This window comes from Dermacentor albipictus, chromosome 8 (genome assembly GCF_038994185.2).
Source record: "Dermacentor albipictus isolate Rhodes 1998 colony chromosome 8, USDA_Dalb.pri_finalv2, whole genome shotgun sequence".
In the NCBI taxonomy this organism is placed as follows: Eukaryota; Metazoa; Arthropoda; class Arachnida; order Ixodida; family Ixodidae; genus Dermacentor; species Dermacentor albipictus.
In genome coordinates, this window is record NC_091828.1 from 79610204 (window position 1) to 79716262 (window position 106059).

General features: G+C 45.7%; 2 protein-coding genes across 3 annotated transcripts; one reads left to right on the forward strand and one right to left on the reverse strand.

Annotated features, from left to right (window-relative positions):
• Positions 1 to 38398: 38398 nt before the first annotated feature.
• Positions 38399 to 63557, reverse strand: drk (growth factor receptor-bound protein 2 drk). Of its 2 annotated transcripts, XM_065427757.2 has the most exons (6): positions 63079 to 63557; positions 56175 to 56272; positions 52304 to 52451; positions 51429 to 51566; positions 50228 to 50356; positions 38399 to 44458 (listed from the first exon to the last, which is right to left on the reverse strand). In XM_065427757.2, the coding sequence occupies exons 1-6, from the start codon at positions 63154 to 63156 to the stop codon at positions 44285 to 44287; spliced, it is 765 nt and encodes a 254-aa protein (XP_065283829.1). In that variant the 5' UTR covers positions 63157 to 63557; the 3' UTR covers positions 38399 to 44284. The 2 variants fall into 2 exon arrangements, with proteins under 2 accessions (XP_065283829.1, XP_065283830.1); XM_065427758.2 differs by lacking the exon at positions 50228 to 50356 and having other exon boundaries at positions 63079 to 63554.
• An 801-nt stretch (positions 63558 to 64358) lies between these two features.
• On the forward strand, positions 64359 to 94309 carry Ucp4A (Uncoupling protein 4A). The gene is made up of 10 exons (XM_065427756.1): positions 64359 to 64736; positions 70451 to 70561; positions 72611 to 72673; positions 73925 to 74009; positions 79739 to 79861; positions 81636 to 81748; positions 84182 to 84266; positions 89538 to 89630; positions 90183 to 90285; positions 91716 to 94309. Exons 1-10 carry the CDS (start codon positions 64634 to 64636, stop codon positions 91785 to 91787), a joined length of 951 nt encoding a protein of 316 aa, XP_065283828.1. The 5' UTR covers positions 64359 to 64633; the 3' UTR covers positions 91788 to 94309.
• Positions 94310 to 106059: the final 11750 nt, after the last annotated feature.

A 106059-nucleotide genomic window follows, 5' to 3' on the forward strand; every position in this document is an offset into this window, starting at 1 on the left:
ACCTTGAAATTAAAGCTTTTTTCGCGCATTGCAATTACCATGACCACCTTAAACAAAATGTAGGCCTGCTGTGAAACACAGCTATGTTGTGACACCGGGAAGCATAGGTGATACCGGACGTATGGCACGCTCTAACAATTGAGTAAGCATAATTTTGCAAAGGCTGTGTTTGACTCAATCGCATTTAACTTTGTGCAGAGAGTTTCCTTTGCGCATCTACAATCTTTCGCTAACATTGGTTTTGGCGGGGTTTATATTACTACGAATACAGTGGACTCTATTCTTCGTCGTTCGTTAGACACACCCATTACACTCCATAATCCTTGCATGCGGAATTTATTTCGAAAGACGCGATTACGTATGAATTATTAACTTTACGTGCACGTCACCTATAACCATGTCCTTTCAGTCACTTAACATAACCAAGCTGCCTCCTTGAGTTCAGTGTTGACACCAGGCGAAACTAACACATCGGGTATGAAAAAGTGAAAAGAAAGAAATAGGTGTGCGATGATAGGTCTGCGAAGCGAGAAACGGTAAATCTATTGAAAATATTGTACTTAAAATGCTGCCTATTCCTTCTAATCATAAAATATCTAAAACGCACAGTTATACTGGGACATTGGGAAACCTAACTAATAACAGAAGCGTGATACTTTCGAATCCTTACCTACAATTATTTTTAAAGCGGGACTTGATGAACATGTTTTTTTCCAATTGCACGTAAGCTTGGCGTATAGTTCTCCCTATGTTCAGAAAATTTAACCACGGTTGTAGTTGCAATTATTCCAGCTCAGCCGTCCATGTTTTACACTGCTCGTAAAATAGACTAATGACGCTATGGACCACTTCTATACGGTGTCTACTGAAAAATGGGCATTTAACCCACCCATGCGGAAAATTGCCTAGACATAAGGCATACCATGCCCCTTATTTCCCCCACAATAAAAAGATGGCTTGTATAGCTCACTGAGGACACCAGACATACAACCTACGAATCTCCTGTTAAGAACGAAAGTATTTGAAAAAAAAGAACAAAGATTTAGTTACCTTCAACACTTGCATTTAAAGCAGGAGAGTAAAAATTTCGCAACCCATTGCGTTTGAAATTTTTCCCATATTCCCAGAATGTCAAGTCTGTATCTCGTACTGTTGTCCTAGGAGTCTGTGAAACATACCGATTAGCGACATCATGACACTCTTGAACGCTTCAATAAGAAATATTCAACAAAGGCTGTAATGAACCTACGCAGAATAAAAATTTATCCTTCTCACACTCACTTGTCCGGACCTTCTTCTCGCGCTCAAGGCAAATATGGCGAGCTGATTCCGTTGTCAGTTACGGATGCGGCATTCCCCACCTCCCAAAAACATCATGAGCTCATAAGCTATTGCCCTCTGTGAAGGTGGAGGACCAGTGAGGCGGTTTAGCCCATGACGCAGAGGCTAGAAAGTATTTTGATCAAAGGTATCAACACATTTTATTCTCTTTAGGGGCGGTGGCGGTCATCGCCAGGAAAGCACACCAACATACAAGTGGACGCACACGCATTTACTCTTGATCGATGACACACATACACACACACACACACCCACACACACACACACACACACACACACACACACACTCACACACACACACACACAGACACACGCACGCACACACACACACACGAACGCACGCACACGCACACACTTTTACTCTTGATCATCATCATCATCATCAGCCTGGTTACGCCCACTGCAGGGCAAAGGCCTCTCCCATACTTCTCCAACCACCCCGGTCATGTACTGATTGTGGCCATGTTGTCCCTGCAAACTTCTTAATGTCATCCGCCCACCTAATTTTGTGCCGCCCTCTGCTACGCTTCCCTTCACTTGGAATCCATTCCGTAACTCTTAATGACCATCGGTTATCTTCCCTCCTCATTACATGTCCTGCCCATGCCCATTTCTTTTTCTTGATTTCAACTAAGATGTCATTAACTCGCGTTTGTTCCCTCACCCAATCTGCCCTTTTCTTATCCCTTAACGTTACACCTATCATTCTTCTTTCCATAGCTCGTTGCGTCGTCCTCAGTTTAAGTAGAACCCTTTTTGTAAGCCTCCAGTCTTGATCGTTGGGTCTCTATCGGCGGCCTCCCCATAAGGACGAGGGAAGTGAAATTCAATATGGATAACGGCACCTTCTGTTACATTCACGTACGACAGTGAATGTGTTGTTATGTTGTTCGACATTATGTTGTTCGTGTGTGCCGACTAATTGATATACCATATGTCGCCTTGAAGAAGACAAGTTCACTTGTCGAAATGTTGGCTCCTGCTTTCACCTCGTTCTCGTTTTGCTCAGACAATAATTGATGCCATATTTTCTTATTATGCTGAAGATTTGATAAGGTCCCTCACGGTCGTCTGATATTGAAACTCGACTACCTTAACATAAACAGAAACATTACAAACTGGACCACTAGTTTTTTTTTTATGTAACCGTTATCAATTCGTTACTGTGAATGATTGTTCGTCTTCATTGATTCAAATTAAATCCCAGGTACCGCAAGGCTCATTAGTTCGACCGATACTCTTCCTCATCTACGTTAACGACATCGTTAAGAGCCTGACATCTGCTACTCGCTTATTTGCAGACGACTGCGTGGTTTATAGACTGTTGAATATTATGCTCCGAAAAAGAAGAGAAGAAGACGAAGGGAGAAACGAGCGTGGAGCCGAGCGCGCGCCTGCATTTTTTTAGTTGTTTTTAGCAAGCGTCGAATAAAGAAGACGTTCTCTACTTCGGCTCCGCTTCCTGGTTTTCAACATATGGTGCCGTGACCAGGATATCAGACCTACAGTTGAAGACCCCTAACGATGAAGCGAGCTACCTGAAGAGGACGACCTACCGACGCGATCAACGCGACCACGCTGCGACAGAGTCGAAGAACAATCCACGTCATCACGAGGCCTACCATTCCCGACGTGACGACATGGAAAGAATACGACGGAAGCGTGCTACCGTTCGAGCGGCGGTCACCAGGATCATCAACGACATGACAACTCTTATGCAGACGGAACCAACGCCATATGGTGAGCTGACCAACCATCTTAACCTATTGAAGATAAAGGAAACTATGCTTACGAACCTTGATAACCAAGTAGAAGAACAGGTTACCGATGATAACCTTGAGGATGAGCTTCAAAGCGTCGGACAGTATCAAGAATCTATCGTCCTCGCGAAATCCCGCGCTGAACGCATTTTATCCGATCAGCAAACAATTACTACGCGCGAATCTCACGATGACTTTCGTCAAGCATGCGCACACGTTAAACTGCCGAAGCTCGATGTGCCGAAGTTTCATGGTGACCCCATTAAATGGCCGGAATTTTGGGATCAATTTGAGTCTACTATTCACCAGAACCGATATATTACCGACGTTGACAAATTGAAATATCTTCGGAGCTACTTGAGGGGTAAAGCGGAAGGTGTCATCAGCGGCCTGTCGACAACTAACGAGAGCTATAGCACAGCTATAGAACTTCTCAAAGAAAGATTCGGTCAGAAGTCACTGATTGTTAACGACCACATGCGTCGCCTTCTAAACCTACGTAAAGTTCGTTCTTGCGAAGATTTCGAAGGGCTTCAAAGATTGCATGAAGAAGTGCAGACTCGCGTGAGATCCCTGCATAACCTTGGTGTCGAAGAAAAAGAATATGGAGTGCTTCTGAAAACTGCTATAATACAAAATCTTCCGCAACAAATGGTACTCCGTTATAATCAGCGCATCTTGTCTTCGACAAATACAGGAGTTACTAGTGACAGGCTAAATGAAATGTCTGTTCTTCTAAACTTCTTGAGCCTTGAAGTAAGAAGCAGGGAACAGACTATAATGATGACTTCTGACAAGAGAGAGCAAGCCTCAACGGCAAAACGACAATCTAATGAGCATTTCCAAAGCTCTACATCTATGCTAACCGTGAAACTGACTACAGAGAGTTGTATATTATGCGGAGACAAAGAGCACTCGGTGGATGTCTGCCCAACAGAACTGACATTAGACGAGAAAAAGCAGAAACTACGGAAATTAGGATGCTGTTTCCGCTGCGCTAGACAATTTCACAAAGCTAAGGAATGCCGAAGCTGGAAGAGACTAAGCTGTGCGAAATGCAAAGGACGACATATCACCACGATGTGTGACCCAAAATGGAAGCAGAAGAATACAGAATCGCAGACAACTGTTTCCAGCTCATCGACGGACTCGCTAAAGTACAGAGTTCTTCTGCAGACCGCACAAGTTTGGGTTCTGCGCACTGGAAGCAAATGCTTTGTAAGAATGTTGGTTGATGGTGGCAGTCAACGCAGCTTTATTACCGAAGAATTATCTAGGAAGCTGAAAGCCACTGTGTTAGCCGAAGAGCAGCTCACCATCTCGGGATTTGGAAACGTTTCAGCACCACGAAAATATTATCGAAGAGTACGAGTCACGCTGCATAGCCAGTACGACTCAAACTCACTAGAAGTTGAGGCGATAGAAGTTCCTGAAATATGCAATGACTTGTCAGCATTGACAGATACAAATGTACTTGCAAGGTTGAAAAGCAAGAACCTACGTTTGGCTGACGTCAACGCAGTTCAGGTCTCGCCTGAGCCTGGAATAAGCATCCTTATAGGTGCTGACTATTACTGGAAGCTTGTCAGCGGAAGAATTCATCGACTGGACGACTCCTTGACCGCCATCGAAACTGTCATAGGATGGACGCTTCATGGAGATACCAGAAGTCCACCTAAGTTCTACAAGCAGGAAACCGTAAGGAACTTCAACATATGCCTAACGGAAGACAATGTTTCCCAGCAACTGAGGCCTTCCTGGGAAATAGAACATCTGGGACTGACTAACGAAGATAGACTTTCGAAAGATGACGAACACGTACTGAAGAACTTCGTGGAAACAACTATTAGAAACAATGGTCACGATAAAGTTGAACTGCCGTGGCGCAGCAATTGTTCCCAGCCTAAAAATAACCGGGATATCACGTTAAAGAGGCTGGTGACCTTGCAGAGAACACTACATCGAGAACCAGAGTTTCAGAAGGAATATGACACTGCCATTACGAGCTACGATAACAAAGACTACGCTGAGAAGGTCCCAATGGACAGTAGGAGTGAACATATCACGTACTATATGCCACACCGAGCAGTAGTGCGATGCGACAGAACAACGACTGAAGTACGGATGGTATCCGACGCCTCTTCTCATGCTACGGAGTCACCTTCACTCAACGACGTCTTGTGTGCAGGGCAGAATTCGAGCCCCAACATCCTCGACTTACTGATGAAGTTTCGCAGCTTCAAGATTGGAATTTCTGCCGACATCGAAAAAGCGTTTCTTCAAGTATGCCTGGCGGAATACGACCGAGACGCGTTTCGTTACTTCTGGTTTGAAGAAGGGTCTGCCAATACTGAAGAACTGCGCATGACAAGGGTTCCTTTTGTTGCCTGCAGCAGTCCATTTCTCCTCGCTGCAACTCTGCGACACAACTTGCAACTGGTAGAAGACAAATACCCTTCTACTGCCAAACTATTGAAAGGTCTTCACAGAGAGGCGGCCACCAATAGTGCGTCGGCTACTCAAGGACAGTCATGGAATTCTTGGGCCGAACCTATCTGCTTCAGGAGTCCAGAAAACGAAGAAGCCGATACAGAGGCAGAGACAGAGAAAAGAGAAAGCGATGCCATGAAATTGAGAAAAGAGGATATGGGACTTTTCGGATTTTGTCTAGCGTGGGAAGATTTCTGTTTAGTTGTGTGTGAAATGTGTAACCAAGTCACAAAACCACAGGCTCTGCGAAATCACTTGGAACAGCGGCATGGGAGCACCGACACCTTTGGTAGGGGTGACGACACTGCTGACACGTCCGTGATCCAACCAGCGGATGTAGGGATATCCTCGGTGCACAGCTCCTTGTCATTGTCGTCCTCATCGCAGTCTTCAACGTTATCGTCTTCCGCCCTGCGACACTCGAGCGAGCCTGCCGGGCGCCCGTCGTCAACAGCAAAGGCTTCATCTGGGTCCGCACTGTCAGGGAGGCACAGCAGTGGGGTGAAAAGACTAAAACGCAGCAACCACACGCTGGTCCCCGTTGTCCAGGTGGAGCGAATGCCACTTCCACGACAGCCTCAAGCCATGGCCGCCCGCAACAGCTCGCCAGGCCTTGAAAAGGAATTACCTTCACCCCAACAGCCACCACCTTTAACCCCTAGAGGGCTAGGAATGCTGTCTGGGCCGGGGCCAGGGCAGGCCAGTCACATAACACCCGACGCATGCACCAGCAGCTAGTACGTCAGCAATGGTGGCTGCAACGACTTCCACTGCGGCACCTACGCCCATCAGGAAGACATGCCAGCAATGGTTCCACCACGAACTCAAAGGGCTCATGGTGCCGACGGCTTTGCCGACGGCAAAGTTCGCTCATGCAAAGTGCGCACTTCTAGTGGCAACACGTTGCGGAGACCGGCACAGATGCGGTACCACCTAGAATCTGCTGGACAAGCTCCGTCTTGAAAAGAAACAAGCATACGCAAATTGTTCGGCCGGGAGCTGTTGAATATTATGCTCCGAAAAAGAAGAGAAGAAGACGAAGGGAGAAACGAGCGTGGAGCCGAGCGCGCGCCTGCATTTTTTTAGTTGTTTTTAGCAAGCGTCGAATAAAGAAGACGTTCTCTACTTCGGCTCCGCTTCCTGGTTTTCAACATAGACAGATTACTAACCGCGACGACAACACTTCTTAACAAAAAGACGTTGACATCATTTCCGCTTTGTGGAATCAATGGAAAATGAAAATAACGCTTCTAAAACCAAAGTTATAACTTTTGCGACTGCTACTAATCCCCCGTATACTCCCTATGTGATTAACGGAATGCCTATTGAACATGTTTCTGCATTAAATTACTTAGGCGTGCACCTCTCTGCCGACCTAACATGGAATACCTGCGTTGACGCGATAACCTCTAAAGAATCCAAAACACCCGGATTCATCAGACGTTGCTTGCATCAAGCTAATACAAAGACAAAACTTGTGGCATAAACCTCCCTGGTACACTCTAAACAAGAATATGCGTAATTCAATTTCAATACCCATCCAATATACTTAATTAATAAACTAGGATCTGCCCAGAATAGAGTTGCCCGATTTATAACAAGAAATTGAGTCATTTCAGTAACCCTAATATTAGAGCATCACTGAACTTTCCATCCCCACATGGAAAGTTCAGTCTTTTATCTCACTTTCATAAGCTTTATTATAATCATTCGTCATACGCCGCCTCTTACATACCACCTGCCCATCGCGTTCAACCTGCCCATCGCCCCTTCAACGATATAATCCAGCATGCACGCACAAACCACCTAAATAACCACGCCACTGTTTCGTGCCATCTGTGATTGGAATAATCTACCACACGAAGTCGTGTCTATTATAGACCACGATACATTTGTGCGAATGCTGAGTAGATCACTTAGGATCGCTTAATATTTGTGTCAGAGTCCGTACGTCTACAACCTTGTTATGGTTTTTGTATACCCGAGTGTCGTTTATTGTGTGTTTCATTGATGTTGCTCTTAATTACTGTTCACCTGTTTCCTTGTAACCCCGAATGTTTACTGTAAACCCCCTCAATCCCCTATGTAATGCCAGGAAAGGTCTTTAGGCTGTGTCAATGAAAAAAAAAATGAAAATATGGGGCCACCCGCATAGTCGCAAAGGGGCGCTCCGTGACCACACCACGAATTATCTGGGATGTCGAATTTAAAAATGAGATTCCAGCTCATGAAGCTGTGTGCAATAGCCCATATCCAATGCAGTCCGGTGGTGGTTTTCGCGCAGTTTTCCTGCACTCGAGCAACATTTACCGAAGAGGGACCGAAAGCAGGAACGAGTCCCATCGCGTCTTTCTGTTTTGATCTGTAGAGTTGTCTGTGCTCGGTGATAAGCCTGGCATGAAGCAAACAGCTCAGAAAAAAGCGCTCGTCCATAACACACGGAACGGCGTGCAGAAAAATGAGTGAATCAATTGCAAGGTGTCGAACCGAAAAGCTTTCGGGTTCGGCTAGCGGTAAGGTTCAGAGTTGCACATATTTTTTAGCTTGGTTCAGGTTGAGTTAGTGAGTCAAAACATTATGGTTTGAACCGGTTTTATTCCGCTCATACGCGATCACAGTGATTAGAAATTAAGGATTATTAAAAGTTTAGCATGCTTTTTTTTCTGCATGCTTAAAGTCGTGTTCAAGCAATTCGGCTGGGAGGTACCAGGAGTCAGAATTAACGGCGGATCTATCGACAACCTTCGCTTTACAGATGACATTGTCCTGCTGAGCGATGGTGAAGATGACATGCGAAGATGACTGAGGCCCTTAACCAAGAAAGCGCAAAAGTAAGATTGAAGGTCAATATCAGACGTGAACAAAAGTGATGTTCAGTAAACCCAGTAAGAGAACAAGAATTCACGATCGCCAGTCCGCATCCAGAGCTGCAGGAGCACGTTTATCTAGGTAATTTACTCACAGGAAACCCTTATCACGATAAGGAAATCTACAGAAAAATAAAAATAGGTTGGAGCAGGCATTACCAAACCATGACCGATAACTTATCGCTATCCTCGAATAGAAAAGTATACGATGATTGGACTCTACTGGTGCTAGCGTACGGGGCAGAATATTGGAGGTTAGCAAGGAAGGTTCAGAAGAAGTTAGCCACCGCGCAATGAACTGTGGAGCGAAAGATGTTAGGCGTAACGTTCAGAGTCACCCAAACTGCGGTGTGAATTGCACAGCAAGCAGGGACAGCCGACATAGTAGTTGCACATGCGTGAGGCGGGTAACCGGCGGCGCATTAGAGTTACATAATGGGTTACAAGGGATGGGAAGCGCAGGCGAAGTCGACAGAGACTTAGGCGGTGTGATGACTTGGAATAACTTGGAAATGAACTAACTTAAGAAAGGGTAATTGTAGATCGCTGGGAGAGGCCTTCGTATTGCAGTGGGCATAAACATATATGCTAATGACGATAAAAGAAAATGACAAAACAATGTTTTCTAGCCTCACTAGCGGATTTATTGGGCGAAAGGAAGTTTATTTTTACCGTTATACGTGGCGTGGAACGATGTACGAGGTCTGTCTTAAAAGTTCGTACAGAGGCTGGCGTATCAACCAAATTACGCGTAAAATGTTGACTAGAACACTTTAACGCTGGTACATGAACACATTTTCACGCCATCTAGGTGGGGTTGGCCCCCCCAACCAATCTGCCGGCTATATAAAGTTATTTCTCTCACTCTCTCTTCAGGTAATAATGTGGAAAATGGTTGTAATACAATTGTGTAAAGTAGCGCTCAGTACACAAGTACAATGCCTTATCTTGCATAATATTATCTGGACATAAGTTTATTTATTGCTCATAAGAATGCAGAAAATACTCAGAGCCTCAAGCAGAGAAAAGTCCTGTTGTTGGAGCAATGGCAGCATGAGCGAAGAAGTAACAAACCAACCAACCACCCAAACACGAACAAATGAACAAGCAAACGCGCAAGCAAGTAAGCAAGGAAGCAAGCAAGGAGGCAAGCAAGCAAGCAAGCAAGCAAGGAAGCAAGCAAGCAAGCAAGCAAGCAAGCAGTTTGCAGTTCCGCTGCCATAAGTATGAAAGGTCGTGATTTTCACTGTAAATCCAAACTTCTCGAAAAACTTCAGAATCCTTCAGCGTATGTACATAAAGGGTTAATGTATATAACAAAGTATTGAGCATATTTTCCTAAATGGCAAGGCCGCAGCCCATTCTGATAGTAATATTGAAAAATACCACATTGAGAACCAGTTCCAGAATGGTGTTTGCTTGCGATAACGTGCGCAGAGGAGATGCGAGGCTTTGGCTCCAATCGCAGTGGACATTGAATGCCCACAGTACTGCATATTGTTATTGTTATTATTATTATTTGTTTTGAGAACATACAGTTAATAGCAAAGGGAAAGCGAGGAGGGGCACCACGCCTGCCTTTTCTTCAAAAGGGAGGTGATGGCAACACAGAAATGGAAGATTGGAAGGAGGGGAGGAAAGGAAGGGCAAGAGGACACATCTAAAGAATGAAGTACTGCATAGATGCAATGCCTATTCATGCAGTGAGCGAGCGCGTGTGTAGCGGTGCCACGCGCTGCGATCGAAAGAACCCGGTTGACCTCTGGTACTGGCCGGACTCCTGTGCAATATTTGTGCTACGAATTTTTTTGTCTTAATCGAAATGGAGATCTACGAGCTGATTGTATAAATAATCGAAGTGCAATTTTTTGTGAAACTGGGCAAGAATAATGCAAGAGTTTATCAAATGTCGGAAGAAATCTCGTTGAAAGGGTGTCCTTAAAGAAATGACTGTGTTGAAGTGGGTCCAGCGTTTTTGGCAAGCCTACGATGCAACATCAGGACGCCCCTTCACCTCGTGATCAGAGAATGATTGCTAGAATGATAGCAGAAGCACTCGGTTTGGGAACGTCGTCTGTCCATCGGACATTGGCTGGAAATTTGCAAATTATAAATGCTTCCGTCTTGATGGTGCCGAAACTGCCGACTCATGAACAAATGTTGCAAGAAAGAGAATGTTGTAACACCTGGAAAACTTCAGAAAAAAGCGATTAGTTCTTGCTAAGGTTCGTCTAGGTGGACGAATCACAAATTTACGAATTCGGCATGGAACTGATGCCGCTGAACAAGGAGTGGAGAAAGAAAAATGAGCCACGTCCAGAAAAAGCACTGTTGAAGTGTAAGCCAAAATCAAAGTAACGCTGAGCACCTTCTTTGAATGGCCATGTAATTCGCAAATCGCAAACCTGTCATTGAAGATCAAACTGTCACGTGGATCACCTGAAGCGTCTGAGATATCGCGTGAGCCGCATGCGACCATCCTTGTCGAAAGAGCGGTGCTGGATTATCCACCACAATAATGCTCCTGAGCACTCTCCATATTCGTCGGTAAGTTTTAGGCACACGATTCCATCTCTGTGCTAGAACAACCTTCCTGCTCGTTGAATTTACCTATCTATCAGTTACCTGCGCTATACATATCCCACTGTCCTGCTCAGCAATGATGAAGGTGACAGGCGAAAATGTTTGAGGCCCTTAACCAAGGAAGTGCAAGAGTAAGATTGAAGATCAATATACAGAAGGGAACAAATTTCAGTAGTAACCGGACAAGGGAACAAGAATTCATGATCGCCAGTCAGCCTCTATCGGCGCAGGTGTACGTTTATTTTGGTCAATCACAAAGACGAAACCCTGATTACGTGAAGGAAACTTACAGAATAAATATTGGTTGGAGCGGGCATTAGAAAACCATGACGGGTAGCTTGCCGCTAACCTCGAATAGAAAAGTGTACAGTGATTACATTCTACTGGTGCTTACGTATGGGGTCAAAACTTGGAGGTTAAGAAAGAAGCCTTAGAAGAAGGTAACTAACGCGCAACGAGCTATGGAACGAAAATGTGAGGCGAGACGTTAGGAGACTGGCAGACTGCGGTGTGAATAACAAAGAAGACAGGGGCAGCTGACATCGTGGTTGTACATGCGTGAGGGGTAACCGGTGGCGCATTAGAGTTACATAACGGGCAACCCGGAGTTCGGCTGAGAGTTATGTGCTGTGATGAGTTGGAATAACTTGGAATCAGCTTGGACAAGACAACGGTAATTGCAGATCGCTGTAAGAGACCTTCGTCTTGCAGTAGGAATGAAGGTAGGCCGATCAAGATGAAAAACAAATTGAGAAAACAATGTTTTCCATCCTCCCAGCCTAATTTACATGAGCGAAAGAAAGAAAAATTATTGTTACGTGGCGCGCAACCATGTACGAGGTCTGTCTGAAAAGTTCGTGCAGTGAGTCAGCTAAGTCATCTTCATCTAAGTGTTAAGTCATCATCATCATCATCATCATCATCATCTGTTATTTTCAACGCTAGATACACAAGGTAAAAAAGGAAGAAGCGGAAAGTAAGCCGATGTTTCTTGGACCTGACAAAGTTCCGATGTTACTAACAGACACTGGAGAGGCTGGTGTCTCAATCCACTTACGTGTAAAACTTTGACTATAGCACTTCAACACCGGTACATGTACTACATACTTTCAGGTTGTGTATAGAAAGTGATTGTAATGTAATCGTGTAAAATAACGTGTAAATAATCGTGTAAATAATGCCTTATCTTGCATATCATTATTTGGACACAATTTCAACTGCACATAACATAAGGATGCAAAAAAAGGACCTCATAGATTGAAGGCCGGCAAAATACTGTTGACTGAAGCAATGGCAGCGAGAGTGAAAAGGTACCAAACCAACCAACCAACCACACACAAAGAAACAAATAAGCGAGAAAAAAAAGCAAGCTCGCAATTTGCAGTTACGTTGCCATAAGTATATGAAGGGTCATGATTTTCACTACAAATCCTAACTTCTCGAAAAAAATTCATAATCGTTCAGTGTATTTACATAAAAGCTTAGTCTGCAGAGCAAACTATTGCACATATTTTCTTCGTTCGCGAGGTTGCAGAGCGTGCTGAACAATACGGTGAAAAATATCACTTAAATAACCAGTTCGAGAATGGGGTTTGCTTGTGGCAACATGCAGACATGAGATGCAAGGCTTTGGCTCTAGTCGCAGTGCCATGGGGTAGGATGGGCTCTTGGACACTATAATATATATGTACAATGCCTATACCGATATATCAAGCAGTAGGGTCGCATGTGTGTAGTGGTGCCACGTTTTCCGATCGAAAGAACCCGCTTGACCTCTAGTACTGGCCGGACTGATGCGCCATATTTGTTCTACCGCTCCGTACAGAGTGGAGACAACCGCGGCGGCTGCTACGGCGTTGGCCCCGCGAATCGCGATCGCTGTAGTAGACGCCTTTGCCGTAGGGACGCGTTGCCGGCGCTCGTGTGTCTTGAAAGCGGTCTGCGGTGAGGCTAAAGTGCGCGCCCGCGCGCGCCTCGTCTTCAAAGCGATCTGCGATGTTTGCAGAGTGCGCGTAGTGCAGGTAGCTTCGTGTGCCTTGTGCTTGCCACGTTTGGTACGCGTTGAAGCGACAGATGCACGGAGGTCAATTGGCTCGCCGCGGCTGCCGCGATTCCAAACTACAGCGTTTTCACAGACAGTTTCCGCAGTTATCGAGCGATGTGTGTTCATGTTTACCTGTGCGTGCGTGCAAGCTGGTTACTTTAGCTCAAACACGTTGACAGGCTAGTTGGTTTGTAGCCATGATAGAATGCGTAAGCGCAACTGAACAAGGACGCAGAAAGAAGCGGACACACAAAGACAGCCCTGTCTACGTGTGTGTTTTTTCTTACGTCCTCGTTGAGTCACGCTTACACATTCTATCATTGCTAATTTTTTGTTAGAAAGCGAACGTTTACAAGTTCATACGGCCAATAAAACTACTACCCTTACTTCATATACAGCTATCTACTAATTTTCTATCGCAATCGGTGCTTCGCCTTACCGGCGGAACTGCGAATTTTTTTGTGCATGAAACTAGCAAGTGTGGGGCAAAAATTTATCAAGTGTTGGAAAATATGTAATTGAAAGGATGACCTAAAGAAAATATCTATGTTGAAGCGGGGCTTCGTTCACGGCAAGGCTACGATACAAGATCAGGACGCTCCTCCACCTCGTGATCACAGAATGAATGTTAGAATAATAGCAGAAGCGCTCGGTTAGGGAAAGTACTCTGTCTATTCGACTTAGGCTAAAAATGTGCAAATTATAAAGGTTTCCGCCTAGATGGTACCGCACCTGCCGACTCTTGAGCAAAAGTTACGATGAAAAGAATGTTGCAATACTTGATATACTGTTTAAGACTGCGATGGATTCTTGGAAGGGGTCCTCAAGGTGGACGAATCCTAAATTTACGAATTGGGCATCTAACTGAAGCCGCTGAAAAAAAGAATGGAGAGAAATAAAATAAGTCCAGAAAAAGTGCGGTTTAATTATAAGCAAAAATCAAACTCACGCAGACCGCGTTTTTTTAATGGCCATATAATTCAGGAATCACGAATCCGTAGCTCAAGGTCAAACTTTCACGCGATCACTTGAAGCATCTGAGATATCGTGGGCGCCGCATGCATCTAAACTTGTCGAAAGAGCGGTGGTGGATTCTCCACCACACTTATTCCCCAGCGAATACTGCAGAATAGTTGGTGAGTTTTAGGCACACGATTCCATCACTCTGCCGGACCATCTTTCCTACTGATCGCATTTAGCTCCTTGCCACTTCTAATGCGAGGCATCGTTTATCTCATCCCAGGCACTTTGCGGCAGAGGTGCGTAGGTAGGTCTCGCCTCATTTCAGACTTCGGCAATAAAGAGCAGCGCATGACCGACATTTCGATCGGACCTCCGTCTCTGAGCACACCAACCAGTATCAGGGAAGCCAGCTCTGAAATTCGGCATGGCAACAGCAGCGCCACAACACACAGCCTAGCGAGAACTGGGAACAGTTTTCGGTAACACATGCAATGATTTTTGGTAACACATGCTATGACACCGCTCATCTTGAGGCACATGAGCCCAGCGCCTGACCCGACTCGGCATCGGCGTGATAGGACGTGTGAGCACATGCGTTCCTCGAAAGGTCGACTGCCGCGGACAAAGCTTGAACAGATGCGCTCACCATTATCAAGTACTGATGTAGGCGCGCGTCTATCGTCGATCCAGATATCTCACCATTTTCTCCCCGTCCACATCGGGCGGCCTCAGATTATCTGGGTAGCACAATCAAATTTTTCGTAGCACCTCCCGGCCAGCGTTGGTTTCTTTAACCACTAGGCTACGATCGCATTTTCTTTCTTTACTGCGCAAACGTACGATCGACCGTATGCTCCCCTCGTGCCAAAGCCGATTAAGTCTTTGAGGCATCTGGCGCGCGTGGATACCGTGCCAGTTTCTCGTGTTTTTCTCTTCTAGTGACAGCTCGCGCTTCGAGGCGCTGTGCTTGTTCCCCGAAATAAAAAAAAGTCAAACTGCTGGGTTTTTACATAATAAAATCACGATCTGATTATGAGGCACGCCGTAGTGAGAGACTCCGCGGATGAATTTCGACCACCTGGGGATCTTTAACGCGCACCCATTCCCAGCACACGAGCGCCTTTGCATTTGAAAGAACTGTGAACGAAAGCGAGCTGTTGGGATTTGTTTTTGAACACCCGCAATATCCAGTGCGTTAAAAACGCTTCATTGAAACCACAATTTAACACACACTTTTCATACATCGTATACTACTTAACTGCACCTGTAAGCTCCACCTGAGTGCACGCTGGCCGTTGAGCTTGAGACACCAGTGAGAACTAATATATTTTCACGTAGTAGTGACGGTGACTAATACAGCGGCAAATTTTTTAATGATGAAATTGACTTTCAGTGGGCGAACTTGTGTCCACAAAAGCAAGTTACACTCAGAGCACAGCGGCGAACACGGTCGGCGATCATCGAAGTCTGCTCTGCCGTACAAGCGTGTCGCCTTTTATACATCAGCCATCGAAGGTTCCAGAGTAATTACTGGTGGCCGCGTGTCTTCCAAGAAGTTCTACACAATTCACGTCGCACATGCAATCACATTACACATGCTTCGACGAGAACAGACAGCAGAGAGAACCATCGATAACATTCGAGAAACTTGCGATACATGTGGGCGCGTCCCGCGCTGAGCGATGACATTTGTTAGACGGTGGAAAGTGGCCACTCGAAAAGGATAAGAAAAACACGCGTCAATATGGAGAATCGGTAACTATACAGGCCTGTGTGACAGGAGTTGCCCTTACAAGAGATGGTCTGTATAGCCGGCAACCGAGTTTTAACAAAGCACCCGTGCCAGTTCAATTATTTCAAAGGGTTGAAGTTTAGGAAACACGTGAGAGAGCATCATGTGTTTTTTGCAGTTGTTTCAATTAACCCGCTTATGAAGCATGAAATGCTTTTAGCTCCCGCGGTCGGCGACTTTCAAGTGACCTTGACAAAAACCTAGACAAAGACCTTGACGTGCTTACACAAAAATGTGGGCCGATCCCGGAAACAGGGGAAAGAAGCGGTAAGCGCAAAGTGCGCTACTTCTCCAAGAGGCATCCCAGACGTGATCAGGTGACATCATCACTTAACGATGACGTCATCGCGTGACGTCACGTTTGACGTTACATCAGCTCATGACGTCATCAAGCGAAAATTATGCGCTGCACGATACGAGACAATCACACATGCTGCTCGCGCGCGACGCCGTCAGCGGAAATGCATCGCGCCGCAAAAAAGGCGAGGAGAAAAAAATGAACGCGGGGCCCGTGACGTACTCGTCACGCGATCCTCGAGGTCCGGTATGGGAGAACGCAGGGAAGGAATTTCGCTCGCAGAGGCTAGACGGGGCGAGTGGAGAGAGTGTCTCGCTTGGCGGTAGAGCTCGCCTCCTGAAATCATGGGTTCCCGCGGCACTGAACTATTTCAATCTCGGCTATTGATCAGCCGATTCGAAAATTTTTTTTGTGGCAGAACGCTCCCTAGAGGGACACCTAACAACTTCCAGCGTATAACCGAAATTTGCTACGGGGCCTGGTGAGGGGCCCTTTACGCATGCGCAAGCATTGTGCCGAGCTTGCTCATCTCCACGCAGTCCAGAGTCATTATCAATGTTATGGAGCTGGATCCGACCAGTAAAAACCCTTATCAACCCTCACCGGCCGTTTCCCTTACCATGTTCGATAGCGAACATGATAAGGCAGGTTTAATTAAGATAGAGTTCATTGCGGCACTTGAGCCCACGACCACTGGCGTGAATTAACGTCTCATAATTAGCCACAGCTGATTAAGATAGAGTTAATCCAAGGCACTCTAACGCTCGGCCTTCGGTGGGAGTTGAACCCACGACCTTTTGTGGTAATTAAGGTGAATTAAGGCTAATTTGGCAAAGCTGTTGCAACAACACCTCTATACATTTGCTGAGGGGGTTCGGCAACCCTTTATTTATGGCTCGCATGCTTGTTATGAGCTGCTTATTTATTGAAACGTATGCTGTTCTGGAATCTTGGAAGAACGCTAACATAATCCTAATCCATAAAAAAGGGGATGGCAAAGACTTGAAAAATTACAGAACGATCAGTTTGGCAGAGCTGTTGCAACATCACCTCTATACATTTGCTGAGGGGGGTCTGCAACCCTTTATTTATGGCTCGCATGCTTGTTATGAGCTGCTTCTTTATTGAAATGTATGCTGTTCTGGAATCTTGGAAGAACGCTAACATAATCCTAATCCATAAAAAAGGGGACGGCAAAGACTTGAAAAATTGTAGACCGATCAGCTTACTGTCCGTTGCCTACAAAGTATTTACTAAGGTAATCGCAAATAGAATCAGGAACACCTTAGACTTCTGTCAACCAAAGGACCAGGCAGGATTCCGTAAAGGCTACTCAACAATGCACCATATTCACACTATCAATCAGGTGATAGAGAAATGTGCGGATTATAACCAACCCTTATATATAGTTTTCATTGATTACCAGAAGGAGTTTGATTCAGTGGAAACCTCAGCAGTCATTGAGGCATTACGGAATCAGGGTGTAGATGAGCCGTATGTAAAAATACTGAATGATTTCTGTAGCGGCTCCACAGCCACCGTAGTCCTCCATAAAGAAAGCAACAAAATCCCAATAAAGAAAGGAGTCAGGAAGGGAGATACGATCTCTCCAATGCTATTCACAGCGCGTTTACAGGAGGTATTTAGAGACCTGGATTGGGAAGAATTGAGGATAAGAGTTAATGGAGAATACCTTAGTAGCTTGCGATTTGCTTATGATATTGCCCTGCTTAGTAACTCAGGGGACAAATTGCAATGCATGCTTACTGACCTGGAGAGGCAAAGCAAAAGGGTGGGTCTAAAAATTAATCTGCAGAAAACTAAAGTAATGTTTAACAGCCTCGGAAGAGAACAGCAGTTTACGATAGGTAGCAAGGCACTGGAAGTGGTAAGGGAATACATCTATTTAGGGCAGGTAGTGACCGCGGGTCCGGATCACGAGACTGAAATAATCAGAAAAGAAGAATAGGCTGGGGTGCGTTTGGCAGGCATTGTCAGATCATGAACAGCAGGTTGCCATTATCCCTCGAGAGAAAAGTGTATAACAGCTGCGTCTTACCAGTACTCACCTACAGGGCAGAAACCTGGAGGCTTACAAAAAGGGTTCTACTTAAATTGAGGCCAACTCAACGAGCTTTGGAAAGAAGAACGATGGGTATAAAGTTAAGGGATAAGAAAAGAGCAGATTGGGTGAGGGAACAAACGCGAGTAAATGACATCTTAGTTGAAATCAAGGAAAAGAAGTGGGCCTGGGCAGGGCATGTAATGAGGAGGGAAGATAACCGATGGTCATTAAGGGTTACGGACTGGATTACAAGAGAAGCGAAGCGTAGCAGGGGGCGGCAGAAAGTTAGGTGGGCGGATGAGATTAAGAAGTTTGCAGGGATAACATGGCCACAATTAGCACATGACTAGGGTAGTTGGAGAAGTATGGGAGAGGCCTTTGCCCTGCAGGGGGCGTAACCAGGATGATGATTATTATTATGATGATGATGATGATGTTCTGTGTGTTCTATGGGTGAGCTGAATAAACATATGCTGAACACTTGTAGCCAATGCATTTTTCGTTTGCATACGAGGGTATGACTCATTGCTTAAGGGGCTACCCAGGTAGCACAAAAGAGATACGTAACGTTTTCGTAGCGTTTATCCAAGACGATAAAAACGGGTTAAAGAAGACACGAATGAGAGAACTTCGGCGGGAAAACGTCGTATATCTCTGCTAATGTCCGGCTTAATTACTTTCTTGAGACGATCTAGAACAGGTCTGCAAGACGTATTCGAAAAGCTGGTCTAGAAATAGGATTGGGAAAGACACAAGTAATCCCTTTGCCAAAACTATTCGTAACCAATTTCTAAACGTTTTTAGGAGGTTATCAAAAAGCTGGTCTAGAAGTGGTCTTGAAAGGTTTACGATCATCTGAAGCTAATTTTCGCGAGTGACGGGTGCGATCAGACATCGTTGTTCAAAACACGCGTTTAGTTTCGCCTCACGCGACTGGCCTATTCCGCGCACACGTCGTCAGCCGCACCCGTCGGCACGGCCTAGGCCAATCGCGTGAGGTGAAACTGATCGGGCGTTTCGAACAACGATCTCCAATCGCGCCCCAGATGAGTAGAAGCGTCGTGTTGACTGTAAGAGCCATGGCGCAGTGCCAAGCACTGTTCCCCGCATGGCCGGCGTATCCTCTACCAAGTCCCACGAAAATAAGCCTGTTAGGAATAATGAATCCTTAATACCACCTTTAGTAAGCTACGATGCTTACAACCAAAATGGGAATGACATCCTGCAAAGAACAAATGGTTACGACTTGGCAGGCGGCAAGACCAAGCCCTTCATGCCAAAAGTGAATGAAATGAGAACATTGTGACCAAGCAAAAACACTTTATTAAAATGTAATGCTTATGCAAGCTTCGAACAAACTGTGTGAGAAATGCAAATAGAAGTAAAAGTACATCAACAATGACAAAAGTCGCAGAAATTTAAGGATTCGTAATGAACTCGAAAGTGAACATTCACTAACACATAAACAAAATTCCAAGTACACATACAAAAATGAATAGAACCTGGAGTGTACTAAAGTTTCTCATTTATCATAGTAAAGAGCACGTGCTATTAGATGGACTAGAGTTATGCAGAAGTGACATTCGGAGCGAATGGAAGTAGACTGAAAAATGCAAGAGTATGAGTCGGATGGTAACTGCCTCCAAGCAATGTTACCAATCAGCTAGAAGCTTGAAAAGAGCACAAAAAGAAATACCACCGCATACCATCATAAAATAATCCTGTGACAGAAATAAAAAAATGGGAACAATGCAAAATTGGAAATATCGCCTTTAGGATATATCAAAGAAGGTAATAGCGAGAAAAATAACCATACAACAAAAAAGCAATAAAGTGAAATTAGTACAGAATACTTAAACGGGGGATTCAGTGTAACAAGTGAACACTACTGCAGTACAGCGAACGATGAGACAGTAATGCTGCATCTTGCCACTCCAGAACGTGAGAAATGAATATGCAAGCCCCATATTAGTAACTTACATAAACATGGAAATAAACTGGAATGCACTGGAAGCTGCATTTGTGTAACAAAGGAAGCAATGCTCGTAATAAATAGTAAGTGTTTTATCTAAAAAACCCTGTACAAGAGGCAATGTTGTACCTCTCTGGCAAAGACAAAGTTGCAACGAATAATTTGCAAACCAGCAAATACATTAATTAGCACACTGACATGTCACACTTTGCGCACATCTTCAGTCTCCTAAAGTAAAAAAAAAAGCACTCTGAATGAGAAAAACGTTTAACACATGTAGCCCAGAGCAAATTCTTTGCCAGTTCACCCACACTTTCACATCCAAAAACATTTGCCACAAAGTCCAGGCATAGTTCCACTGATGTTTACCAATTCACCCCCACTTTCACGTCCAAAAATATTTGGCACACAGTCGAGGCAGAGCTTCATAGATAAACAGCTTGAGCGCACCCTACTGATTATTCTGCAGTCCCGCTGGAAATAGAACTGCCGCACAAGCTGGTAGTGATTTAAATGTAGACACACTTGCTGCCCTGGACAGGTATGCTCAGATATCTGCACTGGTGCTCCGTTTTGTGAAGTAGACACATTGATGCACTACGCTGGTAGTTGAAATGTTTTGAATGCACAAGTATTGGCTTCACCAGAAAGACTTGCCCACATACCACCACTGGCATATATATGCACTTGCTCTTCACTCAGTAGCATTGAACTTAAAGTGTTCCCTATGTGGGAGCCATGTGTAAAACCGGTGTCACACGACCACTCTCGATCGCCATCACGCCCGATCCGGATCGAAATTATCGATGCGACTGGCTCACTGTCGTAGCTTGCGCAAAAGAGCCAATCACGACCGAGAAATTCGATTTGTAACGGATTGGATAGCGGTTAAAAGAGCCCCGTGTGAAACCGGTATCAAATAATGCACAAGCGTACGCTAGGAAAATGTGTTGCACAAGGACAAAGAACTGCGGCATGCCCTGCTGTGCGAAGCGCGCGAACAGAACACATACAAAAAAAAAAACCGCGCGAGCGCTTCGCTAACTCCACGCGCACACATTGCACCCGCACGAACTCGGCAGGCCGCCGACTAATTAAAGCGCGAAGGGCTCACAGCGTACATTCCGACACATGTCCCAAACGGCAAACAATGGTACTACTTGAAGCATACTCGACTCACGTGCGCAGTATCCACAAGCGAGTTATGCAGCGTACATGCTGTATCCATTCGCCAAGTAGTAAAATTGATAACAAGCACAAAGCTACAAGGGACTCAATACATTAATACCATTTGAGGCGTCAAATAAACTAGGGTTGGGCCGTTTCATATATTGGACACAATATATGGACACACGTGGTACCCCGTAAGACCATGAAATACCGCTCACGTGGGTAAAGGGGGCGAAAACACAATCGAGAACCTGAAGCGTAAACGATAAAAGCACGGTATATATGGTGCACGCAAAATTCTGTCAGTGCGCTGTAGCGCGAGGGAAGAAAATAGGGCGAGCACTTGACCTCACCTTTTGGGATACCGTACTAGTACTGAATCATAAAAAAAAGCCTGTTTGAACCAGTTATCTTGTCTGCAACACTCTTGCTAAACGGGAGACTAAAATACCACGATGACGGCTCTATTGCGGAGATTGGCAAGGTGCGCACAGACAGCAATTTTGCCATCTTTCTTCGCATTCTGCAAAATGCTTTCTTGTTAGGATCACGCATAGCGGCCGATCCCGACGCTAGGGACACACAGGCACAATTTATTCCCTCTAACTTTCGTCCTTATACTGCCCTTAACGCCTGAATTACAGCGTCAGTGAAAAGGCGCCTCAAATAACATGACAATGAACTTGAAGAGCTGATTAGTGCCCTCCACTCGGCGCCCTGCAATTGAAAACACTACTGAATTCGAAATTAAAACTACGCAAACAGATCGCACAACCCAAACTAATCACAGAATGTCGTTTTCTTGACGGCAAAACACTGCAACACTTACATGACAAAGGGCAGCGGCAGCACATTCAGAACAGCCGCAAACATACCACAGCGCAATGCAAGTGCGATAACGCAACTATGCCAGGCTTCACGAATAACGTGGCCGCCATGGTCCGATAACAATTGAAAACACTACTGATTTCCGAATGAAAACCACACAAACAATTTCGCACAACCCAAACTAATCACAGAATATCGTTTTCTTGACAGCAAAACACTGCAACACTTACATAGCAAAGGGCAGCGGCAGCACACTCAGAACAGCCGCAAACACACCACAGCGCAACGCGAGTGCGGGGACGCGACGACGCCATGAAGACGCGACTATGACCGGATCGCCCGGCTGCCCGGCATCACGAATCACGTGGCCACCTTGGTCACATGATAACTAAAGAGATAGAGCGAGTCATATGAAGTCGTTTTCAAAACGTATTCACCCCTCGTTTTTAAGCTGCCTGGCTTCCAACGTTATCCAAACGTATTCACCCCTCGTTTTTAAGCTATCTTGTTTGGAACGTCTTTGATGCGTCGATTTTGGTCAAAAATCCATTTCAGACGTTGAATCCCTTAATACGACGTTTTCAAGACTTTGTGTGCTACCTGGGTATGAACCATTCATTGTTTTACGTGACAGACGAATTTCTCGTTGGGTAGGCACAGAAATGATTACGCATTTAATAACGGTTTTGTTCAGTTCGTGTTCAGCTGAAAACAACGAATAAGTTCCCGTTCGGTTTGACACCCTGGCTGGAAATTGCTCGGCAACACATGAGCGACTGTGTGTCTCAAGACTCGTCGTTCGTCGTTGGCACATAAACGGCGCTGCTTTCGGTTGAAAATAATAGGCGTCACCAAACACGTGGTTGGCTGGTACAAATAGAGTGTTTATGTATTATTAAAAGACACTTCCAACTGTGTCGCAAGGAAATAAGGTTGGCGCGTCTTGGTGGCGTCGAATGGGCCACAAGCAACCTACATTGACTGCGTTCGCAGTATTCTTGTTAATTTTATGCAGGGCGTAAACCGCTTTGCCCAAGTCCGTTAAAATACTGTAATTCCCAACGTATCATGTACGCTATACACTGAGCTTGATGCCTCAAAATGCTGATCTAAGTGCGGGAATGTTCACGCAAAACCCATAGTTGCCTTTTTTTACATGTTCGTTTAAACTTTGCATTTGTAGAGCGCTCAACCAACCAATTATTAATAATTTTTCACTATTCTAGTGAAGTTTTAACTCAAGTAGTATTTTATCACCCTCTGCAAAAGTGAGCTCTCTATCGCCAGAAATGAAGGCGAGTGGAACTGTGTTCGGGTAATACAAGGATAACTGGTTTTCACCGTAAGCCCTTGTTGTTTTCCATGGCAAAGCACGCAGTGATTTAAAAAAAAACATGAACGTGTTACGCTTTTGCTTGTTGGCGTCTTCGTGCGATTGCAATTGCGCGGAAATGACAAGTCACGAACGTGCGTGACAACATTGAGTATACAGAAATTCAGCAGCAAAACAGCGGAGCTAATTCAGTTTACATGGACTGAAGGTTCGACGCATCGCAAGCTTAAGTCTACAAGGCCGGATAAGGTTCTCCTAATTGCAATGGAGTAGTCACGGAGATACCAGCAGGCTTAATCACGCTGTGCTTGCGCCGTCCTATAGAAAAATCGCTTGAAAAACCGCTTCCCATCCACTTTCTGCGGTATTTATGTCTGTGTGCTAGAACTAACTAACCTTAGACGTGTTAGGCAGCGTCACCACTTATATATATATATATATATATATATATATATATATATATATATATATATATATATATATATAATTTTTGCAATAGTTGATCAGGCTGAGTTCTGATGCCACCCTGGCTAATACTTTTACGGATACATTTTTACTAGAAGGAATACGCGCCATTTCTATTTGGTACAATTTGACACAAAACGAACGCTCATCACCATGATCATCCAAACAAGGTTATGTTATTAATGATGTTGATGAATACAAGCAAACTTTCCAGCAGTTGTGTACGTTTGATGCGACGGAGACGCTTAATATTAATCAAGACGAGATTCACAAATGGACTCTAGGATGTACACGGCTGGTTTTCTATCTAGAAAATAGTAACAAATAATAACAAAACTAAATAAATAATCAGAGAAAAGGCAATCTGTATACAACTATATTTTCGCTTCTTACTGGACAGCACTTCTTGTCGAGACGCAAGCTTCAAAATTAGGGACTTGGAGTGTGTTTAGGATTTTGCCACCAATGCCATCGACGATCAGGGAGCGACTGAGATCATCCGTGAAGGCTCTGTCCAAGCGACGCTGCATTTCGCGCCGTAGGAGGATTCCCCACTCCACAATCAAAGCTGGGCTTAATTCACCAACTTTCACATCATCGTCACGAACCTGCTTCACCACAGAATGCAGATGCGGGAAGTCTCCGATATCATCGGGGTTGAGTTCTTTCAATTTGAGCCGAGCATGCGCTTGCAGACGTTCCTTGAACGATGGGTTTTTCGACGACACAGTTGCACAGTGCGTGGTGCCGAAAACTGGGTCAACGCGCCGACTGACGTCACCGTGGGCGTCGACGAGCAGGTCGTCGACCTCTGGGTCACCTGTGGCTAGAACTCCCAAAGTGATGTGAGTCTTGTAATCCTTGTTGCCGGTGTAGGCCACGACCAGCTGCCAACCGTCGCTGCGGAGAGCGATGCCCGTGGGTCCGTCGACGACGTCGCCCTTGAATCCCCTCCGCTGCAACACGTAGCTCGCTTGCGTCATCCACGCCAGCGCAGCATGGTGAATGCGCACCTTCAGCTCGTCGACAGCGTCGGCTGCATCTCCGTACTCGACTTGCACAGCCAAGTGCGAAGGGTACACGGTTCCAAGGAGCAGCCACTGATCGAGCACTCTAACAGACGACTTGCGAATAACTTCCTCCGCTGCTTTAATTGTGCTCCCGAGAACTCTTCTCAGGTGGTCTTTGAGCGAAACGAGCAGCCCGTTGGGCAAGGAAGCCGGATTGTAGACTCGTTCGTCGAAGTCTATGCGCACTTGAAATAGCGTAATGTGGAAGGCTTCGTCGCGAGTCTGTAAGACGAAGAGGTCCCGCAGCCTGTCCCTTGCACTGTGGATGGATTGGTTCCCACGTAAGCGGAGGATTACTCCGAAGCCAGGTCGAGTGTTGCATATGGAGCTCCCGTCGAAGGAGACAGACCACCACGGCACGTCCGACCACTCCATGGAGCTCGCGGTGACGGATGTTGGGGACGCCGACCGCGCGGAGCTACGCCAGTTGTCTCGCGCAGGCCAACGCCTGCTTTCGTTTGTCAAGATGATAGGATAAATGCTCCTGCTATGTTGGCCTTGGTGATAGTGGTACGCTGATAGAAAAGAAAGAAACATCTGACGAGTCGCCTGAATCGCGACGCTTGCCCTTGCCTTCGTTTTCGCAATACGCGTTAATTCGAGACTCAGCGTTACATTGCCTTGATAGCACGGTTCCTCGGTCGAATCTCTTTTCCAAGGGCATCGAACGAAGGACCCACGAGAGTCTGAGAAGCCAGCTGTCACGTTAAGTGTTTCGTTTCTGTGCACGCTTATCCCGTTATCTGCAAAAGGCAATCGCGCGATAGTCCTACGATTAGCACCTTGACGCAAAGTGATAGAGTTTTTGCAGCTCGGCTTCCTCCTAAGAGGAAACGAAACATTAGGTCTGATGCTCCTATCTAAATACATGTAAAGGAGAATTTGTTTTTCTCGGCAACCACTTCACCAAATTTGATGAGGTTTGTTGGATTTAAAAGAAAAACTTAAATTATAGTGACTGTTTGTTTCGAATTTTCGATTTAAGTCGTCGATATTTTATTGAAAAGTGGCAAAAATAAAAAATTTTCAGAAAACGAAACAATGAAGTTTACAACCCTGCAAATCAGCAATGAAAATTGATATCGTAATTCTGTGAATCGCAGATAATAGTACATCTACAGCGTACAAAATTGATATGTTGCACATGTATCTCAAGAAATTAAGTATTATGGAAATACGGCTTATGCAGAACCTTTGTACATAACATAACCAATTCACATAAGATACAAATAGACATATCGAATTTGTCCGCTTTAAATGGTGTAATGGATGCCTTTTACAGAACCGGGATATCTGTTCTTGATGCAGAACTATTAATTTGTAAACTTCGTGCTTCTATTTTTTTCGAAGTTTCGAATTTTTCAAAATATTTTAAACAAGGTTCGGGCCCTAAATCGGTATTCCGCTTCCTACAGACACTAGAATTTAACTTACTCTCTCAAATTCAACAAATTTCATTAAAAGCGATTCAGGAGTTATCTCAGAAAAGCGTTTCTGCGTTTTACATGTATCTGAATAGGCCGCGTCGGTGTTGGGCCCCAGCTAAAGCTTCCTCTTAAACAATTTGCCTAGGGATCAAATACATGAATAATAACTGCATTGCCATTGCTAAAGATTCTGCAAACGAATTCTTGAACGCTACGCACTGTCAATACAAGTAAAATATGTATTTTTTCATAAAATATTAAACTCGTTTGTGCCAAAAATTGTGGCCAACATAACTGACGTCAATGCTTCCATGTTTTTTGTCTGTTTAGTAAGTAAAGAAAATATCACACGAACTTTAGAACTAGATCAGTTCGAAACCAGCAAAGCAGTGCATGCCGCTGATATGAAAAATGTAAAGGCCATGAAATGAACAAGGTGAGGACAAATATGTTAGTGAAACTTTGTCATTCAAGATCCTTGTTTACATTCTTGTACATATGCAACGGCCACTGAAAAATCTCAATGACGCTGTCATTTCTTCCAGTGTATTACGCAGGAGCAGCTGTCACCGCTCCTGTATCGTGAGTAATTGCACCGAAATTATAGTCGCAACAGAGAGCACGTATAAAGAGCAGGAGTTCTGCACAATATACGAGGGTGAATCAAATGAAAGACAGCCATTGGGAATATATGACAAACGGGGTACTTTATTTAAAAGTAGTCTCCATGAGCATATAAACATTTGTCCCATTGAGTAACGAGTCGCGCGATTCCCGTCTCATAAAATTCATTTGGTTGCTGGTTAAAAAGTCTCCAACGGACTCTTTCACGTCATCCTGCGGCACGAATCTGGTTCCTTTGAGCTGTTTCTTCATTTGTCCCAAAATGTTGAAGTCGCAAGGCGACAGGTCTGCAGTGTATGGCGGATGTTGCAGCCTTTCCCACTTGAACATTGCCAATTCTGTATTAACCACATCAGCGACGTGGGGACGGCATTGTCGTGGAACAAGATGACCCCATTCGGCAATTTTCCACGTAGTTTGTTGTTGATTGTGACACGCAGCCGATCCGGCGTTTCACCATATCGGAAACAATTGATAGTCTCTCAAGATTTAGCAAATTCTATCAGTAATGGCCCCTGACGATCGAAAAATAAAAGTGAAGAACGTCTTTCCGGCGGCAATGTCGGCCTTTGCTTTCTTTTGGGGTGGTGAATTCGAATGTTTACATTGTAAGCTTTGCCGTCGTGTTTCAGGCTCGTAGTAGTGACATGATTGTTCATCTCCGATCACAATTGCAGACAAGAAATCGTCACCCTTATTGTGATACCGGATCAGCTGAGTAAAGGCAGCGCCGAATTTCTCCGTATTCTGGTGGTGGTTCAGAATCTTGGGCATCCATTGCGCACACAAGAGCCGATAACCGAGATGTTCATGAATTATGGCGTGAACGGTGACGGTGAACCGAACCGTGACTGATGTTCACACGCTCTAGCAGTTCATCGATGCTTATCCTCCATTCTTGTGTCATCAGCTCATCAACCTTTGCAATTTTGTTAGGGGTGATTGCACGATGGCTTTGGTCCGGTCTGGGACCGTCTTTACAACTTTCACGTCCTTCTTTGAACCGCTTGTTCTAACGCTTCACAGTGGCCAATGAAATGAAATGTTCAATGTACACGGCAGCCATACGGTGACTAATTTCTTTTTGGGAAGCACCTTCAGCTTTCAAATACCTCACGGCATCACGCTGCTCAACTTCTGGAGCGTGCATTACGTCACGCAACCATGTTCAACCCAGTGTATGAGCGCATTAAAGAACATTTATCCTCACACCTACGTGTCACTTTTGTAAATGAGAGATACCTGTGTGCTACGCGCAGGCCTTGCAGATAATCAAGAGAAGCACAATTGCACAGTGTGGGTAGGCTCAATTTCATTCGACTCGCCCTCGTACATTAGAAATGCGAAGATACAATGGAATATACAAATGCGAAGATGCAGCTTGATAAAGGGCAAAAAAGAGCCACTGGAAACAAAGTTCACTGCACGTATGCACAAAACCTCGCAACAAGATATCTAAGCATACGTATAAGTCTCCAATAAATCTACGAATCTAAGAAAAAGTCACGGTATATAATGCGTCAAACCAGGCAAATAAGCATGCTGCGCAATCACAGATTCACAGAATCCTAAATCCCGCCCCAATTACATCCACTGCCCCGATGTATCGCGCGCGACGGAAGGCGGCGCTCTTGCTCCTCACTTTTCTCCCTTGCACGCACAAGACTGAGCCACCATCGTCGGCCCACCCACGCCATCCCCCACCTACGCTTTCACTCGCACATACAGCATGCGGCGCGCGGTCACAATGCTATCGCCCTTGCACTTTATGCGGAACATGAGGGCGATGGCGACGGCAGGAATGCGCCTAGAGTGTCCATATAATTGCTATCGCAATAATATAATAAGAGTATCCGGCAGCTGAAGCGTCCCATGGCTCATTACTTTCCGCAAAAGAAGTAACAAAATAAAACTCTCAACATGCGACAATTCGCTGCGCCGCAACAACGTTTCTTTTTTTCTTTTGTGGGGCGGGGGCACCGTGATGAAAAAAAACGCGAAGGAAAGTATGTTGGTCACAATCGAATGCCTACTTTGGGCAACTAATGTGGCTATTAAAGGAATATCGAAGACAACACGAGACGCTTGGTCCACCAAGAACCGTGCGCATACTGCTCGGTATCCTACACCGGTGAGACAAGACTTTCTGGAGAGGTTGCGCTCAAGAAAACGCGGTGCAATCCGTCGAGTCCCCACGGTGATGGCGGCGAGCGACCATTATTTCTTTTTCTCGTCTGCTAGCTAGAAAGCGTCGAAAACTCTGCCAGGCGAAAATGTACTCGGCCAGAGAAAACCGAAAGCGTACCGAAGTGCGCCGCGCGGTGGTCGGGGCAAGACGAGAAAAACGCATGCGCATCCCCTACCCGCTGGCTCTGGCAGCCCGCGGGTATAGGGGAGCGAGAACAAAAAAATTGAAGAGGCTCAATGTGTCCTCGCGATTAAAAGTCAAAGTAGAAAAAATAAATAAGAACGTAGTTACCTTGGCTGGCTTTAGTGTCTTCACTGGATGCTTTGGCGCAGATGAAAAAAAAAATGTTTATATTTTTTTTTGTGACACGACGGCACGAATGAACCACCACAACGCTCCGTCTCATCGGGCATCGCTGCGGGCTTTGTCAACTTGTCTTATAGTGTGTTGATTCGGCTTGTCTCGTTCTATGGCCCGATGTACGACTTCGGAAAAGTTAATGAACTTTTGACGTCAAATATTTATGGGAACATTAAACTTACAAAGTTCCGCAATTGAATATCTAAAGCACACGTTTGGACATGTCAATGCTCCTTTCACATCGAAAGTTTATGAGAACATTATACCCATAAAGTTTCGGAATTGACATCCACGCGCTCCGTAGATTCCATGATAGAGTGTAGATTCCGCGGCCTCCGCGAGATGCCGCGACGAGCCCGTTCGCCATCAAAACGTCCTTGAATCTGTGTGCTCGGATGGGGCTGCTTGCGTTATGTGACGCCCGGTGCATGGGCGTTGCAGCGAAATCGAGCCCGAGTTCGCAATTTTTGCGGTGAAATGACTTTTCGAGCATGAAAAAGATGTTCTAGACAGAATCCGGAATGATTTCCGGCGCCGGGGGTTGCTTTGGTCGGCGGTGCACGGACAGCACGAAAACACCGGCGCGTATGATCGCCGCCGGCCCTTAGCTACGGGAGAAGCCGGACTACGAGAAACGCGAGAGCGATGGAGGGCAAAACATCAGGGGACTCGTGAGAGTCAAGCATCCCCAAAGGTGACGCGTTAGCATGAATCCACCGAAGACGGCAATTATACTCCCAGGTCGTCTTCCATCCGTGGCGTGGTACGTGGTATAGCATACACGCCCGTTTCAGGATTTTACAACGCAGCTGTTAGCCTCTAGTTGGCCGGGATTTTTCGAGGTGGCGTGAGAGAGAGAGAGAGAGAGAAAGAAGTGTAATGATACGAAATGCTGAGAGGTCGGCCTGAGGTATGTTCCTCTAGCCAGCTACTCAGAGGAACTCCCACAAAAATGTGGGCGGAACCCGGAAACAGTGGAAAGAAGCTGTAAGCACACAGTGTGCTACTTTTCCCAAGAGGCATCACATGACGTCATAAGGTGACATCATCACTTGAAGATGACGTTATCGCGTGGCGTCCCGTTTGACGTTACAACGTCAACTCATGACCTCATCAGGCGATATCGTCACGTGACGATGCCGTTATCACGCAACGTAACGTTTGACGTGATGTCATCACGCAACCTTTGGTGTTGCGACGTCATCACTCGACGTTTGACGTGATGATCCAATCACGCTACGTCATCATGTAAAACGTGACGTCACCACTTGGTCACATTGTTTTTGCTACTATCGGATGTTAACGCCGGATTTTTCTCTTCGTGAGTCATGTAATGCTTTCGCGTTTATAAAAAATACCCCTCTCAGCAGCTGTAGTGGCGGTTTTCCCCACCTTCGCTCGACATCCACTTTCGCAGGTCCGGAATGGTGAGTCATTTTTTTTTTACTTCTTCCAATCCTACTTGACCCCAACAACAGCCCAGAGAGCACTGATATATGCACATATAGTCTGATGCACTTCTTTATTCTCTAACACACCTGGCCCCGACGAGAAAGAAGTCGCAGCTCGTGGTGACGATATGTACAGACGACGAAGATGAGATGCAAATATTGTGCCCACATCTAATTCATTCGTGTATATGAGCGCGTGTGCGTGCCGCCCTATGAGGGCCCCCCTCCGGTGAAGGGATACTTCACGCCCTGAGCGTGGGAAGAGTTGGTCCATTACGGGAGGCTTTGAGCCTTCGTCCAACGTTTCCCCTCTGACGTGCCCCAGCAGAGGGTCCACAGGGCACAGGGGCTACTTAACGGTTCGCCGAACCGGTTCGGAACGGTTCCACCAGTACGTTTCGGTTTGGTTTCAACTTCAAGATGACGGAAGAGTACAGGTTAGGTTACCTCAACGAGTCTGCCCACGAGGCTGCGCGTGGCTTTACCGACCGCGCTGCCCTCGGATCGGGCGACTCTGTCCCCGGACACAGAGACGCTCCTATCACACACAACGAAATCATTAAATTCTTATACTTAGAGAGAAGGGTTTTCCCTCCGCCTCACTCCAAGCTAAGCAGGCCACAGGCAGTCACACTAAGACTTCTGCAAACGAACTCGTACCCAAATCCGGCGTCCCTTAATAGCATATATCCCGAGATTTATCCTAATTGTTCTTGCGTGGCCTGTGGTGAGGTAGCTACGTTGCCTCATTTGCTCTGGGAGTGCGGGTCGCTGGGCCCGAAGTTCACCAAGGAAGAGTGGGACGCGCTCCTGCGAAGTCCCGTCTTTGAGGACCAAATCCTGGCCGTCCAGCGCGCCCGCGATCGGGCCGGCAGACTAGATCTGTCAGTCCCGTCGTGGGATTAGCCGGGTGCGGGTTTTATCGCGCTTTGCTGGAGCAAATAAAAGTTTATTCACTCGCTCACTCACTCACCGGTTAGGTTCCGGTTCAGCTGTAAATAGCGGTTCAGCTCCGGTTCAGTTCGCCGGCCGGCACTTTCTTGCGCTACAAGTGAGCGTTGGTTGATCGCTGGGGAGCCTTATTCAGTAACAAATTGTGTCACAAAAGGCTCTCGCTTTCATCGTATAACACACAATGCACCCGCTCAGTGTCCATCGGTGGCGCAAAAAGCATAGGCTGCCATGTGCTCCGAGTATCGCGTTTCAGTCGCCGTGCACTGTACACGTACGTACGATTGTATAACACGTGGTCGCTGATGACGACACGATGCGCGTTTTATTTCGCTTACGCCCTTGTCCAGTACCTATTTCGAACACATCAATCGGCATGTCGTGAGCTCACGTCAAACGGCTGGAGTAGAAATCATGCCGTCGGCGTCACACGTATACGATCGCCGTCACCGTCGTCTTGCTGCTGTAGTCACATACACGCTCGCGTCAGACATATACGCTATATCTGTTACAAACACGAACGCTTTGCCTGATCCCAAACGACGCTAGGTCGCCAGCTACCAGTAAAATGCTTTGCATAACATTGATATCCACAGTGCGTGGGATCTGCATCGTTTTTCTTTTTTCGCACAACTGATCTGTCGCGATCGACATTAAAAAAACAAGTGTTTGACAGGCGACCGATCTACGTAACATATGCGGTGATTTCGGAATTCGCTCAAACGGATCCTGGATAGAGTGCTTCGCGGCGCAGCCACGGCGCGGCGTCCGTCTCGTGAAAATAGAGATTGGTAGGAGGCGATTGGATGATTGGTAGAAGTGGGGAAACCACAAACAACAGAGGTGTACAAAAACAAAGTTCACAATAGGGGTTCAGAAACTTTGGTAGTGGGAATTCATCGCGATCTTTTTTTTTTTTCAACATAGGTGGGGCATTAGGCAATAGAATGACAAGAGCTTGGTGGCGCAACCTACCCCCCCGTTCTAAAGGGGATGCTCATAACATCCATCCATCACTTAGCGCCCTCTCGAGAGCGTTTGACATTAGAGTGTACTATACACGGAGGAAGGAAACTAAGAGAGAGGCCCTACCCCCTCCGCGCGCTAGGAGAAAAGTGTGGCGGAAATGACGTATAGGTTCTCATTTTTTTTTTTTTTGCTGCATGGCCACGCCTTTTGGGCCACAATGGCGGCGTTGTTCTGATTTTTTGAGCGCTCACACGTGTTGCTCTGGTAGGTTTCGTGCAGTGGCAAAGGCGCTGTGGTGGCGGGTTTGCGTTAGTCACCGTGTCTTGTTGCGCTGTGTTACCTGCACCGTGCTCTGCCGGATGTTGCGCGACCGCGCGCGCTCCGCGCGCGACACCACGCATAGCGCGGCGTGGTTTCGCGAAAGATGTAAGCAAGAGAGGAGGGTGGCACAAAAGGCGGAGCATCGCCATGAGCAACGCCAACTTCCGGCTTCACTTTTGCTTCACAAAGAGTGACGTCAGGGCCTCTCCTTAGTTTCCTTCCTCCGTGGTACTATAGAATAGAGTGTACTAGAATTTCTAGTACACTGTATTTGACATCCAGCTCGGAAACTACGCTGCCGCGGCGCTAGTGCGTATGCGTGAAGGCTGTTTGATGAAACGTTGGTATGACCTCCCCCCCCCCTTTGTTTTTTTTAAGTTTGAAAGTTTATTTAACATAATGAAAGTATACAATTGCAAAGTACACACTTTTGTGACCCAACAAATTTGTTAAAGGGTCCCTACCGATGGTTATTAGGGAAAAAAAAACAAAAACCTTCTATGGCAGCTGTTTTTTTTTACTATGCAAGGAGACGTCGGTGCCTGTTAGGCGGCGTCGGCTACTCCTTCTATTTCATAGATGAGCTCAGAAACCTTTTCTTTTGCAGTACGGGTGTGGTATGGGCGTGCGTCTCCTCCTATGGCCCGGCCGTGGCTGCATATGGCTGTCCGCGCGGTTTAGCGCATACGCGGTTCACGCGGACTATCGTGGAGGTACTCTGTGACGGGTGCAAAGGCAAAAAGGCAATCTGAGGCGGCTGGTGGCCCCATGCGCGCTTTGTTCCCGCGCACCCTGTGTTGGCGGTCGCGTAATCTCAAGTTTCCGAAACGAGCGGTGACGCGAGAAGCAGTGCGAAGCGTTTGCTCTCCGCTGCAGGCGCTTTTCATCACCCCAGCGTTCTGACAGCGAGTGTCCGCGACCATTTGGTGAGATCAGTTAGTGCCTGCCTGTGCGCGCGACACCAGGCTTGTTAATTTACTAGTAAGCGAATGCTTACTGCAATATATACGGCAGACAAAACGAATGTTATCGTAAGATGTTTGATAATTTGCTACCAATATCAATTCATATCGCCTTTCGGTTTCAGGCGACACTGTAACCTTTATTTTTGCATGAAACACTTATACAAGCGCTGGCGAGTAGTACACGGGGTCTTACGAGCTGCTCAGAATGCTTTCCCTGTGCCCTGGAAGAAGTGACTGTGGCACTTTGCATTCTGCATTCTGAGAGAAGAGAGGGAAAGGGACGTTGTGGTTGTATGTTCGGGGAACGTTTAAAATGTGTAGGACGATTAGGACCATTGCAGAGAGCTACTTATACGGGCACACAAGAACATTATCATCATCATCATCAGCCTTGTCACGCTCACTGCAGGGCAAAGGCCTCTCCCATACTTCTCCAACTACCCCAGTCACGTACTAATTAATTGTGGCCATGTCGTCCCTACAAACTTCTTAATCTCATCCGCCCACCTAACTTTCTGCCGTCCCCTGATACGCTTCCCTTCCCTTGGAATCCAGTCCGCAACCCTTAAGGACCATCGGTTATCTTCCCTCCTCATTACATGTCCTGCCCATGCCCATTTATTTTTCTTGGTTTCAACTAAGATGTCATTAACTCACGTTTGTTCCCTCACCCAATCTGCTCTTTTCTTATCCCTTAATGTTACACCCATCGTTCTTCTTTCCATAGCTCATTGCGTTGTACTCAAGTAGAACCCCTTTTCGTCAGCCTCTAGGTTTCTGCCCCGTACGCGAGTACTGGTAAGACAGAGCTGGTTATACAGTTTTCTCTTGAGGGATAATGGCAACCTGCTGTTCATGATCTGAGAATGCCTGCCAAACGCACCCCAGCCCATTCTTATTCTTCTGATTTAAAAGTCTCATGATCCGGATCTGCGGTCACTACATGTCCCAAGTAGATGTATTCCCTTACCACTTCCAGTGCCTCGCTACCTATCGTAAACTGCTGTTCTCTACTTTAGTTTTCTACAGATTAATTTTTAGACCCACCCTTCTGCTTTGCCTTTCAGATCAGTGAGCATGCATTGCTATTGGTCCGCCGAGTTACTAAGCAAGGCAATATCATCAGCGAATCGCAAGTTACTAAGGCATTCTCCATTAACTCTTAGCCCCAATTCTGCCCAATCCAGGTCTCTGAATACCTCCTGTAAACAAGCTGTGAATAGCATAGGAGAGATCATATCTCCCTGCCTCACGCCTTTCTTTATTGGGAACATTATACAGCCATTAAAATAGCAGCGTTCTAGAGCTCGGTGTCCTGAACGAATGAAATGTGGCAACTAGCTTAAATCCACATGCAATCGGGAAAGAGGAGGAGCGGCATGTGATGGCCGGGTCATATGCGGGCAAATATTTAAAGCGTGTGGGTTAATTACGGGCTTTGGAAAATATTCGAAAGCAATAACTTCGAAGATAAATTGTGTTGCGATTCTGGGAGGTCACACAAATAGACCTGCTGCGCTTTCGTTTTGAAACTACATGGAGCCAGCAGAATAGCAAGTGAGAAAGCAACCAATTACAGTTGTTTTCCCATCCCACAAAAACTTTTCGGTTAGTATCACAAATTGTGCGACAAATCTCCAAAGCGCATATCAGCCACGTTGAGCTCCATAAAAGGCATATGCAACAACACATATTTTAGTGAGCCGTACTTTAGCTTTGAGAGTGAGCTCGAAATTTTCAACTGTAACAGAGATCTCTCCACACTCTTGGTGAAACTCGACTAGAATAACGGAAGTCACAGTTTCGCCCGAAAGTCGAAGCATCGACTGCTATAGCAAATTAGTAGACAGCTATACAAAGAATAGTAGTTTTGTCTTCTGTGTAAACTTGTGCGCTTAACTAAATTATTAAGCACGGTGTCAGCGCGCACAGACAAACATGAACACACCACACTCGATGACCGCGGACACTCGCTGTCAAAACGCAGGCGTGAAGAAGCGCGGCAGCGGTAGCGAGCGAAATGACCTTCGTGCTGTCTATCGCGTCGACGCAAACTGAGCGGCGAGAAAACAGCACGCACAAATGTACGCGCCGTCGGCGCACCTTGACTGTGCCCTCAACGCAAATCGCTTTCAAGATACGGCCCGCGACGGCCGCGCAATATGCAGTTGCTGCGGGAGTACAACGCCGCCCCCCTTTCTCCCCTTCCCTCGATGCCTCGCGCGCGACGGATGACAGCGCCCTTCCTCCCCGCTTACCTCTCTTGCGCGCACGAGATTGGGCCGCGGTCGTCAGTTCCCCTCGCACGCTTTCACACGCGCATACACCACACAGCGCGCGGCGACGGTGTTATCGGCCTTGGGCTTTATACCGAACATCACGGCGACGGCAGAAATGCGCATGGAATGTTGATACCATTGCTATTGCAAAAAAAAAAAACAATTTCTCAAAGGGTAATGTTCCAAGAGTACGTGCCGCGGAAGGCGCCAAAGTGCATTGCTTGCAATGTGTTGAGCCAGAAACAGCTTCACATTCTTGGCGGAAAAAAATCAGATCTAATCCATACATTGGAACCTATGTGATGCAATGGTTTCGTGAAGCGGTTAGTGAAATACTGTAAACGCCCATTTCATTTCTGCGTCTTTAGTGCAAAGGAAAATGGTGCGTGTGTAGCGACCATCCGTCACTTCGCCATCCCTCCCCCGTTGCTCTGGATATCCAGTTTACCTCGCCTTACCTAGCCGTGGGGGTCATTGCTCTTTGCTCTTTCTTGGAACCGAGGTGGCTGCCCGACTGGGGCGCCACCACAGCCACTCGGCAAACCTGCTTTTACTTTTAACTAAAGCCAGTCAACTCACCGTTCTTAACAGATCAAGACATGTATTCCTTGCCTCCGCTAAACAGAGCTCCCAACATGTGCGTGTATTCTTGCGTGCCGTGCAGCGCAATGTGACAAATCTTATATAGACGAGAATTCTACTTAGCCGGACTCACCCTCACCGAAATTCTATTCAGTTGGGGTCACTCGGATTCGGACTCGACAACCTTCTAATCAGCCGGGCTCACTCGGACTCGCAGTAGTTGTAGTCAGCTAGGCTCACTCACACTCACCAAGAGCAGACTTGGCCGGGCTCAATCAGACTCAGACTCTCACACACACACACACACACACACACACACACACACACACACACACACACACACACACACACACACACACACACACACACACACACACACACACACACACACACACACACACACAAATGATACCGAAGTTTCATCATAAGGGCAAAGCAATGAATGCGATAGCAACACGTCGCCACCTGCCGGCAAGCGACACAAGTTTATGCTTACGCTGTTGCGGCAGCAGCTTGCACCCCCAAAGTGCAGGTAAATTTGCACTTTTTCCTTTAAAACCAGGCAATTAACTATGCCAAGTGCTTTACTAAACAACATAGACTCCCAAATGCAAGCTTGCTGCAAAATTTGAGCAAGAACAGTGCAGCTTCAATACATTGAAGCTGAACTCTTTCTAGTAGGCCATGCGCCATTGGCTGTGCTAACAGCAGTTGACTTGCTAAATATTTGCTAAAGAAAGAAACATTGCTAATAGCTAAAGAAAGAAACGCGTCAACCAGACTGCTGCTCGAATCTCCACTGATATAGACGTCGGATACCGTTAACAGGAGGGATGGAAACATGCCTCAAGTTTATGCCCGTTCATTGTGTCATCTACTGCGTATTTAAGTGGACAACAGCTCTACGTCTGATACATTGTGAACAAGGAACCTGTACAGGTTGCAAAACGTCAAACTTTGCGTTTTTCACTTGGTCAGCGACTATAATTTTTCATTAGTACAAGCTACCTGACCAGACAAGCTTTCGTCGAACTCTTGATTACAGTTGACTTCAAGCATGAACTTGGTACTCGGCTGACATGAGGCCATTGTTCAAGATATTTTGACAGGCTGCATCATTCTACACTGTAACCTTAGCAAAGAATGAAAAGTGACTGCACGAGACTTAGTATGTGCCTATTCCGTGGTGCTTACTTTTGAGCACATTTAACTCGTCATAAATCACACAAAAAGCAACACATAAAGAAACAATTCATTTTTATTTTGTTCTCAAGTAACAGGTTTACTTCTTTTTTTTTCATACCGGTCGCACATACACTTGTAGAACCACCATGCGGAAAAAAAAAAAGCATCACACACACAACACACACACACTTGTACATGAAACTTGTTCAAAACAGTCATCACTCCAAAGCTCGCTTTGTGTTCTCACGACGAAAAAGAATTATAATAAAAGTCTTCTACAGGAAGGATGTCGTATGAAAGTATGGCTACAACTCAGGGACAGTGCTGAGCAAACAAGTGCGCGGAAGCACATAGAGTAAACACGGCACACCTCACATGTGCAGCTAAAAAAGAAAAAAGAAGAAAGTAAAATATACCACTAAGGCTGTTGCCTCGTGTGCAGCAAGGTATTGCAGAAAGAGGTGACCAAAAAAACCTTGACTGTGCACGACATCACTGGAACGAGCAGCAACAGTAGTAGCCAAGGCAAGATTTGTTCCAGTAGGGGCTTCCTTGTTGATGCTCTGTTAGGGTTTTTAAGAGATTTCCCCGTGATGCAAGCGTCAACTTACGAGTCAATTACATTGGACAAATACCAGCAAAGGTGGCGCAACTTTGAATTGGGTGCTGCTTAGAATGCAGCACCTAGGCTTACTGTGGCACACGGACTGAAGATACAGAAACACACACTCGCACAGGGCCACAGCGTTGGCCATGAACAAGTCTGAAGCCTTCGAACGATCTGTGAGCACTTTGATCAACTAGGAAAGAGGCTGAAAGCTTGAAGATTAGGAGTCAATGAAAAAAAAGAAAGAGAGGCCTGAATCTGTGAAACTGCACAACGAAGCCATTAACAAAAACGTACAAAACAAAGTCGCAATAATAATAATAATAAAAAAAAAGGCTGGCCGTCTGCCTGCTATGTCTCCGCACCCGACCTCCAACCATAATATGTATATGTGTGACCGCAGGAGTGTCTAATGTGGGACAAAAACATGTGCACACAAAAGGACAAAACAATGGAAGACATTGCTAAAGATGTGTCTGTTCGAAAAGCAAGGGGGCAGCCGTCATGGGCAGTTAGCGAATATAAGTCAGAAAACGAAAGTAACAGATAACAGAAACTCAAAAAAAGAAGACAAGACAAGAAACATGCAATATAAAAAGCAGCCAAAAGAGGTCCTCAATATACAGGATGGCATCTGTTTCTCTCTAGCTCCCTGGTGGCATGACCAATCAGTCTAGGCCAGTCTTAAAACAGATCTTAAACAGACCAAGCCATCAACTACCTAAAAAGTACTGTATGCTTCGAGTTTACAGTGTAAAAAGCAGCGAGCATAAGGCCCAGCATTGTTGTTCATCACATGCCTGCAGTAACAAGACCCCACATACATGGTAGGGGAAAAAAAAAAAAACGAATTAAATGCTGTACTATGCGTATGTATCAACATACAGTGTTGTCTAAATGAAATGTGAACAGGGCAGTCCAGCCATTTTCCCAGAATACAGAAGTTAGTAACACGCACACTGGTCCCATTTCGAGGTGCATTGTCAGTTACACCAGCTACTGTGTAGGGCAGTAGAGTTCCATATGTCGATGTCCGACAAAGAAGACAATGGTTTTTATGCACAGAGAACAGTGGACCATGTGACACACATGAACATACAAATAAAATGTCCAGCCTTTGGGTTTTGCTTCTCTGACCTGAATTTGCCCCTTCACACTTCACACAGTCACAACTGTATGAAACATCTGCACTAGCATGACAGCAACTCAGTAAACTGGCCTGGCATATGATTGTGAGTCTAGAACGTCACTGCCGCATTGTAGCCAGTTTGACACACTGGTTTGCCAGGTTCCACAGTGATTCAACAAGTGGGCCAACCACAGCAAAAGTTCACGTGCCAAGCACATGCGGCAAATTCAGTGCAAACAACAATGCTCACGAGGTACACCAAACCAGCGAAGAAAGCTAAACACCTAATTTATCCATGACTCCCAGTACGATGGAGAAATAGAATGACCCTGCAAAGCCCTCAGTGAAAGTTTGCACTGTTTGTGCTGAAGCAACAAAGAAGCTCGGAGCAAAAACCATTGATGATGAACGCGCCTGGTGGAACACCACAGGGATGCCAGGAGCCTCAAGGGAGGCCAGGGAGAACTGCGCTATTCCACTATTCAAGATGCCATACCTTACACAGCCACTTTCCTGGCTCACATTCGAGTCAGGCTTGGAGGCTGCCGAGGCACCGATGGCCGCAGGTGGCAATGCACAAGCGAGGGGCACGACACACAAAAGATGCAGGAGAGGGAGACGGCTGACTAGACGACACATTTCACTGCGGCCATTGCCTCGTGTCCCAAGACAGTGAGGGAAGGAGTAGACAAGCCTCAGGAACCCCGGCCACACAGCCAAAAGCCAAGTCGAGGGCCTATGGTGAGGGAGCAGTGCCAAGGTGGTAGAACAGAAGTAAAGCCGGCGACAGTTGTGATGGCAGATAGAGTAAACGCGACGGCAGCCCCTGATCATGCCTTGGGGTGAATTGAAGAAGTGGTGCTACGATGGCCCAAGGTCGCAACATGTCTGATTTCATTACGGTGCTCGAACCAATAATGGTGCGTGTGGTTCGAAAGAAGACGGAAGTGGAGGGGGGGGGGGGATTAGCAGCATATATACATACACACGAACACACACTTTTCACTTGCACGCTGCTGTCTTTGAATGGAAGATGAATGAGGCAAAAACAAGGAGTGACTTCAAAACAATCTTTGCAATTCAAAGGGAACAGAAACAGAGAGAATAATGGAGCAAGAGATAAAGCGGATCGTCCCTGGCCCCACAAAAAGAAAAACAATGGAGGGTGGTAGGCGAGCAACGGCTGAAAAAAGACAACCCCAGCTCGTGTAGCACTGATGTAGGATGTGACAATTACTCTGTGTTGCACGGTAACGTTACAGTGCTACGCTCACTGTCCTATAGCCATGCAGCTGATAACAAGATAAAAGCAGAGACACAAGCAGCTCTCCAGGCACAATCTGCGAGGAGACCAGCCTGAGCTGTACAGCCAATGAAGGCCTTATGTGGACCGCACGGACGACGAAAGTGGGACTAAACTTCGGCGTGCTCAGTGTCAACAGCCATGCATGAGCAACACCTCCGCAACGTGTTCGTAGCCACGGCACTTAAAGCGAAATAAGAAATAAGTCCATTTGGGCTAAACAAAAATCTGCAAGAGATCTGCAAAGCTATCCGAGACTCGCGACACAAATCAACTGTTCGCACATCTGAAGGCAACCCTTTCAAAATGCAGTGAAGAAGCTTTCGTTTTGTTAACATTTCTATGCCACATTTGGTCATTTCTGTATGCAAGAAAACGTGCAACACCCAGTCGACAGATGGCACCACCAAAGAGGATTTGCTACACATTCTGCTAGCTTCGCAAGTGGAACGAAGCCACAAGTATACTACACATATGGACAGTTAAGAGTTGCCTACAAATTTCACTTCCGAAAAAGCAACAAACACAAGCAACTCCGTGAAGTTGGGTAAAACGAACACAGTGCTGGCAGAAAACAACAGCTGTAACACTGCACTTAAAGAAAGGCTTGGACTTTTTTTTTTCTCTTTAAGCTGGCTCACGACGCCAGCAGCAGCTTGAGACAATGCAGTGCCAAGGTAGCCCCTTTCTGGTGGCCTCCCAAGGAATACTCATCTTGTGGGCTAAACAGAAGTCTCCTGACAGCAGGGTGTCTGGTTCCACTGACTTCCACAGAGACAAAGCGCTTTTGGGCAAATTTTAAACATGACGCTGCACATGATGCGAAGCTCACAGGATGTGTCAGAAAAGTGAGCGGACTACTGCTTCCTCCAAATGGCAGAACAGCGTTCATTGCAGCGCATGCCGGATTGTCTTTTCCTATGCCACGGGTGAACCCGCCTATTTGCAAGAAGTATGGCCTACTCGTGACATGGCACAGTAGCTGGCTGACCTTACTACTAACCATACTGTCACGGTGCCTTGGCAAATGAAGCAATACGGAACCCAGAAAAGCAGCAGTGTTCACTGCTGCTTTTCTTGAATGCAACAATGCTGACATCACACGACAATTTCACAAAGCAGATAAGAATGTGCTGCAAGGAGTTGCCACCCCGTCGATAAAAAGAAAGGAGAAAAAAAATAATAAGCGCTGGCTATAAACTGCGTTTTCCAGAGCTGGCACAGTCGACTCCTACAGACTACTTTGTTTTTTCTTTACCAAACTTTCTCTTTGAAGCATGGTGTCTTCCAGGGGCTGCTAAGACATTGTCAAATGCCAGTGTCTCGCAACTCATTTCACAGTACAGCTACGGCCATTCCTCACCGTGATCAGACATTCAAACTGCACTGCCAAGTGTGTGCAAGTGTTTCCGGGGGCCTCCTTCTTTGCACCATGCAGCTGCATACGCTTAGCTACACAGAAAGCGCAACTACCCGGGCAATAGTTCAAGGTGCCACAGCCTCCGTGCGAGAAGGCACCTGCGGCAAGCATTGGCACGAGACGTCGCACTTGCGCCAACACGCATCACATCCGTCTCCGAAAGGCGGGATAACGTGTCTGTGGCTGCACAGGGCGTAATTCAGCCCAGCATGATGCCGGCTGAGGTGATCAGCTGTACTGACTTTCATCGTGGGGGGAGGGGAGAAGGGATGAGAAAATCTTTGATGCAACATACAGCGATTGTTGCATCGGATGCAGCTATGTCACCCCTGTGTGGCACGACCGCCCTCTCGTCGACAGTGATGCTTGCGCCTTGCTTCGGTCATAGCACTGGGCAGCTGTAACAAGCTAGGAGCCCAGTGACGCTCTCCGAAGCTCAGGATGCAACTGGAAGGCGGCGCGTTTGTCCCAGAGCAGAATATGCGTTCCTCCCTTCGGCAGAATGGCCCACATGATGGCTAAACTGTGCACAACATAAAACATGGAGAGAAAGATTTGGAAGGGCCTCACAATCAGGGAGGGTAGTGACCTGGTGTAAGCCACGCCCACAACACCCAGTGCCTTCATGTGCCATTCAAGTCGCTCCTCTTGCAGATAACACTGATCTTGGCCTGCAACATTTCAGTTCGGAAGTGGCAACAAATACTATTGGCCACAGCTCTGCAGCAATATAATATGCAACCAGCTGCTGTGACCAAATTAATTTTTTTTTTTTTTTGAGGAGGGGAGGGAGACAACTGGCCTGGCGTCAGTCCTCCATTGAGAAACGAAAAAAGCATAAAGAAACAGAACGAGAACATGCTACTGGTTCCAGAAATCGTCCAGGGACAGTCACAGCATTTCTCATGACTTTGTGACAGACCTACACCCACGGTGACCTGTCAGCGTCTTTAGCTCGGGAGCAAACACGTGGTGTCGTGGCCCCCTGATTTTCGGTGCCACAACTACAGTGGGCTGCGGAAAAGGGCCCCTTGCACTGCTGAAACATAATGACTGGTGGGCCTGGCTGGCATATGCATTTCGTGCTGCCAAGTTGTAGCACGACAGAAACAAGATGAAAGAAACGGGCAAAGACCAGCACTACACTCACACTTGAAGTTTAAGGAAAGTTTTGTTGTAGAAAGTTTGTCCTGCAAGGTCACACAGTCGTCTTCCGTAACTAACCTTAAGACTGAGTGTAGCACCCATGTATGCACGTTTCTTCCTTTGCACCATTTTTTTTGCTGCACTACGATTTAACAATACCAAAAGCCCCGTGGGCCAGCTGGCTAGACAGAATTTCAGATCACCAGTGTGGTGGACAACACACCCTGCCCCTGGCTCCCCGCGGTGGAAGGGGGGGCCCGTGCAGGGGAACAAGACTGTGACAGCAGCGGTGCCTTTTGCCGGGCGTGGACGTGTTGGCCTCGTTGAGAGAGCGCACTACGTGTGGTAGGGCACCACGTAGGTGGCTGGGAAGTAGCCGCGGCGCGAGCCGATCTCGCCCTCCCACCAGTTGGCGTCCGAGCGGTCGTGCACGTTGATGATGTCGCCGCGGCGGAACTCCAGCTCCCCGGACTCCTGGGGCTGGAAGTCGTACATGGCCTGCACCAAACACTGCACAGAGAATGAGACCCACCCAGTCAGATGCAGCAGCCAGAACACCCATGAAGAATTGTTGTTGCAAGTAGAAGTAATGCAATCGACAACTTCCGATTCCCGGGGACATTCTCCGCCAATGCATACACACACTGTCTGTTCCACAAGCTTTTCTAGTCGTCACTCTTACATCGCCCCACCTGCATACATATCTCACCCTCATCGGTCCCCAACCAAGTTTCTCGTGCATGCATGACAACTGTTAATTTTTCAGCATCCCTCTTCCCCCAGGCAGCCAAGTACTGGAATGTCCTTCCTCACAATGTCATTGCCATCCCTTGCCCATCATCTGTTTCTTAGAATACGGCTGAGTACCTGTAGCTGCCATTTTAAATGTCTTTATTGTTTCTTTCTGTATGCTCTACCCTTATGTAATAAATACACCTTCGTGGGTTATTTAAATGGGCACTAACAAGAAACACTAAATCAATTTAGTCGGCTAAAGTGTTCTTCGAAACCTCTATTGTCATTCATTTCGCGGTTATAGGTTGATTACCAGAATAAAAAAAGTCACAGTTTTGCCTGAAAAGCAAGGCACTGATTGCGATAGCAAATTAGAAGATAGCTATACAAAGTAAGGATAGTATCGGCCGTATGAACTTGTAAACATTCGCTTACTAATTAAATTAACAACAAGCACGGTGCCATGCGCGCACAGGTAAACATGAACACATCTCGCTCGATGATCATGGAAACTTGCTGTCAGAACAATGGAGGGAAGAACTGCGGCAGCAGAAGTGAGTGAATTGACCTTCGTGCATCTCTCACTTCATCGCAAACGAAACGCTGAAAGCAGTGCATACGAAGCTACTGGCACTGTCCGCACTCTGCAAATCGCTTTGAAGATGAGACTCGCACTGGTGAACACTTTGGCCACGTCGGAGATCGCTTTCAAGATACGGCGCCCACGTGGCAGAGCCAACAGCATTCAAGTTTACATCAATGCCACCACGCATGAACTGACCCGACTGAAATGACTACATGGTTGAGTGAACGTCAAAGTGTAGGCAGTAAGACTATTTTATCACAACACAGATGCCCGCACTGCAAGCTCTGCCATGTGTTCTCTTACATGTTTCTGTTGACTATACATGAAAGCCGCCACAAATTTTTCACTTCCAGAAGACAACACAATTTTGCTTTGCTAAGACCACATGAAATAAAAAAGAGGAAGTGCTTAAAGGGACAGTTTATATAATAAAACAAGAAAGCTGCCAAGCTTGACTTTAAGGAATCATGAAAAACACAGTGATGCACAGAAACAAGCCAAGAACACAAAATAATCCAGAAGGGTAGAAATGAAACACTCATATTCAATCACCACGAGCCAACATATAGCATATTTAATGAGAAGCAGAAAGAAAATTGTGCATCCATTCGCTTGGCTTTCTCAAGTTTCGTAAGGATCACACCTCCACAAAGTAGACCCACATTTAAATATACCCATACGCTATAGCCAGCCATTGTGTGCCCCTGCCAGTGATGCTGTGGTCAGCGTGACCTGCAGCAAAGTTCCCAAAGTTGGAATACTGCAGCCGAACCCACTCAAAACAATGCCGGTTTTAACAATATATCAGTTATAACAATGAGAAGCTGCTGCACCGTCAACTTTTGCATGTTTTCCATGGTGAAATAACCAGCTTACTACAATGCCCCAATGCCACATTATCGGTTATAACAATGAAGTCTGGCTGTTGGATGTGCGTGTCGAAAGGTGGTGAAATACGAAATCCTTGAAAAGAAAAAAAAAAAAAGAGAAATTTGAGCCGCTGAATGCTGGTCTGCTGCTCCAACAGCCGCCGCGCGCTCCTTTTCCAGCCCTCTCCGTGCGCCTCTCCCCTGTCGCCCTTCCACCGCTCTGAACACGAATGGGCTGCGCCTACAGCTTTACGCCGCACCACCCTCTAAAACATGAATGGACCGCGCCGATTGCGCTTCTCCCAGGTTACTCGCTGGCTCTTCATTCAGCACAGTTCTGCAAACAGCTTAATCGCTCGCATTCGTCTTTGCTGGTTGCGTCAAAATCGTTACTGGCCACAGTTTCTTAGCCTCGTTTGACTCGCTGCCAAAACAGAAGATAGCTGATCCGCCCAATCATAATCGGCAGTGCATGACGTTGCTGGTGAAAAGAAAGAGCACGGCTATAGATTTGGAAACTAAGTGCTCCTAACTGATGAGGTGATCGTCGCGATGTGCTTGCATCGGATAGCGATGGTGATGACGGCAGCGATGACGTGTTAGGGCAGGCTGCCTCAACGTTGTCCTCACAGAAGGCCCGGCAGATGATTCAATTTGCTTGCCCCGGTGCTTGCCCCGGTGCTTTGTTTTTGCGAGGAACCTTCCGCTGCACGATGTGGAGCACCTAGATGCTTCGAAGAAGGATGTTGGCATGCTTCGCGTAAAGCATACAAGATTGAGGGACCTAGGGTTTTCTCATGCAAGCCAGTGAGTACGTGGCGAGACACTTGTGGCGATCTCGCCTCAGCGTTTCGTCTGGATTTCTCAAGTTGACAGGCTGCCCCAGCAACCTTCTCACATTTTTTAAAAGGCCCCTTTTGAGGACACCAAAGCGATGCCTCGATGGAGCTCACGTATCGCTTACCACCCATGACCCCTCTTTGCAGCTGTTACAGCAGTGCCACTCTTTTAACACCGACAGCCGCAGCTTGTTATACATGATCGGATCAGCCAGAAAGCAGTTAAACAAGTGAACAGAATAAGCAGCCAGACGGAGAATAGCGGTGGCAAGGGAAACTGGCCTCCCAGCCATTATAGTTTACTCACAACAGCTCTGCCAGCCACCTATTTTGATTTTTTTCATGCAACCCGGTTATAACAATTTTATCAGCTATAACAATGAAATTTTCGTGGCACTTGAATGTTGTTATAGATGGGTTCGACTATATCGCACAAGCAGACGATGCTGCTACACAATGCGTGCCTTTCAACACTCTGCAAAATGAGATCCAATTAACTGGGGTTCTTACTTGCACGTTTAGTTGACAAAGCTGCATTTGCAGGATTGCCAGCGCGGCCTAAAATGGCATACATCAGCCTCTACCCTGTAAAATGATTCACTCGTGAACAGAACACAAAAGAATGGGCTACAACACACTGTGTTTCAATGCCACTTATGAGACAAGGTCATCCCAAGATGGACTAACACCAGTTATAACTCGAGAGGGCTTCTGCATGCCCACGTGAAATCAAGCACAGTGGCGTTGCTCCGGCTGACTGCCCAGCTACAATGAGGCAGAGATGCCAGAAGACATGGTCGTTATGTAGCCAGCACCTCTGCTGCACGGTGCTTCGTGCTGCATGTTACTATCCTTCTTCGAACTCACTGCGGTGATGCAATAGTTGTGCAGTTAACACGCTGCAGTGGCCTCCTCTAGTTCAAGGTATGCTGGTTAAATAAAAGCACAGAGCATTGTCTCAAGATATCCCGAGCCTATTGGACCCCACCAGTGCAAGAAGCCCAACCAAATCACCTGGGATGCCGCGACTTCCAGGAAGAAGTCCAGAAAGGCAAGAAACCAGCAATAGTGGTGACATGCAGAAATATACATCGTTTTCCATCAAAGGCTTTCACCATGAAAGCGCCAAACCAACAAACGCAGCTACATAAGAGGCATCACTGATGAATGATGGTGCTTTCTATCAGAGCATTGTCAGTCATACACCAAAGGTTTTTTTTATCAAAGGCTTCCAAATTCTTTATGCCGTTAAAATTTGACGAGCCAGGAGGTTACCTACAGTAACGCATGCTGGTGCATGCGCTCCCAGGTGAATGAGTGTCAACAGCACGAATGATGCATGCACAATCTTGTAATGAGTTGCTTGGGTCTGGGCAGGAAGCGTTGTTCGGTTCCAAAAAGCTCGTAGATCCTTCTGGAGGGCTCAGGCTCTGCTCTTGGCTTGATTTGGCTTAGTGGTCGAGTTCACGTGTTGTTATGGAGGAGCCACAGTGCTGTACAGAGGGCTTGCTTCTGCCATAATAAGCAGGCACTGTTCGACAATGAATCAGTTTTACAAAATGTTAGCGACATAAATGTCTCTGTGACTACTCACAGCACTGGAGGCTGCCAAGTGTATTTCAAGGCAAGGAGGGCTTTGGTTCCGATTGCCTGCGGTCTTTTTAGCCCACACGAGAAGATGAGCACCTATGCAACAAGTCTAAATGTGGCCACTGCAGCCAGAGACCAAACAAGCCTTTGTTTACCCATTGGCTCAGCCCCAAAACTAGACGAAGGAAGTTCCAAACATCCCACGTTGTAGCTCCTTCACATCTGCCTCCACAACGTCGCCATCTTGAAGGCATCGGCTTGACAACCACACTCAAGAGCATAGGCGACTAGGACTAATACAAGTGCAGTCAATTAGTGGACCGCAACCAAGGACACTTCCAAGTGCGCCACCACGGCAATGGACGGTGAAGTGAAAGATTTCAACAGGCAGCTCTCACAATCAAATAATATGGTATCTGCAAGCTTTAGTTCTGCTTGTCTCAGGCAAATTGCCAGAGACAAGCTCGTTTCCTACAGACTGGGTGATCCGCTTTGCACATGGCAAGGCCATCTTGAGATGCTTGCAATCAGGTGAACAGAAAAAGGATCCTGTGATGCACCGCCCTTCTGATTAGGCAGCCTGCCAGTGGGCCTTTTACAAGAAAGGCCATTGCCCCAGTGCACAACACAGCAGTGGGCTCCAGCCATAACCGTGCTGGCGGCACAATGTCTTTCTGGTCGAAACTAACTGCAGCAAGTTGAGGGGGCCTTCCAGAGTTTTTTTTCACATACCCTGGTGCGCAATTTCAGATCTCACGTGGCCGCATTGGTCATAGACGCGCCAGCATAGTGCAAAGAAACCCTTTAGAAACAACATTGAAATTAAGACCCACAAAGACTGTATGGTGTGCCGTGCATTTCAGGTTCTAAGTTTTGTGTTTATCACAGCAGCCGCAGTCAATGCCAGAGAGACGTCTATACATGACAAAGAATGAAAGAAGTTGTAACTCTTCTGGAGCGACTGTCTCAGCCTGTAGTTTTCCACCTGCTCAGCTGTGTAGCTGAATACTAGCAAGGCGATGGTAGCATCATGCAATTGCTGCTCTTGAATTTGCCCCACTATCTGCAGGTCTGAAGCAAGTAACTGGCTACAACTTGTTCTGCAAACATGTGACACAGCTGGAAAAGTAGTCACCAGTGCATCCAAATCATCATCAAGGTTCCCACGATGTCAGCTACAGTTGAGCAACTCAGCACCAGGTGCCTGCCGAAAAATATGTTTGCTGCGGAAAGGGCAAATGCTGCTTTGGCATTTTATGTCTTCAGCCAGGCTCCCAGCAAAAGCAGTGAACAGGGGGAGATCAAATCGGTCATTAAACCACGGGACTGCAAGTGGCCCTCTGCAACTCGAAGCTCTGAGGCAAAGCAGCAACGAAAAAGAAAGGGACGAGGCACACAACAAGGGACGCAGCGGAGCAGCCACAGTAAGCAGACGACGTTGAAGCAGACATTGCAGAGCTCTGCCCCAGGTCACTTGGCAGCCAATGGCAAGTAGCCGAAATGAGGGCAAGACGAAGTGGCATCCCAGTGACCGTCCCTCGTAGGAAAAGTGGCCTTCTTACGAAACGAAAAACAAACAAAGCGTCTTCGGCATCGGCCGAGCGTACAGCAAGCTGTCTGGCAGCAGAAGTCGTTGACTGGCGAGGTAGAGCGTAAATACCTGGCTCTTGTCTTCCTGTCCACCAGCTCCAAGTCTAGCTGTCTGGGCAGGGTCATTTCCTGTCGGAACCTTGAGCGGTGTCAATACGCGCTGATGCCGTGGCTGAGGTTGCACTCCGGGGATAGCCTCCTGTGCGTGGCATCCCGTGTTTGAGTGAGGGTCAGCAGGGTCTACTTGGCCATCAGGTAATGGCTCTCAGCGGACATTGTACTACCACGCCAGAATGAAATGACAACACTAGAAACCAAACCAGAAGGTGCGCTTCCCTTTCCACACTGAACTGTGTGTTTGAGAGAGGGAATGATGTGTTTCATTCACAGACTAGTTCTTTAGGCTAGAGAACATAGGTTTGTCTTGTCCAATCCATACTTCATTCAGGCATCACAGCACATTCACACTACTATACAGGCACTCATACGGGCATGCGCTTGGCAACGCATGCGTGTTGTTGGTCTTCAGTCTTTTCTGAAAGTAAATACTTTCCCATTTTGCATCTTTATTTTTGTTACTTTGTCTGCTTTATGTGAAGACTGGCTCAAATGGTCCTTGGGCATTAGCCTTTGAATGTCCACAAAATTAAAAGCATGCAAACATCCCGGCTGCATGCTTCAATTGTTGGATATGCATGCTGTGTCATCTACATGCGCTTTGCATGTGCGCAAGCTTTGAAAACTGCTTTCGCTAATGCAGCGTGGTCCTGCTTATAGTTAAGATATTCATATTTCTAGTGACTTCCATTATAAGCAGTCTACACTGTGTATATAAGTAGCTTCTTGCTGCTGGGTATTGTGCACAACACTTCTACAGTGTCTTAGTCCATATCCATAGTACACTAAACCCCACAATCCACATGCACAGCTCACTGCAGACTGATGAAATTTGCATTATGTGCATGCATGATCATCACTTCTTACCACCGGTGGTACCACCGGTGATACTCCTGCTTCCCTGCGAATGCTGATAAAACCTCCAAACAAAGCGCTGCCAAGGAGGAAAGAAAGGTCGACATCTTCGCTGGACCGTACGCATTTGGGCTATCTTTACTACCTCATTTCCTGCCCATTCATTTTACATTCATCAGGCAAAACGTGTGCTCTGATGATTGCATGTCTCATGAAGCGGCTAAGTGTAGCTACAGGGCAGGCAACAAATGTGAGCCTCTGTTAAACGACAGGTGAGCACCAGGTGGAACGATCCTCACCTCCTCGGGGTGCATGTCGCGAAGCTTGATGTCCTGGGAGCGGCTGACAGAAGCCGACCGGTGGTACTCGACCAGCTCGTTGAGCGAGGCAAACTTCACCACCCACAGGAAGAACTTGCCCATTGTGTCTCGTAGAACCTGCACACATTCGGTTGGGTAAAAGAGGGCCATAATGAACGTGTCTCGCGGCAAGCCAGGTCGCGTCTAGGCATTGGATACTCCCAAAAGGTGAATTGGTGTCACTGAACTACCAATGTTGCCAATTAATCGAGTGTTGCATCTGCAGAAGTCAAGGGTCAAGCCTGTGTAAATATGTGGCAACCTACATTTTTGTTTTTTCTTCAGTTCTTTTTTTAATTCAGCCCTCCCCCACATTGCACGAAAAGAAATACACTGTATGAAGTATGACTCATTCCAATGCATCTCAACTTGCAAAATTCCTTAAACGAAACATTCCACTTGTTTTTCAAAGTATTTTGGACAAGTATTTTGCTTCTTGCAAATGGCTGTGGAACTTGGGAATGCCGACAGAGGGAGCAGTTTTAGCCTCAGTTTTTAGCTTAGATCCCTAGACTTTAAAGCTACGGTCAGGACCACTGGTTGTCATGCAGCTAGGACCAATGAACGTAAAGAGGTCTCGGAAATCCATTCAGCATGGAAGAACTCTGTCCATAAAATAAAAACACTGAATACAAAGACGTCTCCAAACCATTCAAATGATAAGCTGAGCATTCTGGGGACAATTTCGTGTTTGACACAAGGAAGACTTGGGCAACACTTGGTCAATTTGCCCCACAGTATGTGTTAAAAAGATATTGCACTGTCATTGAGCACTCAAGCTACTGGACACACTCGTACAAGAAAGACCGACGCACCTTGAAGTGCTGGACACCGTCACCACAGCGAACTGAGAGGGAGAAATCACCCGGCGAGCTCTCGCTGACGCGAATCAGAAAGGCTCCCTCGTGCTTGTTTGACAGCAGCTTCTCTGCGTCGGCTCGTGTAATGCGTCCATAATACCAGCTGCAGGAAATAAACGTAGCACAAATTACTGTCATACCAAATAAAGAAATTGATTAAAGAATCACAGTCACTTTCAATGCTACAAAAAATTGCAGTGCACGCCAAAGAGCTTGATTACGTTGTCAGCAGCTACATCCTATGAAAGTGCGATGGGTAGTGATAGGCATGCAACTTTTCTGTTAATTACTTTCAATGCCACAAAAGCAATGTGATAAAAATAAAGCTGTCATTTAGTTGTAACAAAAACAGGCCACTTGGATGCTTCTGTAATCATTATTACTAATGCTGCTGCAAGCCAGCAGTACCCTACTCCGAAGACCACCATGCCATCTGTCATGCTCCCTTCCAATTCATTCTTAGGCACTGGAAATATTTCAATTAAACAGCCACACCTCTTTCTCTCGGACTGCCGGATTCCTACCTGTTGGACTGTCGGACTTCCGACAGCATAGGCATGCACAGAATGCCTATGCTGCCTGCCCTAGCACATGTGCATCTCTTTTGGCAAGGTGTACGGAGTATTGTAAAAAATAACCATGAACGACATGCACAAATAATGGCACATTTGACTCGTTGCTAGGGCGCTCTGAGTCTGTTAGCAACAATGCGGAGACCTCCCGTCTTCGGAGCCATAATGAAATGCCCCGTGCCAAACATTCAGCTGCTTCCAAAGAAATCAGAGACGCCACTTGATCAGAACTCGATCAGCTCTCAGTCACATTCCCAGTCTAACGATGAAGGCACCTACGAGCACTCTCAGCTGGAGTGTGGTGCTCTGAGAGAGCAAGGCGAACATGTCTTGAGCCCTCAATTTCGACTAGCCAATGTAAGCTGCCCTGCAATAGTGCTTAGAAGTGACCAGTCAAATCTGCCATCAGTGACACCTTGAGGTGTCACTAAAGGGAAATGTTAAATTCAGTATATTGTTTCAAAACTGTGTTTTGTTGGTGCAAAAGTGTCGGCTATTGCAAAAAGAAAGGGGACAGGGCGCCACAGGGCCACCACACATTTGCTTTAAGCCGCAACTTTATGTATTCAAAACCACGAGGGTTGCCAGTGGCTTCCACAACAGGGAAAAAAAAAAAAGAAAGCCGTGAACCATGTGCAAAACGTGCAATGACATCAGTCGAATTTTTAAACAAAAGGAGAACAAAACACAACAACAAAGAAAGATGGACACTCCAGCTGTAACGAGCCAGTAAACCATGAGCAGCTACCATCCCACCACCAATGCAGCCAAACTCCAACTGATCGTGAACTCACTGCAATAGCCGATTGAAGAGGTCTTTATTTAGTGCTGCAAAAGCCACGTGATGAAAATTAAAGCAGCCATATTCCTGTATTCTCAGAGAGCCAGGTCCCTCTGGCGTTTTCCCCCCCTTAATGCTGCAGCAGGTTGGCACTGCCCAGCTTGCATGCTTACTTGAACTCCACTTAAGCTGGCCTTGATTAGCAAAATGGAACTAAGCAGCAACAGCTCTGACCAATAGCAGCAACTGTTACCATGAGGCTAAGAAATCAAATAGCAGCTGCAACAACACATTTGGCCTGGCTGCATGCGGTAGAGAGAGCAGGGCTGGATGAAGAATGCCCACAAACAACGGCAGTGGGCCCGGAAAAGCAGCACAGAGACTGAAAGCACATGTTGACACCAGGTTATGTATAGACCATGAAACTATTAGGCTAAACTGAGGGGTTTAATGTCCCAAAGCTGCTGCACAGAGGACTATGAGGGGAGGATGCGTAGAGGGGTCAACTTGCGGGTTAATTTTGGCCGCCAAGGGTTCTTCGTTTAACACGATCGCTGTGGCAGCACTTTTTGAAGTCTTGATTCCTGTGCATGATGGCCTACTGGTTAGTTACCAGGCAGTTGTGATTCTTTGAAACTTCCTCAGTCTAGAAAGGTTGCGCAAAAAACACACATATAAGAAGCAGCAATAATTTGTGCTACCTGTTGATTTCTAGCAAAGACGTTGCTTGCGGTCGGCAGGAAAGCTTGGAACAGCCACACAGGAAGGTAACAGCTGCGCGACCCCCCCGGAGACCCATGGTGCAATGAACGTGTTAACGTGCATCCGAAGTGTCAAACACGATTCTGAAGGAGGTGAAATGCAACAGCTGCAGTTGGTCACTGAATCTGTGACTCTGTGCTCCGAAGCAGAATGCCATGGCAACTGAGTCACCGCATAGAAGGTACAGGCACTATGAACCCATGGAAATCACAACTGGCTCATAACACAAAACTGGTGATCTTCACATTTGTGCTTGTGATGCGGCGAAATTGGAACTTGGAATTTGCGGTGACTCCCAGAACTGACCTACAAACTACTTTAAGACAGATATCCTTGTGGAAGTTGCAATACATGGCTGGTTCCAGAAACAGTATTCAATATCCGATGAGTGTATCATCTTATGGTTATCAGAATAATTCGAGCATAGCCATTCCTGTTGTTTGGGACGTTTTAAGTGCTACAAGAGCCTTAACTTGGCAGGAAATGTCGTCGTCATGCAAAAAAGCACGACTCAGTGCCGATGTTGACTGAAAGCGCTAGTATCAGACAACCTCATCCACTCAGTAAGTGGATGTGATGCTTCCTTAAATTTTTAGCTAAATCTGTGCCTTCCTTGTCGTTTCAGAACTGTCCATCTTTTCTATTAAAACAATATGTCCACTGTCATCAAAGCAGACGAGGGACAAGTTTTCCCTTCTGTGTTTTGCACGCCAAACATGGCACCGGTCATGTCAGTATGATGTCACAAATTTCATTGAATTTTAGGATTTGTGCGTGTTTTTCGTGTTTTATTGCTGCTCTGTGCATTATTCATCCAAATGACCACTGGCACATGGGAACTCACTCTATATCAACCTAAAAGTGAACTTCGTGTCAGAGAAAAAGTTGGGCAGAAACCATGAGGATGACTGTCACAGTTAAGCGATAGCTTCCTCGTAAACCTGCTGAGATATGCTACTAAGGGCACTTGCTGGTTAGCTGTATCGTTCAAATGCTATGAGGTGTGTGGGTGCTGCCACACTTCAACCGATTCAGATGGCCCACATTACAAATCACACTAAAATCCTCGCGAGAACACACATTGAGCACTGGTATCAGGATTGGCCTACCAAATCACCACCTTTGACAACACTGTCTTCAGCATTGGCACAGTTTGCCAGACAGCCTCACCTTACGAAGTGGGGTGAAAAAGTGAAGAAAGCTTCGCTTCAGAAACTTCGCTCAGTTCATTGTTAGTTCATTTGGGAAAACACAGAGAAACTGTACACTCCGAATGTTAGGGAGGCAGGAACTTGCTGCCGTCTGCTGTCACGCATAACACACTTGCCAAGTATGGAGCCAAACATGACAGAGGCTCAAAGTGATTGCCAGTGGTAGAGCAAGAAACGCTGCTGGAGCCAACTTTTCGACACGGGAACCTGTCTTCTTCAAGGCAGCAAATACTTTCCTTGGCAACATTTTTATGTACGCATAGCTCACTCTCCTACACCTCTCAATGGGGGAGGAGCAGAGCAAGCTATGCGCAGGTGGAGGAAAACTGAGCTACGTGCACATAAAAACGCTACAAAGAAAAGCCAGTGATGTTTCTTGCTCAACAATCGTTAGCCAAGTGTGAATGCCCTGTGATGTGCGCTCCTCAAATGCACGCTTCCTAGAGCTAAGTGTGAGCTGGCCTTTCGACGTAACTTAAAAGGCAGGGCGCAATACTTACTCGTGCTTCTTCATCTCGATGTAGTTGCTAGGAATGAGGCCCTCCTTGGAATCTAGCTCAGCCCGGTACCAGTTCATGTCGTCCTCCATGTTCAGCACCTGCAACAGCAGGCATTGCATGTCTTTAGCAAATTGCAGGTATGTCTTCAGGCCATGAAAGGGAGAAAAAAGATCACAGGCCCAAAGAGTGCTTTAAAAACTGGGCCAAAATATGGCTGCAAGCGGCGTTAGAACATACGCAGGCATATATTTCCAGAAAACATGCCAATAAAAAAATTCACCTATTCCCTACACATCCCAGTAAATGTACTCGGCTTGGACATCAATTTACGGAATATATAGTCTCATCCCCCAGGGTAAGTGGATATGACTGGTAAAGGTGTTCACCTGAAGTGTACATAAACAGTATAGTGATCGTGATGGTTAACAAAGGAACCTGGTTACACTTATATTAAGCCAAGTGGAGCAAAAGAATGTTTGGATTTTGAATACCTTACAAGAACCACCAAGGAGATGATCAGCAGCCCACCAAAAAACTGTGAAAGTAGCAAGGGCAATTTAAAAGCGCGTACGAAGTTCACTTATCCACAGTGATGCATCTGAAACAAATGCTTTGGGCTCTGTGCCCACTACAACTTTGCGCACTCAAATACGTGGAAAACAGATACACTCTCCGTGCAACAGAGAACGTAGAAAACGCAATAAACACACCTGCTCTAACCAAGCAATAGGCAAACCAATTTAAATCAGACCAAACTCTAGCAAATGGTAGGAGCAAAATTTAGTTCACCGATTGATTCAAGAAACTAAACGTTCCAAAGCTACACTAGTGCTATGAAAGCTAGACCACATAGCAAGAGAGCACTGGATAAATTTTCCCCACCAGGATTTTTTTATTGGACACCCAAAACATGGCAAGTGATTCTTTTATTAAATTCCACTGCATATGCAATGCGGCCACTGTGGTTGGGAATTGAACATGACCTTGCGCTCGCAGCACCCGTTCTGTAGTGCGCCGTGCTTGCTGCCGCCGAGACAGTAAGAGACAGTACAGTAATCTCTGAGGCCACAGCATGTGATCTAGGTTGCAAGCATTTGCCACAAGCGGCGCTCGTCTTCTTTTGCAGAGAGAAGGAAAGGGAGAGGGCACGGAACCGGGTCATAAGGTAATGCGGCAGGCATCTAGTAAAGGAAGCAATGCATAAAGTCAAGTATAGTTTGAGCGCTCTGAGCTTTCAGTGTGTATCCACTATGTATCCAGCTTCCACTATGTATCGGTCGCGAATACAGGTGGTGCACTCTGCAAGCTCTGCAACAGGTGCAGTGGGGCAAAGGTGACACTCCTCTCATCGTTCCGTGGCCATGGTTCAAATACGCTATGTTTTCTATGTGATAATTGCTTTGTGTTATGACTGTAACCGATAATGTCAACGTGACGCCGGATCACCTAGCACATTGATATTTTTTTGCTGTCGTGCCAAACGTGCCACTACTTAGTCGCGAATGCAGAAAGTGTGAAAAGTTGCTCTATCATCCACAGCATGGCCTGCTATGTATGAAATGGAGTGTAGTCTTCAGATAATTCATTTATTTGGAGATACAAAGGCCCTTTATTTTTGCCAGGTCATAATGTTAGAAAATCTGTGACATTTCTCATAAAAGAAAGAGAGACTGGAGAGAGAGAGAAAGGCAAAGGAAAGACAGAGAGGTTAACCAGAGATTATCTCCGACTGGCTACCCTGTACTGGGGGAGGGGCAACAGGATGCGATAGATGAGAGAGAGAAGGATAAAAAAAAAGGAAAACAAACCCTACACACGCACATACACACGAACTGTTTCTGTGGGCACTGTCGCGCAGCCCGCAAAGACATTCCTATAGTCGGATACAACTTTAGAAAAAAGGGGGCGTTTACTCCTCCGAGGCGGATGCAGACGAGCATCCACCAATGGGCGCGCACTCTGGACCGACGTCATGCGCCGGACGGCCGGTGACTTCGCCGCTTTGGTCACCTGGGCGGGGCCTCCCCTTTTTTCTAAAGTTGTATCCGACTATAGTCTTACGTACAATCCTACGTCACACAGTGTACAGTCACAATCTGTAAAAAAGTCCCGTATCTTTCAAGTACCGCAGCAGCGCCTTCATAGCGGATTATGCTGAAGCCAGGAGAATATTAAACGGACATATGTCATGTTAGCGTACCAAAGCAGTGGTTGCAATCCAAGTGAGAGTCGTGACATTGGTGGTCCCTCTACAACACAAGTTGTTGCCGCACAACCATACCATACTGATATTATCTAAGTGATTGTAAAATGTGCACCAAAAAAACTTTAATGTGAGAGGAGGGTTTCATAAGCCAGAAGAGATGCCAAAACAAAAGATTGGTGGCGATTCCACCTCCAAAGTTCCCAAAACAACTCATATAGCGACGTGATGGATTTTTAACAATATGTGCTCTGGCCTAGTTAATTTTCTTATTAGACTTACTTGAATTCTGAACTAGCCATGAAAGACTGAACGTAGCAAGCTTTGAATGCATTCACTGCACCACAACCACTCAAATACAAGAAAAACATTATAAAATCCATGGCATGTGAGATGTACCGACTGGGGTTTCGGAATGAATTTTAAGATATGTGACTGATTTTCACTTTCCCTTCTAATACTCAAACCATTAACAAAAAATTAACGAAAACAGAATCTAAGTATTATTTCTATCAGTCTACAGTTCTAAAAATGATTTATTGTTTCCTTTTGGTGCCCCCTTTTAAAGGCACACTGAAGAGAAACACCGAATCAGTTTAGACTGATAAATATATTTCAAAAGTGCTTTCATTATTTGTGTGGTAAGAGTTAGGAGAGAGAAAAAAAAGGGGGCCAAATTTTTCCCTATTGGATTTCGTGCCAAAACTCCAGCGACGGTACATCTGTGGTGTCGCCGCTGGTGCCAACCTTATTTTCTCGCATTTGGGCAGTTGTGGCGAAGCAAAGGTCTTCAAAATTTGCTAAGTTCAGTCTTTCGCTCTTTTAGAACACAATGTAGTCTGCTTTAATTGATTAGAGATTAACTAGGCCCTAGCAGACGACGTAGGAACCCATGACGTCACGGCAAGTTGGCGCGGGAGCTGTCGGAGGGCGTCCCCAACAGTAATTCGTTTTTTTTTTTTTAGCCTCTTTTCTGGCTTATCAGGCCTGCTGTCACGGCAAGCGTGGTACTTTTTGGTATTGTTAACGGCTAATCTACTTATAGATGGCTCGCACTGACGTCATCTTCAGCGCCATGTATCTTCGGCGCCATGTGACGCTTATTTTTCTCCAGACGTCAGGTGTCCGGATTAATTTTTTAATCTTAACCAGCAGACGTCCTTTAAAACCACAGCAGGCTGGACGAGCGTTCTCGTGCATCGCACCACCGGAATGCGGCCGGAAATCGAACCTTCACCCTATTTCGCATCCGTAAGTGGGACCGGCGAGAACGCCGGGAGTTTTTAAGCGAGAGACACACGTTTTCCCAAGTCGGCTTCGGCTTAGGCAAGCACAGACGGCTCGGCTTAGACAGAAGCGAGAGCCCCAGTTCTCCAGATTCCGCCCCCGTTCCGCACAGCCGGCGCGACTTCCCCGAGCGGGGCTTATTTTTAGCCCAGGCTCATCATTTGCCGGCGATGGAGGGGAGAAAAAACAAAAGAAAGAACGTGCAGACAGAAACAAGCCGCTCGAAGAAGAAGAAACGAAATTAAAGAGACGAAAGAACTAACGGCGCTAAGAAAAGAAGCCCCCAAGGCTCGCCGCGACCTGCCATGCCGGCGACGCCGGCTCCACGAGGAAGCGAAAAATCCTTCGGACGGTGGGCTGTAACAAGAAGAGGCGGATCCCAATCAATATGCCACCCCGTGAGTAGGTCGCGCGGCTGATCTGCCAACCGGCGGCCCCACGAGAAACGACTCTTCGTCGGCGAGCGTAATGCACCCGTCGTACGTGAACGAAGGTCATCTTTTGGAAAAAAATAAATAATACACTGCGACGCTTGAGGTCTCCAGACGACCGCACAGTGGGTAATCGGGGTTCCGGTCTAATTTGGACCGTCTGGCATTCTTTAACGTACAACTAAATCTAAGTACGTTTTTGCGTTAGGTCCCCGAGAGTCTCGTTATTTCTGCACTTATCAAAAAAGAAATTAAAAGTGAGGAAGAAAAAAAAAAGCCCCACTCCTACTTGAATGCAACGACGGCCTTTTTAAAGGCCATTCGAAACTAAACGATAAGGTGTTTGTAAAAATTTAGCGGAAAAAAATGAAATGTCGACACGGCACGCCTGGTGGCCATCTACAGCGGAATGCGGCCGTTACATGCTGAGAATCGAAGTTCGTACCAGCGACCTCGACAGACGAAACATAGACGACGAACGGCGCGTCGGAAAAGGCGGCTGTTCGCACTGGTGGAAGCCAAGTTCGAAATTCGGCTGAAACTTGTTTGATGGCGGTAGCTACAATTTGTACCTGGATTTCTTCTTATTTTTTTTTTTTCGAGAGGGTGCGTTCTGCGCTAGGCAAACTACATGCGACCATTATTGCCGGCGTATTTTTAGGCTGCAATCAGGACGAAACTCGTTCTCGGTAATTGCAACCCAATGACGACGAGGCTGCATTTGTCGTTTGGACCACTGCTGCTACGACTAATTCCTGCAAAAATAGCTTTACCAGCTTACTTCCTTGTTACACACATCGGCAGAGATGTTGCGTACTTGACAACGCAAAGCGGAACTGTATCAAGCCCCCCCCTCCCCCCACGTTTTTTTTTTTTTTCGTTACGGCGGTTCTTTCCTGTAGTATCTGGAGAACTACGTCGATGCATGGTGCTCAATCCGGCAGGGCTGGTTCATTGGCTCCTCCGAAACTGGGCCTGAAAACGCGCCCATCCAAGACCACCCAGAACAGTGTTCAGTCAACGCCAGCCTAAGCAGAGTTGGAAGGGCGCACTTTCGGGTTCAGTTTTGGTGCGACGTAATCACGTGGGGCACCATGCACAAGTTGCGGCACCAGCCTCCGAGGTAGTCAGTTTACAGTTAAGCTAACAAGAACGGCAAATTGGTTAGCACCACGGAACACCCGCATAACTTCGCAAAAGTGCTGTTTATCAGCTACCAACAGGGGAGGGGGTAAGTGGGTTTCCCAGAGTGAGCTTCTGCGTAGGATACCGACTTCAGTGGCTGCGCCAAGCCAACGTAAAGGAGGCATTGGCCAAGCTGTCACATGGCAGTTTTGTTTCTGTCGCGGCCTGCGCAACTCCGTGAAGTATACGTGCCCACTTAGTAACCGATAAAGAAAGACTACAAATCGCGCACTTGTAGCTCTCTCCCGCAAGCTCGCACTATCAAACTAGGAAAATACATTGAAACTTTGCCCGGACCTAACAGAAGTGATGGTGGCACGCAGCTCGACACCACAGAAGCGGCAGCTGGAGGCAGTCGCGTCCCCTTCTAGAAAGGACGTCGAGATAGCGCACGGCAGTCCCAAGATTTCGACGAACCCGATACTTCCGAAAAAAAAAAAAAAAATGACATGCCCGTGTTTCTTTTCTTTCTCAACGGTTTCACCGAGGTCACCCGGTCCCCGATCTGCAAAAACAAGTTCCTTGCTCCCGCGCCGGTTTCTGCGCGTTCTTTCAAGAACGCCGAGAAGACCAACTGGTTTGCAACTACTGCTACTGAAAATCGCTGGTCCCGCGAGTTACCGAACCTTCCTGAAAAAAAGGAAGTAGTAGGAAGACGATTCCATCGCAGAGTGGCGACGACTTCCCTGCACAAACACATTAGAGCAAACTGTCGAACAGAAGACAAGAAAAAAAAAAAGGACCACCGCCAGGCAAGGAGGTAACACTTGGAGCCTGAAACCTCTAGGTCAAAGACCAGCACGGTGATCGGATAAACCCGCATTGAAGGCATGGAGGCCCAGCCAGCTGGCATGACCCGGCGAAAGCGGAACGAGAAGGCAGACGGTCAAACGAAGAAAACACTTGTTGGCTGCTGCCAGCCGCTGATGCGGCGAACTTGGAAAGCAACAAATCTCAGCTGCGGAGCGCGGTTACGGCGCGTTGGGCCGAGCTCAGCCGCGTCGGCGAACCAAAGCAACATCAAAGCAGCGACAACAAAAAAAGAAAGCGTTTTTCTTTCCTCCTCCGATCCCTAGCATCATTACACGACGCCACGAGCACGGCTACCTCTTGTCTGAAGCAGCGGTACGAAAAAAAAAAAAAGAAAACGGAATTCGCTGCTTATGGGAGGGGTCGTCCGTGCCCCTTCTCCCCACAATGCCGAGGACCTGTCGCAACGCCGGGGAAGCAAGTGGGGGACGGACATAGTCGCGACAAGCCCGCCGAGCAAATCAGACCGACAAAGACTCGGAATGCCGTGCATATGCGCAAGAACGACCGCCTTTCGAAAAAGCCAGCAGCAACGGCGCCTCGCTTTCCTTCGCCTGTATTAGATCATTCTTTTAAAAATTCTTTCACGACGCCAGAGGGCTGCTTGCCCCCCACTCGTAATGAGAATTCGCACTGGCAAATGCGCCCATCTTCTGCTCCGCACGCCGACGTTGGTTGTCGGCCCAGTTATCGCCGCGATAGAAAAAGCCATTCACGTCATAGGCGAGGAACTACAAAAACAAAATAAGAACAAATAAAGGAGCGGGAGAACGGGGCGAGACACGGTATCGTCACTAGCGAGACGGGAGCAGCGTCGACAGGCCAACCAACCGTACGTATCACGTACAGCGGAGCTGCTGTTCATAAGCGAGTCGAACGCCGTCAACGCGCTCGACTGCACACAACACAACAATCAAAACACGGGCACCACCGCCGTCGGGAGAGCTAGCTGCTCGCAGCGGTTCGGCGGAAAAGCCCACCGCCTCACCTTCAACACTTGGCCCTTGCGAAAGCTCAGTTCGTCGTCGGCCGTCGCGGTGAAGTCGTGTTTCGCGATGGCTTCCATGCTTCTCCGACTTGCGCCGAGCCCCTGTGGCTGCTCACTTTCGCTCACGAACGACTCTCTTCTTGGTCGCGAGGCCTAGCGAATTGCACCAGTTCCCCGACGGGAACGCCGTAGTGAAATCACGACCCCAAACGTCGGTAGCCCGCTGGCGCGCGTCTTCCTCTAGTTGATTGTTATGCGGCTCGGCGCACAGAAACACACCTCGAGAGAGAGCACAGGGAGCACGTGCAGATCCGACGATCCCGAAATTGTAATCCGAGCTGCACAAGACTTCGACGACGTAGCACGAAGAAACAACACCGCACGAGCACTCCTCGATCAGCGCACACTTTTCATTTCGAGGAACCGAACGCAGCAACAGCCACCGAGCGCGCAGGATCACTGCGGATGGACACTTGTCGCGGGTAAAGTAGGTCTGAGTCACACGCCGCCTCAACTTGCACGCTGCGAACGCTGCTCTCATTTATGCAACCCACGTCTACTAAATGCAGGCATAAAACCTTATTATATTTCATTGTGCGCAATTACGTGCGTTTATTATAAATTTCTGGCTAAATGCGCAACTCAGATATGCGGCACTATTTGATGAAGCGGACGCAGTAGGGATCTTGGACTTTGGCACCCGAGATCATGTGCTCAAGGCCTCCAAAACACAAACACTTCAAAAAATTCTTTTTACTGCTTGAGAGCGTGTGATTGAAACAGTAGTTAACGTGCGTCTTCGTGTAACTTCATTTTTATTTGTTTATTTGATTTTTTTTTGTTTCTAGCCATAGAGTTTCTTGTTTTTAACTACTTGCTTAGCCACACGTAGGCCAAATCTATCCACTATGTGAGGGAATTTCATTGATTCGTTGCGAGAACTAAACAAATATTGCCCCAAATGATGAATGTAAGAAAGAAAGAAAAAGGTGCCTGCGCACTGATCAGACTCTAACAAAAGTTTGTGAGTTATTTCCTCTTACAAAGCGCACAAACTGCAGAGAACATTGCAGTGTACTCTGTGGCATTACTAGCTTCGCATCTTAAACCAGAGCTGGAATAAGTCGCTTTGTTAATGTCATTAGACAAAAAGCAAAAAAAGGAACTATAGCGCAAGTTCAGTAACTTTCAAAACACCCATCAACCAATGTTCCAGCTCGCTTCAGTTTATCCATGAGTTGTACAAGCTGGCTTCCGGTTTTTCTTTTGTCACACTACATCCGGTGCCGCGGCGGCCGCCGCACAGCTGGCGACGCCTGCGCGAATCCAGCGGTAGGCGACGGGTATGCTGCACCGCCGGCGAGCAAGGTGCTGGCGACCCCGACCCCTTCTAAAGTCCGAAGGACGGCTCGTAGTCCAACCTCATCGCGCGAAGGAGCAAGCCGGCCGCGCCGCACGGTGATGGCCGGCGACGCGTTGGTCAGAGCACGCTGCTTCCGAAGACACCGCATCTCCTGATCGACGATTGTTTAGTTTTTTGGGCTACCTCGTCGCCATGGCCGCTACCATCGCCCGCATCCCGTCCGAGCCGCGCTACATCGACAGCTTCTTCTACAAGTACGCGCTGTCCGTCGCCGCCGCAGCTGTGGCCGAGACGAGTGAGTGCCAGCTTCGTCGCCTTGCGCGCAGCAAGGCCGTAGGAGACTCCTTCGCCTGCTGTTGTGTGACCGCGGTCACCACTTGCCGAGTGGTGCGACCGCGGGCCTTTCGTTGATCGTTTTGAGTCCCGTCTGTGCTGCAATGCTTTATCCCCGATCGAGCTTACACGTTGCCCGTGTGTGTCCTGTTAACGTTTGGGGAAAAATTCGCGACTTCATGCACCTCTCACAAGGTCACAGATGGCCGGTCATTCAAGGATGGCGTGAAGAGCCCTTTAGCAACAGGCGAAGCCGAGCTTATTTTGTACCAGTCGTGTAGCGGTGCGGCCGAATAGACAGCGTTGTGTAAATCGACAGGCGACATCGTGCTCCGATTTGAAGGCTGTCATGGTTAAGCGGCGCATGTCGCACACACGAGGGAGGCATGGTGGTGCTCTCGGGTCGACTCGGACCTAAACTTGGGCGAACAAAAACGTTTTGCATCTTGTCATTATCAGTGCGCGCGCACGTTTGATGCACGGAGAAGTCCTTGAGGGCTCGTGATCTTAGAACGAGCGATAGAGGTCCCCGAGCACTGGTCGGTAAACAAGGACGACGAGAGGGAAACGTGAGAAGACTGCGCGCTTAATTGACTTCGTGCGAGCGTCTTATCGTCGCTGCTTTTTTTGGGTCGTTTGTGGCCCTTTGATTCTTCCCAGGCGGCTGCGCGAATTGCCGGAGAAACATGGAGGAGTTCCAAGTTTTAATCTCCCGGAAGCACGAGCGTATGAGGAAGACTCGAGTTACGTAAGGGTAGACGTGTGTGGGGAACAGCTAACAGTTGCCGTGAAGCTAATGACCAGCCATGAAAAGGTCAAGTTAGGGCATGCCTAGAGGCCTGCAGATTCCCTGCACTACCAATTACTTCATAACCAGTGGGTTTGCAGCAGCTCTACAAACTATGTCTTATGGCTCGTTTGCAGAGTTTGCTGCAAGTGCTACGGGATGTTTCCCGGACGACGCATTCTTTTCCATGGTCCCTTAAGAAATATATCAGCAGGGTTCTACTGCATATATATAATGTAGAAGCGCATCCCATTCCGAGTACATGTCTCCTAGGAGACTACGGGAAAAGAATACATGACCCGGGAAACAAAACATCCAATAACAATTGCGGCGCCACTGCGGATGGGGCAGAGCTACCTTCACATCTACCCAAACTTTAATAGAAAGGCTACAAAATATTGAAAACCCACGAAATTCAGGCTGTTAAGGCAAACTATTAAAAACCTAAAAATGACCATTTCCAGTGGTGACGTGCGGTGGTCAGTGTAGGTGGTGCCAAATGACAGTGCTGCATCAGTGAATTTTGCATTCTTTTATTGAGACAAGGAATTCGGGTGTAACAAATAAGAAGGAAATACACACGGCGTGATGGATTATGCTGGCATTTCCGAGATAGGACTAGCATTTCAGAGCATAAAAGCTTTGAAAATGCAATGGGAATGTATTAACGAGGTTCTGCTGTAGTGAATGGTTGCGTTCCATATGTAGATTTGAGGAAAGACGAACATTCAGCCAGTCAATATTATAAGCTCGATGCCAAGTGTTGGCTTGTAATGCCATTGTAAAGTCGTCCACAAAAGCTTATGGGATGTGGGATTTTCCATAAAGCTTGAGTTCCTACAAAGCCTGGTCACATAGCCTCAAATTAAATGTTTTAATCTGTAGTAGCATTTGCAATCTACACGGTGAACTATTAACATAGAAGCTTAGCAGAGCAGAAATTTGCATCTGTTGTTTTTGTTTGACTGTCTGTTTTTGTCTGACTGTACACAAATTGGAATGGTACAACAAATGCTGGAAAAAGAAATCATGCCACTACTTCACTCTCCGGGCATGTGCAGACACCATTTCTGTCCACTTAGAATATTTAAACAAAATGCAGGCAAATTAATTTTTGGCTGTGAATTTATGTTAAACAGTTAGCCAAGGTTGCCATATTATTCTGCCGTGAGAATGCTATGTGCCTTAGCTATGGGCAGCCCTGCTGAGAATTATCGACCACAACGAACATCACGTCGCATGCATTTTCTTGTCGCCACTAAACTGGCGCCTGTAGTAGCAGTGGCTCCAGCAAATGTTTGATTAAAAGGAACACTGAAGAGCATTGATTGTAGCTGTATTAGGTATATCCCATCACATGGGGCACTTTTGGTCATGATCAAGCCTGGTCGTAAAAAAATTACTCGATCACAGTTGGCTACCTTGTGCAAACTGCTGAAGGGAGTTAGTAACGATCGAGAAATTCAATTGCGATCGAAAATGCCTCGGTTGATTGGGGTATAGCTCACACTTCTGCAATAACAAAACAGCCACTCTTACCATGAGGGGAAGCTTGATAAGCGAGAAAGGACGCAGAAACGAAAGACCGGTGGCCATGACGGCTCCGAAGCTTGCATGCCAGCTTGCCACGTTAGGAATTTTCGCAGCGTTTGCGTGGGTCTGAAAGATTGCAGGTTGGCAATGAAGGACTATATGGCATTCTAAATTAACCGCTGACTTAACCTAGAGAAACTGTCGAAAACATTTCGTGTGCCAACGCTGCCCAAATATGAGAAAACATTTTGAAACTCTTGACATTTTTGGTGCACAAATCTTTTGAAATAGAACAGCAAGGTAGCCTGTTTTCTGGAATGTCGTAGTGTACAGACGAACTCAGTGTTTTGCATACTCATTGTGAAGTTGCATAAAGCAGAGAGGTTGAGCATAGCGAAGAAAAAGTCAAGTCACAAAAAAAATTAACATTGGGTTAGCGCGACTCAGCTCATCATGCAGGAGAGATTGTAAGATCAAGAATGTTGAAGAGCCACTTAAATTTTTTTTGTACTATTCGCTCGTCTCAGCCACATCTGTGTAAATGCCACCATTATTAATTGGTACACTGCATCACATTATGTCATCATTTCATCTGTTGCCAAGGCACCTGTTAGCAGCACCCACCGAGAGCCTCAGTTCCGACTGTGTTCAGGTTAGGCGTGCATTTGAATCATTCACTGTCAAAATGACACAAGCACTTGCCTAAGGTTGAAAGAAACCAACATATAATCGTTGTTATTGGATCCATTACTGGTCCCTGTTCACAATAGTCGGACCCTCTCGCGCTCCTCTTTATTGTGAACAAGGGACCCGTACTCACCTTGAAATGTCAATTATGTGCCAGTTTCTTTCAGCCTTAGGCAAGTGCTGGTTTTACTTTAGCCGAGTAGAACCCTCGCCCAACAAGTTTTCTGTGAACATTGGACTGCAAATCTTTGCACCGAGTCCACATTAGGCACAAAGAATGGAACCAAAGTGACCCTTAACAGCTGTGATTCTTAACAGCTGTGCTTCAGGACAGCCTCTGATTTCGCAAAAATGTGCACATATCTCTCCACCTAGTCTAATCTGAAGCACCCGCAGGGTGCAACAAGGATGACTTACAGGATGTGAGCCGGTGTAGATAACTGTCGAGTGGATGAACGTAGCAATGACAGGTGTGGAACCCTACATATGCTGCACTTCCCACCGTGCAATAAATGAAAGGAAATGCATGCATTGTAGTTGAAATGCACGTTGGACTGCTGCTTAGTGACAATACATTTAGGTATTTATTACAGGCCAGCAAACCTAATGCTTCAGGAGAACCACTTCAGAAAATGTCAATTGTTCTTGAGATTTTGCCTTTTTCTATGTTTTTAGTGTTGTATAATATGTAGGAGTGTTCAAATACCTGCCGTGGTTGCTTAGTGGCTATGGTGTTGGGCCGCTAAGCATGACATTGGGGGATCGAATCCAGACCACGGCAGCCGCATTTCGATGGGGGCGATATCCGAAGATGCCCGTGTTCCCCAATACGGCGTGCCTCATAACCACATCATGGTTTTCGCATGTAAAACCCCATAATTTCATATTTTTTATGGGTGTTCGAATAACAAAATTTTCTAATTGAATACAAATATTTGAAAACGGCCTTCAAATATTTACAGTTTCTCCAAAATGTGAAATGAAAATTTTTATGGAGTCTGTTTAGTAACAAAGAGCTTGTCTGCGTTATCTCATACATGAAATGCCGTTAACAACTGCATGCCATTTCAACTGAGAAGCTTGTGAATGAGAAACGAGTGAAAGGACGATTGTATCTGGTGCACCGTGGCAGTGACAGTGAGGGAAAAAAAAAAGAACAGCCTGTCACCAGGTGCGTGTTGTAGAGCACAGTCCTTGTTGAAAGAGCTAAGGCAAATACCATAGCAGCGCACTTCATTTTGAAGGAATCGAACTATTATGATATTGTCCAAATAATAAATTAGTTTGTCTAAATTGAGGCAGCAAATTTGTACGCTGTGTCAGGCAAGATAGGCTTACTGAATAGCTGGTAACTACGGTGCATACTGACCTTCTTTGTATGTTCGTTCAAGGACTGGATCTCCGGCAGCAGAATAATTCAGAGGCGTCCCCATTTGAACCAGTCTTTCTCCCTGTAGACTGCAAGAGCTGTTGGCCCTGATGGGCGTTCAAACGAAACGAATATTTTACAATTCTGAATAGTGAATTCTGAAATAGGAATTTAATATTCAAAATTTCAATTACTCTCCCACACCTTAAAAATGAATAAAAATTTGACTAGCACCATGCGGACAAGCTTAGAGCTCCGACTAAGGTCTGAAATGCTTTGCTGTTCATGATAATAACGTTTTCTATTGAAACCCCTTCGAATGGTTGTAGGCTTCCTTCACCAGCTTTGCTTGCCACTGCAGGACAAGCATAAAGTAATAAGAGAGCATTCCTTCAACATAACTTTTTTCTCTTTCTTTTTTGCTAAACATTATACAAAATTACAGGTGCTAAGCTTGCTACGGGATATTCTCAGCTTTTGTTAAAGTTTTGTGATGCATAACCACCATTACTTTGGCGGAGTTTCTTGCAGAGTGAGTTGGCATGTACTTGTGAACAGAAAGCAGGAATACAGATTTGAAAAGGCAGCAGCGCCAAAAAGACACTGACGGGTACGAGACAACGAGGACAGGCGCTTGTCGTCTCGTCCGTGCCTTTTTTGCACAGCCGCCTTCTCAAATATGTACCAACATGCTGAATTCGCCACATTAATCAAGTAATACAGACTAGTACACAAGGGAAGAAGTAGACAGGATGAGCACTACACTTGCTGCTACGCTTATTCTCGAAGGAAAAAAAAAAAAAGAAACAGCACAAGCACAACACTATGTTGGATAGAAGAGAACAAAAAGAGTTTCAGGTTGACCCATTGTCAAGGTGATTGCATTCTTTTGCGGTTAAAAACAATGGTGACAATGTAACTGGAAGTTCCAGTCTGTGACGTTTGGGAAGTTTGTTAATGTGGAATAGCAAGTGGACAGAGCCTTGTGGAACACTGGCTGACGCATTACGAAGTCTTTAATTACAAAAACTGAATCTGATTCGAGAGAAAGCTTTTCGTCCAGTTAAACACATTTACGTTGAAGTTCAGTTCAGTTAGCTAAAGTAGAAGTGCGAGAGGCAATGTCAAAGGCCTTGATGAAATCGAGAAATGCGCAGCGTGAGTATTCAGGTCTGTATATGCGTGTTTCACATGAGTAAGAATAAATTTTACAAAAAAACATGTTGACAGTGACCTAAAAGAGAAGTAAGATTAAAATATAAATGCCTGCTCTACTTTCTCTTGCCCGGTTATGCTGCAGCAACCTACCCACTGGACATCGTGAAGACGCGACTGCAGGTCCAGGGGGAGCTGACTGCCAAGGGTCAAATAGTCGACCGACGGGGCTTCTTCAAGACTGCGGCAGGCATTGGCAAGTAGACCACTCTGGCATCTGCACTCACGTCGACACCACTGCCAAAAATGAACAAAATGTACAAAATTTTTGAAAGGGCACGATCTGCCTTAGTTATGGAAAATTTGTTGGCAATGAAACGTTATTGCTTTTTATGTTAGAGTACTTACATTGTTAACTCCTTCCATGCCTTGGATGAGCTTGGTTCATCCACTCGTTTCTGATAAAATCGACCAAGGACGAGCTGAGCTCGTCAGTGGCACTTTGCAGTTTACTAGCAATGCCGTATACTAGCCTAGTTTTGTCTCGATGCTTAGTCATGCTGTTGGTAGATGGCCGCATACAATCGTGAGACAGTGCTAGCAGAATTGAATTTGTACTTTCTGGGGAGGTCTGCTTGATTTGGCCATTTTTGGTCAGAATTTGGGATAATATAGAGCAAGGAAGGGGTAAATGAAACTTGCGAAAGAATATGTACATGCATGGCTCGAGTGTTACTTAAAACTGTGGCACCTGGCTTGATGATGGTGACATTAATGACAAAAATGAAACAGCAGGAAAGACGTCACAATGTAATGTAGATGACATATACAGCGTTGACTTCACTACGTCCCGCCTTTTGCACTCTTTCATTCTCTTCAAAGAATGCACCAACCATCGCTGTTCAGCACACGCTTGTGATATTGATGATGATGATGACAATGATAGCGCAATGACTTGTCGGCTCGCAGACTTGGGATTGAATCCCGGGTAGTGTCTTACTACACCATTTCAAGCCAGCGTATACCAGCATGAGTGGCTGATTTAAAAAAATGTGCTTGATTCTGATTATGACTATTGCTGCATGATTCTCTGCATCATTTCGAGACAGAGAACAGCCCATAACAACTCTTGTTGGGAAAGGTTACAGGAAAGCAAGGTTTGTTTTCTCTTGTTTTAATTACACCACAATGAATGATGAGGTAGTCTCGCATTCTTTCTTGAATACTGCCATCATGCCACCAGCAAAAGCTGTGCACAACAGGAAGACAACTCAATATGCTGTCCATCGGACCTCCATCCCCATAACAGGCCACAAAGCCTAACTAGAAGCCACATTGTTCGATTTTCTTGTTGTTAGTTTTCTGTGAGCTCCATTTTAACTCTTGGTCAGCTCGCTTGGCCTGTCATCAGATTAGGCGTAGTTAATGTGCCATAGAAAATTTTTTTTTTTTTGCACCCATCGCAGGATTACCTCCAAGGTAGGGGGGGGGGGGAGGAGGGGGCATTGTACATACTCCGCCACGTGAACAACTTTGCACAGCTGGGCTGGCGGAGGAAATGCGCACTCACCTGCTCCCCTTAGCACGTGCTTGATAATAGTAATGTATGTTGGTCACTGTCCCATTATCAGTGATGCATGCATGGCTCATGTACAGAGGTTTATGATGTTTACAGAGGTTTATGAGCCTTTTGCTGCTGGCATGAATGTTGTGCGCATGTATTCTATTAGCTCAACTTGAAAAAAGCAGCGCTAGGAAACAGGGCAATGACGAGAGCAGACTGCTGTAAGCAAACTAGCTTTTCGGGCTTAGCTGCTGTGTGTATGCGCTGGTCCAAGTGGAACGGATAGTAAATGTCAAGCTAACGTTATCTAACATTTCACTTGGGGCTGCCTAACGCTGACGGGAAATCTTGTGCACCATTGAGGTGCGACGCGTCCAATGCCACTGGTGGCGCTCCTCATCGCACCAGCATTGTGAGACGCCTGGTAGCTGCCAGGGTGATGTCTCTCCTGTCCAGCAGCATTTGCCTTGCGTGCTGCGTCTCACCAACATGTCACACCTGCACGTTGTTGGAACACTGTCCGAAGAGTTCAAGCATCATGCTAAGCCTTGCTATCGTTACCAACGCTCCACCCTCGAGGCAGAACTGCCAAATTTTTTGCAAGGCTCATATTGTGAAACATTTGTGGCCGCATGTGGCCGAAATGTGGAATGCGTCCACATTTTCAAATGTGGACACATTCTCACGTGCTTGCGGTGCTTTGATCAGTGCGTGTTTCTCATGGCCAATGCACGATTACAGTGCAGGAGGAAGGCGTGCTAAAGCTGTGGAAGGGGCTGCCACCAGCCATCTACCGGCACCTCAGTAAGTCGTTATCTCACCTCTTCAAACCACCCTGGCAGACAGTTGTTAAGTTGCTTTGTTTGAGAATTTTACCACAAGGTAAAATTATAAATCCTGCTGGTGCTTTCTTAGTACTTGTTGAAAAGCTTGGCTGAAGAAAAACAGAAAAGAAAAAAAAGATATTTGAGGTAATTTAGAACTTGACTATACCGTGTACCATAATGACACACATTCATGTGTACTTGTTGTTGAAAGATTTTGTTGTACTTAGTGCCACAAAGGAAATCCCATAATAAATGCTAAGGGCTTTTTGTGGTTTATCTTGACATTAACTTTTAATAGTACTGGAGACATTAGAGAGCTAGTGTACCATTTGTCAGGCTTAGTAATGGCACCGCTATGGCACTAACCAGCATATTGTTAAATGTTCCTCCATCTTGACATCTGGGGCTAGATGACACTGCTTGACTCTAATGCAGGAGTGTCACATATTTTCATAGTTGTAAAAGCTTTACCATTCAGTTCTTGCACGTAAAATAATGACACCTGACAAGTAAAAAAACTGGGAAACGTAAGATATTTTTGTCTCATTCTAAAGTTGGTATCTATACTGCACGAGGCATTATCAACATTGCTGAGGTGTTGTGATGGAGCAAAGTTTGCTGACGTGTAGCAATTAGGCTAGGCATGATGACATTGCTTATCATTATCGAGTTGTCATGCTAAATGGAGGAACATTTGGAAAACACGAAAATGAACATTTCCACATAGCATCTCAACTACAGACATCAGAATGTACCTCGATAGCATGCAATACATTCATTTAGGGGCAAGTTACGATATGCTTCGCAGAGACTGTTAATTAACACGTTCACTGCGACATGGGTCACAGGCAAGGCGTGGCAGTTATTCCCCCTGTGCGGCTGTTGTAATCACCGGATATGAAAAATTCTTAATTCTTCTGATTTGACGTGTTGTGGAGCCATCCCTCTGCACCTAGGGAAAGCTTCAAGGGAGCATAACTCCTTGGTGGCTCAATGGTGGGTCACAATGCACGAGAGGAATGTGGCAAGTGGCCCACCGGTGAGTCATCGTGCACAGGTACTATCGGGATTTTAGAAAGCGCTGCCGCAGTGAACGTGTTAAAAGAAGGAACAACCTTAGGGTTTGCTTTCTGATCGATGACCAGTGTCTTGCTCGGTCAGTGTACCTCCTTTTCTTGACTCGGTGACACTTGTATGTGCATGTGTTTGTGTGTGTGCGTGTGTTCAGTCTACAGCGGCTGCCGGATGAACTTCTACGAGAGCATGAGGGACCGGTTCCTGCGGAACAAGGACGGAACGCGCGCTCCCCTCTGGTGAGGGGCTCGTCCGCCCGTCTCGGTCGGAGTCTATTGGGGGGGGACTGTGGTTGTCTTGTGTGTGTGGATAACTGACGGCAGTTGCCTTTTTTTTTTCTGTGTTGAGCAGCTCTTTTTTTTCGCAAGTTTTGCCCAACATACCTGAAGTTAATAACTTTTGGATACTAGCTGCATGAAGTGGGCAAAGAACAACGCAGCAGAAGGCACAAAAAGTTTGAGTGCTCCAGATTTTTTTCTTTTTTGTCTCCTCCTGTACGGTTCTTTTTGTGACTTTACACAGTTAGTACTGAACAGCTCAAGTTAACCATGTATCCCTTGAATATGTCCTGGTCAGTACCTCAAGTCCTGGGGCGTGCCTTCCATGTTTCTTGTGCAGTATGTAACCTCCAAAGAGAATTAAAGAAATCTTAGCTACAGGTGTTAAAGGGAATGCACCTTGTGACTTCATGGGAATGTGAAGCTGCGTGCGCTGTAAGGCAGGATTTCATTGCTCTGAAGCGCCACTATTAGTCAACACAACACAACAGTCAGAGAGGCAATGACTGAGCATGTGAAACTAAATTTCTGGGAGCTATACTCTTGAGCAGTAGTTCTTCTAGTTCTTTATTTATTTATGATAATCTGATAATAATTTTTTATGCCATGCTGATAGAGTCTCCCTTCACACATTTTGTAGATTGAGCATTTTACTTGAAACTTCAAGGGGACGCACAGACTCAAGGCATGTATGATTGACAAAGATACCCACCTCTGTGATTTTCTGCTGCCATAACATTGCTAAGGGCTGTTTTGTTCCAATCTAGTAATCCCATATGTTAAAATGCCCCTCGATTTGTTTCTCGGGTAGTACAGTCAAACCCCAATACAACAAAGTTATACTTGCTGCGAAAAGCTTCATTACATCGTGAATTTTGTTAACTCGAGGTTTCATTGTTTCTGCGGTAAAAATAATTTCACAGATTCCCAGAACATTCCTTGTGGATAGTATTTTGTTAATAAGCACTTACACACAAATCGTAAGAAGGGTGGGCCACAACAGTGCAGTTAGAAATGCCAGCACGTGCGATGCAGATCGCGCCGAGAGCAATGCATCGACGTGGCTTATGGTGTCTGACATTAGCACTTGTAGGGTTTCATGTTGTTGTAAACCTTGGACGTCATGGACAACTGCGCTTAGCGCCTGCAGCTGTCATCAGCTGGTGCACACAAATTAAAAACGTAAGTGTGAAAGGATACGGATATTTGTCCTGATAAAAGAAGAATGTTGCAGTTTCACCGGAAAGGTGAAGCATAATGATGGTAGTAAAGAAACAACTACATGAAGTAAGGTTCGTAGTTTCATCAATGTCATACGTGCTAAGACAAACATGAACATATCTCACTCAACTATCATGAATGCTCGCTGTCACAATGGGAGTGAGCGCTTTGCATCGTATATCGGAAACTTGTGATTATGCGACCGCCAACACAAGATGCGTGGGAACACAATGCACCTCGAGGCACCAAACATCTGTCACACATGTCAAATTCTCAATGTCAGTTGAGGAGAAACATTGTCACATGCCTATGTCATATATGTGCCATTACTTGACAGTGATTACGCTGCGATAGTGCCCTGTGGTCATAGCCATTGTAGCTACATGGTGGCAGATTTCTGCCATGGCATAGTTGTTATGCAGGGAGCACCAGAGGCAGTTGCAAACTGCCTTCAACCGTTTAAAAAGTGATCCAACAATGCAGTCCTTTGTTGTGTCACTACACCAAGAGTTATATTAACTTCGGTAGATCGTTCATGATTGATTCAAATCATCAAGAACATTGCTTTGACCCCACCCAAAGTTTCGATTGAATCACATCTTCGTTACTTGAAATCACTTATCGTGGGAGTCTGTGGTTTGGCTCTCGAATATCACTTGACCTTGCAAGGTCAGTTTGCTTTACTTTATGCTGTTAGTATTTTAGTAGTTAATAAGTGCACGGCTAAGTGATATTACTTTAATCTAACTAATGATAGTCAAAATGAATTGAATGTAAAAACAGAAATGAGAAGAGAAAGGGCACTTGGGCCGGAGCTTTTGGCAGTGTAGAAGCCAGAGACAGTTAACGAGAGTACAGAAGTGAAGATTTCAGTTTGCGCTGCGTGAGTGCGTTAGTTGCTTTGTCACTGTCTGCTCCTGAATTTTCAAACAATTTGATTGACACACTATGGGAATATTAGCTTGTGTATTTTAGTAGATACATTGCTTGCTCATTTGGCTTCGCTGAATTGCTTGCATGGTACCGGCCGCCGGCCATTAAGACACTACTGAGGGATATCAAATTAAGCATGACTGGCAGACTTCACTTTTGTGATATCAATGAGGCCAATTTTTCTGTGAGCTGAAGACTCGGTGAGGCAGGTGAGATGCAGATAATACAGTATACAAATCTAATGCGCATGTTGAATCTATCTGAAGTGAAGCCTTTGTGAAAAGGTTAGTTGAATGATATACAACTAACAGTGATGCATACCATTGTGTTTATTTTCGTCCTATGCAGCATTCAATTTCATGCAATGTTTATTTCATGTTTATGTGCTGTAAAGGTCACAACCTTAATGTCTTGTAATATTTAAAACAGGCATTACCAAATCCTGACTGGGAGCTTACCACTACAGTTGAAAAGAAAAGTGTACAATCATTGCATTCTACCAGTGCTACGATATGGGGTAGAAACTTGGAGGTTAACAATGATGCTCGAGAACAAGTTAATGCCCATGCAAAGATCAATGGAACGAAAAATGTCAGGTGTAACGCTAAGAGACAGGAAGAGAGCAGTGTGTATGAGAGAGCAAATGGGAATAGCCAATATTCTAGTTGATGTCAAGAGCAAAAAAATAATAATAATAATAATAAGGCTGGACATGCCATGTAATGCATAGGGCAAATAACCGGTGAACCATTAGAGTTACAGAATGGGTGCCAAGGGAAGCAATGCGCAGTCGAGGACAGCAGAAAATTAGGTGGGGTGATGAAATTAGTGAGAATTGCAGGCACGAGTGAGAATTGCAGGTGCGAGTTGGAATTAGGTAGCACAAAGCAGGGATGATTGGAGATCGCTGGGAAAGGCCTTCATCTTGCAGTGGACATAAGAAGAGGCTAGTGATGATGATGAATTTTCAAACTTATGTGCTACACTGTTCACAAGCTATGGTGAAATGCAAACACCAGTTCATGCCAAAGCACATTGAGACGTCTATGGGGCAATGCCACAAGGGGAAAGCGATGTGTGATGATTGTGGAGGGAAGAATGGGGATGACAGGTGTATGCACACAGAAGTAGGGCATGTATGTAGCTAAATTCAAGGATTTTGTACCTCTTGTATCATTGCAGATATCAATTTTTGAGAATTGGCCAAGATAGGCATGTAGCCAGTGGTGCATACCTAATGGCCAAATCAAAGATCAAGTAGATCAAAGAAGCCGTTGCATACCATTTGCTATTTCATTAAGTCGTCAATGCGCTTTAGAGATGCCTATCAGCTGGCATTATGCGTACAAGTTCTATGTTGTGATTTTTATTTGATATTACATAGCACAGAGGTGTGCTAACTGGCACTGCTTTGTCGAGCGGCATGCAGAACTAATGTAAGCCAGTTTGCCGGGGGCTTGTATTTGGCAAACATGTCATGTTTATGTATATACCCACAAATATATCAGGTAAGATACTGACTGACCCAGCAGCAGCCATGCCGAATCCTGAAGAAGTGGCAGGGGGCAAGCAAAGGAAACATTGCTGGAAAATGAAAAATTAACAGCATTGCCTGTAACATTGAAAGTACTGTACCAGCTTCTGGAGACATCATTGCTTTTGATATCATCTGCAGGCACTAGTTCAGTCTTTATCAGCAAATGTGTAGAAGGTAGAAGGATGTGTAGCTTTTGACCTACTAAGGAAGGTCATTTGTTAGTCAGGCACTGGTGTTGCATATTTCTTGTCGCTCTCCATGCTTTTGCGCTTTTTAAGAAGCCTTTTAACCCTTTGAGGGTCAAATTTTTATCACAAAGCTATGCTCCTGTGGTCAGTTTTCTTTTCACTGTTCCATGTTCCCACTAGTAGGAAATGATTGAAAACTCATGAACCCAACAAAAATTTATTGCAAGCAATATTTTTTTCTCAAAAATGCTTTACTTGCACCAACAGCATATACAAAATATGCTACACAGTAGAAGATCAAGAAAAATGTCAAGCAGAATTTATGGCTATCAGTTTGTTGTCCCAAAAACACGTTTCACGAAAAAGAAACGCTTGAGCAGTTGTCGTGAGAAGAGGCACTGCGCACTGCCATGCCAATGTCTCAAATGCATGCACCCCAGTGTACGGAACATGTGAACTGCAACTGAAAGGGTAACCGGAACTGAAAGGGGAACCGCAGCTGAAGGCAAATGAACAGAAAGCTGATTAATATCTGTGACCTTCAGCCTCGTTGGGCTGCCGGAAGTGGGATAGCGGCAGCTGTAAAATAACAATAGACTCTCCTCCATGTATGCCTTGGAGGTAGGAGATGATGCGCGCGCAACCACATGATCGAGTGCTTGGAGGTAAAGAAGTCGAGTTGTGCATGTCGGTAAGCAGAAACACAATTTCAAGTAACTTTGGGCAACTTCATAGAGATGGGCAGCACCTCTCAAGAACCAGCGGGGTCTAACATGTGCAAAATATCAAACGTAAGATCAGCACCATACATGTACGTTAGAAGCCCTCAAAGGGTTGATTAATTGCGTTGAACTTCAAATTATGTCAGGACTCAGCTTAGCGACTTCTGTAAGCCTTTGCTGTGTAGTAATGACTAAAATACGTAATACTATGAAATCGGTGGCACTGCACCGGCTTCTTTGGTGCTGCTGCTGGGGCACACAATTAAAACTGGGGAAGGTGTCCTTTGTTTTGTCTGGCAGCAGTCACCTTTTTTCAAGGTGAATGCACATAGTCCTTTGAAAGAATGCCCCACTCATCTGACATAATGTTTCCTTCTAGTGAACATTTAACCAGGTGTTTCTAGACTTTTGATTGTAGAGAAATGTACGTGTGCCCACTTTTTAATGTCACTGAATTGGCAGGTCAAGCCGCCTGGCATTCAGCGGAAAACATGAGACTGTGTGTTTAGTCTCGTCAAAATGGTAGTAGCCACTACAATGTGGGCACCAAGTTATGATTTGCTTGAAGCACAGCCTTCGTTGCTTACCTTCCTGTAATTTAGTATGTCGTCACCAGCTATTTTACTGAGTAGAAGCTGGCGCTGGTGCATGATACGGTCACCTTCACATAAGGTTTCGCGTGACTTGGCACCGGACTTGTCGGCATATACAGCTGGCAGCTTCTCTGGCGCTATGCCAAGCTCGCGCCTTTGCACAATGTCGAGAACACTTTCCGCCATTTGCTTTGACGCACCTGGTGCTGATTCACGCAGTCTCTGGGAAGGATGGTGTTGCCAAAAGTGGTTGCTTCTGAATTGAACTTACCTTTGCTCTGCAAGGCATGCCACTGGGGCCGATGACTGCTATGGAATACCTTTGTAATGGAAATTCGTTGAGCGTTTCCTATCATGATGTGCTGTATTGTCTTGCTGGCTTATCAAAGCTAAGCTAACATCGTTTCCCACACTTTGTGGAATCTGCATGATTTTTCTTGGTACAGCCCTGAAGAGGTGCGTGACAAGGTGCCCATGTCCCCCTCCTTTTCTGCAGGAAGTGTGTCCTGGTGGGGGTGGCGGCGGGTGGCATGGGCCAGTTTCTGGCCAGCCCCACAGACCTGGTCAAAGTACAGATGCAGACCGAGGGGCGTCGTGCTCTCATGGGACTGCCACCTAGGTAAAGAGGCTGCCCTCTTGTGCCAGAGCCTGTGACCACCATGGCAAAATTTGGGGGGTCGGGAGTAAAAGGCTGACATGTGGCACCACTGTGATTGATGTACTGATGAGCCCTCCTCATTCTTGTAAATGGTGTACTTCAAGAACAGCATGCATTTTTACAAACAGTACGCCCTTTAGAGTGCACCAACTTAAGCTTTGAAGGATCTGCATTAAAGGGAGTACAAGGTGCACCCTCCGCTGTTAGGGTGTACAGCACACATACTGTGCACTTTTGCTCCCCCCACAGAAAATTACACCCTTTGGGACTTATCTTGTTCCTCCAACAGAATGCCTTTGCGGGTTGCTTGACAGTGCCCACAGGAATAGTTCGTGTGTACGTGCGTGTGTGTGCTTAGGTTTTTTTTTTCCTTTTTTTATTCTTCTTTCTTTCTCACCTATTGCATCCCTTTTCCCTTCCCCCAGAACAGGGTAGCCAACCGGAGATAATCTCTGGTTAACCTTCCTGTCTTTCCTTTGCCTTTCTCTCTCTCTCTCTCTCTCTCCTCCAACAGTAATCAGTTATCTTGTTTGCATTTCCTTTTTTGAACGCTGTGCTCCCGTTACTTTGAGGTTGACTTTTTGCTTTCATGAATGACGAAAGCATATTAGCCAGACATACACTCCAAACACGGTTTACACCCTTTGGGGCCTTACCTTTGTATCTTTTGTATCTTATATTTGTGTCGTTGTCCAAAAAAATTGCCATCTGCCTTACTTATGTTTCCTTTCTTCAGTGCTCTTCATTCGCTACTTTCTTGCCAAGAATGCTATGTCACAGCAATAACACACACATATGCCGTTTGTGACCTGGGCACCCAGCATTAAAGAAAGAAAAGGCTGGCAATATAGTTGACAGCTATAGTTGTGGGACAAAGGTACACCCCAATCAGTGTAGTTTGTTTTTTTGTTTGTAGCAGTTCTAACAGAAAAGTAGACTGCATTTAGGGTACACTATCCATACCCTAAAGGATGTGCAATTTGTAACATCCAGTGTGTTCGTGCCGGGAATGCTAAGTGCACTTTAGTGTTGCGTAGGGCCTTTGACAGGAGACATCATGAAGTGTTAAAAGAAAATGAGCACCTCATCATGACCACCACTGTGTGGAAAAATTGCACCCAGTTTACTCCCAGTTTAAACTATGGCTTGTAAGACTGATGAAAAAGAGACTATGCTGACCAAGAACCAAAAAACTCATCATGCCTCTTCCCGACCAGACAGGATTCCATGAAACCCCAGACTTTGTTTGTAAGAGTAAGTACGGCTTGTACGGCTCGGCGTCACATAGCATTACTGAGGGGGACGTAGAAGATGCCATGTTAACTGCACATCAGACTGATGACTAATATTGTTGGGACAAAATTACACCCTAAAGTATGCAAAAAATGTTAAAAGCGCTCTCTTTGTAACTAGTGCAGACTAAGATGGCACTGGCTGGTAACTGAGTGCTAAAGCTTGTGTATCTGATAAGCATTTTGGGGGCATTTCTAAGGTACCTTTAATGTACAAAGCAAAAGATCCCATGCACTGTGGGAGTAGGTCTAAGTGACAAGACGAAATTGTGTCTTGACAAAGGACACGCACGAGACTTAAGTGATGAGTGGTCAGCAAAATTGTGTGGGAATATTTAAAAAGAAAGCTTTGCTTTAATATTGGGAGAAACTTTATAAAGGTGACACAGTAGGTCAGTAGGCAGAAGTGCGAGCGAGAGCTGGCTGCTTCCTTTTGTCTGCAGGGTGACAGGTACTTGGCAGGCACTAAAGAAGATTGCCTCAGAGGGCGGGATCCGGGGCCTCTGGAGAGGGGCTGCCCCAAATGTCTACCGGGCTGCACTCGTCAACCTTGGCGGTCAGTATGCCTTGCTTCTTTGCCATAGCTCCTACCCTTTCATACTGGAGGGTTTGAAAACTATTTGCTGTTTTGCATGTAAAAAAAAAAATGGTCTTGAAAGTTAAAATTTCTAAGCAAAGCAGTAACCTCTCTGAAAAATCCCAGAAACTCAAGAAATTTACTATGTTTCCATATGTTAATGAGCTCTTGCGTGTACCTAAAGAAAAAGTAATGCTAGTCTTTATGGTGTTCAGGTGGTCTTTTTGGCCGCCAACTTTCTGAGATAAGTGCAAAAAATGTAGGCAGAGAGCCAGAGAAGGGTCGCAAAAGGAATGCGGGGTGGAGCGCGTCACTGTAGCTGCGATGATGATTTTCATAACGCAACCTTCGTGGCTAGGTATCGTAATCAAGACATTGTGCGAAATTATATAGGCATTCCACATTGGAAGAAAAGGTACAGTGCATGTTAGCCAGGCATCAGTTTGACCTTGTGATAAAGGGCTCACATTCTTAAAAACTGCGTGTCACGTTCCCTGAACAGTTCCTAATCATTGTAAGCTACCATGTAACTTTTTTTTTCAGCTATCACATCTGTATGTATACTGTATTTCCTTGAACAAAAGAACTAGTTGTGAGTAAACACTTATCTCGTCATATTTTGTTTGTGTTTTTTTTTGTGTGTGTGTGTGTGAGGATGACATCTTATCAACTCGCCCAGTTTCCAATTCTTCTGCTGTGCAATTTCTGCCTTGCAATCTGTCAACCCCACTCTGTGATTTGAAGCCTACTGCCTCTATCACACTTAACCCTTTAAGGATGAGACATATAAATACTTAAAAAATACATTTCTATTTAATTTAAATATGCAAAATATACTGGAAATGAGCACATTCAGTGGGAAAAAATATGGACATCCCACAGACTGGGAATTGACATAAACAAAGCTTTCTGTGCTGTTTGCATTCATTTATGGTATTTGGCAGTGATGTTGACGGCATACGACAGGTGTGATGTGACGTTAAATGTTACCTCACCTGCACCACTTGTGTTTGTCTATGCAGTATGCAGAACACAGAGAGACGTGTCATTAATTCGCTCATTCCTTTACTGAAGGGAGCCCAAGCGATCAAAGCTTCCTGATGGTGCATTTTCTTTCTCCCGTGTCATGTTAGATGAACTGCCATGAGCGCAAAGGGGTAAGGTTAATCACCCGTTTCCCGACTGCATCAGTACGGGATCTGATCAAACCCATTCCCTGCCTCCTCTCTCTGTCTACTTCCCCTCTAACACTCTCCGTATCTCCTCCCTGACCTGTCGTTGCTGTTGTGCTTGAGCATTGAGGCATTGTGGCCCCGCCCTACCGTTGACATTGCCTATCTCGTCTCCGGCACCCCTGTCGTTAGCAGCTCTTAACCTTCCACGGTGCAGCGTGCTAGGCAGCAGCGGCAGCAGCAGTGGAAAAATCAAAGGAAGAGCAAAAACAGCTTCACTTTAAAAATTTTTTTCAACTTTTACAATGATTGGGAGGTTGGGTCAGCAGCGCCAAACAGAACGCTGGCAGTGAGCTTCTCCCCAACCACCTATGGCTTCGTTTGTAACTTGTAGACAGTTCTTGTCTGTACAAGTTGTGGGCACACTCCAATCCGCAATAGCCTTTTGAGTGCAAGGCATTGCAGAAGGAATGGGAGCAGAGCGGGCACCGTGTTTGATTGCCAATAACTCCGCTTCTGCTGAACGCATTGAAGTACTCCTTGCGGCAAAGTATTTCTGTAATAGCCTATTGCAAATGCCTTTCTCCACTTCGATAAAGGGTGGTGCAGGGCCCCTTTAATGCATAATCTGTTGAAAGCATTCAATGCTTTTTCATACAACCCGTTTTTGTAAAAATTAAGCCCCCGGAGATGTGTCTTCGTTGTTTGGATGAAGCCCGATGGCAGCTGTACATGTGCAAAAATATATTAAAATGGCGGACTGGGCTAGTTTAGTGAGCTTTAAGTATTTTGGAAAGCCTGAACGGACTAAGATGAGTTCTGTTTTCTTCACTAATCCTTGTCCGTTGGCACTTTTTGCAAAAATATAGAACACCTTTAAAGTTGGCTTCTCTGCAAAATGAGGCCTCATGGGAAGAAGCCCCCTTCTGGAATTGCCTTTGTTCTACAAATGATAGCCCTAATATTGGAAGCACAAATACGTGCATTAGCTAAAGACGTTGGAGAGCTTGGCAAATTAAAAAAAAGAAGGTTGATAAAACATCGAGAACAGTTGCAGCACTGCACGCTGACAGTTTCGGAAGGCTGTTGGCCATTTGCCTCTTCGCTGTGTAAAGCGTTGTTTGCTGCCTAAGCACTGACAGGTGTGCGTGTGTGAGCACCTTTGATTTTTTTTGGAATATGCTGGCAGTGTGCCATTTGGAATAGCTGTCCTCTGACGTCCTTGCCTTCCCTCGTGCAGATCTGACGACGTACGACACAGGAAAGCGGCTGCTCCTGCAGCACACGAACCTCAAGGACAACTACTTCACCCACTCACTTGCCAGGTGAGCCACTCATTGCTGTTGGCATTGCTCTTGGTTCTAATGGAAATACATTCGGCCACATACGTACACACATAGATGCGCTCATGGTGGAAATAGAAGGGTACAGCTGGGCTCTTAAGAAGAGGTCACAATTTCACCTGACAGGCAAAGCATTGATTGCAGTGGCAAATTATTGCCGTATTTACTCTACCGTAACACGAGTTTTTTCCTCATGATTTTTGTTGCTTGAATTCGACCCTCGCATTACATTCTAACAATGGGGAAATTTATGATGTTAACACAATTGTTCCAAATTCCATGGTTTTTAACATTTTGTTGGCAACATGTACCTTTATGTCTGGATTCAATCCATAGACAAGTCGACCGAAGTCAAAGCCTTTTTGTTGAAATCGACTCCATTTTTTTGCTGTGCTTGTAACTGGTGTTATGGTGCTGCATTTCCCTGCGGCCTTTTGTGCTTTGACTACGTTCAGTTGCAACACTCTGGTGTTGCATCATACCGACGCAGAGCGTTCGGTATGATGGCCGCTACAGAAGACAAGTAATTTTGATGACTGAGAAGCTGGGAAACTCCTCGGCGGCTCGACGTCAACGAGTCAACAATTCTCAGGTGGTGCCACCAATGGAAGGCCCTTTGTAAATCTGAGGCTGGTCAGAAGGGCATTGTAGTGGCCTGGTACTGTCCCCGAATGGAATGGTTGTGGGGTCTTTTAAGTACAGTCGAATCTCGATAATTCGAACTCGAAGGGGCCGAAAATTTGTTCGTATTAAAAGAAGTTCGAATTAAAGGAAGTGATTGAATGGAGGACTTACCTGCATTGGTGCATGTGTACTGAGCTAACATATCAGTGGGAAGTTCCAGAAGATTTATTCACACATATTTACAAATTGCAGTCAACGTCCGATTTTTCGGACTCCTTAGGGGCCGCAAGAACATCCGAAAAATGGTGTTGGGCTGCTGAGCACGAGGTCGCGGGATCGAATCCCGGCCACGGCGCCCGCATTTCGATGGAGGCGAAATGATAAAACACCCGTGTACTTGGATTTAGGTGCACGTTAAAGAACCCCCGGTGGTCAAAATTTCCGGAGTTCTCCACTACGGCGTGCCTCATAATCAGAAAGTGGTTTTGGCACGTCAAACCCCATAATTTAATTTTTAAAGTCCGAAAAATCGGGCAGTCTGAAAAAATGAATGCGAGCCTTTTACCGCTCCAAGGGCTCAAATCGCCACAGGCACGTCCGAAATAGTTCTGAAGGCCTGACTTATCAGGCGTATCAGTGCTCGTACTGTGATAGGAGACGGCGGGAGCACACATGCATAATTAGAGGAAACATACCATCTCCCGTGACATTTGCCCCCTTCCAACATTTGCTATGCTTCGTCGCGTTACACCGCTGTATTGGGGCGAAGCTGACTTTCTGGAACCAGCATTATGCAACGCGCATTGCTTTCCGCTCACCGCATTCATTGGCGAGGATTACAAAGGTGGAGTCGGCGCCATTGATAACAGCGGCAAATTGTTTCATTGAAACACACGGCACCGAACAGCAAGAAGAGAAGTTTGATAGCGAACGTCGAAGTTGCTAGTCCTAGCATTGCCACTGTGTTGGCTATGGCTGCCAGCAGTCTGCTTGCGAGAGCGCCAGCTCGAGGCGGCGAGAAAATCAAAGTGGCGGTGGTGGTGATGCCGTGTTGTACCTGCGGCCATGGCAAAAAGTCCAGAAAATCGGACGGCGAAGGTTTTTTGCATCCGAAATTATAGATGTTCTTATACATTGACTCTGTGGGCTACATAGCGGTGCCCCGAAGATGTCCGAATTATCGGGCACGTCCGAAAAATTGGGAGTCCGGAAAATCGGTCGGTGACTGTACAGGACACTCATCGCTAGCAGAAGTAATCAGTCATGTGAGCCAGCACACGCCTGCGCACAAATTTCTGCCGTGGCATTTTTTTTTCTTTCCACGCGATGCTGAGGGTTCTCTCCTAAGCTCTTCCTGTATGGTGGGGTCAGAGAAATGCTGGTCGGAGGCACTACTACGTGATTTGGCACGCTGCTGAGAGCATTGCCGGAGCGCAGTATGTTCTAATTAACCGTCACAAATGCTTGCGCATTTGAATTACTGGCCGTTTTCACCCATTGGAATACGCATAACTTTGACGGGACCAGAGCGTCAGTTCAAATAAACCAAAAGTTCGAATTAAGCGTGTTCGAATTAACGAGATTCGACTGTACTTAATGTCACACAAGCTCGATGGTACGGAAGACTTGATTCTTGGGCGATCAATTTCGGAAGTAGTTTCGCTTTTGTGAGATTTGGCTTGTTTCGGTACCGAACCCCTCGGAATATATGGCCAGCAATGCTCTTGGCATTGCGAAAGAGCTTGGCCCAGGGCCAGAAACACTTTTCGGGGACACTTTCAGGGCCAAGTCACATGAAATTCATGTCATCGCCCGAGAATACTGCCCAACGAAAGCTCCTCTTCTCAGACGACGATGATAAGCGAAGAGAACTCGATTCCGTTTTGATTCCTTTAATAAACGTACCATTTCTCTTTCTGTTCATCTCGCGTTACATACCATTTTTATTTATTTATTTTTATTTCGCAGACTTATAAGTCAACATTCATGTTACAACCATGGTTGCGTTACATTTCAGCAAATACGGTACACAGCTATGCAAAGCAAGGTTAGTCGTTTTATCAGCTGCATAAACTGCTGTAAATATTCACCGACTAAATTAACAAGCACGTTGTCACATGTGCACAGGCAAACATGAACACATCCCACTCGATGGCTATGGACACTCACTGTCAGAACGCTGGCGTGATAAAGAGCGGCAGCAGCAGCAAGCGAATTCCCGTCTGGGCTGCCTCTCGCTTCAATACGGACTAGGTATGTGAGAGCATAGCACACACGAAGCCATCAGCTATCTCAGGTCAGCTAACTTTCAAACTCAACGCAGATTTCCTCCAAGATAGGATGCATGCAGCTACATTCAGCTGCCAAAGTCTGAGTAGAAGAGTTGTGCGCTAATCTGCCACACACTAACTGCTGCATGTTGCTATCTTGTGTTGCTAGAAAAGCATGTAGGTGCTATGGACTGCAACATTTTGTTCAGTTTCGCGTGAAGAGCCCAGGATTTTTTCATTGTGCAGCATTGCACATAGCCAAATATGTGAGCCCACATTGAAAAAACGACTTAGCCTATGAGTGGCGTGGTGTTAATGCAATAAATAGAGGCATGTTGCCCTGTATACTGGTGTCCTCTTCGTTGCTGAATGTTTGAGGGAAGCCAATTGAGTAAGCACCGGTGAAATTTTTTATCCCAGCACCCCAGGGGCTTGTCCTGTCGCAGTGTGCGCATGTTTTGTGTGACATATGTATGCGCACGGACTGTGCTGCGTATGTACTGCACACATTTGTGCAGCGAATCTCTTTCACTTGTGCCACCTGGAACCTGCAAAGGCACGTATGAAGTTAAGCATTCTGCTTGTGTCTTGCGTGAGAACCTCGGCAGCTTTTCTTAACGTAACCGTACATATGGAGTGACATCTGAGCCAGTGTCTGAGGACGGCTTCACCTTGTAACAGTGCACTTATGGTGAACCAGATTCCAGCTGATCCAGCAGTTGGCATTGGTAGGATAGAAGTATACGTACGATTGTGGCCGAATGGTTGGAGCATCGGGCTGCTGTGCTGGTGTACCGAGGTTAAATTCCACCATAAGGCATGCAATTAAATTTTTTTCTTTTAGACGTGAGCTATTCGGCAAGACAGCAGTAGCACCCAGAAGCCACGGTTAGGTTAGGTCCCTCTGCAAACCGGGAAGGTTTGCAGAGGGACCTTCGCTTTAAAATTAGGGCAACACTCGTCTACCGTGACTGTCCAAGTATTCGTATAGCCAAAATGTGGTACGTATGTGGCATGTGCTGCACTCAGGCTCCTCTCTCATGCTTCCCTCCAGACACGCTGCGGCATCTAGTGGCGCTCCCATGAAGTCCAGGCATAGCCTCAGAGATGTGTGGTGCGCCGGTGCATGTGAACGCTGCGAATTACTCCCTCCATCCCCATGGGTATTTGTGGCACAGCGCACTAAAGCAGCTGGCTGCTGCACACGAGTAACACATGTGATGTGGGTTGATGCAGGTTCAAGTCTACCGAGCACTGGAGAAATTTTAAAAGTATGTTTTCTTTAATTGGGAAGTGCCATAAATGAGGTTAGGCACACACTTTTATATTGCGCATTTTAAAATGCACTGTCTTCAGGATCGGTCTGCACTATCATTTGAATTGGCCCTTATTTTTAGTCAGATACTGGTCTGACAAAGCCAAGAATGCCACTTGTATTAGAACCTTTGGCCACATCAGGTGTGACTGCTCACAGACTTTCAGTGGAGCAATAATTCTCAGTGTTGCTCTCAGAAATACAGTTCTTTTTCGCTTTCCAAGATGCCACTCAACAAAGTGTCGTGATCATGAGTGTGCCACCGCCGTTACTGTCGTGCCTTCGCTATCATGGCCATCGAACTACCATCATGTCATGCCAATGTCTTTGTTGTCATGCATCGTTGTCATGCAGTAAGTGGCTTAAGGACGGCACAGGTGTCCTGTGTCATTGTTTTTATTTATTGCAACGACAGTTATGTGAACACTCAAGGTGCCTTTGTGCCGTTGCCGCAGCCGTGCTGTTAAGGTGTTGATGGGGCATGCACAGTGTGTGCTCATGGTGAGTTAGAAGGTAGTACTACCCAAATCTAAAGTTATAGAGACATGCAGTGCGTTTGGGTGCAAGAACGAAAAGAAGCCAAGCGGGTGCACCGTCACGCTCCGTTCAGTAGGCTCTGCAACAGAGCCAGATCAGTGTTCTGCCTTCTGCTGCTGGCATTGGAGTTATGTGCTTGAACAGTAGCGTCCTTGCTGAGTGGCTGTGTGTGTGCCATACCGTGGAGCGTACAGTGGTCTGAGCAGAACGGACAGTACACTTCAAGCTTCGAAAGCTAACAGTTTTCCTTCAGCCTCATTTAGTGCCGCCCTATTGAGGCGGGATGGTCGCAATGCAAGTGGCAGCGAATTGCCCAGTTTTTCCTTTTCTCTGTTGCCACAGGTCTCCTGCAGTATTGTCCATTTCTTTTTTTGTGAATCAGATCGTGTAAACAGACAAACGAAAAGCAAGCAGCATTCTTCAGCCTTCATTGCTTGGCACAAAATGTCAGTGACGCACGATTGCTTTAGTGATTGGCCTTGACAAGCCTGTTTCTGCGTGCTGCAGTGGGATGTCCGGCCTGATAGCTGCAACCCTTGGCACGCCTGCTGATGTGATCCGCACGAGGGTCATGAACCAGCCAACAGACAACCAGGGAAGGTGAGCAGCTCACAGAACTCCGATAACATATCTACATTGTGAGAATGCCACTGTAGCTGCAACAAAGAGAGAGAGAGAGCAGTGTTAAAGCAGTCATTCTGGGAGGGTTGCCACACATTGCCCTTTCATCTAGATCCTGTGGCAACCCTCTTGGAACAGCTGCTTTCCAGAACTGCCAACACGTGGCAACACAACTTTATGCTAGCACTGCCTTTACAACAACTGGCTTCCCCAGAGGTGGCATTGCATTTTTTTTTTCTTCTTAAGAACCAGGCAAGCAGCTGTGTCAAACATTATATTGAACGATCCAAACTATAGAATTGGACATTTCTGAAAAATTTCAGTAAGAAAACAGAGCAGCGGTAAGCACACAATCTTGTTTCCTGGCATTTCAAGAGAGAAGTGCACGTCCCGCATACACACCCTACTGTAGTCACATGTGAATGAAATAGGTGAAGCTCTGATTCTCAGTACAGGAGCCGCTCACAAAATGCGTCTGTGCTGTGCGACATGTGTGCGATGATGTCATTTTGCTGTTTGTTGCTCGTGCAGGGGTCTGCTCTACAGCTCCCCCCTAGACTGCCTACTCAAGACAGTACGGGGCGAGGGTTTCAAGGCACTTTACAAGGGCTTCTTCCCCATCTGGGCGCGCATGGTCAGTGCCCACGGCTCTCCCTTTCCTGTTTGCCGCCGAGCGTGAGGTGGGCTCGACTGGTCGCTGTGGTGGCTGCCTTTTCAATGACAGCGAAATGCAAAAATGGCTGTGCGCATGTGCTGGTTTGATGCACAGTAAAGGAGGCCAATTACAGGGAACCCCCATCACGAGAAGGAAACTGACAGGGTAAAAATTGGTGGGAGCAAACAGTCATGAGCAGGAGCCCTACCGCTTTCCTTGAAAAGAAAAGTATACAATCAATTGCCGGTACTAACATATGGGGCAGAAACTTGGAGGTTAACAAAGACGTGTGAGAAGTGAGGGCCCATGAAACGAGCGATTGAACAAGATATGTTAGGCATAACAATGAGGGACAGGAAGACAGCAGCATGGATTAGGGAGGTAACAAGTGTAGGCAATATTCCAGTTGACATTAAGAGGAAGAAATGAAGTTGGGTGGGGCGTGATAGACATAGGGCAGATAACTGGTGGTCTACTACAGTTCTAGGATGGGCACCAAGAGAATGGAAGCGCAGTCAAGAATGGCAGAGGAATAGGTGGTGTGATGAGATTAGGTTATTTGCCAGCATAAGGTGGAGTCAGCTGGCACAAGCCAGGTTAATTGGAGATCACTGTGAGAGGCCTTCATCTTGAAGCTGACAAAAACAAGGTGATGATGATGAAAGAGCGGCATGTTTCTGCAGTTATGGAGTCCTTCACTACAACAACAGCATGTTCTAATTTTCATCATGTGGTATATACTCAAGTCATGAAAGGTAATATAACTTTTTGGCAGGGCATAAAGCACATAACGTACAAATGCTTGTGTGTGTCGTCTGCTTTGTCTCACATGAAAGAACCCAGATTTTTTTTTTTCATTTTCTTGAGCATTTCATTATGGTGCCTGTCAAAACCCAGGTGTATCTTTGCGATCAGCCGGAGAGCGCGCAACGATACGCATTGTGTTTTGTTTTTAAGGTGTTTAGCCCCAGTGGTCAGTCATTCGCTTTAATCCATGACTGCGTAAGCGGTGAAACTTGGGAGGAGGAGCTTTTCAGCCACATCTCTGGCTAACAGCGGGGTAGAAAACTTGGGCCATAGGTTAGGCTAGGTCAATCTGGGTTACATTGTGCTAGGTCGGGTTTAGGAATATATTATGAAAATGTTGACACGAGAGCGCTAACTCCAGTTTAAGGTGACAAACTCAAAACAATTTGCCAGCCTTATGTCATTTGTGCTTGCTATGTTATTTATACATTTGTGTTACATTCTGCCATCAAGCTATCCTTTAATGGCACTATTAAGCATTATGTCTTGCGGAGCAATTGGTGTGCATTTTCCCTCAACTTCATCCCCAAATTTATGCACTCATCCTGATTTTCGCCTCTATTTTTTCACTTCCTCCCTAATTGCTTTAATCCACTTTGCAGGCACCATGGTCTTTCACATTTTGGGTCACGTACGAGGAGTTCAGACGTTTTGCCGGCGTCCGGTCATTCTGAAGATGGCCCTTGCCGACTTCTTTAGACCCACAATCCCATGTTCCTGCCCATCTTTGTAGTTTTATTTTTCATCCTCATATCAGACAGAAAAAAGAATTATATGGTGCGGCGCTTTGACAGAAGCTGCTGCTGGCATAAAGCATGCGCAGTTTTTTTTTTTACTTTTTGTTTGTTTCGGTGCTTCTTGGGACATTTGCAAGAAACCATGCAAGCCACCGTTTTCTATTTTGTTGTTGTTCTTCTTGTAGTTGTTCTCGTAGTTGTTATTGTTGCCATTGTTTGTCGCCATTGCTTTGGACGTGTGTGGAAGTTAGTGGGGTGATGGCTTGGCGGGGTCAGGGCGTGCTTTGTGCGTCGGCAGACGCATTGTCGTCGTGTTGTGAGAGCTTTTTTGTGTGCATGCACTGCGGCTGTGATGCTAGAGCACTAGGTGGTACGTGTGCAAATGACAGTGCCGTTTATATGAAAAGATTGTGTCACTGCGTAGAGTCATGATGGATTAGTTTTTATTGGCCGGTGGCCATCTTTACTCATGGGGATGAGAAAACGGCACGACCCTATGGCAATTACATTTTGGGAGCGTTTAATGCTTTGTTTCACTCTGACGGTGAAAGGACGCTGGCAGCAGGTGCTGCTGTGAGGCTTTATTTTCCTGCCTGTGGAAATATAAATGCAATCATAGGGTGGCATTGGAGCTCTGAAACGTGTGTGGTATAGTGGTGACTGCTTAGCAAAGTTAAGGTATGTTTCTTGCCCAAAGTGTGTGCAATGTTTGGTGGCTGGTAATGCAAATGAGGTCGTGCCTTGAAGGGTTAGCAGTCGCAAGTTAGTTTACATGCATTTAGTTTTATGTATTGCGTCTTCTCTTATCCCAATGCGCTATCATTCTCTTGTGCTGTTTCTTGTGCTGAGCTAATCGAACACGTGATCGCACTAAAGAAAGAGTTTTGCTTGTTATTTTGTATTTCATGCAACATAGCATTAACATGATCCCCTTGCCTGATTATACAAAGTGGCTGTAGACTTGAGTATTTAACGCTGTAAGGGCGAACTTGTAGGCTAGAAGTGCACTCATACAGTCATTGTCATACAGTGAAAAAAAAAGAAAAATGACGCAAATGTGAAGCAGGGTCAATCAACTCAAGTGTCCTCTCAGATGAGTGTTTGTCAAAAAGATGCGATTGTTTTATACAGCGGATAACTGACTGTGTAATGTTTCACCTATCAAAGGGTTTCATGCTGTATGAAATGTTCATGTATCTTAGTGTTTCTGACTTATGTGTCGAAGCATTTGTTGCGGTACAAAATGTTCACATAGTTTCAATACAAACCGTTAGCTGAAGAACAGTGGTTGTGTCCTTGTTTGTGCCATTTTTTTTATGCTTGAATACTATGTTGGTAGCACTTCCCTACAGTGGTCTTGGCTAAAGACACTTTTCAGGAGCATGCCAGTCTGAAACAATTCGAAGGTGAATGCGTTGCGTTTGAGGAAGCAGGGTTAAACTCCCTTCCACAGCTGATTCCTTGCAAAGACGTATAAACGATACGCCAGTTTAGTTTGTCCTTTACTACTGCTATCCTGGAGTGTCGTTTTCACTGAAGATCAAGTCACCATTCAGCCAGAAGTGACCGCTCATACAGTTTGGTTAATGTTAAGGCCGACCACAGATAAGGGACTTAGACGGGCTAGTTGGCTACTGGTTTGATGAAACATGGTTAAATTTTCACATGTAAGGACGCGACAGAGAGAGACTACACAGAGGACTAAGCTCAGTTGAAGTTCAGCGATTGTCCTCTGTACATTCATTCTTTGTCTCATCCTCACAAGCACCGATTTAACCATGTTTCATCAAGGCCGATCACTTTTGGGTCACTCCAGATGGCGTCCATTGCTTGTGCAAAATTTCTTTAGACGATTACGATTGGTCAAATCGTTCGCGCACATTGATAAAGCATGATGAATGTGCTTAAAAAGCTGACCACAGCCATCATCTCATTTCTTTTGGTCCGAGATGCTGATGTTGAAGAAAAGGGCGGACACATTGAAAGTACGTGTCTAGAAGGAGGTGAAAGCTACCTACTGCTTTGAATGGGGTCGCCATGTGACTGCAGGCTTTTCCTGCATGTCTTGGCGGAAGAAAATGCAGATTTTCTCATAGTTTGTTAGACCAGCCACCAGCAGCACACCACAAAAAAAAAAAGCCTTGCTTTTCTTTGTTAGTCAAGTTGTTTAGTAATACTGCTAATTTGTTTTGCTTTGTTTATTAACCTCTTTTGAGTTATGCTGATTTATTTAGTAGGCTTGAGTTGACTGCATTTTGCAGTGCTTTATACTTGTTACAGATATACTGTATGGATACACTACCGAATGTACGAAAAGAAAAAAAAGAAAGAAATGTTGCTTCAGACATGTTTTAATGTTTGATCGACCGTATGCCATTGATCTCAAGGTTATGTGCACAGCATCTGTGTAACATTTTATATGAACTCACCTGAAAATAAAAATTGGTTTTTAATTGCAACGTATATATCACTCCTGCACATTCTGGAGGCAAATATTTTTGTTATTTTGTTGTATATTTGAGAACAATTCTAGGGGGCAAGGGGGAGGGGGGGGGGGACTGGTAGTGCTGAAGCCAGATGTTTCAGCAAATGTTGCGAGCAACGTTTTGCTTTCTTTCTAAAAGACGTTTTATTGTAGCTTTACTATGTTTGGCCAAGTGCAAAGTTTCGTTGCAGTTGCTTGATGTCCAATGCTACGTAGGTTTTAGTTGACGTGCGTAAAACCTTTGCGAGACATCTCTGTGCATTTGTGTGCAAACTGCAAAGCGTATGTAAACTGGGGTGGTGTGTATGTGCACTTCACACACTCGTGTTTTGTGAATATGTAAATTCCCGATGTGTGTTTTTTTTTTGTTACCCTCGAGAGAAGCATAGGTTTATGACATATATATATATATATACACATTACACTCAAGCCTTGACAATGCAGTGCCTAGGCGGAAAGTTAGAGCATTGTCGGACATGTTGAACGCATGGCAGTCAGTTGTGCTTTTGTATGTACTCGTTGAACGTGGCGACGTTTTGCATGCGAGCCCGTTGGCTCGTGGTACTTGCATTTTCTGTTTGGAACAGCAGAGATCCTGGAATGCACGGATCGATGACACTCGCTACACGGCGTGCCATGTTTTTTCAGCCGACCAATAGTGTCGCCCTAAGTAGTGTTTTGTGCTAATAAAAACTGTCCATAAGTTGTGTTAAATGCGTCTTGCCTCTTGAATGTTTGCGTGCTACTTTCATTGCCCCATACCTTCAGTGCATGTAATGCAGCTGCGTGTGACATATACGGAAAGGTCTTTACTTGTTAGAGCAGTTATACTATAGAGGGTGTCCCACGTAACTTTTGCCAAACCCTAAATATATGCAAATCCCATGTAGCTGGTCAGAACAAAGGTAATGCTGTTTGCCATCACTTCGAGATACTCAGATCATTTTTTTTTCGTTCCACCTATTTGGATAATTAGTCTTAATAATAACTTCTCAGTTATAATTAGATGAAAAGTGGCAATCAGTTGGATTGTTCTACATATATTTGCCTCATATTTTCATATAAAACTTCATTATATTATCCAGTGATCTTATGGGAAAAACAATCGAATGAATTACTAGCAGTTCCTGCCACAGTGCAACGAAGGCCACTTGTCGTAGCTAGTTTATTTACTGCCAACATGTGTTACGACGTTCATTTTTCCCGTCACAAATAATGTACAGCACAAATATGTAAAATGTCGGTTGGCAAGTGCAAAGCAACATACATTTGCGCAAAATGCAAGGTATCGAAGATTAGGGGGAGGGGGGACACCTGGCACTTGCCTCCCTCTCTTTGCCACCCCCCAGATTTTTGCGTATCGAAATATGTGGCGTACCGCACGACATGTGACGATGCTCGTTTGACTAGCTACACATCCCACGGTCAAGTGCGTGCCTCCCCCCCCCCCCCCCCCCCCCCGCTGAAATCTATTCCCGGCCACTGCCACTGCGAAGTGGCACTTTACCTCAAAAGTAATTGTTTTATCGCGTTCCATAATGGTGAGCGAGGTGTGTCCCATCCAAACTTTTGTATTCGAACTTACGTTTGTTATGTGGTGGCAGGAACTGTGCCTGCTGGAGCAAAAAGAAACTGCCCACACCTAAACTCACCGGAGTTGGCGTGCATGTTGTCCACGGTAGCGGTCATTCTGTATGTTGTAAAATACACATTTTAAAGCCCCCCCCTCCCTCTAACTTTCTTGGCTTTTCCTGGACGTACATTGATAGAAGACTAAAGAGCAGTTGGCATGTGTTATTATTATTTTTTCATGCAACAAAGAGTACATCAATCGAGCCGTACTCCACTTGTGCGTTCCAATGACAAAGTAACTTAAGTGCCAAATTTTCGACAAATGTGGCCGTGTAGCTTGGCTGTAGTTTGGCTGTAGCTTGACATTTGTGCACCAGAGTGACTTAACGTTAAAGAATGGAGTCGGAAGTCAGACTTTGGGGGTGACAAGAGGCAAACAAAATGAAGAAAATGCAAAGTGGCGAAAACAGTCGACTAATTGTTGCTTTGCTAAGCTACACTGTTGCAACAACCGAAAAGATTTTTGGCTGGTAGGTTACAGCGACATGTTGATCAACCTTTATCTTTCTTTTATGGATCACGTCTTCTGAGTCCCGAAATATTCATTCGTATTCTTTTTTCCCATTTGTGGCCATTAAGCCCCGTTCCCTTTATTTCCTTTTTCTCAGAATAGTGTCTCCTGCCATAGAGGAGCTGGCTTTCCTGCACAGCTCGGTCACCTGTAGCAGCTAAGCTTTTTAAATATGTTGAACCACAATATAATCAACATGTATACAATGAATTATTGGATATAACAAAATAGATTAAAAATATTTCTCCTTAACATCAATGTGTAACAAATAGATATGAATATTGGATGTAACGAAGGCAATCTTGTGTCGCATGCGATTGTATATCAAGGTTCACTTGTATTGAAGTAAAGAATGCAAAGTTCCAAATACAATGGCATGCAAGATGCTTTCTCCAAACAATAAATTGGAAAAACGAGAAAGAGGAGCTTATTATATTCTTCTAAATATGGCAACCTGCAGTGGTTGTAGCACCTTCCCGGGAGTATTCTCTCGGTCAATAATTGCACCACAAAGTGATGACCTGCACATTCATTTTGGCTGCGGCAGTTGCAACATTTGAATGCTCTATCAGATGCATGGGTTTATATGGTTTAGCTGGCGGTTGGGTGAACCAGGGGCGAAAAAAAGGATTAGCAGACAGAAAACCTACAACTGTACAACTGTTTTTTGTAGGTGTAAGAACACCTACAAAAAACATGCACAAGTCAGCTGCCCTGCCAAACTATTAATCTCAAGATTTCCTCCTGAACATGCAGCAGTCGCCACACATTGTTGCGGCACTCCTGCTCCTCAAGTTTCTAGAATGAGAATTTCAGGATTAATGCATCTGGTTCCATCAATGCATGTTTATCTTGCATGTTGCAGATAGCCTTTCCTTTAAACATAGTCATTAAAATAAAGCCAATAGCTGAACGCTCGATCTATGTACGCATTGATGACTCTGTCTGGACAAGGGAGATTTTAAAATAAAATTTCTGGACTGGGGATGATGTTGCAAAAGTGAAGCCGCACTGCCGCCATCTTGCTAGGGGCACGTGAAAGCATTTATGCATAGTGGAGAATTTAGGAAGTGCTGTCTTCCCACTTTGTGCAGATTTAAGGTGGATAATTTCGCCTTGCACATCTTGCTCGGCGTGTACTTTTGTGTTGCTGGTTTTAGCTTGATATTTGAATGTTTTGCCAAATTCTGTGGTAGATTATGATAGGAATACTCGGCCAAAGATAGTACTGCAGCCAGAAACTAGTTTTTATTTTTTCTATTATCCTAGCATTTATGCTCAAAGAACAAGAACACTTGATCTCCAGACTTCAGCTGGTGCAGATCTCTTTCAGAGGTGATGCAGAGGCAAACACTGGCTTCACCTCTACTTGTAAGAAGTGGTGGGGGGCTGTAATACCAGTTTCTTCTTTTTAAACCTCCTCAGTATGCATCCGACCTTGAGCAGGGGCCCCTACTGATGAAGAAGGTCGCACTCAAAGAAGCGCATGGGCACCTTGGTAACACCGGTTGAAACTTTTTCTTAGTCTATCGTCAGTTGTCCTTTGGTGCGACTTGATCCTCTGTCCTAGCTCCGCTGCTCTCGCATCCCTGCTGCACCTCTGGTATTGTTGCCTCGGAGAACACTAATAAATTTCACTACACATCCCAAAGTGGGGCTAGGTGCAAGCTCTCTACCAAACTACCATTAGTCGATTTATAGTGCTCAAACGAGCTTTTATTATTCAATTATCCTAGTATTAAGAACACTTGATCTCCAGACTTCAGCTGGTGCAGGTGACGCAGAGGCAAACACTGGCTTCACCTCTACTTGTAAGAAGTGGTGGGGGGCTGTAATACCAGTTTCTTCTTTTTAAACCTCCTCAGTATGCATCCGACCTTGAGCAGGGGCCCCTACTGATGAAGAAGGTCGCACTCAAAGAAGCGCATGGGCACCTTGGTAACACCGGTTGAAACTTTTTCTTAGTCTATCGTCAGTTGTCCTTTGGTGCGACTTGATCCTCTGTCCTAGCTCCGCTGCTCTCGCATCCCTGCTGCACCTCTGGTATTGTTGCCTCGGAGAACACTAATAAAGGCACCACTACACATCCCAAAGTGGGGCTAGGTGCAAGCTCTCTACCAAACTACCATTAGTCGATTTATAGTGCTCAAACGAGCTTTTATTATTCAATTATCCTAGTATTAAGAACACTTGATCTCCAGACTTCAGCTGGCGCAGGTGACGCAGAGGCAAACACTGGCTTCACCTCTACTTGTAAGAAGTGGTGGGGGGCTGTATTACCAGTTTCTTCTTTTTAAACCTCCTCAGTATGCATCCGACCTTGAGCAGGGGCCCCTACTGATGAAGAAGGTCGCACTCAAAGAAGCGCATGGGCACCTTGGTAACACCGGTTGAAACTTTTTCTTAGTCTATCGTCAGTTGTCCTTTGGTGCGACTTGATCCTCTGTCCTAGCTCCGCTGCTCTCGCATCCCTGCTGCACCTCTGGTATTGTTGCCTCGGAGAACACTAATAAAGGCACCACTACACATCCCAAAGTGGGGCTAGGTGCAAGCTCTCTACCAAACTACCATTAGTCGATTTATAGTGCTCAAACGAGCTTTTATTATTCAATTATCCTAGTATTAAGAACACTTGATCTCCAGACTTCAGCTGGCGCAGGTGACGCAGAGGCAAACACTGGCTTCACCTCTACTTGTAAGAAGTGGTGGGGGGCTGTATTACCAGTTTCTTCTTTTTAAACCTCCTCAGTATGCATCCGACCTTGAGCAGGGGCCCCTACTGATGAAGAAGGTCGCACTCAAAGAAGCGCATGGGCACCTTGGTAACACCGGTTGAAACTTTTTCTTAGTCTATCGTCAGTTGTCCTTTGGTGCGACTTGATCCTCTGTCCTAGCTCCGCTGCTCTCGCATCCCTGCTGCACCTCTGGTATTGTTGCCTCGGAGAACACTAATAAAGGCACCACTACACATCCCAAAGTGGGGCTAGGTGCAAGCTCTCTACCAAACTACCATTAGTCGATTTATAGTGCTCAAACGAGCTTTTATTATTCAATTATCCTAGTATTAAGAACACTTGATCTCCAGACTTCAGCTGGCGCAGGTGACGCAGAGGCAAACACTGGCTTCACCTCTACTTGTAAGAAGTGGTGGGGGGCTGTATTACCAGTTTCTTCTTTTTAAACCTCCTCAGTATGCATCCGACCTTGAGCAGGGGCCCCTACTGATGAAGAAGGTCGCACTCAAAGAAGCGCATGGGCACCTTGGTAACACCGGTTGAAACTTTTTCTTAGTCTATCGTCAGTTGTCCTTTGGTGCGACTTGATCCTCTGTCCTAGCTCCGCTGCTCTCGCATCCCTGCTGCACCTCTGGTATTGTTGCCTCGGAGAACACTAATAAAGGCACCACTACACATCCCAAAGTGGGGCTAGGTGCAAGCTCTCTACCAAACTACCATTAGTCGATTTATAGTGCTCAAACGAGCTTTTATTATTCAATTATCCTAGTATTAAGAACACTTGATCTCCAGACTTCAGCTGGCGCAGGTGACGCAGAGGCAAACACTGGCTTCACCTCTACTTGTAAGAAGTGGTGGGGGGCTGTATTACCAGTTTCTTCTTTTTAAACCTCCTCAGTATGCATCCGACCTTGAGCAGGGGCCCCTACTGATGAAGAAGGTCGCACTCAAAGAAGCGCATGGGCACCTTGGTAACACCGGTTGAAACTTTTTCTTAGTCTATCGTCAGTTGTCCTTTGGTGCGACTTGATCCTCTGTCCTAGCTCCGCTGCTCTCGCATCCCTGCTGCACCTCTGGTATTGTTGCCTCGGAGAAAACTAATAAAGGCACCACTACACATCCCAAAGTGGGGCTAGGTGCAAGCTCTCTACCAAACTACCATTAGTCGATTTATAGTGCTCAAACGAGCTTTTATTATTCAATTATCCTAGTATTAAGAACACTTGATCTCCAGACTTCAGCTGGCGCAGGTGACGCAGAGGCAAACACTGGCTTCACCTCTACTTGTAAGAAGTGGTGGGGGGCTGTATTACCAGTTTCTTCTTTTTAAACCTCCTCAGTATGCATCCGACCTTGAGCAGGGGCCCCTACTGATGAAGGTCGCACTCAAAGAAGCGCATGGGCACCTTGGTAACACCGGTTGAAACTTTTTCTTAGTCTATCGTCAGTTGTCCTTTGGTGCGACTTGATCCTCTGTCCTAGCTCCGCTGCTCTCGCATCCCTGCTGCACCTCTGGTATTGTTGCCTCGGAGAACGCTAATAAAGGCACCACTACACATCCCAAAGTGGAGCTAGGTGCAAGCTGTCTACCAAACTACCATTAGTCGATTTATAGTGCTCACCAGAGACCTCTGCTAGACTTCACTGGTGACTTCATTGAAGTGGGCAGATGACATTTCAGGGGGAGCAGTGAGACGAGAAAATTGGCAGATATGACATAGATACTGAGGATACTGGAAACCGCAGGAAGGTTTAATTTCGGATATATAAACAGTGCAAATAAAAGGCCGGGATGGGCAGCACACTCGTGGTGCACGTGTTGTAGTATCTGTCTGTCCGTTTTTTTTGTGTGTACTGTTTTATATTCGAAATGAAGCTTCACCAACTTGCTAAGTTGCTGTTTTACTGCAGGGCGGTCCTTGCAAGTTGGCCTTTGCCCTGCAGTGCGGTTAACTACACCTGCCAACACCCAACTGTTCAGCACGAGCTCCGTCCACAAAACTTTGCTGCATTTACCATCTGTGCCTCCTTGTCCAAAGCACAGTTCATGAGAGGCGCCGACACCGATGAAAGAGGTTAATCTCCGCCATGACATCATGGAAATGAGCCAGCGTAATTGGCCAACACATCTGTGTAAATTTTTCCCAGAGTGTGACAATGGTGTATTTGTCACTGCACTTTTCGTAAACGTAAGAAAGCAAAGGCAAATACACTGTCCTCTAACTTTGAGAATTTGTACAGACGTGCCAGCAAGCCTTGTTTGCTCATTTCTGCAATGTCACATGACCTTTTCCTCGGTTGTAAAAATAAGTACATGTATAAATGAATGTATAAATTTGTATAAATTTGCAGTAAAAGCCAATCAAGGATAGGAAAATGATAAGGTACAATGTCTGCAGTTTTTGGTTAGGACAGTCAGGCTATGTATTCAAGGAAACGAATGATTGTGCGATATACTTAGCATGGAGAACCTCGTAAATCAGTCTTCTGCTCTTCGGTGAGGTTTTATTTTAGGAGGGGAAGGTGAAGGAGCATGAAAGGGAATGAACAGTAAAATAATGATAATAATAAGAAAAAATCCTCTAAAAGTACAGCCGACTTCCGTTAATTCAACCATGACAGGGCCGACAAAATTGATGGAATCGTATGGCAGGTCAAGTTAAACAAAGTGCTCAAAAAGACGTCAAAACACACTGCTGATTCGTTTGGCACTACATTTGCTCGATTATAACATGGCTCCAAGTCAAATGCTTGCCTCCTTTCAGTCCAAAGCAGAAAATTATTGTATAAATTACATTAATGTTCCCAAACAACGTAGAAATCTAACGCGCACTCGATTTCATGGCAAGAAAAATGGGAAAGGGCTTAATACGTGTATGTGTTGCACAAAGACTTGCACGTTACAGAAAAAGAAAGTAACCAATTATAATTACTACTTCATTCAGAAATGTAATTGATTATAGTTACCAATTACTGCACAACAAAAGTAATCGAGCAATCACGAAATATTAATTGGTTACTTCAACATTACTTTCCTCCTTACTTTTATTAACATTGCACAAATATAGTATATGGAATGAGCTGGCCTGGATCTTTGAATGCCTCCTCTGCAACCTTTCACACAGTGGTTAACTTCACTAAGACTTCGTTTTCAAGATTTCCTTCAGTAACCTTCCCTCATTTCCTTGCGAGGACATCTGGCAGCGACACTAAAAACTCACTTTAGGCTTGCGCTGAAGAGAAAGGCCGTGCTGAACATTTGAACACCTCGCTCACAAGATTGTGGTTACTCAATGCCGTGATTTTCGGGTCTAGGTCCTCTATGAAGTGCAGTGTTTCATGGTTGTCGGGGCTACGGGAAGATGCTCCTAATAGGGCCAGTGAAAATAAGAAAAAATTGTCCATAGGTGATTTCCTGGCATCAACACACAAAGCAGCCATTGCTATCAAGCCAAGAAAGCTGTTTAAATTTTTTTGACCAACGTTGGTGGACCTATGCCCAAGGCCCTTCACTCAGTGGCCATTTAAAGACTTGAACGACTAATTGTATTGGATATTGCCAAACGTTCATGAGCCTTAAAAAGGTGGCCAATCTGTAATGTAATTCAATATAAAGCTGCATATTATTCAGCCCTCAAATGTAAAAACACCGTTTGTGTGCTACAATCTGGGTGTCAAACCAAACCGGAACATAAAACCGTACCGAAACCGCAATTTTGGGCAGAACTGAACCTGAACCCAAACCAATATATTTGGAATGTGCCTGAACCTGCACCGAACCTGAATCGGAAACAATAATAACAATCACCAGTTTGGCAAGAAATGGTTCGAGCATGAGCATGGCGAGAGCGGGTGCTCAATAGTTTGCATTTTTTGAACAACTACTTCTTCAATCGGCGCACCTTACCAGCAGATTGTTACGACTCACAAGTTGCGTTGTGTGTGAGAATGGGGATACGTATATGATGGGTATGTGCTGGTAACTAGGGCCTCCTCGTCGGAGACACTTGCACTTCTGAAGTCGGCCATGTCGTCCGTGTTCCACGACCGAAAAGTTGTTTTCAGGGCTCCACGGAATCAACATCTATGGTGACGCTCCCAAATCAGCTGTTAAGGTCAACTTGTTACTAAAAGAGAATAACCTAGATAAACACGGAGAGTAGAAAAGACAATGTCCTTGAGGAGGGACCTCAATGAGTGACATAGCTTATTGTATCCATAACACTGTGGTTGCTAATGAATGTCATCACCTCCTCAGCGAGTGGTAACTGTGGCTGTAAAGGGCATGCAAAATCTGCTTTTGTTATGTGCCATGGTTCAACGCACGTTAGGAGCTTAGCAAAGCAGAGTACAACGCTCTTCCAGTTGTAGATATTATTTGTGGGGCACAATGAGCGTGCTTTCACCTTCTCTGTCTACCCTTAGCCAGTGCAAGACCATGTGCACACGTAGGTGTGCAAGAAACATCAACGCATGGTTCAGCACAAACTGTCCTTGTTCATATTTCAGAAGCATCAATGTCCTCATCTGCTTTCAAATAAGCAGCAAACTGAGTGAAATGTCAAATGCTGGCTAACTTTTTTGCTACAGACTAGAGCTTTGAAGTTGCAATTAATGGAAAGTACAATGCAAATTCACGCTGTCTTCAACACCATAGATCAGATACCACAGCTCGCTCATCACCAGACCTGTAGTAAAAGAATGACGCAAAACGAAAATTAACGGACTCTGTTGCTGTCAAAGTAACAAGTGTAGAAGCTACGCAGACCGTACACTGACACTGGGATTATCACAAATTACCTCTGTATTTAATACGTACATGAAAATTCCTTCATATCCGTGTAACTTATTTGTAAATTTCTATCTCCTCTAGATGACACTTGTGTGTACACCATGCAGACAAGTCGATAGTACTATGCAGCATATCACCATGGGGCACGACAAAATGGACTCTGCCAAACCGGTCCGAGAACTGTTTCAGTGTTGTGAACCAGTTTGCAAACTGTTATACGTTATTATTTCGCGGAACCGTAACGGAAAGAGAGTGCGTTGAATGCAAACCTAACCGGTATTTCTTTCAGTTCAACACCACAAAAATAGGCATAGCTGAGTCATGTACGTATATCTCAAACAGAAAGAAACCTGTGTTCAACAACCAAAAATGTCTGTCTATATCAGGGATGTCATAGAATGCACTAAGCAAAGAATTCAGCAGCAGCTCTTACTGCCTATGAAGATGGCTTCAAAGCACTTTCAAGAGAGAGAGATAAATTTATTGTAAGAGAAGGGATTGGAGGTCAGAGGTATGGAAGGCTGCCATATTCTTTACCCGTTTTCAGGCACACCTGCATTCTTGACTCAGTCGCACATAGTTTATTTGCTCCTTTTTTTCATGCATTCTGTCCTTTTTGCCATGTTGAATTCAAGTGTCGGCATGACTGCTTGAACTGTGTGTTTGTATGAATGTACTTGTATATTCCCACCCTGCTAAGACCTTGCAAAATATAGCAGTATATATAGCAATAGTAATATAGCAATGTAGTAAATATAGCAGACAGTCCATTTTGTCCTGCCCCATGGTGATATGCTGCATAGTACTATCGACTTGTCTGCATGGTATATGCACAAGTTTCCTCAAGAGGAGACAGAAATTTACAAATAAATTACACAGATATGATGGAATGTTCATGTGCATATTAGGTCTAGCTGCAAGATGCTGATTGTAGGTGGGAGGTAACCCAAGTACATGTTTTCATCTTTTTGGACACTGTAGTTGCCACAAATTTAAATGCTTAAAGCTGCGTCCCACCTGTTTTATCTTGTCTCATCAAAAATTTAACTGGTTACATGTAACTTAATTACAGTAAATGTTACACAGTAAAAAATGTAATCCTTACATTACATGATTACTAAAAATATTTAATTGATTGTAAGTGATTAATTAAATGCAGTTTGTTAGGTACAAGTCTGGTTGCACAATCACGGCCAGTTTACAGGGTTGGTTTCACTGTAGTGTATTTAAAGTCTGCTTTGCCGCGATACAAGTGTGTTATGTCGTAAAGCATACAAACGCCTCTAATGAGGTTTTGGTTTTGTATCAGATTGCACCGTGCAAGCAATTTGAAGCCTACATATTCCTAAAAAAAAAGTTGCGCAATAGAATTGGGTAAATACCTTAATCAGACACTCAGGGAAAACACGGGGAATGCGGGAGATGGAAATTCAAGACGATGAGCAAAACGTGAACAAGGTGAAAGCAGGAGCCAACGTTTTGACAAGTGGACTCGTCTTCTTCAAGGCTTCTTGTCTTCTTGCAGAAGACAAGTTCACTTGTCGAAACATTGGCTCCTGCTTTCAGCTTGTTCACGTTTTGCTCATCGTCTCAATCAGACACTGTCAGCTACCATCATTACTTCAAAATATTTCTAGGGCAAGCCAAGGACAGCCGTTTCTGATGCAAGATTTGGCATATGTTCCACACATTCACTGTCCTCTAAGCTTGACCGAGACATGCTGTCAATCAAGGGACCACTACTGAGGTCACCACATAGGTCAGGAACATGTATGCTGACTCGTAAAGTTCGAATCATCCAGCGAAGCCAATGTTAGGCTAGAAATAACTAAAGTTAAGGCCCACAGAAATGCATGTGTGCTGAGCGAGACCTTTATCGGGATCGAATTAACCTGAGTCAAGTTAATGGAAATCTACTGCATAAAATTACCTGGTGAAAACCATGAACCACGGCAGAGATAAACTTCTTTTAAAGTTTGTGCTTCTGTGGAACTAAATTTTTGAACAGAAGTCCCAGAGGGCAGTGCAGTTTTGTGGTGTGGAGCTCGCACTAA

Coding starts and splice junctions, on each gene's coding strand:
- Ucp4A (XM_065427756.1), top strand. CDS start 64,634: ATGGCCGCTACCATCGCCCGCATCCCGTCCGAGCCGCGCTACATCGAC. Junction 70,562..72,610: donor CAAGACTGCGGCAGGCATTG/GCAAGTAGACCA, acceptor GCACGATTACAG/TGCAGGAGGAAGGCGTGCTA. Junction 79,862..81,635: donor CTCATGGGACTGCCACCTAG/GTAAAGAGGCTG, acceptor TTTTGTCTGCAG/GGTGACAGGTACTTGGCAGG.
- drk (XM_065427757.2), bottom strand. CDS start 63,156: ATGGAAGCCATCGCGAAACACGACTTCACCGCGACGGCCGACGACGAA. Junction 52,452..56,174: donor ATCGAGATGAAGAAGCACGA/GTAAGTATTGCG, acceptor TATTTCCTGCAG/CTGGTATTATGGACGCATTA. Junction 44,459..50,227: donor GACAGGAAGACAAGAGCCAG/GTATTTACGCTC, acceptor TTCTCTGTGCAG/TGTTTGGTGCAGGCCATGTA.